Source organism: Carassius auratus, chromosome 5, assembly GCF_003368295.1.
Source record: "Carassius auratus strain Wakin chromosome 5, ASM336829v1, whole genome shotgun sequence".
In the NCBI taxonomy this organism is placed as follows: Eukaryota; Metazoa; Chordata; class Actinopteri; order Cypriniformes; family Cyprinidae; genus Carassius; species Carassius auratus.
Genome location: NC_039247.1, coordinates 24,707,946 through 24,840,332, shown reverse-complemented (window position 1 = coordinate 24,840,332; position 132,387 = coordinate 24,707,946). Strand labels below are relative to the sequence as shown.

The window sequence follows — 132,387 nt, the reverse complement described above, 5'->3', positions numbered from 1 at the left end:
AAACGTTATATAAGAGAATCATTTGTCTGATGTCAAATGCTCAATACAATGCACTTCACCCTAGTTTTTCATGTGATGCTATGTCAGAACATGGGATCAGCATATTTTAAACAGATTCTCAGAAAATCAGTCTGCTAAAACAGATTAAGCTATAAATAAACAGATAAAGACTGCAATAAAAGTGTTCTTGTGGCTCAGTGGCAGAGCATTATGTTAGCAGCGCAAAAGATTGTGGGTTCAATTTCCAGGAAACACACACAAATGTATGTCCTAAATGTACTGTAAGTTGCTTTGGATAAAAGTGTCTGCTAAATTCATAAATGTGGTTAAAAAAAATCTTAAAGATTCTTAAATGTGTTATCCCACAGTCCTCCCTTTGAGAGTTCTAATAACTCTAACATTTAAACCTTCATAAGTCCATTCGATGTCAATAATTGAATAAGTTACAGGCACATATGACTTATTCAGTGTCTTCAGTGTCTCCTAGATTAATTTAGGTCTAATAGTTATTTTTAGAACCATAACTGTTGACACGTATGACATGACCTTCCATATCATATGTGTCAACAGTTATGGCTCTAAAAATGTCAAAGAAACTACATGATTGATGACAAGAAAACATGTAGCAGAAGAGTGGAAGTCCTGAAGTCAGTCCACAGCACCTGAATAGCTGTGAAGTCTGTTTTCTGTAGTCCATTTCCCACATAGGTTCTGGTTCACTCATAAGACTGGCGCCCTTCTAGCAATGGCACTAGTCGCGTTAGTACCCTGGGGTTGCAGAGACGAAGATGTGCGATGTGATGTGGATCTCAGCTCACTTCATCTCCTGGTTGCTGCGATGACTCAGAGACTGTATGTGCGCGTTTAAGGTACATAAACAATGACAGTTTGCAACAGGGCTGAGGGCTGGGTTGGAAAATATGTGACGTCATTATGTTTTTTAATTTAATCAATGTTGATTATGAAAGTGAGCATGCAGCATGAAAAAGATATGATACATCATGAGATGTGCAATATGTCTGGAGACATGTGTAAAACATTTTGACCACTTCATAAATTTTTGTATTGTAGTCTCTTTTTTTACAAGATTTTCATTTGGTATAAATTTTATCTTAATTTTGATAAATGTTTTATCAACCAATTGCCTGTATTTAATAAATAAGAAGCAAACATATAGCAGACAATGTAATAAGCCGCCAACACGATCACTTAACCCGAAGCGGGTGATCACTTGCATTGCAAGTGAACTAGAGGGTGACGAAACTCAGCTTGTGCCTCATAGATTTATAGGCTATAGAAATATAGGCTATCTATCGAAAGCTTGTAATGTTTACTTTTAAATGAAAATATTCAAAACCAAAATTAATAGGCTACTTTCTGAATATGTAATCTCTCTGGCGTTCATGGTGAAACCCCATCTTCTACTTCATCTTTGCAGTGATACAAAAAACACCAGTTTATTAATAAATAATTAAATGTCTCCTTGCTATTTTAGACACATTCAAATTGGATTTTTCCGGCTTCATTTAGGACTTCTTTGCCAGAAAATCAATATAGAAAATATTGAGATGAGAGAGACAACAGCAATTGATGAGAGAGAGAGGAAACAGCAAGTGATGAGAGAGAAACAACAGCAAGTGATGAGAGAAAGAGAACAGCAAGTGATGAGAGAGAGAGAGAACAGTAAGTGATGAGAGAGAGAGAACAGCAAGTGATGAGAGAGAGAGAGAACAGTAAGTGATGAGAGAGAGAGAACAGCAAGTGATGAGAGAAAACAGCAAGTGAAGATAGTTGACATGTGAAGCTATTTTGTTGCTTTGATGTTTATAGTTACATTTGTTTCTGGGGCTGTGGTAGCAGATAATAATATCTGCTATTCTTTCCACTCACACCTGTTTGTTAGTTTGGGTTGTGCTGCTTGTGTTTCCAGATCATAATTAAATGGTTGATTCTAAGCACTGGGCCTTGTTTGTATTTGTGGTTTGTTTGTAATGTTCAATTTTTAATTTTACCTACGTCTTTATGTTGTGGTCCACCACTTGAAAACACAAAGAGCAGCCTAGGGGCCCCTGACCAATTCAATCCACCCCTGCCTGTAGTTGGTAAGCAAACTTTATTGTGCAACATCTCCACCCTTTAATGGAACATCAGTCATAACAAACATCATAAACCAAAGATGATTGGTTGAGGGACTGAAGTGTGCTGTAGTATATCCTTGAAGGCTTTGAGTGAACTTAACTCAAAGTACACTATTAAGCAACACTTAATAGACAGAGCCGTAGATCACTGACAAGCTATGCAATATCGGGTTCATTATCCCAGATGAATCGCCTTCGATAATGAACGTGATATTGCATAGCTTGTCTGTTTATTAAGTGCCGCTCCATTTGAAAGCAGGTGATGGTGATTTAGCGATAATCAGGGAACCAGATTTAATGACTAGATGCGCATGATCATACTGTTACCCAGCCCTAGTTGACACACTGTAACTGCTACTAACCTTCTTTGACTGAACAGAGGATGAACTTTCTTCCCTGGCAAAGCAGAGGATAACTAGTCTGTTAACCAAACCCTGCAGCTGTCTGTTAACACTTCTCTGACAGTGCAAAGGATAACCACACTTAACTGGTCTGTAGTGGTTCTTTGGATAGAGTTATATTGACCAAATTGTCGTTGAGCTGAAAAAAAAAAGGATTTTTAATTCAGTCTGGAACAATGTGAGGCGAAAAGCTCTATCGGGGTCACGGCACCAAAACTGTTGGAAACGCAGAAGCGAACACCAGGAGACTGACAGATCAGCTTAATCCAGCTACCTCCAGCTAAAACCAGCTAAGACCAACCAACCAGCTTTCAGCAGCTGGAAACCTTTTTCCTGGGGATATATTTTATTTGTTAACCCTCTATGGTACGGAGTTTCCATATGGCAACAATTTATTTATACTCATTTCCTTGTTATTCTAAAAAAACTACGATATATGACATTATGGGAATTAAAAGGGTAGGCCTTAAGGTAGCCAATGATGTGCTGTTTTTAATCACATGGCAACTGAATGTCCTCCTAAAACTCCTTTTCCCATGGTCAACCTCACCCGTTGAAGTGCTCCAGAAATTGCTCTATTAACCTTATTTTCTAATCTTTTCTCAAGGGGTATTTTTTGCAACATCTTTGGTAAGTAAATTAGATATTTTAATTCATAAATCAATTTTGTCTAACATAGTTTACTGTAAATTAAGAAAATATCAAGGTTGCCATGTGGCAACTCTGTACCACTATGGAAAAATAGGTGTGTTGCCATATGGCAACACTGTACCACAGTGGAATTGCAGTAATGTATTTCCCCATTGGGATTTTTTTATAGATAGTAGCATCAATAAAATTATCACATTTATTTAATGGTTTGAAGTGTTTGTTGTAGTATAGTTGTATTTATGTATAAATAAAAAAATTATGTCTTCTTTTCAGAAAATGAATACAGTTATATTTTATGGAAAGGGCAATAGGAAGAGTGCAGAGTTGGCCTGTCATGGAGAAGAAAGGGAAGTGCAAATACCCTGGTTGCAGGGGGATCATCCGCATGAAGTGCAGCAAATGTGACTTGCACCTTTGCATCACAGCTAAAAGGAACTGCTTTTTGCAGTTTCATGGGATGTCATGAAATTTGACATGAGTTGGCTTGAGACGGGTGCACATGGATGGACTGGAAAAACCCACACTGAGGGGCAGCTGTGCCCTAATGGTCAGAGTGTTGGACTAGTTACCCAAAGGTCAACAGTTTGAGTCTTGGTGCTGGCAGGAGTTGTAGGTGGGAGGTTGTGAATGAAAAGCACTCTTTTCCACCCTCAATACCCATGGCTGAAATGCCCTTGAGCAAGGCACTGAACCCCCAGTTGCTCCCCGGGTGCTAGATCTATAGCTGCCCACTGCTCTGGGTGTGTGTTCACGGTGTGTTCACTTCTCACTACTATGTGTGTGCACTTGGATGGGTTAAATGCAGAGCACCAATTACAAGTATGGGTTACCAAACTTGGCAAATGTGACAACTTTCACTTTTCACTTTACTTCAGGGAGCCGCCTATCATAATACCTGTATTTTATGTTTTCATGTTCTACATGGTATTAGTGCATGTTCCAAGCTACCATACATTTACTTAACTTGTATAAAATACTTTCAAAAATATTTTTTTTTTGTTGGAAACTTTATGTATGTAAAACAATAAAAAGTTGATGAATTTGATATCCATATATGGTACAAAAGCACATTTTTTTGTCCGTTTGCAAGCATTTTAATAATACTTTTAAGTACCATTTTGAAGTTTAAATGATAGGAACCTACCTACTTTTGGTTTGCACGAGTTCCAAGTATAACAATCTATCAATATCTAAAAGAAATGTCAATTTAAATAGAAAAGATAATCATAATTTAATAGAAAAATTACTTTTTTGGCCTTTTTCCATTGTGGTACACTGTTGCCAAAAGGCAACGTTTTCCTAAATACCCCCCAAAAGAAAAAATTCACAAAATCTTTTTGGATTTGTATAATTGAAGCTATTTCATGTAATAAAAACTTATTTTAAAAAAATATTTCATGGTTAGAACATAATGCGTACCATAGAGGGTTAAGTGTAATAAGCAGAATAATGTAGAATCGCTTTTGTTACTGCCCCAAAATTCACAGTTTTCGCTGGATTTTGTACCGGCTCAGTAAACTTACAATAATGCACAATGAACAAATTGAAAACTGATATTTCAAGGCTAAAAATAAAGGGAAAGAAAGAAAACAAAAGAAATAAAGAAACTCAATATACAGTTAACACTTTAATGAAGGCCAAAAAAATGTGTTATGATATAATACACACATTTTCATCATGAACATATTTAAACTTATTTTGAATGTTTTGTAACATTTGTAACTAAAAAAAACATGTTTGAAGGATCTAAGGGTTCTTTGTACAGAAACGTGTCTGTTGCATGAACAGTAAAAATATATATTTGTGTTGTTGGTTTTCCTTTCTTCTATATTCATTTATTAATTTAATCTTTTAATAATTGTATTATTAAACATATTCTAATTTATTATATTCATTTGACCATTTATAACTGTTTTCCATTGTTGTTTAAACTTGTGATTGTGTAATTTCAAGTTTTTTTCTTCACAAGTAAGAGACAAGACATAAAAGATCAATTTCAAGATAATTTTCCACTACTGCTTGTTGTATAATAACACAACACTTCTTGGATTTGTACTGGTGCAGACAAGACTTGCTGATAGCAGGTTTTGGATATCAGACCATACTCTGCCGACTGGGTTTTGGATACTAGACAAACTCTCTGGCAGGATCCAGCATTCAGGGTCAGATCTGAAATGTCTGACATGGAGACTTTCATTAGAAGCTACTAAATGTTACTGATATAAATAAACAACAATAAATAAGAAGTTCTCGTCATAGCAACATCTTTGATGATAAAGAGGAAATTATGCCGTCTTCCATTGCTCCCGATTCTCACTTTCGATTGGAATTTGCTTGGTGACTGACTGATGGTACATATAGTCTTTATATTGCTCAGTATTAGTCATTCGTAGGTGTTTCCAATCAAACCTCCAAAACAGATTAAACAGATGGAGATTAAAATGGATCTCTATTCTACTATAGCAATTCATAATTTATGTGCTTGTGCAGTATTTAATTTCACTCTCATGTCACAGAGACACTACAGTAAATGATTCAGTGATTCACTTTCAGGATAACATAAGATTTATACACAAACATGGTTGCTGATCAAGTGTTGTGAATCATTCATTATTTAACCATTTAAATGAAGAATGATTCATTTGGTGAATGATGCTTTTATTCTTTTAGCCTAATATTTGATATTAATGACCACTTGTGACCAATGACCATCAATTGAACCTCAGATTTGTACCAAAAACTGTTATAAACATATTATTCTTCTCCTATGGTGTCTGAATTGGAAACTGGATTGGAAAATGGATCCTTGTAAACTTTGCAAACACATGGTGTCACTTCTTTCATATCTGCCACCAAACACTGGTCAGAATGGCATGTGAGGTTTCAGAAATACTGTATATTCAGCACCTGCAGTCTATTTCACAGGATCCCAGGCCCCAGTCAGCATGCTCTCTCAGCCTGATGCTGTGGATAAACACTCACCATTTAAGTCAGGCAGATGTTTCTGGTTTTTGTCTTGTTGTATACTGTAACGACCACAAGAGGGCATTGTATGCAATAAAACCGAGCCATTGTCTGCCTTGGATCCTTTGGAAAATGTGTTAAACATTCCAATTGGTTTTTGTTGTTTTCCATGTTAAATTCCTGTGTAAGCATCAAATTATATCTAAAATAATAATAATTAAAAAAAGCATACTGTATCAATCAACCCCAAGCTTCGCCTATAGATGTTCTGGTAATCTAAATTAATGAAATTATGAGGAACCACCGAGTCACCCTGGCGTTCGTGTCCTTTGCTCGGGCCATCCACTGCAGAGGAGTGTGGTCGGTGATTATGGTGAAGGGGTGGCCGAGGAGGTAATATCGGAGCTCCAGGACTGCCCTCTTGATGGCCAATGCCTTCCTTTCAAGAGTCGCGTACAGTCGCTCTGCTGGGGTCAGCAACCTGGTGTCGAATGCATCCGTCTGCAGCAGGAAGAGGCGGTTGAAGTCGGTGGCTCTGAGCACCAGTTCCGACGTAAGGGCTGTCTTTATCCTCTGGAATGCTGCCTCTGTCTCAGGGCCCCAAAGGATCTTCTCCGGCTGCCTCTTCCTGGTCAGGTCTGTCAGGGGAGAAGCTAAAGAGCAGAACTTAGGGATAAAGCAGCGGTAGTAGCCGCAGGCCTGTACTGTGACTTGGAGGCAGGTCGCGGCGCGGAGAGGATAGCTGCCACCTTCTTATCGCAGCCGCTCCAGATGGTCTTCCCAAGTCTCCGAGTGGATAATGATGTCATCCAGGTAGGCAGACACGTAGGCTTGGTGTGGCCGCAGGAGGACGTCCATTAGACGCTGAAAGGTGGCTGGGGCCCCGTGCAGGCCGAAAGGAAGAACCCTGTACTGCCAATGGCCACTTGGGGTTTAGAAGTCTGTCTTCGGCTTGGCTTGTTTCAGTTAGGGGGACCTGCCAGTAGCCCTTGGTGAGATAAAACGGCCCTTCCAAGGAGATCCAACAGCTTGTCGACCCGGGGCATCGAGTATGCCGTCAATCTCTGAGACTTCGTCTCCTGTACCTCTTCCTCGATGGCGAAGGCAGAGAGCTGGGGCCCTGGTCCCAACCCAGCGTTTCAGGAGATTCACATGATACAGCTGGTCCTCTTTTCTTTTTCCTTGTTGCCGCACATGGTAGTTAACGGTGCCGAACTTCTCCGTGATGGTGTCAGGCCCCTGCCAGGTGGCAAGGAATTTGCAGGCTGGTGTGTGGTGGGACCCCAGGCCAGTAACCAGTGTTGGGCAAGGCGAGAAAGGTTGGTGGCTTGAGCCCGGGCCAGCTGCCACGGGTGGAAGGTCCATTCTTGGAAGAGTTGAGCGATGCTGATCGGCGATAGCCCAATCAGGCCCAGGATCTCCTTCCTCAATTTCTAATTAAAGCACTCCATTCCGGTATAAGTGCAAAGTACGCCCATTGTGCCTCTCCCATCAAGAGCAGTGCCACGTGCCCACTCGTCCCTGAGCCATGCTTCCCGGGCGGCAATGATTTAGAACATTTGCAGATACATTCCTATTAACTTGAGTGTTTTGTCTAATAAACAATGTCCCAATCTTAACCTAGAAATGACCGTTTCCTCTCTGCAATTTCCACTTGCAAACACTGAACATTTAACATCCCTCTGGATTTGGTATAAAATGTCTTCCTTTTCCCTCTCTATCCCACCTCTCTTACCACATTTTATTTACTGTCTTCTATATCACACTTTTAACCTCTGCTTTACTTATACTTGCATTTCTATGTTTCCTTTTGTTAACGCTGTTTTGGCTAATTCATTTGCCATTTCATTTCCTCTTATCCCTACATGTTCTGGTACCAATACAATTTTTATCTGCCTTCCTTGATTAAATATTCTTGTAACTGACTGTAGGACTTCATACAGTATATCTTGCCAACTTTTTAAATAAAATGACCTTATACTTGCTAAAACTGTTGATGAATCTGAACAAACTAATACTTTATGCTGCCCGGCACACATCTCTCTTTATTATTGTATACCCATGAATAGCAAAGTCTAGATTTTGCTTCAACCAGGATTCTTGAATGCAATTACATCTGGTTTCTCATTCAAAATATGTTTAAATTCTTGTTCATTAGCCAGTAAGCTCCTGGCATTCCAAAATAATAACCATTAATATTGTTAACCAACCCATGATGACTTGACTGATTAGTAAGGGTCTCCCTCACTTCTTCCGATGTCAGTCCAGTTAATCCCTAGTGATTGACTGCTGCTTTAACCACCAACTGAATTTTGTCATTTTTAGATTTACTTCTGCCGTGCTTTTTATCACTCCTGCTATGAACGTAACTAAATCAGTTTTTTTCACAAACACTCCTTCAAAGCTACTTTGCCTGCACTCTAGTGTATCTACACCTACCTCTTCATGCAGCTTGTTATCTTTTTCTCCTTTTTCCCATGAACCCTGACAGCTTCTGCATATGTTATTCTTTTTTGCATTTCTTCCTCAAATTCTATTGAAACTGTTTCTGTGCCCTTTACCTCTCCATCTCTTGATGTTTTCATCCTTTGGACTTTCACAACTTTTGCTTCCTTGATATTCTTCATTAATTCCCCCATTGTAACATTCATTGGCACCACTGTTATCACCCCTACCCTTCCATCTTTTTTCCTCATTCGCACCCTTCCTGTGTTTTCCACCTTACACTTTGCTATATCCTTGATGTTTAGGGCTTTTTTCACTTGCCCATCATCCGTCTGAGAGTTTTACAGACTAGTCTGTTATTGTGGTGACATTTCCATGCTTTGAAACGTGACGATGAATGAAACAAACTGTGATTGGTTGTTTGACATGTCGCTCAAATGGCCTCATGGGCGGGCCTTGGCCAATGAAAGCTACCATGAATTTCAGACCTTCAGCCGTCAGACCATCTATTAATGTGAACAATTCTTGGAATCAGTCTCCACTGAAATGACCTCTCAAAATATTTTCTGGGCGGGGACGGGGTATGCCCTTTTTTATTATTATGGTGTGCTCAAAGCACAGCTTCAATCACAGACTGTACAGTCAGAGTTTCTGTCAGAAAGTTAAGGGCCTTATTTCCAACATTTTCTGCTCAGTTTCTTTTTCTTGAGCACGGAATATGCTTCAACTTTTCTTTGGATTTGTTTTTCTCTCTTCAGTTTCACAGCTTCAGAGTCTCACAGGTTTGTATACTGATGTGCAAACTTTCTTTACATAGATTGAGCTTAGATATGTTTTTAGCTTTTGCTTTCTTTGAGATTAATAACTTTTTTAAGGAAAAATGTTTGGAGTAATTAATGAAACTTGAATAATTAATTAATTTCTATTCAATTGACATGTTTTTTTTTTTTTTTTTTTTTTTTTTACATATGATTATAACAGTATAGATGGACTTTTACAGCAACCAAAAACTAAATTTTACTTGCCCAGCTCTATAAAATACAAAGCTCTAGAAGCAGGTAGTGGTCAGTTTGTAAGTCTTAAAGACTCATGGTACTGTAGGTTATTTTTGTGTCTGCTTGTAATGTGATACTTCAGTGCTCTAACTTCACAAGTTTTAAATCGCAACCTTCTCAATGTGTTTAACAGGTGCACAAGCTGAATGTCCTCTTCAGCTCAACCCACAGAGAGTTGTTGTGAGATACGGCGGTTCTGTTGCAGTTAACTGTAAAACTTCAGTCCTACATAAAGGGATAGGATGGGAAGCCATTGAGGGAGCAGTGCCTATGACCAAAAACCAGAATCTGATCACATGGAGAGTGCTAAACCTGACAGAATGGGACATAAAGCCATTCTGCTACATATTCTATAAAATAGGCGATAAGAATCAGTGTATAGAAGAGCTCCCAGTTGCTGTTTACAGTTAGTTTCTTTGTTATTGATATATATTTTATTTTCATTCTCAGAAATACAGGTGCATTTTAATGAATTAGAAAAGTTTGGAGGTTAAAAGTTCATTTATTTCAGTAATTCAACTCAAATTGTAAAACTCATGTATTAAATAAATTCAATGCACTCAGACTGAAGTAGTTTAAGTCTTTGGTTCTTTTAATTGTGATGATTTGCTCACATTTGACAAAAACCCACCAATTCACGAACTCAACAAATTAGAATACTTCATAAAACCAATTAAAAAACATGTTTACAAATTAGAATATGGTGACATGCCAATCATCTAATCAACTCAAAACACCTGCAAATGTTTCCTGAGTCTTCAAAATGGTCTCTCAGTTTGGTACACTAGGCTACACAATCATGGGGAAGACTGCTGATCTGACAGTTGTCCAGGAGACAATCATGACACCTTGCATAAGGAGGGCAAGCCACAAACATTCATTGCCAAAAAATCTGGCTGTTCACAGAGTGCTGTATCCAAGCATGTTAAGAGAAAGTTGAGTGGAAGGGAAAAGTGTGGAAGAAAAAGATGCACAACCAACCCGAGAGAACCGCAGCTTTATGAGGATTGTCAAGCAAAATTGATTCAAGAATTATAGAGAACTTCACAAGGAATGCACTGAGGCTGGGGTCAAGGGATCAAGAGCCACCACACACAGATGTGTCAAGGAATTTGGTTACAGTTGTCGTATTTCTCGTCAAGCCACTCCTGAACCACAGACAACGACAGAGGCATCTTAAAGAAGAAATTGACTGCTGCCATTGGTCCAAAGTCCTTTTTTCAGATGAGTTTTGTATTTCATTTGAAAACCAAGGTCCTAGAGTCTGGAGGAAGGATGGAGAAGCTCATAGCCCAAGTTGCTTGAAGTCCAGTATTAAGTTTCCACAGTCTGTGATGATTTGGGGTGCAATGTCATCTGCTGGTCTTGGTCCATTGTGTTTTTTTGAAAACCAAAGTCACTGCACCCATTTACCAAAAACTTTTGGAGCACTTCATGCTTCCTTCTGCTGACCAGCTTTTTAAATATGCTGATTTCATTTTCCAGCAGGATTTGGCACCTGGACACACTGCCAAAAGCACCCAAAGTTTGTTAAATGACCATGGTGTTGGTGTGCTTGACTGGCCAGCAAACTCACCAGAGCTGAACCCCAGAGAGAATCTATGGGGTATTGTCAAGAGGAAGATGAGAAACAATTCCAGGCGGCCAACAATTCACTAAAATAAAAACATTGGTCTTATGAAGTATTCTAATTTGTTGCGATAGTGAATTAGTGGGCTTTTGTTAAATGTGAGCCAAAATCATCACAATTAAAAGAAACAAAGACTTAAACTACTTTTATTTTATACACAAGTTTCACAATTTGAGTTGAATTACTGAAATAAATTAACTTTTCCATGACAATATAATTTATTGAGATCCACCTGTATTTAATAAATGTACATTAATCACAGCAAATTTCAGAGTGTGTAAATCTTCCTCCACAGAGACTCCAGACAGTGTTTCCATCAGAACTGTGATTCACAGAGGACCAATGATAGAGGGACAGCAGTATGAGCTCCAGTGTGACGTTCATGATGTGGCTCCTGTTGAGTATCTCACTGTCAAATGGTACAAAGGACATACTCTGCTGAATCAAACCACCTTCACTGACACCATCGAGACTCCAGTAAATAAAGCGGTCACACTCCTAATCCGTCCAAACAGAGCTGACGATGGAGCTCAGTACTGGTGTGAAGCAGAGCTGGATCTGGGAGCAGAAGGACCTCAACCTCCCCCTAAAAATTCATCAAAACCTCTTAATGTCGAAGTATACTGTAAGTTTATTATTGCTAAGCTAGCCATATAATCAGTTTATATTTTCTGTTTGAAGGGTGTACAACTGTCCTATTTCATCACACACAGACATTTGAATATTAATTGAAACTATTTGATCATATATTAGATATTAATTCAATGAATACAGTTTCAGTTGTATTTTTAGTGATTTTTTTATTAACAGCTGCTCATCGTGATGCCATTGTGCTGAGAAATGTATCTCTGTCCTCCTCAGATAAACCACAGCACTCCAGTTCAACAGAGACCATCATTAAAGATGATAAGGTCATGCTAGATTGTACAGTGAAGGCAAACCCGGCTCCTGACTACACATGGTCATCAGATCATCTGAAAGAGAAGATCAGCTCCTCAGTGATCAAGTCCTCAGCACTCAGTCCAGGAAAATATACATGCACCACCTCAAACTCCCTGGGAAGAGACAGCAAAGTGTTCATCCTAAAATCTACAGGTGGGTTATAAGTGAAAAAAAAAACTTTGACAGTGTGCATCATTTGGCTGTTGATTCATATAAAATGCTAATAATGATTGCAGTAATTATTATTTTGTTTATATTTCAATAAGATTTCATAAATGTTAATTTAGACATTTTGTATTGAATTTTATATTCTTTGAGCGAAGTTGTTGTGCTCTCAATTAATGAGTGCACAATTGAGACATATCTGAACTTTTGTTCCCCCTGGATGTTGGTTTGGGTGCTACTTATTTTACACATAGTAGCTGTGTCCAAATTCAGGGTCTGCATCCTCCTTAGGATCCTTCCTACCCGGTTGAAGGAGGATGGGTCCTCCGACGACCGCAAAAACCGGAAGTCGGTGTTTGTGAATTTGGACAGCCTACCCTTCTTTCAGTTCCCTCCCTTAACCGTTGCGCATATCCTGTCGCCTAGCAACCGTGACAGCGCCAAGCAAGAAGCGGGTGAAGAGCTCATCGTTCTCTCCCCGGAGCTTTATAAACACTTCTGTCTGCTCTTTCGTCCATTGAAGCGTTAAAACAGCTTCAATCACTAACAAATAAGCTGTGTGTAAGGGGATATTCACACAGGCAGTAAGGAAGAAGCTAGTTTACGAAAGTAAACGTTTTTTTTTTACATATACACGTACACATGTAAAAAAAAAAAATGCTTAATGCTAAAACAAAATGCCTAACTAGAAAACCACTGAAAATATATCTTTTTGAAAAGCCAGTTTTTAAAAAACATCGAAAATAATACTCCTCCCCCACTCCGCTACCGCTCGCTTCGTCCTGCCGAAAAGAATTATGGGATAGGTAGGACGCGAAAGGATCCATCACACCCATCCTTCGAATTCGGGGAAAAGGAGGACGCATTTGTGGGCCGCATTTGAAGGATCCTACGAATTTGGACAGCCTTCGTCGCGGCGCTGTGACGTAACATCCTTCAAATGCGTCCTCCGAAGGATGTAGACCCTGAATTTGGACACAGCCAGTGTTTGATTTCTGGGTGTAAAACCAAAGTCACTCTTTCATACACTCTTAAAATGATTTTATCATCTATGGTTCCACAAAGAACCTTCAACATCCATGGAATCTTAACATTCTATTAAAGGTTCTTACTGGAAATTTTTTTTTTTTTAAACGTTCTTCACAAAAACAATTCAGTTTATTTAAAGAACTTTTGGGGAACCAAGAGTAGTTTTTTTATGTCATCAAACCCCCCTTTTCAAACCTGTAACTTTAGGAGTGTATCTGTAGACAGAGATTCAGCATTGAAAACACTGAGTGTTGTTTCTGTGTGTACTATTATTAACACTGCTTTTCTTCCACAGGTACTCGTCACACATTCTGGACTGTTCTTATTTTCTTACACTTGCTGGTTACATTGATTGGTGTCATTTAACTTTCTTAAGCTTTTTGCTTTCCGAAAGTGGTCATATCTTTTCTTTTTTTTTTTTTTTTTTTTTTTTATGAAATGTTGTGACATTAAAACCCTGAAGTAGTACACATTTTTTTTAGACCTTATATTCATATACCTTTATACCCTAACAGCTAGGCTGTAGGGGGTCCCTCAAATAACAGTGTAAAAAATTACATGACTTCATGCCAAGCCAAAATCATCTAATTAAAGACCTTCCTCAAATCTTGCCCTGGAGGTCCAATGCACTGCAGAGTTTGGCTCCAACACTGATCAAAGCCACCTGCCTGTGATTTTCTAATGATCCCAAAGACGTTGATTAGAATGCTCAGGCGTGTTTGTTTAAGGTTAGAGCCAAACTCTGCAGGAAAGTGGATCTTGAGGTCCATATTTGAGGATCCCTGCTATAGACTTTTGTTGTGGTATTATTTAGGGTAGTATTTCAGTTATGACATGAATGAAAACGAGGCTGTGAAGGCTGAAGTACAGTGCATTCAAAGGATTGTATTGCTGTTTCACAACTGAATGTTCAGCTGAAATTGGACCAATCAGATGTGAACAAAGTGACACATGTCTGACACAAAAAAGTCACTACCCCAGTTTTTACCTTGCTCCAAATTAAAGGTCACTAGTACAAAAAAAAATGTCTGGCTTTAATGATTATTTCTTAGTGTCAGGATCCCAGTCTGTGTTCCCTTGTCTTTGGTTTTGCGGACTCTTATTTTGAAATGTTCTTGTTCCCCATTGTTTCTGTGTTCCCTTGATCCTTTGCCCATCCTGTTAGTTTCTATAGTAATTGATTAGCTCCTCCCTCCTCCTTACATCATTATCCTGTCAGTATGTAACTCAGTCTCACACCACCATTCACTGCCTGTAGGGCTTGGGTGTCATGACATCATTACTTGGCGTGGCCGCCATGTTGATGGCCTCCTTTACCGCTACTTGGACTACTGCACAGAGTTTAGACGTACTCCCTCTCAACATTGAACATCGGAAAATAAGGGAAATTTCCCGGATTAATCATCCAAAATACGGGAAAATTTCAACATTCATCTTTCTGTTGCTATCCCTCTGCTGACAGCAAATACTTGTCTAATGTGACTTTGCTTACAGATTGGCGTGAATTTGTGCTCTCATAACAACCACGGTTTTATCTTAAAAAAGCCAACATCACGCTAAGGTTGCTTTTAGGTAAAAAAAAAAAAAACCTCCGTTTCGCTAGAAGGGCAAGGAGTAACAGGACAACTGTACAAAGACTGACAGGTCCGATGGAGGGGCTAACAGGATATTTTACAGGAAAATACTAAAACGGGAAGACCGCGGGAAAAGAGCTCAAATACGTGAGAAACACGGGAAAAAAATGGGAGGGTTGACAGTTACTAACTACACTTTGAAACACATAGTTAAAAGTACATTTGTGAGTGGTTGTTAGTGGCGCTAACAGTTACTTAACTAGCAGCTAGGTGGAGCGCAGTTTACCCTTGTCCGGATTACTGTATACTGTTTGCCGGTGTTGTGCCCATTTTCGACCCCCTGCTGAATTACTACCCCCCTTGTTCAACTCGCTACCTGATTACCTAATCCTAACCCCTCCCACACACCTACTCCTAAACCTAACAATACTAGGGGGGTAATAATTCGGCAGGGGGTCGAAATTGGGCACAACACCGGCTTTATGATCTGCAGCTCCTGAACCCATCCATTTGTAAACTGCACATGAGACTCCAATGACTTGTAACTTTGGAACTGTTCTGAAGTGTCTTGGGGTTACCTGAGAAGGAAGATGAGACAACCAGAGATGAATTCGAGAGTGATACCCATGTCTGTTGATGAGCTCCGCCGAAATGTTGACACTGTTCACCGTTTGGGTATAAAAGGTGCAATGACTAACAACATGCCAAGACCCATCATTATGCATTTTGTTTCGCGAACGGTGAAGGACGAAGTGTGGAAGATGTCGAGGAAGGCCAGAGTGTGCAAAGAGAAGAAGATCATCTTTAAAAAGGATTTCTCCAATGAGGATCGGGAGGCGGGGGAGAAGCTGTGACCACTGGTGGACGAAGCCAGGCGCCACGGAATGAAGGCTTTTTTGAAGGAAGGATAAGCAATCATCGATGGGAAAAAGGTTGATCCTTGATGCATATATGATACGTTCCATAACCTTGATTGAAAAACGAATCACACGTTTTCCAAGCCCCTTGGGCTTTTTAATCATATTAATGAGTCTTTTTTCCCAGTCTATTTTTGACTGAAACATTTGGAGGTTTAGTTTAGCCCTAATATACTTTGGACAGAATTGCTCATTCCTGCTCTTTTGTTAAAGCTGCAGTAGGTAACTTTTGTAAAAATATATTTTTTACATATTTGTTAAACCTGTCATTATTTCCTGACAGTAGAATATGAGACAGATAATCTGTGAAAAAATCAACCTCCTCTGGCTCCTCCCAGTGGTCCTATTGCCATTTGCAGAAATACATCGCTCCCGTTAAGAAACAACCAATCAGAGCTGCGGTCCGTAACTTTGTTTGTGTTCAAAATGTAGAAAAATGTATATAATAAGCGAGTACACCATGAATCCATTTTCCAAACCGCGTTTTTAGCTTGTCCTGAATCACTAGGGTACACCTATAATAAGTGTTTATATTCAGACTATTTTAGATTGCTTCGGGGGTACCGCGGCGGAGTAACCCAGTACCTTTGTGATTCTTCATAGACATAAACAGAGAGAAGTAGCTCTGGCTACGATGTTCTTCCGCAAGACGCAAGCAGTTCTGTTTATTAACCGCTAGAGCGTCAAAAGTTACCACTGCAGCTTTAATTCAAGTGTATCCTTGTACCTTTTTATTAAACAAACAAAAAATGACAGATTATAGCCTGTTATTATGTAGAGCCTAGCTTATTACTATTATTATTATTATTATTAGGCCTATTATTATTATTATATTGTTTTCGTTACATCTGATCTATTAGTGTAGCCAGACAGTACAAGGGCTCCATTTCAACATTGCAGAATCTTTTTTCATCCGCTTCTAAAAGAGTGGATTTGAGGGTTTTAACACAATGATCCGTCTCAGCGCTTCATTTATGAGATGTTTCAGTGCAATGATTGAAGGGATGACATCTGCTAAACCAGTTGCGATTTATGGCTGGTCAACCGGTGCATCACTACTTTTGACTATTGGAGATTGAATAACCCTACAAATTTGGAATATAAAAGTAAAAGGAATGGATATTTCAAATAAAGGAAAGTGGGAATGGTTTAAACTTGAAACAAAGAGGTTGGCAATTGAAATGGGGATAAGCACGTCAAAAGCAAGTTAACTAAAACAGTAAGAAATACTGAAAAGGATTAACATTCTCTGTGGTAAAATTAATGCTATGGAGGAAGAACTAACTGAGTTGAACTCCTTCCAAAAACGTTTTGATGAAATTTATTTAGAAAAAGCAAGTGGAGAATTTGTACGATCCAGGGCTAGATGGATCGAAGAAGGTGAGAAGAAAACAACATATTTCTATGACTTAGAAAAGGATAGGCAGTCTAAAAAAAAATCTGCAAATTAAATTAAAAATTACATAGTCATAGAAGACCCTGGCCACATAAAAATTACACAAATTACTTAAGCTGTTAACTTTTTTTATGTGGCTGACACTCCCTCTGAGTTAAAAAAAAACAAAAATATCCCGGAGTAATTCATTTACTCAAACAGTACACTGACTGAACTGCTGTGAAGAGAGAACTGAAGATGAACACCGAGCAGAGACAGATAATGACTCGTTCACAAGTCAAGAACCGTTTCTGTCAGACGTGTCCGATTCGAGAAACGAGGAGCTGTGTGTCACAGACCGACACACAGAGCGTCTGAACTGAACTGATTTTTTTGGTGATCGATTCTGAACTGATTCTGTGCTAGTGTTATGAGTGCGGGTAAACCGAAGGCTCAAATCAAGGGCAATCATCGCCAATGACGCCATTATGTCCAGTGAACCGTTTTCTTCAACCGGTTTATTGAATCGAACTGTCCGAAAGAAGTACTGGTGATCCGAAAACAGATGCAACCGGTTCTTGACTCGTGAACGAGTCGGTCTATTGTTCGTTATCTGGCTCGGCTCTGTGTTCATCTTCAGTTCTCTCTTCACAGCAGTTCAGTCAGTGTACAGGCATACAATGCCTGAGAAACTTGGAGCAGAGTTGAGATCGCTTCCCCCAAGGCTGTTTATACTTTGTCAGCAACGTGTGTGGTCAGATGGTAAAGCCTTGACAGCAGCGTAGCACCTGTTTTCAGGGAGGTGGGGAAGGGGCAGAGGTGCGTGGCAATGGATTCCTCGACGGGCGAAATGTGTGTGTATCCTTGGCCTTTCGCTCCGTCGACTTTTTTTGAAGATCTCTGACCCGCCAGTGTTAGCACGAGCTGATTGGAATGCAGCCAACACCTTAGCAACCTCGTCATCCAAGTCTGGGAGGAATGGGGTTCACTTCCTCGGAGCAGCAGCTCAGCGGCCCGAGTAAAGGAACGAAGAATCCAGCTTGCTCTTAGCTGGTTAGTCAGGAGATTCGCAAGAGGTGGTTAGAAGATTCCATTCCGCCATCTTATTTTGGTGGCAGAGTTCTTCCATATTGATATTCGAAAAGATGTTACAAAACAAGTGCTGAAGGATGACCTGTTTGGGAAATTGGTAGATGCTGGTATTTTGCCAGAGGAGTCTGAGGGTGGTGTTGCAGTTCAGTCTGAGGAGGTAGTGGAAACCGCAGCTGAAAATGTGAATTTCAGCTCTGTGGTGTCTCATGATCCTAGGATTGCCTTAAAGTTAAAGGAAATGGAGCTTTTGATTAAAAAACAAGAATGTGAGGCAGAAATGATTAGGCTTCGTGTAGTAGAGACTCAGGCTGACTGAGACATCCAAATACGTAAACTGGATCTTGAAGCAAAGCGATTAGCTCAAAAGCCAGTTCCATCCCCGCGTACTAGGCTTCCATCCATCTCATCACCTTTAAAATCTTCTGGCAGTACAGATACGCAGTACTTTTCCCATTCACCCTCCAGTGATACTTTTGACGTTAGTAGGTACATAAGACTTGTGCCTCCGTTTAGAGAGACGGAGGTTGATTCCTACTTTGTTGCATTTGAACGTGTTGCTGGTAAGTTGAGATGGCCAAAAGATATGTGGGCTCTGTTACTCCAATGTAGCCTAACGGGGAAAGCACAGAAAGTTTGCTCTGCCCTTCCTATTGAAAGCTATCTTGAATATGACATCGTTAAGTCTGCAGTTTTGCGAGCATATGAACTTGTCCCTGAGGCCTATAGACAGAAATTCCGCACTCATTCGAAAACAGTCAACCAAACATATGTTGAATTTGTGAGAGAGAAAAGGGTTGGCAACTTGGTTGCCCCGCCTGTTGTGCACTCGCCTGTTGTGCACTCGTCTAAAACTGAGATGCAGTCTAAATTTGGTCATAAGTTTGCGAGCGGTGAAGAAAGGCGTGTCTGTTTCTTCTGCCTTGATCCAAACCATTTAATTTCAGACTGTAAGGCTTGGAAACAGAAAAGGATGTCCTCCAAACCCAAAAATGTAACACTGGTACAAGCTCTAGGTAATGTGAGCTCTCTTGGTGAAGAGAATTATCAGCCTTTCTTGTTTGAAGGCACAGTTTCTCTGTCTCCCGATTCTAGTTGTAAATCGGTTACAATCTTGCGTGACACTGGTGCAGCCCAGTCCTTCATATCTGCAGCTGTCTTGCCTTTTTCGGCTGACTCGTTTACCGGTAACAACATCTTAATTCGTGGTATTAATATGCACTGTGTGAATGTACCACTTCACACTGTGTATCTGAAGTCTGACCTTTTTAGTGGGCCGGTCAGCTTAGCTGTGCGCCCACAACTACCTGTTGAGGGGGTTGATTTGATACTAGGAAATTACCTTGTGGGTGGCACTGTCTTTCCTAGGCCAGTTGTATCCTATAAACCTAGTACCACAAACAACCCTGATTTAGCAGCGAATTTCCCTTCGGCATTTCCCGCTTGTGCCGTTACCCGTGCCCAGTCAAAGAAATTTGAGGAGATGGTGGATCTCTCAGATTCCTTTTTGATTAACGGTCCTAAGTCAGTGGAGTGTGTCCTGTCTATAATCCCTGACCTTGATGTAGCTCATGAGAAATTAAACCCTGAAACAGATAGAGAACACTTAGCTGCAGCACAGAAAGCAGACCCTTCCCTAGCCAAGTGTATATCAATTGCTAGCAACGCTACGCATACATCTGATTCAGGGGTGGTTTACTTCTGGGAAGGTGGATTGTTGATTTGTAGGTGGAAGCTCCAGCAAGAGGATTTAGGTTGACAGGAAGTTGTGACGGCTGGTGAAAGGACAGTCCGGAAACAATAGTGAGTTAACAAGGTTTAATGAGATGATGAGATATGGTACAAAGACACACAAAGACGATGAGGCAGTAACACTCCAGAGGGATGATAGATGGTGAGAAGTCCAGGTGGTAATGGAGTGTAGGTGAGGAATCCGTGTCTTGACAGCGTGAGGCAGCAGGACAGAGTGGCACAGGAACTGCGGGGAACAGAGCCGAAGGTAAGTGTCCGTGGCTGAGTGATCGTGCAGAGAGTGGATGAGGTTCGGGGGAAACACAGACATCCAAACGCAAACTACACAGAAGCCAGACGGGGGGTAAACACAACGACATGAAACAACGATCTCATAAACACAAGACGTGAGACAAGCCAATATACAGGAGATGAGTAATGAGTGGCAGCTGTTGCTGATACAATTAACGGAGACGCCCACAACTAATCAGTGCAGACGCAGAACACACAGAATTCACCACAAAGTGTAAACAACCCGAGATCATGGTTTACCAACCGTGACAGTACCCCCCCCTCCCTCTAAGAACTCCTCCTTACCAGGGTCTCGAAGGGACAGACAGCGGTTGAAGGAGCCCATCAGGAGGTCAGTTAGTTGACTTACCACTGGCACAAACTGAACAAGCCAAAACAAAATCGCGGACGTCGCGAGCCATACGTGGCCACCAGAATCGTTGTCTAACAAACCCATTAGTTCTACTTATCCCTGGATGACAAGCCATGTTGGAACAATGACCCCACCGGACAACTTCGGACCTTAACTCCTCCGGCACAAATAAGCGGTTCGGTGGGCAACCGGATGGAGGCATTACCCCTTCTAAGGCCGTCTTGACCTTCGACTCGACCTCCCATACGAGTGCTGAGACTACTAATCTCTCAGGCAAAATACACTCGGGAGTAACGGGACGTGCAGAGGGATCAAAAAGACGTGACAAAGAATCGGGTTTAACATTTTTGGAACCCGGGCGGTACGATAGGGTAAATTCAAAACGGACGAAAAAAAGTGCCCACCGAGCCTGCCTGGAATTGAGTCTTTTAGCAGTTCTAATGTACTCTAAATTCTTATGATCGGTCCAAACAATAAAGGGAACCCCTGAACCCTCTAACCAGTGGCGCCACTCCTCCAACGCTAATTTGACCGCCAACAACTCTCTATTGCCAATGTCATAATTACGTTCGGCAGGAGATAATCGATGAGAGAAAAATGCGCAAGGGTGGACCTTATCATCTGAAGCAGCACGTTGGGACAACACTGCTCCTACCCCCACCTCTGATGCGTCGACCTCCACCACGAACTGCCGTGTGGGATCAGGGGCGACAAGGATGGGAGCCGAAACAAAGCGGTTCTTCAGGTTAGAGAACGCAGTCTCAGCTGCGTCAGACCACCTGAACGGAGTACTGGGGGAGGTCAAGGCTGTCAGAGGTGAGGCTAGTTGGCTGTAATTGCGAATAAAACGCAGATAGAAGTTGGCGAACCCCAGAAACCGCTGTAGGGCCTTACGGGAATCTGGAGATGGCCAATCTATCACAGCCTTTACCTTGTCAGGGTCCATTCGTATTCCCTCAGACGACACGATAAACCCTAGGAAGGGGACCGACTGTGCATGGAATACGCACTTCTCCGCCTTGACAAAAAGCCCATTCTCTAATAACCTCTGGAGCACTCGTCTGACGTGTTGAACATGTTCCTGGAGAGATGAAGAAAAAATCAGAATGTCATTCAGGTAAACATATATAAACTGATCTACCATATCTCTCAACACGTCATTCACGAGTGCTTGAAAAACCCCGGGCAAGTTGGAGAGCCCGAACGGCATCACCAAATATTCAAAGTGCCCTCTAGGGGTATTAAAGGCAGTTTTCCATTCATCCCCCTTCCTGATGCGGACCAAATGATAAGCGTTACGTAAATCCAATTTTGTGAATACAGATGCTCCCTGCAACCTCTCGAAAAGCTGAAGACATGAGTGGTAATGGATAAGTATTCTTAATAGTAATGTTGTTCAGCTCTCGGTAATCAATACAAGGTCGCAGAGAACCATCCTTCTTACCCACAAAAAAGAAGCCCGCCCCCGCTGGAGAAGAGGAAGGACGGATGAACCCAGAGTCTAGGGAATCAGAAATATATTTCTCCATGGCCTCCCTATCAGGAATAGAAAGAGAGTATAACTTGCCTTTAGGCGGAGATTTACCTGACACTAAGTCTATAGCACAGTCGTAGGGACGATGCGGAGGAAGAGAAGCAGCCCGGGACTTACTGAACACTTCCTTCAGGTCCAGATACTCAAAGGGCACGTTTGGCAAAGCCATGGTCTCCTTCTGTAAGACAGAAACAGGAACAACAGGACAAGCAGAAACCAGACAAGACTCATGACATCTTTCACTCCACAATGTGACAGTGTTAGAACCCCATTCCACTCGTGGATTATGTTTGGACAACCAGGGGTGACCTAATACAATGGGAGCAACAGGGGAGTCCATTAGGAAAAAGGATATGGTTTCTTGATGGTTGCCAGATGTGATGAGTGTGATGTTATCAGTATGGTGGGTGACGTGAGGCAGTTCTTGGCCGTTGAGTGCGGTGACATAAATGGGTAGAGACACAGGAAGGACAGGAATGTTCAAGTGATGTGCCAGTGAAGAATCCATGAAGTTACCTTCGGCTCCGGAGTCCAGAAGGGCGTGACACTCGTGATGTTGATGTCTTCACCGCAGTTTCACCGGAAGGAGGGTAGATGATGTAGGTGAGGACTTCTCAGCCGAGATCCCACCCGATAGTAGCCTCAGGTTTACTACCAGGCTGGGTCCTTTAACCGGGAATGAGTAGATGTTATGGTCAGTGTCTCCACAGTATAAACATAGTCCTTGGGACCTCTGCCGTTCCCTCTCCCTCTGGGACAGCCGAGCTCGACCCACCTGCATGGGCTTGTGATCGTCAACAGAACTCGACTCAAGCGCCCCCTACCAGGAGAGAATGGAGGTCTGGAAGGACTGTGTTGGCGGCCCAGGCGATTAAACCTGGTCTCCACCCGCAACGCCAGGTCTATGAGTTCGTTGAGAGTAGGGGGCAGCTCGAGGAGGTAGATCTCCTGCTGAACACGGTCGGATAACCCATGCAGGAATCTATCCCACTGCGCCGCCTCGTTCCACTGGCACTGGCGCCGGAAGTCGCGGCTCTGGCCGGAAGTGATCCTGGGGAATCCCCAGGGGAATGGACGGCGCAGGCGGTGCGATGGGCGCAGTGGGAGATCTGATGGATCCGCTGGGGGAGCTCTGACACCTGTGCCACCAGCGCTCGGACAGCGCGTCCGGTGTTAGAGATGCTCTCCTGCTGCTGATCCATGCGTTGACCACTATGGTGCATGAAGTCGGTGAGGGTATTGGTGCTCGCTGCTTCCATGTTGGGTGAGATCGTTCTGTGATGGCTGGTGAAAGGACAGTCCGGAAACAATAACGAGTTAACAAGGTTTAATGAGATGATGAGATATGGTACAAAGACACACAAAGACGATGAGGCGGTAACACTCCAGAGGGATGATAGACGGTGAGAAGTCCAGGTGGTAATGGAGTGCAATACAGAGTCCTAGCTTTTGGGATGTGAAATGCGCCTGCTACCTTTCAGCGCATGATGAGTCAAATACTGTTAGATGTACCAAACAGTGAAGTGTATCTGGATGATATTGTGGTTTATTCAGATAGCTGGAGCGACCACTTAAAAACTATTGAAAAGGTTTTTGAACGCCTGGCCACAGCTTCATTGACACTAAATCTTGCTAAGTGCGAGTTTGCAAAAGGGGTTGTTACGTATTTGGGCAAGCAAGTAGGCCAGGGAATGATTAAACCAGTTGAGGCAAAAATTTCAGCCATACTCCAGTTTCCGGTGCCTTGCAACAAACGTGAATTAAGACGCTTCCTTGGAATGACTGGATATTATCGGAGTTTTTGTCCCGATTTCTCTGCCGTTGTCTCTCCACTCACAGACCTTCTTAGTACAAACAATAAGTTTGTATGGACCGGTGATTGTCAACTTGCATTTGAGGCTGCTAAGGATCTGCTCTGTCATGCCCCTAACTTCAAATTGCCTTTTAGATTACAAGTGGATGCAAGTGCTACAGGAGTTGGTGCGGTCCTACTACAGGAGGATGAGTACCACATTGAACATCCCATTTCCTACTTTTCTAAGAAGTTCTCAAGAGTACAACTAAAAAAATTAGTTTTGTTTTATTAGCAAAGTCTCATGTGGTAAGTTGCTGGTTAGGTTTGAAACCCGCCACAGGGTGTCCGGTAAGAGACGTGGTCAAAGATGGATAATATGAGAATAACCCGTTTATTTGTCACCACAACAACAATAAGGGTTTCTGTGGGTTTTTTTACATTGACGCACAACCCGTAAAATGAGTGGAGCTATATCTAACATGCAATGTTAAAGTTTAGCGTCTGCATCAGCGCTCCGATGGACTCACTCTCAACTTCACACTAAGCGCTGTGGGCGGGATATTTGCCTGCACGTGGATCAGCGAATGCTGATTGGCTGCCTGTGTGTCAATCAGTCTCGGTAAAAGAGAGAGAGAGATATGATCAGAAGATTCATTATCCTTAAAGCTATAATGGCCTTTTTAACAACAACAGAACTATAGTGTAATCGAAAAGGAAGCTTTGGCCTTATTACTTGCTCTCCAGCATTTTGATGTATATGTAGGGAGTAACTCCAATGCTATCGTTGTGTACACTGACCATAACCCTTTGGTGTTCCTATCCCGTATGTCAGGTTCCAACCAGCGATTACTACGGTGGTCTCTCGCTGTCCAAGGATATAATCTGGACATCCGTCATAAGAAGGGTGCTGAAAATGTTATGGCAGATGCTCTCTCCAGAGTATGAAATTGTTCTGACATTTGTATCCTCTATACGGTATATGGTATTGTGAATATGATTACTACAAATTGTGGTTTGTATTCTTGGTGGTGGGGGTGTTACATCCCTAGGATGTATGTTTTTTTTTTTAATTGTTGAGGTATGTTTTCCCCACCCTTTGGGGTGTGGTTATGTATCCTATGTGTGTTCTCTCACTCTCTGCCGCTCTCTAATTGATAGGCAGTTCAAATTGCCCACAGGTGGTAGTCATCCGAGTGTGTGCTACAGACGGTGCTGCTACAAAAGAGCAGAGGGAACACTGCTTGGGAGAGGCTCACTTCTCCCCTGCTCCAGACCTGCATTGTGTTTCTCCGTTGATGGTGTAAGGTTCAAATAGTTCTTAAGTGTTTTGAACTGAAACTGAATTGTATTCCTGTGCAGAAGTGGTGTGTTGAAGCCACAGAGTGTAGCACATTTATTTTCTATTGTTATTTCTGTTAAGGTATTAAGAGGTATTGTAACTCACTTTATTTGATTTATCATTAGTATTGGAAGCTGTAGGGAGAGGGTGGCATTTTATTTTGTACTCATGTTTATCCCTGTTTTTGGTTAGTGAGGGAGTTGAGGAAAGCTTTTGTTGTTGATTTTCTTTTCTTTTACTTGGATAGATTATTTAGTACTCCTGCTGCTGTTTTGTTTGTTGTTTTGGCCAGGCCCTCTCCTGAAGACATTTGTTCCTTCCCTTTATAAATAAATTACTTATTTTCTTACTCTGTGGTGGTTATATTTTCTGGAGCAGAGGACTGATGTGATTCCTCCACGTTTTCTTTAATTCGTTCCTTTATAAATTTTAGTTACTCTGTTATTCCCACTGCCAACCCTAGACTGGGAAAGTGGATCGTAACAATGGGCGAGACCCAGGCAACGGATGCAGAACTTGTGGGTGTCCAGGGCCTAGATGGGTCCCAAATACAATCTAAAAATGTTCCACATGCTGGAACTCTGAGAGGGAAATCCGCCTTCTTGCGTATTCTCTACAGCTGTCTTCAGTAGGATATGTGAAAGAGGAAGATTCTGAGTTTTGCCGCCAATACAATGCATTATATAGTGGCGGGGGCCCGCCCCCATTCACCATCTTGGCTGGCATTGGCCAGTGAGAGTTGCAATTTCACTGGTGTTGTACAATAATATTTCAGGTTTAGGAAGGAAGGGTGTCTTCAAGCTATTAATGCCATGTTGAGAGACCGTTCTCGAGAGGGATCCAAAATAAGAATAAAAACCAGCATGGTGGACCATACGAGGTCATTTACAATCATTTTTATCGACAAAGTGAAAGTGACGTCACATTCAGCCAAGTATGGTGACCCATACTCAGAATTTGTGCTCTGCATTTAACCCATCCGAAGTGCGCACACACACAGAGAAGTGAACACACACACACAGTGAGGAGCCATTTATGCTGCAGCGCCTGGGGAGCAGTTGGGGGTACAATGCCTTGCTCAAGGGCACCTAAGTCATGGTATTGAAGGTGGAGAGAGAACTGTACATGCACTCCCCCCACACACAATTCCTGCTGGCCCGGGACTCAAACTTCCAACCTTTCGATTGGGAGCCTGACTCTCTAATCATTAGGCCACAACTTCCCAAAAAGGTACTTACTCATTGCTTATTTGAGGGAAACAGAGGAGCGAAAAAAAGGCGCATAAGGCAAGAGAAGCTGTCAAACTGTCCTAAAGTCTTTTTCTCACCGGGTACCACTTACATAAACACGTCATCCCTAGGGGCTGCCTTTGTTGTTTTGAAGGCTATGTGAGAGCACGGAACTGGGGCTGTGTGCAAAATGTCATACTTGCTTACTACTTACTGCCCAGTACACAGTGTATACTGCCTACTATTTTATAGAATAGTGTGTGAAGCAGTATACAATAAGCAACAAATGTTTCAGAGTAGTGTGCTAAAGTGTTGTCACATGACGAAACAATAATTCAACACAGCTTGCTGAGTTTGTTACATCACAAATATATGTACTAACTATTATTTTTACAAAGGCTTGTTAATTAAGGATTCATACTAGTAATCAATGCGATATTGCCCAATTGAACTCATTTCATTATTCACGGACTTTACATACTGAACAGAACTAATAATTGTGTAAATAGTAGTTAGGTGGTAGATATTTATATTTCAGTAGCCTACTGTAGTACATTATACAACAGTATGCAATAACATAGTGTGTTTAAATTATCATATTTAAAAATATTATTAAATGAATACAACTTTATTGGGACAAATAAACTTTCCTACACATATACTGCTAACCACCTAATAACTACGCATTATTAAGGAGACGTTTTATTTCAAGTTTTTAAATATTTCCTTTATTTTTACTGAAAATAAATGCCTTTCTGATATTATATGATATGTGTTGGGAAAACCAAGTTTTGGTAAAGGGCGGCCTCGAACTCGTGTCAAAATGATTTATCACACGTCTTGCAGCCGCTGCGCAACTGATATTACAGATAAATGGGCATCTTTTGCAGTGCTGTTTATCGCAGCAAGGTTTTGGTGGGCGGAGTTATTGTAAATAGTCTCTGCCAACAAATTATTTATATATTAGATTTCTTCGATATTTTTATTATACAGTATCTTTAAATTAATCTGCACTGTATAAAGCACTTTAGAGATAAAGATGACGTCATTTGACTTGATCGAAAACGTTCTGTAGAGATTAAAGTACAATTTATGTCCTACTTACGATATTGTTTTTAGATACACAGTTTACAGTAACATGTAGCCTATGTATAAAAGTGTTTTATAATTACCATTCCCCGCCTCCAGTTCACTCACGCGTTTGAAGATGAAACATTACATGAAGTGCGCTGCGTTCTGTGAAACAGTATCACATGGAGTGTCTTCAGATGCATTCATCAAATTTCAGCAAATGTAGCGGGTAATCCGGGAATTATATGCATAGAGAACATTCACATACTATTCACAGTATACATGCAGCATACAGCAATATAGTAGGAGTTGTGTGGTGGTATGCCATTCTGAACACAGCTTCTGTACTGATTTCAGTGCGCTTGAGTTATATTTATCAGATTCTGGTAAATAAAGTAGGTTATCCGAGTATTTGATGCATACAGAATGCACACTATGTACAGAATACAGACTGGATACTGCAGAAACAGTACGAGTATGAGAGTATGGCATTTCGAACACAGAATAGGAGTACATCGATCTAGTAAGGGTGGGGAGTCACGTGTTTGATTGCCGTTCCAGTGCACTTTCACGTGTAGAAGGTTGGAAAAACACGGCTTTTGTGTTGTCTGGAACGCGGCATTATTTGCAATATTTTCTGATCAATTACTTTTCCTTGAGAACGCTGAACATGTTTCAACATTTGATTGTTTATCTCTTCGCAGTTTCACAGCTTGTGAGTCTCACAGGTTTGTATGTTTTATTTGTTTAACGCCTGAAGTGCAAAGATCTGTTTATCTGAAATGTTCCTAAATGTTAGCTATTACTTATATTTGGAGATTAAATGATTTTAACTGTATTATTAATCGTAGGACCAGTGTTTGGGGTGCAACATTATTTCTGTTCAGTTGACATGTTTGTTTTTGTTGCATGTGATAATACTGACAATAGACAGGCTTCTATAAATGCAAAACAATTTAATATTGTTCAGACAAGGTAATTTCGATCTAACAGGCTCTTAGTCAGACAATAAAAATGTATTTCAAACATGTCTTTATGCTTGGGCTACAAGATTAGATTTTGAATTTGAAAAAGCATTACTTTTGTTTTTTCAGCATTTAGAACAAGATTCAGATCATAAATGTTTTTTTTTTTTTTTTTTTTTTTTTAAGCATATTAAAATTAAATTGTAATTGGGAGAGGGCCTGCACTGCTGTAGGTGCTGAGCAAAATTAGTCCAATATCCACTGCGTGGAGGGTGAGAGTAATAATTTATTTTTTAATTTAATACTGACAATAGACAGGCTTCTATAAATGCAAAACAATTTAATATTGTTCAGACAAGGTCATTTCGATCTAACAGGCTCTTCGTCAGACAATAAAAATGTATTTCAAACATGTCTTTATACTTGGGCTACAAGATTAATCAACGAATATCGCAATCTTAATTTAATCTCCTATAGGAGCTATCTGTAAATCCAAAAAGTCTCAAAAATATTATGTCGCCTCCATGCCATGTACCTTTGAAATTGCTGAGCCACCAGACTTTTAAATGATCGATTTCTGATCGCACAACGATGTTCCGAATTGAGGTTTTTTAAAAGTGTACCAGTTTAACACACATTTATCCAAAATACCGCAGGGGCAGTGCAACATATTAGCTATTTTAGATTAAATAGTAGGCCAATCTCTTATTTCTAATTATTATTATTATTATTATTATTATTATTATTTTATTATTATTATTATTTTTTTTTTTTTTTTTTTTTTTTTTTTTTGCAGTATGAGAATATTTGAAAGTTTAAGTTTAATAGGTAAAATCACATTGTTAAAGGTAACCACATCCAAACTGGCCAAAGGGAACCTTATTTTTAAAAAGAAATATGAAGGAGAGGTTAAATCTCCTCAAATCAGAAGGTTATGGTCTGTTATAAACCACACGCAGTGTTTTTTTCTAAACATTTTTAAGAGTAGGGCCACTCCCTGTTCACAATATTCCACTATTTCTGCTTGTATGGTCTTTGTTTCCAGAGAGTACTGAATATAACAGTTCACTTTATTTAAATTTGTTTTTTGTTTTTTTTTGACACTCATGTTGTGACATAGGCTATTCATGAAATGAAATGGCAGACTGGTAGAGCTGGCTTTAGGGTTATATATGTGTATGTATGTGTGTATGTATCTGTGTGATTAGATGCATTTTGCACCTTTATAGATTGCTAGTTGATATGTAGTAATTGGCTAAAAAAAAAGTAGAAAAGTGTCTATTACTAATGGTGTCTATTAACTTTGCATAAAAATGTGTCTTTTGTACTTAAGAACCAAATATGGGTGTCATACCATACAATTGTTTTAATACGACTAATATGGTTTTATATTTAATGTAAATTTTATAAAAACATTGTAAATTACTAATTAGCTTATAACACTTTCATTGTAGGCCCACAAAAAGAGAGCAAAGAACGTTTACATCATCAAAGAAAATATTAACTTCGGTCCAGCGAGTTCAAGCACTCTCAAAAAACTTCCATAATAATATTTAAAGCTATTTACTCTGTAAAATTAATATCTTACTTGCATTCGTAGATCTTGACTTTGTTGTTTCTGATGTGAGAATTAGACAAATAATTCAATCATCCAGCACGCATCATGACAAAACAGCGGTGTTACATTGGTGACTCATCTGAGTGCCTCTGATTGGTCCTTGCATTCATAAGCTGGTTTCATATTATTATTGATATTATTAGGAATTTTGTTGACAATATTTTCTATTATTTTCCTTTTTTTTTTTTGTTCATGTTCATGTGATTCTTGATTAGGGCTGAAACAATTCCTCGAGTAACTCGAGTTACTCGATTACAAAAAATGATCGAGGCAAATTCCTCTGCCTCGAAGCCTCTTTTAATTTATTTTAAATCTCACGTCAGGTTCTTTCGCAATGATTTTTTAATGTGACACATTGCGTTTACGTCACCCACAAAGTGGAAGGAGACGCAAGCGCTGCATCCGAGATACTGCAAGGAGTCAGCAGTGTTTTGATTAGAGCGCGCGGGCAAACGTGAAGAGAACGTCGTGGCGTGTGTCCATTGCAAGATAGAGCTGGCATACAACAACTAGGGCCATATGATTTCCGCGATGCAGAAAACGCGGAGGGAATCGCGGAATCCAGTCATAAAAACGGAGTTTAACGGAGTTTAACAGTTTAATGCGGAATGGCACGAAATTTGACAAATTGTAAATGAATTAATCAAAAATAGGTAATTGCACTTACATCAAATCAAATATGGACTAATATCTGTAAATATTAAGCCGGAACAGTCTATTTAAATATGAATCCTGCATGTTCTGCGTGTCTCTGTTAATGAATGGAGCAGAAGCGCGAGTTCCTTTATCACACACACTGAAGCGCGCGTGCTGTCTCACTAAATAAGGATGTGAACACATGAACAACATCTCCAGAACTGCACTGACAGTCACTTCATGAGCATTTGACCGTTGTCACATCACAATACAAAGAACTGTAAAGGTACGTCGACCCGTCAAAATAAAAGTCCGTTTTTTTTAAGGTTTAATCACACAACATTTCTTCCATGTTTTATTTTTAATAGTAAATCCCCTTTGTTTACCAAAAAGTTAAGTTTGCTTAATTTTTAATAATTAAAAGATAAATTAAATTAATGTTTTATGTGTTTAATGTTTAATGTGCATCTCAGAAAATGCTTTATTTTAAACCCCAACTGAATGGCACTTAAATGAACTTAATTCATCTGTCAACTTTATTGTCATTGTTCACATTACGAGTACAGACAGAGAAACAATGGGTAATAATTAAATGTTTATTTTTGATGTATGCAATGCATTTTATGCATTTAAAAAGTAAAAAAAAAAATTATAAAAAGGAAACTTATTTGTTCATTTTAAGAGCCCCAGGAGTCTTATTTTCTCTGGGATAATTAATATTGCACTTTAATTAAGCAAAAACACATTTTATCCGATTACTCGATTAATCGATGGAATTTTTGGTAGAATACTCGATTACTAAAATATTCGATAGCTACAGCCCTATTCTTGATTAATCACTAAAAGGCATGATTGCAATAGTTTTTTATAATCTGACAAAGAGCCTGTTAGCTCGAAACATTACCTTGTGTAAAGTGCAATAATAATAGTTTTGCAATTTTAGAGTCTATGGTGTGCCAACTTTTGTTTTTTATCAGGCTATTAAATAAATGTTCTTGGCCCAATTCTATAAAATAAAAAACTCTAGAACTGATATCTGTAAATGTATTGAAGCACCAAATGATCCATTGATTAACCATTTTAATGGATTAAACGACAGATATTTTGAAAAGATTGATGATAATAGCATTATAAAACGCAGATACTGTGAATTAATAGTATATAGATTATAAAATTGTGTAGTGAAAAAGATACTTTATGATTTTATCAACATTTTAGAAAATATTAAATGTTTGAAAAGCTGTGAGATTTGTGGGCTTTTTTAATTAAAATCCTTCTAAATGTGTTTAACAGGTGCAGAAGATGAATGTCCTCTTCAGCTCAACCCACAGAGAGTTGTTGTGAGATACGGCGGTTCTGTTGAAGTTAACTGTAACACTTCAGTCGCTAATAAAGGGATGGGATGGGAAGCCAGTGAGGGAGGAATGCCTATGACCAAAAACCAGAGTCTGATCACATGGAGAGTGTCAGAACTGACAGAATGGGACATAAAGCCAGTCTGCTACATAAATCCAAACAAAGGTGCACAGTGTCAAGTAAAGCTCCCGGTCACCGTTTACAGTGAGTTTCTCAGTTACTGATATTTTTTCTGTTCATTCTCAGAAATATCTAATAAATGTACATTCATCACAGCAGATTTCAGAGTGTGTAAATCTTCCTCCACAGAGACTCCAGACAGTGTGTCCATCAGCACTGTGAATCACACAGAACCAATGAAAGAGGGACAGCAGTATGAGCTCCAGTGTGACGTTCATGATGTGGCTCCTGTTCAGTATCTCACTGTCAAATGGTACAAAGGAAAGACTCTGATGAATGAAACCACCTTCACTGACACTGACAAGACCCCAGATAATAAAACTGTCACACTCCTGATCCGTCCAGACAGAGCTGATGATGGAGCTCAATACAGGTGTGAAGCAGAGCTGGATCTGGGAGCAGAAGGACCTCAACCTCCTCCTACATATTCATCAGAACCTCTTAATGTCGAAGTATACTGTAAGTTTATTATTGCTAAGCTAGCCATATAATTCAGTTTATATTTTCTATGTGAAGGGTGTACCACTGTCCTATTTCATTACACACAGACATTTGCATATTAATTGAAACTATTTGATCATATATTAGATATTAATTCAATGAATCCAGATAAAAAGTTTTCAGTTTTATTTTTTGTGATCTGTTATTAACAGCTGCTCATCGTGATGCCGTTATGCTGAGAAATGTATCTCTGTCCTCCTCAGATAAACCACAGCACTCCAGTTCAACAGAGACCATCATTAAAGATGATAAGGTCATGCTAGATTGTACAGTGAAGGCAAACCCGGCTCCTGACTACACATGGTCATCAGATCATCTGAAAGAGAAGATCAGCTCCTCAGTGATCAAGTCCTCAGCACTCAGTCCAGGAAAATATACATGCACCACCTCAAACTCCCTGGGAAGAGACAGCAAAGTGTTCATCCTAAAATCTACAGGTGGGTTATAAGTGAAAAAAAAAGTGGCAGTGTGCATCATTTGTCTGTTGATTCATATAAAATGCTAATAATGATTGCAGTAATGATTTTGTTTATATTTCAATAAGATTTCATAAATGTTAATTTAGACATTTTGTATTGAATTGTATATTCTTTGAGCGAAGTTGTTTTGCTCTCAATTAATGAGTGCACAATTGAGACATATCTGAACTTTTTGTTCCCCCTGGATGTTGGTTTGGGTGCTACTTATTTTACACATAGTGTTTGATTTCTGGGTGTAAAACCAAAGTCACTCTTTCATACACTCTTAAAATGATTTTATCATCTATGGTTCCACAAAGAACCTTTAACATCCATGGAATCTTAACATTCTACTAAAGGTTCTTACTGGAAATTTTTTTTTTTTTTAAACGTTCTTCACAAAAACAATTCAGTTTATTTTAAGAACTTTTGGGGAACCAAGAGTAGTTTTTGTATGTCATCAAACCCCCCTTTTCAAACCTGTAACTTTAGGAGTGTATCTGTAGACAGAGATTCAGCATTGAAAACACTGAGTGTTGTTTCTGTGTGTACTATTATTAACACTGCTTTTCTTCCACAGGTACTCGTCACACATTCTGGACTGTTCTTTTTTTCTTCCACTTGCTGGTTACGTTGATTGGTGTCATTTAACTTTCTTAAGCTTTTTGCGTTCCGAAAGTGGTCACATCTTGTTTTTCTTTTTTTATGAAATGTTGTGACATTAACACCCTGAAGTAGTAAAACATTTTTTTAGACTTTATACTCATATACCCTTATACCCTAACTGCTAGGCTGTAACCCAGAAAAATAAACAGTGTAAAAAATCACATGACTTCATGCCAAGCCAAAATCATGTTATGAAAGCTATAGACCCCCCTTCCTAAAAATCTTGCCCTGGAGGTCCAATGCACTGCAGAGTTTGGCTCCAACCCTGATCAAATCCACCTGCCTGTGATTTTCTAATGATCCCAAAGACATTGATTAGAATGCTCAGGTGTGTTTGTTTAAGGTTAGAGCCAAACCCTGCAGGAAAGTGGATCTTGAGGTCCATATTTGAGGATCCCTGCTATAGACTTTTGTTGTGGTGTTTTTTAGGGTAGTATTTCAGTTATGACATGAATGAAAACGAGGCTGTGAAGGCTGAAGTACAGTGCATTCAAAGGATTGTATTGCTGTTTCACAACTGAATGTGCAGCTGAAATTGGACCAATCAGATGTGAACAAAGTGACACATGTCTGACACAAAAAAGTCACTACCCCAGTTTTTACCTTGCTCCAAATTAAAGGTCACTAGTACAAAAAAAAAATGTCTGGCTTTAATGATTATTTCTTAGTGTCAGGATCCCAGTCTATGTTCCCTTGTTTTATTTTGAAATGTTCTTGTTCCCCATTGTTTCTGTGTTCCCTTGATCCTTTGCCCATCTTGTTAGTTTCTATAGTAATTGATTAGCTCCTCCCTCCTCGTTACATCATTATCCTGTCAGTATGTAACCATTCACTGCCTGTAGGGCTTGGGTGGGGATCAGCGTACGGAGGAGTGTTGTGGAGCTGTAATCCAGACACAGAGATTTAACAGCTGTTAACCGCTTCATATACATCTGCTGTGGGTAAATTTTACATTGGAAGGTGACGTTTACACAAAGCGTCAAAATTTGGCGCGACCTGCTACAGGAAACGCTGGTTGGGGATGATCCTGGGAGAAAGGAGCGTATGGAAGTGGGAGTTTGGAAAGAGGTCAACTAAAAATGGAGAAGAGGGAGAAGGCAGCGGGTAGGCACAACTATGTTGAGAATGGGTCAGAGTGGACTGATATGGGTGATAGTGAGGGGGGTATGGATATAAGTCAAGAAGGTAAAAAAAAGAGGGACAAAAGAGGAAATACTTTTGCTGGAATCAGTACAAAGAGGGCAAGGAGTAATGAGGATTATAGGAAAGTAATAAACGATAATGGTATGGAAGGACTAGAGTTTAAAATCATATTGAGATTTGGTGAGGGTATGGATATAAGTCAAGAAGGTAAAAAAAAGAGGGACAAAAGAGGAAATACTTTTGCTGGAATCAGTACAAAGAGGGCAAGGAGTAATGAGGATTATGGGAAAGTAATAAACGATAATGGTATGGAAGGACTAGAGTTTAAAATCATATTGAGATTTGGTGAGGAGAGGGGAATTTCGTCAATAAGTCCGGTAAAATTAACAACTGTATTGAGAAACCAGATCGGGGATATTATAGTAGCCAAGGTTTTGAGAGATGGTAATCTAATGATCGGTTGTAAAAATGAAGAACAGAGAGAGCGGGCTGGAAGGATTAAAGAAATTGGGAGGTTTAAAGTAATAAGTACAAGTCAAATTGGAAAAGGAAACATGTGGAGTAAGGGAGTGATATGGGGGGTACCAGTCGGGGTTACAATGGAGGAAATCAAAGCAAATCTTAAAGGAGGATATCTAAAAGGTGTCCGAAGGATGCAGATAACTCGGGAGGGAGTGAGGAAGGACAGTGAGTTTGTGATTCTGGAGTTTGAGGAGGAAGTGCTCCCAAAGAATGTAACACTAGGTTTTTTGAGTTATAGTGTAAGAGAGTATGTTCCAAAGCCAATGAGGTGTTATAACTGTCAAAGGTTTGGACATACAGCGATAACATGTAAAGGCAGAAGAAGGTGTGCAAGATGTGGAGATGATCATGAGTATGGTCATTGTAATCACGAGCAACCAAAGTGTTGTAATTGTGGGGGTAGTCATAGTGTGGCTTAGGGTGGATGTGAGGTGATGAAAAGGGAAATGGAAGTACAACGAGCTAAAATTCAAAATTTAAAATTCAGCATTAGATTTAACTTTAGTTTCTAGGAATTTAGCGGGAATATGTGAGTGGGATCTATCTGAAGAATCATTGGTAGGTAGTGATCATTTTCCAGTATGGTGTAGTGTTTTATTGGAAATAAATAAGGATCAAAGGGAATTAGTGGGGAAATGGATATTTAGTAGCGCAAAATGGGAAAGATATAAATATATGTGTGAGATAGAAATGGATAAAATAGATCTTAATGAGGAAATAGAGGAGATTGATAAAAATATTAGAACAACAATACTACAAGTTGCTAAAGAATCGATATCTAAAAGCAAAGGGAAAATGAAAAGAAAGGCAGTTCCCTGGTGGACAGAGGAGTGTGGGAAAATAGTGAAAGAAAGGAATAAAGCACTCAGATTATTAAGAAAAACACATAATTTTCATAATTTGATTAAATATAAAGAAACACAAGCAAAGGTTAGGAAAATTATACGAAAAGCAAAAAAAGCAAAGCTGGCAGACTTTCTGTAACAAAATTGGTAGAGCAACACCTGTTGGAGATGTGTGGAACATGATTAAGAGTATGTGAGGAATTCGAAGGGAATGGAAGTATCCAATATTGAAGATGGGGGAGGAAGCAGCAGTGTCTGACCAGGAGAAGGCAGAGATGATAGCGAAGGCATTTACTCTTATTCATAGTTCCGATAACTTAACGGAGGAGGGCAAGAGAGGAAGGACATTGACAAGATTAGCATATGGAGATTTACTTGAAAGAAGGGAGGATAGTAACAGTATAATGGATGCACCAATTACAATGGAAGAAATGAGAAGGGCAATAAAAAGATCTGGATTAACATCTCCGGGTAAAGATGATATCTGCTATGTAATGATAGAACATTTAGGTGTTTTAGCATCTACAAAGTTGCTGGGGTTTTATAATAAAGTATGGGATTTAGGGAAATTGCCAGCTGGGTGGAAAGAAGCAGTAATTATTCCTATCAGGAAACCAGGGAAAGATTTATCAAGCCCAATGAATTATAGACCAATAGCACTTACATCACATGTAGGAAAGATAATGGAAAGGATCATTACAGATAGATTATCTTTTTATATGGAAAGTAGAGGAATTTTATCACCTCATCAGAGTGGATTTAGGAGGGGTAGAGGAACGATGGATCCTGTTATGTGTTTGGAAACAGAGATAAGGAAAGCTCAAGTTAATAAAGAATCTGTAATGGCAGTGTTCTTTGATGTAGAAAAAGCCTACGATATGGTTTGGAAGGAGGGAGTAATGATAAAATTAAAAATGATAGGAATGGGAGGTAGGACATATAATTGGATTAAGGGATTCTTGGATGAGAGAAGTATACAAGTAAGAATTGGGACAGCTGTTTCAAGAAGATACATGGTAGAAAATGGTACTCCTCAGGGCAGTGTTATTAGCCCTATACTCTTTTCCATAATGATTAATGATGTTTTTTCGCAAGTACAGGGGGATATCGGACAGTCACTGTTTGCTGATGATGGAGCCTTATGGAAAAGGGGAAGGAACATTAATCATATTAAAGGTAAAATACAAGAGGCAATTAATGTGGTGGAGAGATGGTCAATTGCATGGGGATTTAAGTTTGCAATTGGGAAAACCAAGACAGTATTTTTCACTAGAAACAGAGGGGTTGAAGCTCAGGTAAAGATGTATGGGCAAGAAATAGAGCAAGTAAAAGTTTTTAGGTTTTTGGGTATGTGGTTTGATGAAAAGTTAACATGGAATGAACATATCAGAAGGGTAAATACCAAGTGTAAAAAGATACTAAATGTGATGAGATGCTTAACAGGGTCAGAATGGGGGGCAAGTAGGCCTGCAAGTAAAAATGTGTATATTGCATTGATAAGATCAGTATTAGATTACGGGTGCATCGCTTATGGATCGGCAGCAAAAACGTCATTAAAGAAGTTGGATGTGGTGCAAGCTCAAGCTTTAAGACTATGCTGTGGGGCTATGAAAACAACTCCTGTGGCTGCTCTTCAGGTTGAGATGGGGGAAATGCCGTTGCACATTAGACGTAAGCAGTTAATGATGCACTACTGGATAAATTTACAGGGGCATTCTGGGGATCGACATCCTACAACTAAGATACTTCTCCCATGTTGGGAGAGTGAAAGAGCTAAACGGGGATGCTTTGCATGGAGATGTGAAGAAATAGCTGGAGACATGACATTAAATCAAGGTGGATATATCCCGACAGTGCCATTATCAGTGACACCACCCTGGTTGTTTCCTCCAGTGTCAGTAGATTTATATTTCCTGGAAAAAATGCAGGGACAAAAAGGATTTGGAAATATAGCAGTACTGGTGGAAGATAGAATACAAACACTATATCAAACATATGTTCAAATATATACAGATGGATCCAAGGATCCTAATACAGGGAAAGCAGGTTTTGGTTTTAGTATTCCTACATTACATGTTGCTGGTAAGAGAAGGACTTCAGATCATCTATCAGTGTATACAGTTGAGATGTTGGCAATTGTAATAGCATTAGAGAAGGTAGAAGAATTACAAATTAAAAAAGTTATTGTATGTACTGATTCATGCTCTGCATTAATGTCACTGCAGTCATTTACATCTAACAGCAGACAAGATATAGTAAATGAGATCTATGAAATATTGTACAGAATTAAAAATATGAACATTCAGGTAACATTTATGTGGATTCCGGCACACAGAGGGATGAAAGGAAATGAAGCTGTGGATACATTAGCAAAACAGGCGCTGATGCAGGAGGAGGTCTTGTACGTTCCACTCAGTAAGTCTGAAGCAAAAGGAATAATTAAACGAAACATCATTAAGGAGTGGCAGAACAGTTGGGATACAGGAAACACAGGGCGACATCTCTATATATTACAGCAAAATGTGGGTACAGGAAGGATAGCCAGAAGAAACAATAAAGAGGAGAACATTTTGACAAGGCTAAGGGTAGGACATACTAGGCTTAATAAAACTTTTCACTTAATAAATAAGCACCCTTCAGGATTGTGTGAACACTGCCAAATAGAGGAGTCAGTCGAGCATGTAATTCTTCACCGTCAAAAATTCTATCGAGAGCGGGAAGTATTAAGGGAGGAAGGTAGAAAGTTTGATCAGGAAGAATTAAGTTTAAAAAATGTGTTTGATATTGAAGATTGGCGTGAATTCATGCTCCCGTAACAACCATGCTTTTATCTTAAAAAAGCCAACATCACGCTAAGGTTGCTTTCAAGTAAAAAACTAAAACTCTGTTTCGCTAGAAGGGCAAGGAGTAGCAACAGGACAAAGACTGACAGGTCCGATGGATTTTGTCCGCATACTGGTCCCTAGCATCCATATTTATAAAAATTCTATAAATCCCACAACCTTTTCGCGATTTTTAACGTTTTTTTTTTCTTTCTCCCAACTCTGCTTCTTCTCGTTCGACTTGCTGAATGTTTACATTCGCGAGGCCATCAACACTTCCCAGAATGCAACGTGGCGCCCAAGCCCTATTCCGATATTAACAGGAGGAGTAACAGCGGTCACAGAAAAAGAAAAAAAGGTAGAAATATGAGTCTGGAAGACCTTTAAAAACGAACATAGTAAAGAAAATCTTGATGATAATTATAGAAGGAAAAGACAAGACATTTTAATGCAACATCTATAATAGAAAACCTGATGGCACTGGAGTATTAGATGCTGATTTTGAGATATGGGAACTGAGAAGCCTATTATGTAAATTTAAGCAATGAGCTTCAGGAAAAGATAAAATGTTATAATATGATCAAACCTGCAGATGATAGTATTCTTAAAGCAGTACTGGAGTTATTTAATAAGACATGGATCAAGGGGAGGCTACCAAGACCCTGAAAACATGCAAACACGCTTTTTCTCAATACAATTAAAGTACACTAATTTTGGACTTGCATCCTCTGTAGTTCTTCAAACAGCAGTGTACTTGATAACATCATTCAGCTCACTTTGGCTACTGTAATTTTCCTCTCTGTATATTTACAATAAAACAAAATAGGATATCAAATACCACTGCCACCTTTAGTTTTTCATTTAAACATATTAAAAGCCGGAGAAAATGTACTTATTTCAGGGAAATGTGTATATATACAGCCAGTCCCAGAGTCAGAGCCAGTGGGAACTGTCAGAAGGTCTAGCCGATTTGGGAGTGCTAGGCGGATACATGATCACTGAGCTCCTGTTGATCACGTGGAGCTGACCGTCTCCGAAATCGGCGAAACATTTTTAAATAGGCCCTGTCTTTAGAAATAAACCACAGATTTGAGTTTTAAACAATTACATTCTCACCTGAAATACTTTTAAAATTGCATTTAATGACACAATAACATTAATAAATGAAAAAGTACTACTTCGCCAGCAGGGACTTTCTGAGGGGCATTTTTTTTAACTGGAACGGAGACAAATCAAGATGGCGGAGTGAGTGGTTTAGTCTCAAGCAGGCTCCAAAGAAATAGTTTTTCAAGTCCAAACTTTACTTAAAGGAAAAATCAATCAAACCATATTGTGACAGAAGTGATTTTTATTAGTTTTTGACAAACTTTTGAAGTTTTTGAAGAATTAATTGCACCAAAATTACTAACTACCAGAAAGATGGAAAAACACGGTGAAGCTAACAGTCGACTATGCCTACATCACTGCGCTGAGTGATATGAATGAAACGGGGTTAAACGAAATCCAAGAAATGGAGCAATCTTTTGCTAATCTCGAGGACGATCAAACTCCTGTAAATAGTCCACAACAAAAAAAGTTGAGGAAGAGAGGCGCAAAGGCAGGGTAGAAAAATGCAAATAGCTTTATGTTAGCTATTGAGTCTGTGATGAAAAGATTTGACGGTCTAGATGGTAAGCTGGAAAACATTGAAGCGAGGATGAATAATGTTCTAGAAGCTCTGAAAAAGTTTGATGCCCTAGAAGTCAAACTGCAGAACGTTGATTAACGCACCGACGCCATTAAACGAGCCACGGATGAAAATAAAGAAAACATAGAGAAGCTACAAAGACAAGTTGAGTTACTCGCGGCAGAAAACAAATCCCTGAAGGAAAAGGTTTTGGAAGCTGCGAGATACAGCAGAAAAAGGTTTATCATTGATGCATATATGATATGTTCCATAACCTTGATTGAAAAACGAATCACACGTTTTCCAAGTTGTTGTTCTTCTTTTATTATGGGCTGTTGAATAGACTGGGAAAAAAAGACTCATTAATGGTTAAAAAGCCCAAGTTTTTGACTGAAACATTTGGAGGTTTGGTTTAGCCCTAATATACTTTGGACAGAATTGCTCATTCCTGCTCTTTTGTTAAAGCTGCAGTAGGTAACTTATGTTTTTTACATATTTGTTAAACCTGTCATTATGTCCTGACAGTAGAATATGAGACAGATAATCTGTGAAAAAAATCAACCTCCTCTGGCTCCTCCCAGTGGTCCTATTGCCATTTGCAGAAATACATCGCTCCCGTTAAGAAACAACCAATCAGAGCTGCGGTACGTAACTTTGTTTGTGTTCAAAATGTAGAAAAATGTACATAATAAGCGAGTACACCATGAATCCATTTTCCAAACCGTGTTTTTAGCTTGTCCTGAATCACTAGGGTGCACCTATAATAAGTGCATATTATATTCAGACTATTTTAGATTGCTTCAGGGGTACCGCGGTGGAGTAACCCAGTACCTTTGTGATTCTTCATAGACATAAACAGACAGAAGTAGTTCCGGTTACGATGTTCTTCCACAAGACACAAGCAGTTCTGTTTATTAACCGCTAGAGTGTCAAAAGTTACAGACTGTTAATTCAAGTGTATCCTTGTACCTTTTTTATTAAACAAACAAAAAATGACAGATTATAGCCTGTTATTATGTAGAGCATAGCTTATTACTATTATTATTATTATTATATTGTTTTTGTTACCTCGGATCTATTAGTGTAGCCTGACAGTACAAGGGCTGCATTTCAACATTGCTGAATCTTTTTTCATCCGCTTCTAAAAGAGTGGATTTGAGGGTTTTAACGCAATGATCCGTCTCAGCGCTTTATTTATGAGACGTTTCAGTGCAATGATTGAAGGGATGACATCTGATGCAGTCGCAGTGGAAGAGCTGATCTCTTTTGTAAGCTCCTCAAATGGTGCAAGAAGAGTCAATATGTTCTTGATTAGACCCCATTGGTACGAGCTGAGCCTTGCAGGTAATTTGTAGTCTGCAGCATATGCCCCCAAAGCATGCTTCTGCTCCATAAGACTTGACGGCATATAATACGTGCTGTCCCATCGAGTTGGGACATCTTGTTGTAGCTTTTCTTTGGCTGGCCCAGCTGTGCCTGCACATTCTGAAGTCGGGAGTATGCGAGCGGTGAATGTTTGAAATGGCCAACTAGTTTTCTTCCAGTCGCTAAGATGTCAATTACACTGCGATTTGAGAGCAACCCTTCATTTACGGCCAGTTGAAGAGTGTGGGTCATACAAGGCAGGTTAGGGAGGTGAGCATCCTGCATTGCTTTACACATGTTTGCAGCATTATTACACACAATTATTACTGCAAATTGTTCTTTCAGGTGATGAACTTTTAAATGTCTGATAAAGTTTGCTGTGGCGAATGTCTTCGCTGTTGTTCCTCTGCGATTAACTTGTCCTTTGCAGACATTGCAGATTGCAATCTTTAGGTTCTGCACACAGATTTCAAAATACTTCCACACAAAAGACATGTTTGCAAATGATTACAAATGTAGTCTTGTGCACATGGGCGCACTTCCGGAAAAATCGGACGAAAGAAAAATACAAAAAAACAAATAGGGATGCACCAGTTGACCAGCCATAAACCAGTTGCGATTTATGGCTGGGCAACCGGTGCATCACTACTTTTGACTATTGGAGACTGAATAACCCTACAAATTTGGAATATAAAAGTAAAAGGAATGGATATTTCAAATAAAGGGAAGTGGGAATGGTTTAAACTTGAAACAAAGAGGTTGGCAATTGAAATGGGGAAAAAGCACGTCAAAAACAAGTTAACTAAAACAGTAAGAAATACTGAAAAGGATTAACACATTCTCTGTGGTAAAATTAATGCTATGGAGGAAGAACTGACTGAGTTGAACTCCCTCCAAAAACAGTTTGATGAAATTTATTTAGAAAAAGCAAGTGGAGACTTTGTACGATCCAGGGCTAGATGGATCGAAGAAAGTGAGAAGAAAACAACATATTTCTATGACTTAGAAAAGAATAGGCAGTCTATAAAAAAAAATCTGCAAATTAAATTAAGAAATTACATAGTCATAGAAGACCCTGGCCAAATAAAAATTACACAAATTACTTAAGCTGTTAACTTTTTTATGTGGCTGACACTCCCTCTGAGTAAAAAAAAAAAAAAAAAAAAAAAATATCCCGGAGTAATTCATTTACTCAAACAGTACACTGACTGAACTGCTGTGAAGAGAGAACTGAAGATGAACACCGAGCCGAGACAGATAATGACCCGTTCACGAGTCAAGAACCGTTTCTGTCAGACGTGTCCGATTCGAGAAACGAGGAGCTGTGTGTCGCAGACCGACACACAGAGGATCTGAACTGAACTGATTCTTTTGGTGATTGATTCTGAACTGATTCTATGCTAGTGTTATGAGTGCGGGTAAACCGAAGGCTCAAATCAAGGGCAATCATCGCCAATGACGCCATTATGTCCAGTGAACCGTTTTCTTCAACCGGTTTATTGAATCGAACTGTCCGAAAGAAGTACTGGTGATCCGAAAACAGGTGGGGAGGGGGCAGAGGTGCGTGGCAATGGATTCCTCGACGGGCGAAATGTGTGTGTATCCTTGGCCCTTTGCTCCGTCGACTTTTTGTGAAGATCTCTGACCCGCCAGTGTTAGCACGAGCTGATTGGAATGCAGCCCACACCTTAGCAACCTCGTCGTCCAAGTCTGGGAGGAATGGGGTTCACTTCCTCGGAGCAGCAGCTCAGCGGCCCGAGTAAAGGAACGAAGAATCCAGCTTGCTCTTAGCTGGCAGAGGTGGGACATTGCTGACAGAAATTACCGAGGGCGATGTTCCTCCTAGCCCTAAACCCTGCACTGAGAATTCCTCGCGATATCTGCACGTGGGCGACCATGCATAATGTCACAATTCAAAGCACCCACTCCACCCCCAGCCCAACCCGGTGAGTGCTGACTCCGCATGGGCGAGACCCAGGCAAAGGATGCAGAACTTGTGGGTGTCCAGGGCCTAGATTGGTCCCAAATACAATTTAAAAATGTTCCACATGCTGGAACTCTGAGAGGGAAATCCGCCTTCTTGCGTATTCTCTACAGCTGTCTTCAGTAGGATATGTGAAAGAGGAAGATTCTGAGTTTTGCCGCCAATACAATGCATTATATAGTGGCGGGGGCCCGCCCCCATTCACCATCTTGGCTGGCATTGGCCAGTGAGAGTTGCAATTTCACTGGTGTTGTACAATAATATTTCAGGTAGTTTAGGAAGGAAGGGAGTCTTCAAGGTATTAATGCTATGTTGAGAGACTGTTCTCGAGAGGGAACCAAAAGAAGAATAAAAACCAGCATGGTGGACCATACGAGGTCATTTACAATCATTTCTATCGACAAAGTGAAAGTGATGTGACATTCAGCAAAGTATGGTGACCCATACTCAGAATTTGTGCTATGCATTTAACTTATCCGAAGTGCACACACACAGAGCAGTGAACACACACACAGTGAGCAGCCATTTATGCTGCAGCGCCTGGGGAGCAGTTGGGGGTGCAATGCCTTGCTCAAGGGCACCTAAGTCATGGTATTGAAGGTGGAGAGAGAACTGTACATTGCACTCCCCCCACCCAAAATTCCTGCTGGCCCAGGACTCGAACTCACAACCTTTCGATTGGGAGCCCAACTCTCTAACTATTGGGCCACAACTTCCTACTATTTTTTTGAAGAATAGTGTGTGATGGAGTATACAATAAGCAACACATGTTTCAGAGTAGTGTGCTAAAGTGTTGTCACATGACGAAACAATAATTCAACACAGCTTGCTGAGTTTGTTACATCACAAATATATGTACTAACTATTATTTTTACAAAGGCTTGTTAATTAAGGATTCATACTAGTAATCAATGCGATATTGCCCAATTGAACTCATTTCATTATTCACGGACTTTACATACTGAACAGAACTAATAATTGTGTAAATAGTAGTTAGGTGGTAGATATTTATATTTCAGTAGCCTACTGTAGTACATTATACAACAGTATGCAATAACATAGTGTGTTTAAATTATCATATTTAAAAATATTATTAAATGAACACAACTTTATTGGGACAATTAAACTTTCCAACACATATACTTCTAACCACCTAATAACTACGCATTATTAAGGAGACGTTTTATTTCAAGTTTTTAAATATTTCCTTTATTTTTACTGAAAATAAATGCCTTTCTGATATTATATGATATGTGTTGGGAAAACCAAGTTTTGGTAAAGGGCGGCCTCGAACTCGTGTCAAAATGATTTATCACACGTCTTGCAGCCGCTGCGCAACTGATATTACAGATAAATGGGCATCTTTTGCAATGCTGTTTATCGCAGCAAGGTTTTGGTCGGCGGAGTTATTGTAAATAGTCTCTGCCAACAAATTATTTATATATTAGATTTCTTCGATATTTTTATTATACAGTATCTTTAAATTAATCTGCACTGTATAAAGCACTTCAGAGATAAAGGTGACGTCATTTGACTTGATCGATTTATGTCCTACTTACGATATTGTTTTTAGATACACAGCTATAGTTTGTACTTTACAGTAACATGTATGTATAAAAGTGTTTTATAATTACCATTCCCTGCCTCCAGTTCACTCACGCGTTTGAAGATGAAACATTACATGAAGTGCGCTGCGTTCTGTGAAACAGTATCACATGGAGTGTCTGCATTCATCAAATTTCAGCAAATGTAGCGGGTAATCCAGGAATTCCATGCATAGAGAACATTCACATACTATTCACAGTATACATGCAGCATACAGCAATATAGTAGGAGTTGTGGCAGGAGTATGCCATTCTGAACACAGCTTCTTTACTGATTTCAGTGTGCTTGAGTTATATTTATCAGATTCTGGTAAATAAAGTAGGTTATCCGAGTATTTGATGCATACAGAAATGTGCACACTATGTACAGAATACAGACTGGATACTGCAGAAATAGTAAAAGTATGAGAGTATGGCTTTCGAACACAGCATAGGAGTACATCGATCTAGTACGAGTTTTAGGCTGGGGAGTCACGTGTTTGATTGCCGTTCCAGTGCACTTTCACTGGTAGAAGGTTGGAAAAACACGGCTTTTGTGTTGTCTGGAACGCGGCATTATTTGCAATATTTTCTGATCAATTACTTTTCCTTGAGAACGCTGAACATGTTTCAACATTTGATTGTTTATCTCTTCGCAGTTTCACAGCTTGTGAGTCTCACAGGTTTGTATGTTTTATTTGTTTAACGCCTGAAGTGCAAAGATCTGTTTATCTGAAATGTTCCTAAATATTAGCGGTTACTTTATTTGGAGACTAAATGATTTTAACTTTATTATTTATCGTAGGACCAGTGTTTGGGGTGCAACATTCTTTCTGTTCAGTTGACATGTTTGTTTTTTGTTGCATGTGAACATACTGACAGGCTTCTATAAATACAAAACAATTTAATATTGTTCAGACAAGGTAATTTCGAGCTAACAGGCTCTTCGTCAGACAATAAAAAAAAATATCTCAAACATGTCTTTATAGGCTACTTGGGCTACAAGATTAATCAACGAATATCAAAATCTTCATTTAATCCCCTATAGGAGCTATCTGTAAATCCAAAAAGTCTCACATCTCAAAAATATTATGTCGCCTCCATGCCATGGACCTTTGACTAATTCTGTTCCGAGGCTACATAGAAACTGAATGTGAAAAAGTCGCAAATTGCTGAGCCACCAGACTTAAATGATCGATTTCTGATCGCACAACGATGTTCTGAATTGAGGGTTTTTAAAAGTTTACTAGTTTTACACACATTTACCCAAAATACCACAGGGGCAGTGCAACATATAGCTGTTTTAGATTAAATAGTAGGCCAATCTCTTATTTCTAATTATTTATTTATTGCAGTATGATAATATTTGAAGTTTAAGTTTAATAGGTAAAATCAAATTGTTAAAGGTAACCACATCCAAACTTGCCAAAGGGAACCTTATTTAAAAAAAAAAAAAAATATATGAAGGAGAGGTTAAATCTGCTCAAATGGTTATGGTCTGTTATAAACCACATGGTTATAGTCTGTTATAAACCACATGCAGTGTTTTTTTCTAAACATTTTTAAGGGTCATAATATTCCAGTATTTCTGCTTGTATGGTCTTTGTTTCCAGAGAGTACTGAATATAACAGTTCACTTTATTTTCATTTGGTTTTTTGACACTCACGTTGTGAGGCTATTCATGAAATGGCATACTGGTAGAGCTGGCTTTAGGGTTATATACATATATATATGTATGTATGTATGTATCTATGTATGTGTGTGATTAGATGAATTTTGCACCTATATAGATTGCTAGTTGATATGTAATTGGCTAAAAAAAAAAGTAGAAAAGTGTCTATTACTAATTGTGTCTATTAACTTTGCATAAAAATTTTGTCTTTTTACTTAAGAACCAAATATAGGTGTCATACCATAAAATTGTTTTAATACGACTAATATGATTTTGTATTTAATAAAAACATTGTAAATTACTAATTAGCCTATAACACTTTCATTGTAGGCACACAAAAAGAGAGCAAAAAATGTTTACATTATCAAAGAAAATTTTAACTTCGGTCCAGCGAGTTCAAGCACTCTCAAAAAATTTCCATAATAATATTTAAAGCTGTTCACACTGTGAAATTAATATCTTACTTACATTCGTACATCTTGACTTTGTTGTTTCTGATGAGAGAATTAGACAAATAATTAAATCATCCAGCACGCATCATGACAAAACAGCGGTGTTACATTGGTGACTCATCTGAGTGCCTCTGGTTTGGTCCTTGCATTCATAAGCTCAACAGAATCGTATAGGATTGGATATAATGCTCAGTGGTTCAAAACGTGTGTCTCTGCCTCTGTGCTGCTCTCTCAAACGATAGGTAAAGAGGATTTTAATGACTCAGGATGATAAGATGTAACATGTAACAATGTGTTACGCTCAATAGGTTTTCAATGTAAGCTGGTTTTAAGACCTGATGTAGGACATCTGAAAAAATCATTTTATCCTGTGAAATTCAGATGTGATTTTCATGTCCTGCAGTGATCATTAACCAGCCTATAAAATTCTAACAACAGATTCAGTACCATTCCATAAAAAAACATATTATCAATATACTGTTTCCACAGCAAAATATGTTTCAGGGTGAAAAAAAAAAAAAAAAAAGGTTACAATCTGTATGGTGTACAAATTGATGTTGATATATATATATATATATATATATATATATATATATATATATATATATATATATAAAATGATGCAAAACTAAGGGCCATTTTAGAAATCAGATGCAAATACAAAATAATTGTATGACAGTACCAATTTAGTCAATTCCAACAGACACACTAGCAACTTTAAGAGAAAGTTGGTCAAGAAAAAACATTCAACATCCATGGTAAAAACGAAGAGTTAGGTAATGTCACAGAATTTATGAGTTCAATAAAATACCCTACAAAATGTATGAATGTAGGAATTAGTCCAATATCCACTGCGTAGAGGGTGAGAGTAATAATTTATTTTTGATATGAGAGAATTCCCTGAAGCCCCTAGAGGACTAAATAAATATTTCAGTATTTGTCTTTGTTTTTAAAGATTTTTATTTTTTTATCTTATTTGTATTTTTTTGGCATGATTTCGCAGGCTTCATTGTATTATTATTGATATTATTAGGAATTTTGTATGTTTGAATTTGACAATATTTTCTATTTTTCATTTCAAGATCCTTTTTTTTTTTTTTTTTTTTTTCTTCTAAGTTCATGTGATTCTTGATTAATCACTTAAAGGCATGATTGAAATAGTTTTTTTATCATCTGACAAAGAGCCTGTTAGCTCGAAACATTACCTTGTGTAAAGTGCAATAATATTAGTTTTGTTTTTCTAAAGTCTATGGTGTGCCAACTTTTGTTTTTTATCAAGCTATTAAATAAATGTCTATGGCCCAATTCTATAAAATACAAAACTCTAGAATTGATAAATATAAATGTATTGAAGTACCAAATGGATTAAATGACAGATATTTTGAAAAGATTGATAATAATAGCATTATAAAACGCAGATACTGTGAATTCATAGTATATAGATTATACAATTGTGTAGTGAAACAGATACTTTATGATTTTATTAACATTTTAGAAAATATTAAATGTTTGAAAAGATGTAAGATTTGTGAGCTTTGTTTAATTAAAATCCTTCTCAATGTGTTTAACAGGTGCACAAGATGAATGTCCTCTTCAGCTCAACCCACAGAGAGTTGTTGTGAGATACGGCGGTTCTGTTGCAGTTACCTGTAACACTTCAGTCGCACATAAAGGGATAGGATGGGAAGCCAGTGAGAGACTAGTGCCTATGACCAGAAACCAGAGTCTGATCACATGGAGAGTGTCAGAACTGACAGAATGGGACATAAATCCATACTGCTACATAAATCCAAACAAAGGTGCACAGTGTCAAATAGAGCTCCCAGTCACTGTTTACAGTGAGTTTCTCTGTTACTGATATTGTTACTGTTCATTCTCAAAAATATCTAATACATGTACATTCATCACAGCAGATTTCAGAGTGTGTAAATCTTCCTCCACAGAGACTCCAGACAGTGTGTCCATCAGCACTGTGATTCACACAGAACCAATGAAAGAGGGACAGCAGTATGAGCTCCAGTGTGACGTTCATGGTGTGGCTCCTGTTCAGTATCTCACTGTCAAATGGTACAAAAATCAGACTCTGCTGAATCAAACTACCTTCAGTGACACCATCGAGACTCCAGTAAATAAAACTGTCACACTCCTGATCCGTCCAGACAGAGCTGATGATGGAGCTCAATACAGGTGTGAAGCAGAGCTGGATCTGGGAGCAGAAGGACCTCAACCTCCTCCTAAAATAAATTCAACAGAACCTCTTAATGTTGAAGTATACTGTAAGTTTATTACTGCTAAGCTAGCCATATAATTCAGTTTATATTTTCTTTAGGGCCTTCTAGTGTGAAGAATGTGCAACTGTTATATTTCAGACAGAGATTTGCATTCAAATATTAGTATACTGTAATCACGTGAACCCAGATAAAAAGTTTTCAGTTGTATTTTTAATGATCTGTTAATAACAGCTGCTCATCGTGATGCAGTTGTGCTGAGAAATGTATCTCTGTCCTCATCAGATAAACCACGACACTCCAGTTCAACAGAGACCATCATTAAAGATGATAAGGTCATGCTAGATTGTACAGTGAAGGCAAACCCGGCTCCTGACTACACATGGTCATCAGATCATCTGAACTTGAACATCAGTTCCTCAGTGATCAAGTCCTCAGCACTCAGTCCAGGAAAATACACGTGCAACGCCACAAACACTCAGGGAAGTGACATCAAAGTGTTCATCGTCAAATCTACAGGTGGGTTATAAGTAAAAAAAAAAAAAATTAAAAAAGTGACAGTGCGCATCATTTGTCTGTTGATTCATATAAAATGCTTCATATAATAATGGTTATATTGTTTATATTTTTTCCCTGAATGTTGGTTTGGGTGTTTCTTATTTTATAAATTGTGTTTGATTTCAGAATGTAAAACCAAAGTCACTCTTTTGTACACTCTTAAAATTAATAATTAATTATTTTGGCATCTATGGTTCCACAAAGAACCTTTAACATCCATGGGATCTTTCCATTCTACTAAAGGATTGTTACTGGAAAAAAGTTCCTTTACATTTTTTTTTTAAACGTTCTTCACAAAAACAATTCAGTTTATTTTAAGAACTTTTGGGGAACCAAGAGTAGTTTTTTTAATGTCATCAAACCCCCCTTTTCAAACCGGTAACTTTAGGAGTGTATCTGTAGACAGAGATTCAGCATTGAAAACACTGAGTGTTGTTTCTGTGTGTACTATTATTAACACTGCTTTTCTTCCACAGGTACTCGTCACACATTCTGGACTGTTCTTATTGTCTTCCTCTTGCTGGTTACATTGATTGTTATCATCTTGTTTTGTTTTTTTTCTTCTTTTTTAATGAAATGTTGTGACATTAACACCCTGAAGTAGTAAGAGTTAAGTGTTATGTTTTTTTTTTAGACCTTATACTCATATACCCTTATACCCTAACTGCTAGGCTGTAGGGGGTCACTTTTAACCCAGAAAAATAACAGTGTAACAAATTACATGACTACATGCCTGGGCAAAATCATTATATGAAAGCTATAGACCTTTTGTTGTGGTATTATTTAGGGTAGTATTTCAGGACAAGAATGAAAATGAGGCTATGAGAGACTGAAGTACAGTGCATTCAACCAATTGTTCAGCTGATAAGAATTCTTCCTGAAAAAAATTTCTGTAGACAAAAACTCCATAAAAAAGTTTGTAAATTAAAAAAGACACCATTATATGCCAGGACTGCAAATCTATCCCTCATTTCCATCCACGTCAAATCCAATATGGCATCTAACCTGGTGTCTTTGGTCAGTAGATGGCTGGAGTTTTCTATGTAGTGTGTACTGCTGTGTAACTATTCATCATTTTAGCCAGAAGTTTTTCCAGTAATGTGTACAGTCATAACTCACTAATTTCTCACTCTCTGTTTGTACAAGGGTAGGTGGGTTGGTAGATGTGAATCTTTTGCACGCTGGATGTTTATTGTCTGACTTCTTAATTTCTCTGTGTGTTTATTTAACATTGTAGTTATTTGATATATAGTTTTTATTCATCATATATTAAAAAGCTTGTCACTATTATTTCCACGAGGCTTTATTTTCATATTATTCCCTAAAGATCTCTCTGTAGGTGGCGATAATAATTAACCATTCCCTGCAAACATGTCTTTGTGGGCCCATGCTGGCTTTTTGCGGGCACAGTAGGGCCAGCCCACACCAAACCTAAACAGGCCCAGTGCGGGCTTTCCCAGGGGAGGCCCACAGCTTTGGGCTCATCGCAGGCTCTCTGTGAGCAGCCTAAACTATGGGACCGCCTGGCTCAGGGTACTCCAGAACAGGTTTGAGAACCACTGCCTTAAGTAATTAACTGGCTGGCCAGGTACATTTCAGTTTAGTTTGCACCAATCCTGGGTTTTAGGTACCATGAAAGTGGCTTGGATTTTGGCTGCATTCATTGCCAAAGTAACTCTCCACGCCTCACCTGCTCCGTGGCAGGTTAAGTTCTTAGTTAGAGATCACAAACTGAAATTGGACCAATCAGATGTGAACAAAGTGACATGTCGAAAAAAAAAAAAAGTCACTCCCCCAGTTTATCTTGTTCCAAATGAACCTGTTAATTGTCACCCCGTCCCGTATACGGGACGCCTACGTTGACTATACTATATTACAATCAAATCTAATCTAATCTTGACAAACTATGTATCGTTGGAAAGGTCTAAGACTCCCAAATATATATTTTACCAATATTTTTTGTTAAACATTATGTAGGAAAAATAATAGATGAATTTATGACAAGAGTGCACCCTCAGAAATCTACATTAGGGAAGCGTATTGCATTCACTTGAGAAAAAAAAAATCTACTCTGTTTTAATGAATTAACGAGTTAATTATCTCAGAATTACGAGATAATTTTTCATGAAAATAAAGTTTTTCTCTGTTTTTCTGAATTAACGAGTTAATTATCTCAGAATTACGAGATAATTTTTCATGAAAATAAAGTTTTTCTCTGTTTTTCTGAATTAACCAGTTAATTATCTCAGAATTATTTTCTTGAAAAAAAAAATTTTTCACTCTGTTTTTATGAATTAATGAGTTAATTATCTCAGAATTATGAGAATAATCTTCATGATTTTTTTTTTTTCTGAATTAACGAGATCCCCCAAAATCCTACCAGAAGCTTTCACCTGCACGAAGTAACGTCAGGCCAAAGTTGCTGTTGCAAATCAGCCTGACCCTCCGATAACAACAACAGTGCCAGGCCTACATGTACATGGGTTCAGTGCAGGTAAGATAGCTAAGTTATTATAGTTACATGTTAATGTCAAATTATGTCTGCTAACTGTTCGCTTGACGACATGTACAACGAGGTTAGAATAGCTGTTTATAAACATGTAACGTTAAAGTTACGGGCATATTTTTACTAACTACGTTAACTTAAGTTCCACCATCAACTGCAGCTGGTAGGCTAAATTATGTAATGATAAGCTAATATTTGTACCGTTAGTAAGCAAAAGGAACCTTAACTTTTAAGGTCGAGGGGATAATTACGTGTGATTTCTTTTTATTTATTTTTTAGAGATATTACGTTAACCACCTTCCTTTCAGGATAAGTAAACCACGCTATTTGCTGTAACTTTAGTGCTTAAGTTGTAAATCAAGAGGTCCTCGAACACAGAGAGGCTGCTGTCAGGGGGAGGGAAAAAGTCACATCAGAAATCCCCAGTACATGCAGCACGTTGAACATCGCGACATTACATAACAGTAAACACATTCAGAACTTTGCCAGTTTCAGAGCCAGCAGGGATACTATTTCGATTAAGTTTTGCATGGACGTTTAGTATAGTGTTCAGTGTACTACACCAATAATAATGTTGAATATATTCTGACATTGCTTCGGTTTCTTTAGTTGTGCCTTCTCTTTTGGTTTGTCACTATGCATATGTGTCCTGTTATTGTTTTATTTGTTGATATTTTGCAAAACTGTTTACTTGATGCATTTAATAATTTGGAAACAAAGCCAGCTTTTTGAAGCTTTCCAAAGCAAGTTATATATTTTTCATTAACTAGATTCCGGTTGTGCAGTGAATCACAGATAAATGAGTACATATAGCCTTTGTCTTAACAATATTGACCTTGAGACAGCAGTTTTTGTTTTAAATTACTTAATATTTTAGCTCCTTTTTATTCCCATGTGAAAAAAGAAACAAGCAAGTGAAGAAAAATATAAATAAATTGCTGATTTGCAGCTACCGCTAAGAAATTAATTTTCACTCATATGGAAATATAGCCATCTCTTAGATTTAAGATAACCAATATGTCTTACTGTATTGTTTTGTTTTCATTACAGATTGGCAGCTCGGTAGTTGGAGAAATAGATGATGCCACTATGACTGCTTACATTCCAGCATATGGTGATAGGATTGCTACAAGGCGTTTCTGTATGGAAAAACAGAGAAAAGGTGGAGATGATCTAAAAAGACTGTCCTTATTTGAAAAACTTAGAAGAAAGATGGGCACATTGACAAGCAATAAAGACACAGATCAAGATTTTGAGGAGGAGCATTCTATGCAGCCAACAAAGATGCATCTGAGAAATAACAAAAGGGCCATGAAGATGACAAGGAAAATAGAACTAGGATGGATACACAACAAGAAACAAGTGAGAAAACGCAATGGTGGAGGAACCAGAGTTCTTGATATTTCCAAGAAAGCCACAAAAACAGAGATTCTATCACAAGCTAAAAAGCTATTTTTCCCCAATGAGAAATCGAGAAAGGGAAAGTGGGAAGAGTTCAGTCACAGCATTGTTGACTTTCAGGAAGCATACCTTGATGAGGGTGTTAGTGTGGGAGAGCTCTATGAAACACATAAATTGGGGATTTTAAGATTTTACTTGTTCACAGAGCACCTGACAAATGGAGATGAAGTATTCACAGAGACGACAGAAGGAACTGATGAACAGACAGATGCAGCGAGTGTAAATGAGCGACAGAAAAACACAACAGAAGATAATAAGCAGATGACACAAAAACCACATGACAGTGAACAGCAGACACACACTGTGGAAGCTTTTGTCTCTACTGCTGTAGAGATTGTTGATCTTACATCTTTGTGTGATACATCGGAGGTCATTTTTGGCCCTTTGCAAGGTGGACCATTTTTAGAAGATCTTGATGACACAATCTTACATGAGCCTATAAAAGAGGCCCAGATAAACATCGATGCCAATAGCTCAACTCCTGTCCATTCTGACACCGTGTCTGCTGGCCAATTAAGTCCTCCTTATGAACTGTTGCATGTGACAGTGAAACTCCACAGAGTCAATCTCTTGAGGAACTGATTATCCAATTCAAGGATGAAGCGATGATGTCCTACACTGTGAAATACAGCTTCATTCATGAAATGGGGGCAGATGCTGATGGCGTGTCCAGGGATGTATATGCTGCATTCTGGACAGAGTTTTTAGACTGTGCAGCAGAGGGTGCAGATGTGAGGGTGCCATCACTATCCCCAAAATGGCAAGAGGAAGAATGGAAATCTGTTGGTAGGATAATGGTCAAGGGATTAAAGGACCATGGATATTTTCCTTCTCGGCTGGCTCAAGCTTTTACAGCAGCAATCACATTTGGTGAACACACTGTCTCACCTGATTTATTGTTTGACTCACTAATGTTGTATCTTAGTCAGTCTGAGCGCGATCTCTTGTCCACTGCTTTGCAAGACGCCCTTGATGGTGATGATAAAGATGAACTTCTTGATCTTATGGATCACATGGGAGTAAGAACAGTACCAACACAAGAGAACTTGAAAGCTGTACTTCTCCAAGTTGCCCACAAGCAAATAATCCAGCAACCAAAATATGCACTGGATAACATTGGAGCAGTCGCAGGACCAACTCTCAGGGAATTCTTCCCCAGTGTGCTGGATATGCAGAAGATGTATGAGGATCTTAAACCATCAACCCGAAAGGTATTAAGGTTGATCACGGCCTCTCCAGCTACTCCAGCTGAGAACCAAAGTTTGCGATTTTTACATCAATACATCAGGGGACTGGATGAGATAGGCCTCCGGAAGATGTTGAGATTCGTGACAGGGTCTGATGTCATCTGCGTTAAAGACATTCAAGTCATATTCACCCCTTTGGAAGGGTTATCAAGGCGGCCTATTGCACATACTTGTGGCCCAACTTTAGAGCTGCCATCAACTTACAACAGCTATCCTGACCTCCGAGCTGAAATGGAGGCTATACTGTCCAGCAACTTCTATGCAATGGACATTGCATAGTGTCTCACTCACTCACATGTACAGTACACACTCTTCCCTCTTGCCCAGTTATAGCCTAATCAGTGCCATCTGTTGACCTTTAAATAGTGTGTAAATGAGACAGAGCACATAGGGGAAGTATTTAACTTAGGTGGTGCATTATGAGCGCAGGGTGATTTATTTTTTATTTTATGTTTTACCCTTATGTTTTGTGTTTTATTTTATGTTTTACATTTATGTTTTGAAACATTTACACATGGTAACAAGAAACAATAATCAGTTTGATTTATTGATAATGATACAGGACCATTCAAATGTCATTTAGGTTGCCCTGTTTGCAGTGGGCCCAAAGTGTGTCAAATCACATTTGGTCATGCTGAATAGTTCCACCGTAAGGAAAAATTTGCCATTTTGACAATGGCAACATGTTTTGCAACGTTTCATATGCAGTTGCTGTTATTACCAGACCTAAACTGTCTGTAGAAACATATTGAGTGGCTGAACATTTTGTTAATATACTTTTAAGGTCCACTTAACCAAAAAACAATTATAGGCATTTTACACAATGTATGTTATAAATGCATGTGGATACATTTTCATTTTTAAGTGATTTAGATACATGTTCCAATATTTTAAATGTACTTTTATGTAAACCATCATTTCTGTTAGCAGTTTAGGAGCATACTTTTTGGGACAATTTAAAAGAAATTTTCTTGTAAAGTTGCATTTTCATTGAGAAATTATAATTAACTTGGACCCTGAGGTAATGTCAGCTTATGTTAAATCGTATTATTGGCAGTGTTTGGCAATCTGTTCTAACATACAGCACTGTACATTAGAAGGTGTTCTGCTTTTTACAAATAAAAAGCACAGGTTTCTCTCTTGTTTTCTACGGATGTTTTCAAACAAATCAAGTCTTTACTGCAGATAACACACATGGATCTTGTCACACACAGCAGAATTACCGAGTTTTGACAACTGCACTGCAGTTCCTGCATTCACCAGCACTCTTTAGACAACATATTTAAACAGTCATCTCTACATTACCAAATTTACCAAATAGGCCTATTTCTACATGCACAGTAAATCACACAGAGGGAAAAATGTTGCACTGCACTGGTTTATTTATATGATGCCAAATAATTGTGTAGAAAAAAAAGTGCTTTATGTGCAGCCCAGAGACACATGATTACAAGATACAATCATATGTTTGATTTAAAGGTGATCCAGACATCATGTAGGTTGCCCTGTTTACTATGAGCCCAAAGTGTGTCAGACCGCATCTGGTGATACGAAACAGTTCCACCATAAGGACAAATGTGATACTTTTCATTTGCAGGTACAGGATTGTTCCCAGTTCTGTGGTTGAGATGTACTTTTTAAATAATGATGAATAAAAAAAGAGATGGTATGGAGCTCAGTTGGGAGATGTCAATTATGAAAGAGTTTATTATTGATTGCTTAAACATAGTACTTCTGTCAAACATTTACAGTGAATGTCATGGTATATAACCTTTTCCGTCCAAAACTGCATTCAATCATTTGATCCAGTAAAGCAACTTTTTAAATTTGGGTACGTATGTAAGCACGTAAGAACATGTAAAGATCAATGGCTTCCTCTGGAGAGGTTGGTGGATGAAGACTGTTTTCTGCCATGGCAAGGCAACAAATGTCAAACACTGTATTATCACAAGGATATGGTCCTCTCTCCCGACATTCCTCCCTACAAGCCTGTATCTTCTGTTGGGGAGCCTCTTTAAGGTACTCCCTACCACCAAAAAGTTGGGGTAGGGTGTACATCATCACTGGACGTCCACCTGGAGACACAGCATTTCTGGATTGGCGAATTCTGTGAGTGTTCCAGAGGTGAACAACATCCTGCAGTTCTCTCTAAATATAAAGGAAAAGAGTGGGAAAGTAAGAAAATTAGTCCACAATACCACCTGCAGGCAAAATAAATGCATATGGTCCAGTATGATACAGTAGAGCCATTTCTCAGTTTCATGCATATTAAATTCTATATTTGAAAACAATAAATCTCTGTATGTTAAGATCTGTGTTATATGATCTGTGTTATATGTGTCCCATTAATGCAGAGAAACAATTTTCTTTCACCAAAATAAACATACAAGTACCAGAATGATATAAACAAAAATGGGCTACTCGTATAACGGTAAATTTTCCTTGTCAGTGTTTTACTATTATGATGTTTTTAAGTTGATATTAGATAGAAGTTTGTGCAACATCCATATAACAGGATTAATATTATAGCTGAATTAATGTTTGTGTTGCACTTGTTGTAGATGTAGGCTGCTGCTAATTCTAACTACTTACACTGAGATCCACTTACCTCTTTAAAATTCAACTATATGTAGGAAAAATCTACATATAATTTGTAATCTACAAATTAATTTCATAATATAATTAAATAACTAATGGTTATCGCCCATTTGCTTCTGTTATGAAACAGTTGTTAGACCTATGAAATTAGATAATTATGCTCCAAAACATTTTGGTGTATTGACAAAATCTATAGCTGACTAGCATGTCACAATTTACATGTCTAAAGCACATTTCTTACCTCTATTATTTCAAGACATGTGAACTGTATTAGACTTTTGTCTAGGAAGTCACCGGAGAAGTCGTCTGAATCTTTTAGATCTTGAAATAGGTTGATCCAGAACTGTGCATGCTGCTTCCTCAAAAATCCCCACCAATGCTCTATCCGTTGGTTATGATTGCTTGAGCCATACAAATAGCAATTTCTTGAATAGTCCGTATGATCATGTCTCAAGAACATCTGCATCTGTTCCATGTAACAATTCTCTGTCCCTAAGTCTGAGCGAATTCGGGTGGCTGTCCCATTCCTTGATGACACCGCATCAATAAAGTATCCAGCGATGACCTTGGGATCACTACTTGTAGAGTATGCATGTAGCCATATCATCATTCTTGAAAACCCGTCGATTGCACCATTGATGCAGATCCCATATGGTTTGAGTTTATCATATGAATCAACATGCCATAAAAAGTTCGGGCCTGGATTATGATATAAACGTCGTCGAAGACGTTTCCGGCGCCTCAGTTGCACTCCATGGGGATCCAGTATTTTCAACAATTGCCTGATTGCCTCTTGTGTCACCACGTAGCCAGCCTGAATGCATTTCAGATGCATCATCTTATATCCGTGAAGCATACCATATCGGTTCAACTTGTCCTGGGGAAACACAGCAATGTCAAGCAGATCAGAATGTTCTTTTCGTCTGAACAGGCGCAAAGTCTTGAGGTGCCTGCGCAAAGTTGACGCACTAATAACAATACCATTTATATTGCTTAAAGACAGCAGTATCTCCCAATGTCTCAAACCCAAAGTAAAATAAAACCGTATTAAACTTGAAAGGCGGGACATGTTTACTTCCATGCAATCCAGCTAAAATAGAGCCCCTGGCAGGTTTTTAAGGGATCTCATTAATTCAGAAAAACAGATCAAAATATATATTTTTAATGAAAAATGTATCTCATAATTCTGAGATAATTAACTCGTTAATTCAGAAAAACAGAGCAAAAACTTTTTTTTCATGAAAAATTATCTCGTAATTCTGAGATAATTAACTCGTTAATTCAGAAAAACAGAATAGATTTTTTTTCTCAAGTGAATGCAATGCGCTTCCGTATTTTTCTCTATCACATTTTAGAAATCATCAGAAGTTATATATCACTTGAAAACATAAAATCTCAAAATTCATCCTTCAAAACCCATTTTAAAATCAGACCATGTAAATGGCACATCAAAATCATGTTACAAAATGTTTTCAGTCATGAATTATAAAAATGTAGGTTTGTATCATGCACATTCATATCTATCTACAAACACGTGAGTGACAGTTAACAGGTTAAAGGTCACTAGTACAAAAAAAAGTCTGGCTTTAATGATAAGAACTTTATTTTATATGATTTATATAATTTTTATATTATTGATATTATTGTTAATCCATTACACACAAGCAATATTAGTTTAACAGTTATTATAAATCATTATTTTATATGAATATATACAGATCATAATAATAAAGATAAGATGTAGAATCAATAGATAATGCTTTAAAAAATGACTACGTGACCTTACATGTTTCAGTCTCTATCCATCAAGTTTCACTTGTGACTGCACAGATAGAGCAAGATAATCTTTTATTTTTCCTCTTTCATGAACTTTTACACCTCTTTTTTCAGTGTAGATGTGTTTAAATTCATCATATTCTACAATCTCTTAACCTTTAACAAAAACATTGACCCTTTAGATTGGAATCTCACTGGGTCTCTCGCAAGAAGTGAATCATACTTGCTCTGTGTTGCAAGGCATGTGATTGGCTGTGCGCCAGTGATGTCACACATTCATGTGCATACGCTCCACAAACTCAGGATCAAACCCTGAGTTATTGTAAAGCCTGTCAATGTCAAGGAATAAATTTCTCCAATCAAATCATCCAAGTAACCAAAATGTATTAACTCGTCAAAAGTTCTAAAACACAAATAGGCTTAGCTGGTAGCAAGTTGATACCATAAGGGTCCAACAACCCCCAATATAGCATGTGTAAATGTGCAATACTTCACACCAGACAAAAACAGTAATTCAAAAGAGTGACACAGGCCAGCTCCTAAAACAGAGCCAGAAAGACACCCTCCTTATTGTGCTAAAACATTCAAAATCATTTGAAAAACATCATACATCAAATAACATGAATACACATTCCAATACAGTACAATATAAAACAAACAAACACTTCAACCATATACATCACATAGGCTACCTAGTACCAGCTAGACAAGAGTTTTCCAACTCTGGTACAAACCATCATTGCCATCTGCACAAACATGTAAATGAAAAATGATTATACACAATATCACACTGTTAAAAAGTATTACTTCCAACATTGTCACATACCTAACAACAGCTACGACAACTGTTTTCCGAAGCTGGAACAAACCATCATTGCAGTCTCCAAGAAAGAAATCACCACCCCCTATCTGGCAATCACCATGCACCTGCCATTACTCCAAAGCTAATACCATCCCATTCAGAAAGGACACTAATGCCGCGTTTCCACCGAAATTACCCGGAACATTTTTACCAGGAACTTTTTTTCCCAGGAACTTTTTTCCCCCCAGACCTGTTGCTTTCTGCGTTTCCACCGCGGTGTAAAGTACCGGGAAGATTAGGCAAATAGACTGGTGACGTAGGTCTGCGCGCGTTTCTCAATACAAAGTACTGCTGATTTGTTTGTTTTTTTAAAGTACGCTGATTTTGGACGTGCATCCTCGGTAGTTAGTTCAGACTTTGTGCATTCGACTCGGGAGTGTGATGTCCGCGACGACGCAAGTCCGGTAAATCTATAAACAGCAGCGTACTTGATAACTTCAGTCAGCTCGTCTTGGCTACTGCAATTTTCCTATTTACAATAAAACAAAATAGGATATAAAATACCACTGCCTCCTTTGGTTTTCATTTAAGCATAATAACAGCTGCAGAAATGTACTTAGTTCAGGGATATGTGTATATGCAGCCATTACAATGAAACGAAATATTATATAAATTTGCCTTTTTTATTTTCATTTTAACATATAGATAAATTGAATACAGACCAAAGAAAACCTGTTAGATTTACCCCGCAGCTGAATTATATGTTATGTTTAACCACTAAAGACACATCAGAGCCAGCGGCACATATCAGAAGGTCTAGCCGATTTGAGGCTGCATCTCGGCGGATACATGAGGACTGAGCTCTCGCTGATCGAGTGGAGCTCACCGTCGCAGAGATCGGCGAAACACATTTTTTAAATAGGCACGGTCTTTATAAATAAACCATAGATTTGAGTTTTAAACAACTACATTCTCGCCTGAAATACTTTTAAAATTACATTTCATGACACAATAACAGTAATATTTGAAAATGATCCAAATAAATGGTGGTTGAACTCAACCAATGCTGCGTGAACTCGGATCGCTTTGGCTACTGCAATTTTCCCCTCAGTACATTTACTAGAGGTGGGCAGATCGATACTAATATCGATAATATCGATACCAACGTTGGTATCGGTATTGATCGATACCAACGGGAAAATATCGATACTTAAGTTTCAGTTTCTCTCGTTTTGCCACCTGGCCGTGTTTGTCAAAATGCTGCTGCTGTCACAGAGCAGAGCAAGCTCTCAAGAGTGCTGCTCGTGCTCGACACTGCTCTCCGCCCCTCTCCTGTGTTGTACCGTCACGTGACTCACCACTAGCGCTACCACCAGCAGTCAGGCGCGCGCACCGCTCAGCCGCGCATTTCTAACAGCAGTCAGTCAGAGGCGGAGAGAAAGAAGAGCGTTGTATGGCTGTATTTTCAGGCCGATCTACCCTTTTTGTGTTAGCTGTGAAAGGGATACTAGTTTCTATATTTAAACTTCACCTAGATGTGCACCAGAATTAATTATTTTTTATTATTTTATCAATAACTGATTCTCCAAGAGCAGTGGATATTACAAGGCGCCTATCAGAAATGATTGTGAAGGACCTGCAGCCTCTTTCCATAGTGGAAGATGTCGGCTTCAGGAATTTTGTATAAGGAGAATTTGTTTTACAATTGTGAAGTAAAACGTTGTGACTTTAAGAAAACAATCCTGAAAAGAAGTGCACAAGAGGAGAAACATTTTTTTATTAACATGCTACTTGAAAAGAGAATTTGTTTTTACATTTTTTATATTTGTGAAGTAATCATTTTGTAACTTTGTTTATTTAAATAAATCAGAAGTAACCAAAAGTTGTTTCTGAACAAAAGCTTTCGTAGTACTGATTAATAACCCAAAATGCAAATCACAAAAACAAATTAAAAGTCATGAAAATTCATTTAGATTTAGGTTGAAGACGCATCCACCTTAATTATTAAAAAGTATCGATATTGGTATCGGTATCGGCGATACTGGCCCTGTATTTACTTGGTATCGGATCGATACCAAATCTAGCGGTATCGCACACCTCTAACATTTACAATAAAACGAAATAGGATATAAAATACCACTGCCTCCTTTCGTTTTCATTTAAACATAATAACAGCTGCAGAAATGTACTTAGTTCAGGGATAAGTGTAACGTTATATACAGCCATTACAATGAAACGAAATATTATATAGACTTGCCTTTTTTATTTTCATTTTAACATATAGATAAATTGAATACAGACCAAAGAAAACCTGTTAGATTTACCCCGCAGCTGAATTATATGTTATGTTTAACCACTAAAGACACATCAGAGCCAGCGGCACATATCAGAAGGTCTAGCCGATTTGAGGCTGCATCTCGGCGGATACATGAGGACTGAGCTCTCGCTGATCGAGTGGAGCTCACCGTCTCAGAGATCGGCGAAACACATTTTTAAATAGGCGCTGTCTTTATAAATAAACAACAGATTTGAGTTTTAAACAACTACATTCTCGCCTGAAATACTTTTAAAAATACATTTCATGACACAATAACAGTAATATTTTGAAAATGTTGATCCGAATAAATGGTGGTTGAACTCAACCAATGCTGCGTCAACTCAACCAATCAGGATGTTTAGCGCCAAAGTCCCGCCCCCAAAAGTTCCTGAACTTTAAAAAAGTACCACCTCGCCAGCAGGGACTTTCTGGGGCGCATTTTTTTACCCGGAACTTTTATTTAGTTCCTGGTTCCTGCGGTGGAAACACACCAAGTACCGGACCAAGTCCCTAGTTCCTGGGTAAAGTTCCTGCGGTGGAAACGCGGCTTTAGGCTAGAAACTACCATACTCACCCTACCATACAGGACTACCATTAATACTATATTGTTTGTAGCAATTACATTATCAAAGAAAGTTGATGATCGGCATCATGGTACCAACAAAACCAGATTGAGGTGGTTTGGTTTTGTCAACTTAAATCTAATCCTGTAACTGTGAGTTTTTGTTCAAATGTGTAATTTCAAACCCAGTCTAAAGGAGTTTGTATTTTTATTTAAAAGTGTACATTGCTGATGTGTTTAAGACAGTGTATTTGTATGCATTTTAGAAAGACACTTTATTGATGAGGACATCACATCATGGTCCAGTTTGAATATGTATTTAAAAGTTATTTGTGACGTGAGACCATAGTCTGGAGTATTTTTAGTTGTTCCTGGATAGGGAGGGTCTCGGGCCTGTACCATGATGGTAGCTGAACAAATTCAGAGTTACAGGATTAGTTTTGAGTTGACAAATCCAAACCTCACCAATCAGGCTTTGTTGGTACCATGATGCTGATCATCAACTTTCATGAGCGCGTGCACATGAATGTGTGACATCACTGGCAAACAGCCAATCACAAGCCTTGCAACACAAAGCAAGCTTGATTTACTTCTCGCGAGAGACCCAGCGAGGTTCAAATATAAAGGTTAAATATTTTGCCTAAGGTTAACAGATTGAAGAATATGACAAATTTAAAAGTCATATAAAAAATAAAGGAGGACAAATAAAATAAATAATCTTGCTCTCTCAGTGCAGTGACAAGTGAAACTTGTTAAGTTAGTTTATACATTTAAAAATATATAGAGACTCGAACATGTAAAGTCAGATTTTTTTTTAAATAGTGCAATCTTTTGATACTACAATTTATTTATATTACATGATCTGTATACATTAATATTTATTTAAAATAAATGATTTAAAATAACTGTTCAACTAAAATTGCTTGTGTGTAAAAGATAAATAATAATAATGATAATATGAATCACTATAATTATAGAAATCATAAAATGACTCAGTAATTATCATTAAAGCCAGACTTCTAATATTTTTTTTATTTATTTTTTTTATTTTTTTTTATTTTTTTTGCATTATTGACGATTAATTTGGAGCAAGATAAACTGGGGGAGTGACTTTGTGTCAGACATGTGTCACTTCTCTCACATCTGATTGGTCCAACTTCAGTTTGTGATCTCTAACCCAGAACATAACCTGCCCCGGAGCAGGTGAGCCTTGGAGTGTAAGTTACTATGGCAATGAATGCTACTAAAAGCCAAGCCACTTACATGGTACCTAAAACCCAGGGTTGGTGCAAATTAACCTGAAATTTACCTGGCCAGCCAGTTAATCCAGCTTCATGGTACAGGCCCCTGGTGTTTGAGAGCTGTGGCTTGTTTTCATTACAAGAGGTTGAATTATTATTTTGCTATCACCCAACTTCAGCTATGGACAGTGTTTGGAAATTGATGTACTAAAGATGACACTTTCACACACATCAACTTTCACATGATGAAATCCTATAATCTTACATTGCTTTGTGTTTGTTTGTTTTTTGGTACTTTTGTATGTTTACATTTTTGGCTATATGTAGCTGTATTAACCTGAATTGACCATTTACCTGAATTTAATAAAATCATTGAAATCTCTTTGGCTGCTGTAATTTTTTGACTGTAGAGATTAGTTACTGCTGTGTAGTGCTATATGCATTTATGATGTAATTACATATTGACTCCACTAGAGAGCAACCTTGACTGCAGGGGGTTTTCGGTGACACTGGAGTTTCCTGTTTCGCGTTAAAGCGTCACTGAGACATAAACGATTTTCAGAAAGGTACGTTTTAGCGTGGAATTAGTCAAAAGTACTGACATTAATTACTTGAGTAGAAGTATAGATATTAGGGTTTAAAAAGACTTTTGTAGAAGTTGAAGTATCAACTCAAGCTTTTTACTCAAGTAAAAGTGTAAAAGCACTGGTTTAAAAAACTACTTAAAGTATAAAAGTAAAAGTAATGTAAGGGGGAAAAAATGCCATTAAGAACAAAAGCTTAGGCCGCACCACAGGGGGCTATTGTGTACTACCCCACCGCCTCAAAAAACATTTTTCTAAAGGCCATAATGACTATAATGTTATATTAAAATGTTCATGTTGAAAAATTTGGGATGCTAGGCTACCTGTTTCAGCCGCATATATGAAAATACAAAATGGTGTGCACATCCCAAACATCCAATTAGGACGCAGGTGCAAGACAACTGAATGATATAGACAAATAAAGAAGTGAAGTCTGAACACTGAAAACTACTGCTTCAGAGGAATTTAATCAAGCAACGTTTCGACCTTCAGGTCTTCATCAGCCGCATATATGCCCATTTAAAATGAACGCACTTTAGTACAATGCAAATACATTAAAGAACTAGACATACGATGACTAGTTGCCAATAACTATTGTTATGGTCCAAAAAGTCAAACTTTAGAGGCATGCCATCAATAACCTTTAATGGAATGTAAATGTACATCCAAGCTTAGCTGCAGGAATCTGTGAGGGCAATGGACAAGAACATTGGTGCAGGCTTAGTAACAATTACACTTGTATGGTTGTCTATTTACGGTAAACATTATAGTGCTGTCAAAATGAATGATTAATCCAAGTGATTAATCAAAAACTAAAACTGAAAAATAAGTCATAATCCTGATACCTTGTTGATTGATATAGCTTCTTGTATTCGGTACATCTGCTATGCACCTAAACAGTGCCTGAACCGATACTTAAAAAAAAAAAGAACCACAAAAAAAAAAAAAACTATGGATAACTTTAAAGAACATTACAAATATTTAATATAAATCCATAGCTTTCACCTTGGATGCTCTCATTTCTCAAGTTGTGCTTCCCTTAATCTAAGGCTAATAAATGTATTTCACAATCTGGGTCATTATTTAATACAAAACCACACATAATGTTTCTACTGTATCTCTGTCAATCTCTCTGATATTTAGTTAAGATGAGTGCTGTCTGTCACTGTCTTAAATCAGTTCTGTGAATTACTGTATGCTCATTCTTTATAAAGTAGCAACAATTTCGTTTTTAAAATACAATACTGTGCAAAAGTCTTATGGAAAAATTAGTATTTTTACCCCAAAAAAGGGTTTTAAGCCAGTTATTTATATCTTTTGTTGTAGTGTGTCAGTAGGAAATATCAGTTTGCCATTAATTTTAATAATAATCTAGTGCGATTTTGAATGCACAAGCAGTCTGACAATGGCAAAATGAATGTTTGGAAATGTAAACTGATATTTTATAATGACACACCACAGCAAAATATATAAATAACTGGCCGAACACCATTCTTTTAAGTGAAAATGCTAACGTGTCTAAGACTTTTGAACAGTAGTGTATGTATAAAGTACGTATGATTAAATTTCTCTGTTTGTTTAAGTGCGCAACGCATGCGCTGCTCCGCTCGCGGTCTGCGCCTCTGCGGATCGAAGAGCGCGCTGAAAGACGGGAGACCGGTCTGACGCTGGTTTCAAATGACATTTAAGGGGACTGACTATGAGGCGATCGGATACAGGTTCCATACCCAACTCTACTTTAAAGAAATATATATTTTTTGATAAACGAACCCAAAACTGGCTATGTCCTTGCTGGAGTGTGATGTGATTTGTGTCACGTGCAGGTGCGATGGATCGCGTACAGACCAATGGGGTGTCGGAATGGTATATGTTTATACCTTTCATCCAACCACAATCAAATTCACTCCATCCGGATGGCGCGATTTATCTGGATAGGTTTTTTTTTTTTTTTTTTTAATGATGACAAGCCGGAATGAAAACAAGCCGAAATGAAATAGCAGTAACGAAGCTATTTTTTAAAATGTAAGGAGTAGAAAGTACAGATACTTGCCTGAAAATGTAAGGAGTAGAAGTAAAAAGTCGGCTGAAAAATAATCACTCAAGTAAAGTATAGATACCCCAAATTTCTACTTAAGTACAGTAACGAAGTATTTGTACTTCGTTACTTGACACCTCTGAGAATCAATAAAGACAAACTTACATTAAAACCCTTAATTAGTCCTTGGGGTCCAGCTGACCCCATTTGATTTTCATTTTTCTCAGGGACATGAAATTCTGTGACTTTTGGTAAATGGTAAATGGACTGCATTTATATAGCGCTTTCAACAGACCCCATGGCCATCCAAAGTGCTTTACAAGTTGCCCCACATTCACCCATTCACACACACATTCACACACAGACTGCGGTGACAGCCATTCAAGGCGCCATCCAGCTCGTCGGGAGCAGCTGGGGTTAGGTGTCTTGCTCAAGGACACCTCGACACTTATTCAGGTGGAGCCGGGGATTGAACCACCAACCTTCCGGTTTGTAGACAACCTACAACTTACTTTTCCTAGATAATCTGTTTAAACACGCACAAAAAATCTGGACTTGTTTTTTTTTTGTTCTAAAAGTGTGCATAAAAAAATGCTGTTTAAGGTCCTTGGGGTCGTATTGACCCCACATTAAAAGTTTAATTTATCAAAAAAAAAAAAAAAAAAAAAAACAGTATAAATCTAGAATGTTTTACATTTTTATAAAGGCCTGGATCTAAAACACAAATGCGAATTGGAACGGACATTCTATATCATGCACACACACACACACACACACACACACACGCACACACACGACTGCAATAGAGAGCATTTTATAGAAATTGGCAAATAAAATCAGCAAATCTGGCATAAATATGAAAATTTCCACTAAATGAAGGACTGGTACGAGAGCACAAATGCAAAATGCAACAAGCATATTCACTCACTCACTCGCTCACTCACTCACACACACACCAGTGTGACAGGTGTCCAGGGCAGTTTTTTGATTTTGTCAAGTAAAATGCAAAAAACATAAATGCAAAACAATGTGAAACACACAGCACACAAAGAAAGAGAGACACAGAGAGGGAGAGACATTTTTGCCAATTTATGTACCATAATTTGCATAAGCAGACAATTCATAAGACTTCAGAAAACAACAACAAATGCCAATCTTTGACAAAAAAATAAATAAATTTGAATATATTTTAGAATATTTAAATATATATTTTACAAAATCATAAAGTTGTGAGAAGAATTTGAAACCTGAAGAAAGATTGACTTGAAACTGAACTGGAAAATGAATGAGTCCCTATGAACCTCTGCTCTTCTTTCTTTAACTGTGATTCCTAATGACTGAGGGTTTAAACCAAGAAATGAACCTTTTACTAACAAAAGGTGTGCTTTTGGATCACAGTGTCTCATTACAGTAATTATCCTTGCATTAAAATATATATATTGTTATATGTTATTTAATTTTCTGTCACAAATACGTTAATGCACAACTGTTTTAAAATATCACACTTATAAAAGTGTGAATGTACAGTTAAAATGTACAGTATGTCATATCCTGTAACCTTCACTATATTGTTGTATTTAACGCCCTTCTGTCCTCACTAATTTTAAATTGCTCTGCTGTGTGACATATTTTAAAAGTATATTATTCCACACAGTCCTCAAATTAAAGGTATAGTTCACCAAAAAAAAAAAATTCTGTCATTAACTATACTCTCCTCATGTAGTTTCAAACCAGTAAGACATTCATTCATCTTCTGAACCCAAATTAAGATATTTTTGCCAGCAGATGACAGCAGATACAAATCAACAGAGGAAAAACATGGCTGTATTTGTCTTAATATTTTTAAGAGCTGCTTGCATTTGCTTAGAATAAATGGACTAATATTAATTTTCAATAATGATCATTCAAGCGATCAGTTGTGTGACCAGGACATGACACATGCACACTCATTGAAATCATACAGCTACCTTCTATCATATCACCATCAGGACCAAACTGATTTCTCCTTTGCAATTTGGCACACTTCACACTTGTCTAGTAAGTTTTGTCTGTGTGAGAAGACACTGCAGGATGTGGCCTATAGCTTGAATCCATGAATGAAGGTTCCGAAGTGAAGTAAACTTTATTGGATTTTGATCTGAACATAAATGTGGTTTTATTAACAAAGTTCAGGAGGAGCACGATCAGATAATCATCCAATTTGGCACAGGTGCATCTTGTTTAGCTTATTATCTTAACTTAACTAGCACAGAAGCGTATATATATATCCAGTCTTCCTACCTCCTGTCCCACGACAGTTTTTTGGCAACCCTCCTCCACCCCAACTCCTCACTTCTAATCTATTTATCCCAAATTAGGGATAGGGGGAGTTATTTGAGTTTGGGCTATACTCCGGGCCTGGACCCCTTTCCCCTAGGACAGCACGCCAAAATATGCCTACTATTCGCCTTCAGATTAGATGTAAGGGTGAACTCGTGAAACAATGTATCTTCGTACATGAATTGCATACGTTGTTCACGTACAGGTGCATCTCAATAAATCAGAACGTCATGGAAAAGTTCATTTATTTCAGTAATTCAATTCAAATTGTGAAACTGGTGTATTAAATAAATTCAATTCACACAGACTGAAGAAGTTTAAGTCTTTGGTTCTTTTAATTGTGATGATTTAATTGTGAAGAATTGGCTCACATTTAACTGTTGTTACCAGTTCATGGTAATTCAAAAATAATTTACAATAAAAATAAAAACAATGTTTGCTTGTAAGGTAAAACTTTCGTAGAGGTAATGGGTTGCCACTTTATCTCCAGTATAAAATCTGGGTCATGCGAGCGAAACCAGCTGAGAACTCATGAATTGCTGGAGAATACGTGAACATTTGCTTTAAACAGAAAAAAAAGAAAAACCTTTGACTCCTTTAAAGTTGTTTACTTTCTCAGTGTTAATTGTTCTGATTTTGCTCAGTTTCAGTTTCTTGAGGGAAATGTCCTTTGTGAGTTTCTGTGGAGAGGGTGGAGCTACTCATTTTAAACAATTCTAGAATGATTCTAAAGCTGAAGAACCACCAGAACACTTAGAAAAGCCCAAATAAACTAGTTCATTTTCAACTAGTTCAGTTTTACTAGAGTGACTCTTTATGAACTTCTTTTATACTGAAACAAGCGACTTGCTTCTGAATAGAAGAATTTATGCAAAATTCATGATTGCTGTTTTGGTACGATACTGTGGTTATCTTAACTTTAACTCATCACAAGAATTCTGGTTATTAGAGTTCATTTATTTTCTCCTTTGCTTTCATTTTACTGCCGTCCACTGAAAGGATAAGTCAAATTAAACCCTTTCCGGGGTGGGGTTTCTTATTCTTCCTCTTTTCTTCTCATTAACATGTGCTTGAGGTGCAGCTATTCAGACACAGACAGTTAGAGTTACAGTCATAAAGTGGGGTCTTATTTGCATATTTTCTCTTCATTTGCTTTTCCTTGAGAACGCTGAACATGTTTCAACATTTGATTGGATTTATTTATCTCTTCGCAGTTCCACAGCTTCTGAGTCTCACAGGTATGTATGTTTTATTTGTTCGATCCCTGAAGTACAAAGATCTGTTTATCTGAAAAGATCCTAAATGTTAGCTATTACTTTATTTGGAGATTAAATTATTTTAACTTTATTATTTATCTTTATTTATGTTCGTTTTTGTTGCATGTGAAGATACTGAAAATAGACTGGCTTCTACAGCAAACAAAACATTTCTCTCAAGCCATAAGCAAAAACGGAACCAAAGCACACACATCAAAGGACAAAATGTTTAAAATCATGTACTCGACATAGATGATGATGATATTAATGATAATAATAATACTCGGCATACCATAGGCTCCAAAAATGCTAAATAATTTAATATTGTTCACAAAAGGTAACGTTTCGAGCTAACAGGCTCTTCATCAGGCAATAAAAAATTATTTCAAACATGTCTTTATACTTGGGCTACAAGTGACTAATCAACAAATATCAAAATCTTCATTTAATCCCCTAAGAGCTATCTAATGTGTAAATCCAAAAAGTCTCACATCTCAAAAATATTATGTCGCCTCCATGCCATGAACCTTTGACTAGTTCTGTTCCGAGGCTACATAGAAACTGAATGTCAAAAAGTCGCAAAAAAATAAATAAAAAATGTGCCACTTTTACTTGAAATAGTAGGTCTATCTCTTATTTTTAATTAGTCTATTATTATTATTATTATTTTGCAGTATACGGCTATTTGAAAGTTTAAGTTTAATAGGTAAAATTGCATTGTTAAAGGTAACTGCATCCAAACTTGCCAAAGGTCACCTTATTAAAAAAAAAAAATATGAAGGAGAGGTTAAATCTTCTCAAACCAGAAGGTTATGGTCTGTTATAAACCACACGGAAAGTTTTTTTAAGAGTAGGGTCACTCCCTGTTCATAATATTCCAGTATTTCAGCTTGTATGGTCTTTGTTTCCAGAGAGTACTGAATATAGTTCACTTTATTTTCATTTGGTTTTCTGACACTCACCTTGTGACATAGACTATTCATGAAATGGCAGGCTGAATCCATGTTTGTATGCTCTTACATTTACATTTTAGTAATTTTGCAGACACTTTTATCCAAAGCGACTTACACGTGGGAAATACATAAAGTAAGAGGCAAACAGACACAGGAAGTGCTCGTAATGCCAAGTTTCAGGCTTTGTTCAAATAAGTATACAAGCTAGAAAGGGAAAGAATAAATAAAGAGAAAGACAAAGGTACTGCTCTAAGCCTTTCAGATAAAATTGCTGCTTGATGTTGAAAGACAACATCTCTACTGCAAATACGATGTAATTACACAACTGAATTGATAGTAAAGAGCATTTTAATGACTCAGGATGATAAGATAACATGCAACAATGTGTTACGATCAATAAGTTTTCAATGAAAGATGGTTTCATGAACTGATGCAGAAAATAAATTTTATCCTAAAGGAATTCAGAGGTGTATTTCATGTTCTGTAGTGATCATTTACCAGTCTAAGAAACTCTAACAATTGAGATTCTGTACCAATCCATAAAAATAAAAACATTTATATATAGACATTCAACATCCATAGTCATAGAAAAATGAAGAGTAATGTCACAGAATTAATGAGTTTAATAAAATACCCTACAAAATGTATGAAAGGAATTAGTCTGACAAAGAGCCTGTTAGCATGAAACATTACCTTGTGTAAAGTCCAATAATAATAGTTTTGTAGTTTTAGAGTCTATGGTGTGCCAACTTTTGTATTTTATCAAGCTATTAAATAAATGTTCTTGGCCCAATTCTATAAAATACAAAACTCTAGAACTGATATCTATAAATGCATTGAAGCACCAAATGATCCATTGATTAACCATTTTAATGAATTAACTCATTAAGTCTAATACTAAGCCACTTTCACTTTCACTTTTTAAATGAAAGAGATATTTTGAAAAGACTAATAGCATTATGAAACGCATATACCTGTACTGTGAATGAATAGTTTATATAGACGATAGAATTGTGCAATTAATTGATTAAATGTTTGAAAAGCTGTGAGATTTGTGAGCTTTGTTTAATTAAAATCCTTCTCAATGTGTTTAACAGGTGCACAAGATGAATGTCCTCTTCAGCTCAACCCACAGAGAGTTGTTGTGAGATACGCCGGTTCTGTTGAAGTTAACTGTAACACTTCAGTCCTTCCTCATAATGGGATGGGATGGGAAGCCAGTGAGGGAGCAGTGCCCAAGATCATAAACCAGAGTCTGATCACATGGAGAGTGTCAAACCTGACAGAATGGGACATAAAGCCAGTCTGCTACATAAATCTAAACAAAGGTGCACAGTGTCAAGTAAAGCTCCCGGTCACCATTTACAGTGAGTTTCTCTGTTACTGATATTTTTTCTTTTCATTCTTAGAAATATCTAATGCATGTACATTCATCACAGCAGATTTCAGAGTGTGTAAATCTTCCTCCACAGAGACTCCAGACAGTGTGTCCATCAGCACTGTGAATCACAGAGGACCAATGATAGAGGGACAGCAGTATGAGCTCCAGTGTGACGTTCATGATGTGGCTCCTGTTGAGTATCTTACTGTCAAATGGTACAAAGGACAGACTCTGCTGCATCAAACAACCTTCAGTGACACCGTCGAGACTCCAGTGAATAAAACTGTTACACTCCTGATCCGTCCAGACAGAGATGATATTGGAGCTCAATACAGGTGTGAAGCAGAGCTGGATCTGGGAGCAGAAGGACCTCAACCTTCTCCTAAATATTCATCAGAACCTCTTAATGTCAAAGTATACTGTAAGTTTATTACTGCTAAGCTAGCCATATAATTCAGTTAATATTTTATCTAGGGCCTTCTAGTGTGAAAGATGTGCAACTATCATATTTAATCACACACACATATTTGCATATTTACTTAAATATGATATATATGAATTGAATGAACCTAGATAAAAAGTTTTCAGTTGTATTTTTAGTGATCTGTTATTAACAGCTGCTCATCGTGATGCTGTTGTGCTGAGAAATGTATCTTTGTCCTCTTCAGATAAACCACGACACTCCAGATCAACAGAGACCATCATTAAAGATGAGAAGGGCGTGCTAAATTGTACAGTGAAGGCAAACCCGGCTCCTGTATACACATGGTCCTCAGGTCATCTGAACTTGAACATCAGCTCCTCAGTGATCAAGGTCTCAGAACTCAGTCCAGGAAACTACACGTGCACAGCCACAAACATCCTGGGAAGTGACAGCAAAGTGTTCATCCTCAAATCTACAGGTGGGTTATGAATGAAGATATCATAGCATCTGATTTTTGTAAAACTCGAAATTATTTTGCTTATTATTTTGTTTATATCTGAACACAATTTTATGAATGTGAATTTAAACATTTCAAATTTACAATATGTGTTCTTTTTGAATCTGTATTATTTTGCTCTCATTAATGCGTGCACATTTAAGACATTATCTATGTTTTTCTTTTCTCTAAATGTTGGTTTGGGTGTTATTTTATACATTATGTTTGATTTCTGGGTGTAAAACCAGAGTCACTCTTTCGTACACTCTTAAAAATAGAGGTTCTTTTTTGGCATCTATGGTTCCACCAAGAGCCTTTAAGTGTATTAAAAACCCTAAAGTGTTTTAACACTGCTTTTCTTCCACAGGTATTCGTCCCACATTCTGGACTGTTCTTACTGTTTTCCAGTTGTCGGTTGCATTGATTAGTGTCATTTAATTAATAGTCACACAACAGAGATTATTAGTCACCGTATTGTATTTCCTTTCTTTCTACTCTGCTGGGAATTCATAAAAATGAGTTGACTTGTGGTTCATAAGTGAAGTCAGTGGGAACCAGTACAACACATCACTTATATTTATAAATAAATTCCTGCCTTTAGCATGAAAATAACATCTGAAGATAACTGGAAAGTGCATTTTCATGAATGTTCATTTGGATTTTTCCGTGTTTTACTGTTCTCCTAAGTTTGACCTCACTGCTGTATGACAAATTCATTTTACAGAACAAGTATTCCATTTTGTCTCTAAATTAATATGAGGGTATATAAATGTGCAAATGTGAAATCATTACAATATTGCATTAGTATTTTAGTATATGGTTTGCCACATTGTAGCACGGCATTTAGAAGGTATTTAGCATATATGTATATTCATTGCACTGTTTATTCATTGCACAGAGGAGCTTTTAAAAATCTTCTGTAATGGGTGTGAATGTGAGCTGAGCACAAGATGAGCACTCATTTCCCTCAGCCCCCTCCTCTGACAGCTTTCCCCCCATGTACATCCTTTTTTATACCGGCAAACGTTTATATACAAAATATATTTTGTGTAGTTGAACAGCAGCAAAATAAATGTTGTCTTCTTCGGCTTGTATTTCCTTCTCATTTTTTTCTCATTTTGCTCAGTTTCACCGTGTTAGGGGAAATTTGCTGGTTGAGTATCAGTGGAAACTTTGACAAGGTGGAGCCTTAAAATGACTCATTGTTATGTTTAGAAGATAGTGTTAATCACAACACAGCCTTTAACCACAGTGTGAATTTGCCATATACCATATCACAATACTTTTGAGTGGGCTCTTTTGACTTAGGCCAGTAGACATCCACCCTGACTACCTGAGCCTAAAAAAAACCTAGTTTACTTTATAATGTGTAAATATTAAAGGGGTCAAATGATGCAATTTCAAGTTTTCCTTTCTCTTTGGAGTGTTACAAGCTGTTGGTGAAAAGTATCAACTGAAGTATCAAACCCAAAGAGATATTCCTTATCAAAGTTAAGACTGCCACGCCCACTTAAAATGGCTCAAACACGACCCCACATGACTACTTCACGATGTGGAAATATTTGCTTAATGCCGCCCAAATGTTCCTGGAAAGAAAGAAGGCTTGGTTTCAGTAACCGCAGTTAGTGTTAAAGCAGTCATGTCAGTGAGATGCTGTGTATATCTAGGAGAAATCAAACGCACTTTATTTAGCCTTCTGAAAGTAGATACATTTAGGAATATTTAAGATTATTACAACAGAACAGCAACGGATTTAAGGACAACCGTTTCGTGGGCCTAGGAGAAGAGGTCATTCTGACTTTACTACAACTATTCGGCACTTCTCAATCAGCTACTGTTAATATGTTTTGTTATTAGTTTAAGTATTTGCTACTCAAAGTTCAAATGGAGATTTGAGAGCGAGAGAGAGAGACAGGGTCACACAGTGGAGTCAACTGTCTTAACCGTCTGTGGCTTGTGTACTGCAAGCACAAGTTTCATCACTGTGTCTGTCACACCACTCTGTTCCTCTTTTGGGCTTGAACTGATGGTAAAACTAAGGACATTATTAACTGTCTTTACATTTATTATCGAAAATGAAGCTCCCGATTATGCAAAGGGGCGTTACATTTTTCTGACGAGTGCTAGCAGTGTTCGGCCAATCACAATGCACTGGGTCAGTTGGCCAATCAGAGCAGACTACGCTTGTCAGAAGGAGGGACTTTGTAGAAAACTATGTGTTTGAGAGAGGCAAGGCATAGAGGACCTAGAATAATGTACAATATTTTAAAAATAATGTGTTTTTTTAACATTAAAGCATGTCAGCATATTCTGTTACACAGAATAATAATCTTTTTTTAAAAAGCATCATAGGACCCCTTTTTTAAAAACCCGAACAAATTACTTTCCATTTTATATTAGTTGGCCTTGACTACTACTTACATAAAACAAAAAGTACTTACTATAGTTATTATGTTCATGTTGTATTGTACTTTTGCTGCTATAGATAGGTAGATGGGACAGGTTTGGTGGGATGGGTCAGCAGTGTAATTATAAATGTAATTACAGAAATTAATTACAGATTTAAATACATGCAAGTATTTTTAAGTACAGGAAAACATGTAGTGCATTGTGCCAAATGATTAATTCAAGTGTAAGCACATAGTAGTAAAGGCACTCTTAATATAAAGTGGGACCCATGAATCTTTCAAAGTCACTGTGGTGTGACTTTGAGGAAGTAGGGAAACACATCAATTCAAGGAAGTAGGGAAACACATAAAATCTGATCCTTATGTTGTTGTTTTTTTTTAAACTAAGTCTTCTTTGTGTTGCTTTGTGTGTTTGACACAGTGACCCGTGTGACTTCAGTCTGCCAAAACCTCTGCGAGTGAGTGTTGGCATAGCAACCTCGCTGCAGTGAAGCATTTTAAGACAGCTATATCTGGAGCTCACTAGCTCTTAACTCATATAAGCTTGTTTAAACATTAACAAGACGGTATGCGTGCACAGTGAAATAATGAAAATTAAATGTGCACAATCAGTTAAAACATAGTTTGTATGTGATTAATGCAGTGATCCACTAAGACAATAAACATGAGCCATTTAACTATTTATTGCATTAAACAAGTACAAGTTAAAACACAAATGAGATTAAAGAGCCATTATAATGTGGTAATGCTTCAGTAGGCTGTGTGACTCAAATGTGATATAAAAAGACAGTTTCACAAGATACAGGAGAAAGAGGATGAGAAATACTAAGGTGTGAGAAGAGGGAGAGCTGATTGTAATGAGGCCCACTACTTCAATCCCCCTCCAGGCCCTTCAGTACAAGGCTTTTGTTGGCTGTCACTGTTCACTGTTTTTAGTTGCCAAGCAAGACCAAGTCGGAATTCCTCTCGCCTCTGTGTGCGGACTATAGCAGATTTCAACCATTTTCATCAAAATGAAAAACAATCTCTTTTGCTTCCTCGGTCTGTCCATTATTGGAATAGGTAAGATGCTTCTCTGTGAAAATAACATTAATTGTTAAGTAATATTTCAGGTTAAGTTGAGAGTAAACTGTTTTGAGGTGCATATACTTCCCATGAAAACCTATTGAACTGAACTGTAATGTTTCTCGAAGTTTTTAAAGTTCATTCAATTAAATTTTAAAGTTCATTTTTTTACATCAGTATTTGTTAGAAAAAAATAAACTTTGGCCTACTGCACAATAATTGTTTTCAAATAGCATTTACATTTTCTATAAATGGCATATTACAAAAAAAAAAATGTTGGGTGGTTTCAACCCAACTTAGGGTCAAATATGGACTAACCCAAGTTTTGGGGTTAAAAATGTAATGTAAATATTTATCCCAACATTGGGGGTCCCAATCCATATTTGACCCAAAGTTGGGTCGAAACAACCCAGCATTTTGTGAAACTGTTGATTCTGATTCGCACCTCCTTCAGTGTCCACTGACAGTTGCTCGCTAGAGATATCTCCCTCCAGAGTAGTGGTGAAATTTGGGGATCCGGTGTCGGTCAGCTGTGTGGCTTCGCGTCCAGTGCGCGTGCTGGGATGGGAATCGGTCATTGCCGCATCGCACACTCAGAATGACCTCAGCGTTCAGTGGCGGGTGGACAGTTTGACTGACTGGATTGAGGAGCCAATCTGCTATGGTGTTTTTTTCACTGCACCCAGACAGTGTGAGGAAAAACTCAACCTTGTTCTATACAGTAAGTAGAGTATTTAAAACATCTCCTGAAGAATAAAAAGTTGGAGTTGATTAGATGCATCTAGCTTCAAATGACCAGCTTAGTATCGGTAACACTTTAGTATAGCGAACAATTTTCACTATTAATTAGCTGCTTTTTAGAATGCAGATTATTAACACATTGGTTGTTAATTAATACTTATAAAGCACATATTCTGCATGACCACATTCTACATCCCTAATCCTACCCAATACCTAAACTTAACAACTAACTAAAGAAGCAGCCAATTTTATTGAGGCACAAGTCGTAGTTAATGGTTTGCTAGTAGCGAGAATTGGACCAAACGCAGATTATCCATTCTTATAGACTGATTTTCACATGGTCTCTTACACATTATAGGTTTTGGCATTTAATCACATAACCAGCCTCATATGTGTGGCTTTTCTGGCTTGGTGAAATTGGTCACCTGGTAAAGCACTGCATTTGCGGTATGAGTCTCATGAAACTCAAGGCATGTGACTTGTAGAAGCAAGCTACAATGGCATTGTTGCTTCAGCAAATGTGTTTGTTTCTCTTCTCACACTTTCTTTTGTTAACAACACTGGTTAGTTAGGGTTATGGTAGGGTTTAGGGTGTATATGATCATATTAACGGCTCAGCACTAATCATCATTACATTTAATTTCTGTACTGTCATGAAACATAAAACAACCAATGTGATAAAGCATTTCCAGAGGAAAGTTAATCTGTTTCAGATAAAACTGATCTTTTAGTGCTACTCATTGCACATATTACTTACGAAACATTTTTCTGAGTCTGAGTGGCAGCATTTTTAAATGAACATAAGCAGAATTAAAATTTCAAGAGAGTTGTTGAAGAAAAAGATCATCAAGGAATGATGAGGGTGAGTAAACAATGACACAGTTGTCATTTTGGTGCAAACTATCCTTTTGGTTGCCACTTTTAACATGGTTACACTGGTAAAACAGGTCGACTTGTGCCAGAAACAGACCAGCACTAACCATCTAAAACAAAACCACTTTGGTATTTAAGCTGGTTCAGACTGGTCTAAACTAATATGTTTTCTCCATTTAATGCCTTTGTATAACTTTGCAATTGTCTTCATGCAGAGAAACCAGACAGTGTGTCCATAAGTTTAGTAAATCACAGCAGTCCAGTGGTGGAAGGAAGAGAGTACCAGCTACAGTGTGAGGTGCAGAACGTCGCACCTGTCCAGTACCTTGTTTTACGATGGTACAGAGGAAAAACTGAGGTTTACAACCACTCGTTCTCAGAGTTATCCCCTGCAACACCAGTCCAGGTGTCCTCCACCTTGCTGATTGTCCCAAACAGAGCTGATAATGGAGCTCAATACAGGTGTGAAGCACAGCTGGAACTGGGAGCAGAAGGACCTCAACCTCCTCCAACAGTTCAGTCTGAAGTTCTCAACATTGCTGTTCAATGTAGGTGAATAAAGTCAACAGTACTCAATAGTGAAGACATTTTAGCTAGTAATGTTAAACCTTTGTTCAATTTTGTTTTTCATCAGACCCGCCGATCTTCCGCAGTCCAGAGGAAGAGACACTGGACATCAGTGAGGACAGTGAAACGGTGCTGGATTGTACTGCGGAGGGTAACCCACCTCCTGTGTATGTCTGGTCCTCCTCAAACCTTCAGGAGAAGGCTGATCAGCCTGTTCTGACAGCTGCATCTTTGAGCCCAGGACTATATACATGCACTGCGTCCAATATCCTGGGGAAAAAGAGCAAACAGTTTGTCATCAAGCACAAATCCAGGTGAATCCTAAGGTGAGAGCAATAAAACACTAGAAATGTAAATATTAATGTATTTTCAAATCAAGGCAACGTGATGCACTTAGTTACTTGAGTTCTCTCTTAAAGTGATAGCTCACCCAAAAATTATGTCATTAATTACTTTAATCTTTAAGAAACCTTTAGGACCTGTGTTTATCCTCAGAACAAATTAAGTATTTTGGATGAATTCCGGAGCTCTCTGACCCTCCCATACACAGCAAGGATCCTGTCACAATAAAGGCATGGAAACATAGCAAGGAGATCATTAAAATAGTCCATGTGACATCAGGGGTTCAGCCGTAATTTTACGAAGCTATGAGAATAGCTTTTGTGTGCAAAGGAAACAGAAATAATTACAACAATTTGTTTTCTTTGTTTAAATCCAAGCGTAAACAATGTAGAAAATGTATCCGCGTAACGCAGCTGACACAGAGCAGCATACGCTGTTTACGTTCAGTGGATACTCTCCAAAATGGCGCTATAGGGTGACGCCGAAGAGACAAAATGTTCAATAAAGTCATTCTTTTTGTTTTCTTTGCACAAAAAGTATTCCGTAAAATTACGGTTGAACCTCTTATGTCACATGCATCATTTTATCAATGTCCTTACTACATTTCTGGACCTTGATCGTGGTAATTACATTGTTGTCTATGCAGGATCAGAAAGCTCTGGGAATTCTTCAAAAATATCTTAATTTGTGTTGGGAAGACCGAGGTCTTACAGGTTTACACAGACATGAAGGCGAGTAATTAATGACAGAATTTTCATTTTTGGGTGAACTATCCCTTTAATATCATTCCCAACTAATACTTGTTTGCCCAGCCAGTTTTTAAATTATTTAAATCATTGCTTAGCTAAGTATCATTTAGCAACACAAGAAGTTTTCAGTTGTCAATATTTTAGTTTTAAACCTAGTTAAAATTAAGCTTAAATATTTGGATTTGAAGAGTAAAGCATTTTAAAAAGCAAAAGATGCATTGCAAACAGACTTCAACAGCTACAAACATCAAAATCATATACCACATACTTCTTTCATGCACTGCCCCAAGCTTACGAAGCCCTAAAACTATTTTAAATTGTTTGTGGCCAGTGTAGCATCGTAGTACCATTCACCGAGCTGATCCCCTCAGTGTGCAGATACTCCTAAAAACAGATACTCCCAAAAGATAAGACATTCCACACATTTTGTTTCAACAGATAGCATACAAACCTTGTGAACAAGAAGTACACTTTTGCAGGTTTAAAAAGAATACTATTTACAGAAATAATAAACATGTTTTCAAACACTTCTTCAAGAGTGAGTGAAAGTGACATTCAGCCAAGTATGGTGACCCATACTCAGAATTCGTGCTCTGCTTTTAACCCATCCAAAGTGCACACACACAGCAGTGTACACACACACATCTGTGAACACACACCCAGAGCACTGGGCAGCCATTTAGGGCACCTCAGTCGTGGTATTGCCAGCCTGAGATTTGAACCCACAACCCTAGGGGTTAGGAGTCAAACTCTCTAACCACTAGGCCACAACTTCCCCATTGCAGTGTTAACTGCAATTTAATGAAATTATTAGTTTAAATTTATATTAAATACAATTAGCTGAACTTTAGAGTGTTTCTTGTCTCTTATGTAGGACATGAGTGCATTTTTATATTTAATTTCATAATAACTTCTGTTGTCTTCGAAATATGCTTAAAGTGCACTGCAGAATGCATTAACAAGCGTTTGATGGTAAACTAAAAAATACTTTAATGTCTTGTAACTGGAATGCCATTTATTTAAATGTAAGTGTAAGGACACATTTAAAATGAAGTAGCAATTTAGTACTTATAAAATGTAATAAGTGTAATACTGAAAAAAACATTACAGTTTGAATTATAATCAAAATCACGTGTACTTTTTATATCACCACAAAATCATTAAAAGATAACATTTTAAAACTTTGAATTCAATAATATCACAAAACCTACACTTTTTCTCAAAACACTTCTTTTCACAAGTGTTAGTGGCATTTACACATGACACAGTGATACACATTCCTTTCAGTTTGGTAATTGGTTTCCTGTTTCCTGTTCTGGTTTTGTAGCCTCTCTGTAGATTGGTTGTTGATCTGTATGTAGGCCTATGTTTCATGTTCTTGGTTCACGAGCTCTGTCCTCTAGTTCCCTGTCCCTGGTTCTTCTTTTAGGTTCTTATTTTGCCTATTTATCAGTAAAATGTTGTGATTATATCCTCTCCTCTCTTCTCCTTTAAATCTACGCAACAACAAATAGTCTGCTCTTTACGCTAAGCTTCAAAAACCCATGAAAGGGATGGACCAACATACATCCTCAGAGCTTTGAAGTAAAAAAAAAAAAAAGAAAATCTTTTTTCACTGCATGGAAAACAGCAGCTAGAACATTTTTTTTAAAAATATTGGCTTTTGTGTTTAGTAGATAAAACTAAATTACATGAGTTTTGAGTGAAGTGTGTTAGGTTTTTGGGAAAGCTGTTCTTTAAAGGCGTTCCAGAGTGAAAGGAAAAAAAAACGTAACTGAAGTTAGTGCTGCTATGATATCTCTATATGACACCAACAGGAGGAAAAGCAGAGACAGGATTTCCTGTAACCGGTCCTCTTTCACAAGAGACCTAGTCATGACCACTTTATTGTTACAGATACTGCAGTAATATGAGTCCTGCATGCTTTTTTATCATGCTTCATGGGTCTACATGGAAAATAACCACATTGCATTGTCTTTTAAGTAAATTAAACATTGATGCACAGATCCTCCTGTTTGTGCACAAAACATCAACAATAGGCAATCTCAAAACCGCAGATGATTAAATGTTTCATGAGCATTTTTACAATGCTAATCTGCAATTCACCATTAATGTGTGTGTTTCACAGGTGTTTAAGTCCAGAGACCTTGAGAACGAACCGGAGACAAAGAGCTCTAGATGGTACGCTCAGGACCTTCTGGACATGGGAGATCAAAATCTAACTTGGCTCTTACATTTTAGGTGTATTTTTAGAGGACTCTCTTTTCAGGGTGATTATGATTTGTTAAATATGAGAGTCAAACCTACATATGTGTAAAATCCATCCTAAGCTTTATTAATATTGTGTTTAAGATACTTTTAACAGAGCATTTGTATGTTCCATGACACACTGTGATGGCTCTGACATCTCAATGTTTTTGTAGAAATATACTCACCCAATAATAATATGAATAATAATAATAAAAGTTATGAATACAGTACAAAAGATAAAGCATGTTTGATTAATTGGATGCTCTTTAAGACTAATTAAAGTTTTGTGTCAATTGTGTTACCATTCATTAATATGTAATTTGCAACATATCATTAAAGGGATAGATGATGTACTCACCCACAGGTTATTCAAGATGTAGTTGAGTTTGTTACCTTAACTGAAACACATTTGTTAATGTTAATTTTGTTCATTACTTTAACACTCAGCAATTCATCCTGGACAGTTGTGACGTGTGTCTATGTGATTCACAGACTCTTTTGAAATAATTTCTGGTCTAGTTGTGTAAACCTGGTGTTTGTTTTCATAGTGGTTTGCAAACAAATGGCGGAAACTCCATTCCATTGTTAAGATCAAGAAACCCAAGGTAAACCAATGGCTGTATAAATACTTAGAAGAACAGGAGGAAGTACATGCAAAGAGAAACAGGTTGATTTCAAGGAAGAGGATGTAGGTTCAGGTTTACTAAAACCAGACAATTTGCATTTTTTAGGCATAGAGGTTGCCTTGAGATTCTTGTTTGGATTCATGAGTTGGCTAAATTAAGGACTGTGGTTAACTTAAAAAGCCTTAAATAACACACAGTCATATTTAAGTATGAAAACTCTTAAGCAGCTGTGAAATAAAAGCACATGCATTATTTTTCAGGGGAATATGTGAGATATTAAGCTTTAAGGATGTTTGATGGGGTTCAAAAAATTACTACCAGTTACTCCCCACATCTCTTCTTCGTCAATTTTTAACTCATCCCGCCATCATTTCCTTGAGTGAGTGTTTGTTTGTCGAATTGCTCCCTCTAGTGTTTAATAGCATCCCTTTCTCATCGCAAATCTGAAGTGTCTCGAGGAGGTAAAAAAGAAGCCTCGTGCTCTAAAGAGAGTGCAAGGAAAATGTGGAATAAATACAAGATAAACATTACACGTGAAACGTTACGTTAAAGTTACACAAATGCAATTTAATCTGTAAATTAATATTATTCATAATTGAAATAATTGAAATAACTTATATATATGAAGAAGAATGAATATAGTGACTGAACTTAGGTTTATCATATTCCTATCTGTCATAATATGCAATCACTTAAATATATTCAAAAAGAGATTGACTTGAAAAGCACTTAATGCAATTGAACAAATTACCCGTAAATTATTATATTAAAGCAATGTTTATTTATTTATTAAAAGAATCACAGAAAAAAGCATCGATGAATTAATCATTGCAGCAATGAAACATCTATGGCTGACAACAACAACAACAACAATTAAAATAAAACATAGACTTAATGTATTGCTATATGCTTGGTTAAAAACCAAGTGTGTGTGTGTGTGTGTGTGTGTGTGTGTGTGTGTGTGGGTTTGTGTGTGAAGTTTTAGTTCAATATCTAGATTTTTTTTTCATTTCTCTATTTCTTTATTTAAAAATAAAAAGTCAATTATTATACCTAAATGATATCTAAACCTTAATTATGTGCGTGTTTATGGTAAACTATTTGCCATTTACGAACTCTTAATTTGAAGAGCTCGTGGACGAAAACACTTGCTGGCTGTGTCTCAATAGCGTCGGAACTGAATATCCAGACAGCATGTTTCACTCGCCCCGTCCTCTCTGAGTAGACAGCTCACTCGTCTGCGCTCGAGAGCAGTCTGTTGTGTGTGGAGTATGTGACGCGTGCTCTTCGGCTCGTACTCGGGAGAGAGAGAGAGAGAGAGAGAGAGAGAGAGAGTTCACGCAGCGAGAGAGAAACATACGCAATGTCTGCTGTGCGCGTCAGTGGCTGATGTTAGAGATGTGAATCCTGCAGGAAGAGGACAACTAACCACTGTGTGACATAAACACCGTCGTTCATCTGCCTGCAGGTAAATACCAACTCATGAGCAGTTCTCAACACTTTTACCAATTGTTTTTAACATTTAAATGAGACCAGGGATAGCAACTGTAGCTGCCTAACGGGGCTGTAATGTGAATCAGGAAGTATCTGTGAGTTTATACGAAATTTTCTTTAAGGAAGATTGTTATTCCTACTTTGCGCCTACAGAATAGGACAGTAAACACATTAGTGATTTAGTAATAGTAATACTAATAGTTGGCCTTTTTTTGTCGACTTGATCAATCAGTTTTTGGTCATCTAAAACCACATCTTCTGAGACTTGCCAACCACGGCCATTACAGCAGTACAGCATGAAATATTAATAGTAGCTCTAGGTTTATGATATAGATGCACTGTCTTACATCAGAGGTGTCAGACTCTTTTTGATGGACCCTCACTCTAATAAGGTAATGTCCTTGAGAGGGACTCCTTCCTTCCTAAAATACAAGAACACTGGTGTGTTTAAGGTGTACAATAGCAGTAAGTTAATGTACAAAATATCATACTAATCATACAAAATATCAACTAATAAAAATACAACTTGTTATTTGCCAATTAAGTTACTAGCTCTTTTATAGTCACTGTTTTATTGAAATATTATGTGCAAAGTATTCAATTGAGTATTAATATGTATTACATTTAGTTATTTAGCAGGTGCTTTTATCCAGTGTGACTTACAGTTGATGACAACAGAAGTATTAATAGTATTGGAGTATATCTGAGATGTTACAGCTATTGATGTCTGATGTTTCAGTCTGAAGAGGAAGGTTTCATTTCAATGCAAATGTATTGTCACAGTAAGTGTATTGGAGGATGTTGCCAAAAACACACTCTAACACACTCTGTAAAACTACTATTCATAAATGCATTAACGTCACTAGATAAGAGTGATGAGTTTGAAATATTTTTTTTTGTCACCCCCCCCCCCCCCCCCCATAAAAATATGAGCAGTTTTTTCTTCTTCTTATCAGCGTACCTGGGGGTGTTAAAAACCCTAGGAAATAAATAATTACCATGAATAAAACAAATAATTTATCTCATGATTCTCATGTCTTAGAATGTTAGAATGAAACAGTTGTGCAACCACATTGGGCAAATGTTTAAATATTTAATGTAAAATATTATAGATTTTATATTATACCATGTAGAATATTGAATCATCGGTAGCATCTTGAAATCATCAAAATTGTATATTTTGTACAAAAAGTGAAAAAAAATCTTGCAAAACATTTTGCACTAATCCTGTAGTTTTGCCATGTGTGTTTCATAGACTATTGTTTTAGAGAATAACTGACAAGTATAGGGCTGTTTTCCAAAAAGGAGTGTTAACGTGCCGTCACATTAAACCTGAACTCTTGGCATGACTAGGCCCCTTTTTGGAAGGGCTTCAGGCCCCTAGAATTCTTCCCAGTCCTTTTAATTTTATTTGAAATTAATTTGCCTTAGCCCCTTTAAAACTCACGTAGTGAAGACGGCAGCACCATTTTCAGATATTTCACTTCGACACCTTTCCCAGCTGAGTCTTTGTTATTCAATGCATTCTTCAATCGGCAGTGTCAACTACACAGAAGCAGATGACAAGATGTGTGCGTTTATTCAGCGGCTGTCGTGACACCTGCATCTGTGCTGTTCTTTGTTATGAATGCAGTTTACACAACCTAATGCAAGAGCAATGCAAAACTGTTTGCCATTTCAAAATAGAGTATGTCACTCACTCTTTGCAAAACATGCCTTTGCTTCATCATGTAGCCTATTAAAATGCACACAGCATTCATATTCATATGTGTGAGTTACATTTTAGACACACTATTGTATGTTTAATTTCACGAACAAAAACTGTTCCAACTAAGGCTCAACAGAACTGTTGCACATCGTTGAGTAACACGCAACAGTATTTCGTTACTGAATCAATCTGTATTTTTGCACCAATCAGATGAGTCAGTGATTCAACGACACATTCGTAAAGACTTTCACTTGCTTCGTTCCTGAATGAATCAGCTGCTAGAACAAATCGGTTGGTTGAATGACTCCCTCATTGAAACCTAGCGCTATTGTTTTTTAACCCTTGTGCGTTGTTGGGGACGTTTTCGTCCACTAGGGGGTAAAGTTGAGTATTATTATTATTATTATTAGTCAGAAACTAAGCTTTTTTTGCACAGGCCTATCTAAAGGGTTAATGGTCCCACCTAGTGATAAACTGTAAAAATATATTTTTTATCTCTTCCCAAAAGGGAAAACCACAAACAATCAAGAATGCATGATTATATGGTGTCATGGCTTTGCAATCAAAAAATGTTGTTATAATGGAAGTCAATGGGGCAAAAACAGCCACCAACAACTAATTAGGGAGAAAAAATTTTAAGCTAATGCTGCACAAAAACTAACAATGCATCAAAGCCAATGTTGCTACTAATCTTTTACATGCCCAAGACTGTTATAAAAAGTAAAAAAAAAAAATCCAGCCACAATTACTTTTATATTGAAAATAAGTCATTTTGTGTGTTTTTTTCCCCCAAATCAGTGACATCATTTATGAACTTGGCAATTAAAGAGTTAAATTCTTGGATTTTATTTAAACATTTGGTAGTTTTAATCAGGACTGAAGTTGATTAACAGATTTATGCAAAAGAAATTGAAAAAAATATGAATCTGATACATTTTTACAGCAGTTTAATTGAGTGGATGTTTTCATCCACGAACAACTCGAAAGGGTAGTGAATTTGAACAATGCACAAGGGTTAAGACAATAATGGAAGGGTTCATTTCTGTTAACTGGCGCAATTCAGTAAACACCTTATTTATGATGTTTATCTTGTACAGGCAAGTATATGAACCCAGAATATAAACACATTCCCATAGAAAACCATTATAAGGAAAACAATGATCTATTAAGCGGATTTCTGGCCTCATTTGCTTGCCTAGGCTTTGTAAACTATGCATCATTAATATAGAGATTACTGAATTTGATATTTTATCATTACTGTTTTAAATATATTAAGGCACTTTAAGTGTTTTTACAGGACTTTGTTGTGCAGTTTAAAGGGGGGGTGAAATGCTATTTCATGCATACTGAGTTTTTTACACTGTTAAAGAGTTGGATTCCCATGCTAAACATGGACAAAGTTTCAAAAATTAAGTTGTACGTTTGAAGGAGTATTTCTGTTCCAAAAATACTCCTTCCGGTTTGTCACAAGTTTCGGAAAGTTTTTTTCGAGTATGGCTCTGTGTGACGTTAGATGGAGCGGAATTTCCTTATATGGGTCCTGAAGGCACGTTTGCCGGAAGAGCGTGCGCTCCCGTATAGCAGAGCAGAGAGAGGCTGTGCACAGACAATCACTGATCAGAGCGAGAGCGTCGCGAAATGTCACAAAAGGAGTGTGTTTTTGGTTGCCAGGGCAAGACAACCCTGCACAGATTACCAAAGAAAAAACAGCATTAAGGGACCAGTGGATGGAGTTTATTTTTACAGAGCATCAATGGAGTTGTGCAAGTGTTTGTGTTTGTTCCCTGCATTTCTAAAATGCTTGTTTTACAAACAAAGCCCAGTTTGATGACGGATTTGCGTATCGTTTATTTCTTAAGGATGATGCAATCCCAACGAAAAAGGGTCACGATTGTGTGTTGGAACCGCAGGCGGTGAGTAAAACTGCTTCAAATATCTCTGCCTCCTTGTTAGTGTGTCCGCCTCCCATCGGAGACCCGGGTTCGAGCCCCGTTCGGAGCGAGTCCTTGCTGCTGCTGCTCTCGTTCAGTTTCAGCCTTCACAGCTGTCACAGCTTTCAAACGCTCTCAACACAACTGGCGCTCGTGATTCTTTAGCTCCGCCCACACGTCACGCCTCCAGGCGCTCGTGTTTTTCCGGGAAAAATCGGTACAGACTATCTTTCTCTTATGAATATAATTAAACTAAATACTTTTTGGAGTTATGAAGGATGCAGTACTACTCTATAGGTACTCAAGATTAACATGATATTGAGTGAAAACGAGCATTTCACCCCCCCTTTAATGATTGAAATTTTGCCGCAGATGCTTAATATGGATTGCAAATGGCCAAAACTAGTCTTTTTTGTTCACATACCTTTGTTTTATTCTTTTAAGAGGTGATCTAAATATTTGCACCTGTGAAACGGAGGGAAAATTGACAGGCTTGTGCTGCAGTTCTGTGGATGTTTCACCCTCCAGGCCTTCGAGGCGGTCACGTGACTGAAAGATATGAATTGAATATGCAAATCTTCAGGAATCAGACAGGCCTGAACCAGGCAATGAGCCGGCAAAAAAAACATGTTGGTGCATTTCCCTGTTTGTATTTGTACAGGGAACAGGTGTGTGTATGTGTATGTGTATGTGTGTGAGTGTGTGTGTGTGTGTGTGTGTGTGTGTACCATGTTATTACATGGAAAAAGGAATTAAAGGGTGAGTTCACCAACAAATGAGAATTAATCCATTATTTACTCACCCTCAAGTCATTCTTTCAGACGAACCCTTCCATGTACAACAGTGAGCGCAAGCTACATTAAAGTGACATTTTGAATATGGATATTTTTCTTACAAAAATGCAGTGTTGCGCTACAGAACGCATTTGTTGACCCCATGTGAGACAGTATTTTTCATGAATGGGTGGTTTTTATTTAACTTCTTTTGGACTGGCAACATCCACTAAGTGGCATTAAACAGCTTGAAATATCAAATACACTTTTTAATACAACTCCGGATGGATTTGTCTGAAAGAAGAAAGTCATATACACCTAGGATGACTTGAGGGTGAGTAATTTATTGGCTAATTTTCATTTGTGGGTGAACTATACATTCATCTTGTATTAGGCTCAGTAACCGCAATCTTTCTATCTTTATTTCTATCATTGGGGGGTTAGCTCCCTATGACTGAAATCCTGAAATCACCCCTGTAGTTCATTTGACCCAAACTTTGTTTACTCTTGTCTTGGTTATAGAAAACAAATTCAGGAGTTAATTTATTCAACTCACAATGAAATCACAAAGACATTATGGCAAATCGGAGCATCACCATAGCAAATTCGCTTTAGGCAAACAAAAAAAAGCAAAAAAACACAATGCTACGATGAGGGAAGGAGACCACTGGTTGCTTTTTTGGTATGGTAGTCAATGGAGGAGACTCTGCACTACACAAAAATGGATTATCATTTAATGAATCGACACCTTGTGGATAACCTTTAACATGTTTGCAATTAAATATATTTATTTTGATTTATCGATTTACACCAAAAAAAGCTTTTAGAATTAAGTTCACGGCATTCTGATTCACTCTAATGGTATTTGCAAACAATGACTGACTGTCATACATCTCGGACAGAGATTCATTAAAGTCAAAGCTGTAATGTGATTGGTTATAAAGACATATGTGATCCAAGTTAATGTTACCGTCTCTGGCCACAGTTCTTTCTTCTTTTGTTTAATGGAAGTTTACGGTCTTATTGCATATCACCACCTACTGCTACAGTTGTGCAATTATTTCATTAACAAGGCGACATGAAATCAAAATGGACGATTCTTGTTTTTTATACCGAGTATTGCGACATTTAATCTTATTATTATATTTTTTTTTCATGTGCCCTCAAAATCTTTGATCAAAAACATCTCCCTTCAAAATGTGCAAAAAGTGCAAATACTATCAGTGACGAGAATTTAAATATAATTCAGGTTTTGGTAGGGATGACAGCTTTTTTAAATTAAATGTTACAAATGACCAAAATGTGTTTAAATGAGCATTGTATGTTAAATTAATTATAAATCATGTTTCGTAATGTTCATATCAGGGAGCGGTCTTTTTACACCCCAGTGTGTTTTTGGTGAATTGTATATAAAAAAAGGGTAGGTTTGATCCTCAAACACCACTGTATCAGTTATGATATTAATGTATGGAACCCACAATAACAATAATAACAAAAACACAAAAACATACTGTCCCCCTTTTTAAATTCGTAGATAATGACAAGTGATATTTCAGTGATATTTTGACAACTGAACTAAGAAATGCCCTTGGTTTTCCTTTTTTATTTTTTTTTTTTTTTTGTAAATGACTGATCAATTCGCTCGTTAAGACCTCATTTCTCATGTGGTATCATGTAGAGCTCTTTAAGCATCAATGAAACTTTTGACCTTCAATCATTTGGTAGCCATTGAAGTCCACTACAAGGAGAATAATCCTGAAATGTTTTCATCAAAAACCTTTTTTTTTTTTTGACTGAAGAAAGAAAGATGTAAACATCTTTCACTCATCTGGATTAAATATTTTTTCATAAAATACATACAATTTGCAATTAATGTACATGGATTGCATCTTGTATGCTCTATGAAGAGCCAGTTTTTAAGATGATTTTTGAGTGTCAGTGCTTTTACTTGAGTTACAATATATGATATTATTAGTGTGATTAAATATGAAATTTTGTTGAAGTTGGTACAAATGTTTTGAAATCATATGAAACCAGTACAAAGACTACATTTGTAAGATCTTGACACAAGTATTTTAAACTAAACAAATTTTTAATCGTGAAAGTTCTTGTATATTGTTGACCCAGGTGCTGAACTCAATGTATAATGTCTCGACGAGGACGGTCAAAAAAATCCAAAGCTCACACATTCACAGGACAATGTGAAGGTCCAGGGGTCCATGTGTTTCTGTTCTGGACCAAAGAGGGAGAGCGCTGCCTGACTTACAAGGAGGGTGAGGTGACTGCTGAAGATCTCACCATCTTCGCAGCAAAGGCTGTGGGTAGGTTTGGGTGTGGATGCCAGTAAAAGCTTGAATTTTCTTTGCTCTCAGCCAGCTAAAATGTTTTCTGCCTTCCTCAGGGATCACTCCAGTCTGTCATGCCTTGTTTGCTCTGTATGACCCAGCATCTTCATGTTGGTACAGTCCAAATCACACATTTAATGCGGAAGACCAGTCTGGCCTTTTGTTGCATTTCCGTATGAGGTAAATATGAGATTGTGAGCACATGAAGAGATTTATGCAATATGCATAGAGATATGTATTGTGCTTGTCTGCTTGAATGGAGTTAAACATCAATAAACTTTATTGCTTCTTAGATTTTACTTCCATAACTGGCACGGATTGAGTGAAAAGGAACCGGTAGTGACACGTCATGCATTACGGACTGGAACAGGGGTAGAGCCAGTGACTTCTCCTTTGCTGGAGATGACCTCCCTGGAATACCTCTTTGCTCAGGTGAATTTTACAACCTGTAAAAAAGATATTACTGAAGTGCCATAGCATCACTGTTGTTGAGATATCTTTCTGGACTGAACAGCGATCTCTAGCGATCGTGAAACACCTGTATTACTCAAGCTAAATAATCTGTCCTTGTGAGGGTATTATTATAATGTCTCCTCCTAATGTTGGCACACAAGATCATTTAGGATGTAGTTTGTAGGACAGATTCATAAAACAAACCATGCACTAAAAGGTGTCGGATAATGTCAGGCTAAAATGAGTCATTGTTAAATTCGCCATGCAATGCAAATTTACTCATTTTCTAAATGCATGTTATAGATCTAATTGTAAATGATTCGTCCTTTTACATGGTACATTTAAAAGTAATTGTAACCTTTGCTTACTCAAAATATCAGAACTGGTCCTCCCAGAGAAAAGGACAGAAATCCTATTAACAGAATCCCTTTTTTTCTTTTACATTTTTTTCAATAATATGTTACACTCGGGTGTGTCACATTTAACGTATTTACATGTACACATATAACAATAATAATGTAAAGATAATAGAAAAACGAAATGATTATGTTTTCTATGATGTGTTGTGTTTTACTATTTTTATGTACTAACTACTGTCCAAAAACAGTCTTTTAAGTTCCCTGAAGTCATTTTGTTGATTGAGTCATTTTGATTTTGTTGATTCTCTTACCAGGCTAAATATGATTTTGTGAATGACTTGACATGTTTGGATGCAGTGAAGGGAGAGGAAGAGATCAGTCGCTTTAAGAATGAATGTCTAGGTATGGCTGTGCTTCACCTCTCTTACACAGCACTGCAGAGTGGCTCTTCTCTACAGGATGTGGCCAAGCATACCAGGTGCGGGCTTCAGCTTTCTTTACTGAAACAGAGCTGTTTAATGAGGAACTTAATTCAAAGATATGTTATTGAAGAATGTTATCATTTATAAAGCTTTGTTACAAAATGATTAACATAATTTTAGTAAGTTTTTTTTTTTTTTTTTACTGAAAACAGTCACGGTTAAGCTAGTGACTTTTCCCACCCTCTCTCATTTGCTACTGTGTCTTGTTGAATTCTGAGTGATTACTCTCATTGTATATGAAATACAATGGAAAATAGATTGAATTACAGCACTTTCCTGCAGTCAGTAACAAGCTGAAGGTTTGCTGTGTCAAATGCAGTTTTTAAATGTGTCATCTGTGAAATGTGACCCTGGACCACAAAACCAGTGTTAAGTTGCAGTAACATATTAAGTAAAGTAAAGTAGCATATTAAGTAAAGTTCATGTTCCATGAAGATATTTTGTCATTTTCTTACTGTAAATAGATCAAAACTTTATTGGTAATATGCCTTGCTAAGATCTTAATTAGGACAAATTTAAAGTCGATTTTCTAAATATTTAGAATTTTTTTTTTTTTGCACCTTCAGATTCCAGATTTTCAAATAGTGGTATCTAACCAACCATACATCAATGGAAAGCTTATTTATTCACCTTTCAGTCGTATAAATCTCAATTTCAACAAATTGACCCTTAGGACTGGTTTTGTGGTCCAAATGTGCTATAGTCTATGAAAGTCATACTAAAATGATCAGGCACCTTGTTAAAAATAAATCTTTGCCTGCCTTCAGCTTCCTCCATTGCATCCCTCAATCCTTTTCGCGACACATTGCCCGGAACAACATCCTGACGAGGTTCCGTATTCGACGCGTGTTCACCAACTTTGTGAAAACTTTCCAGCAGCACACAGTGGGCATGGGAAAACTTGGATTACAAGAGGTCGTGTACAAGTATATATCCACGCTGGAGCGCCTGGCACCAAATTTTGGCGTCGAGACCTTCCCTGTATTCAGTCTTGATCTGAGGGCTGAAGGAGATGGCAGTGGGTCGTACCTCAATGCCTCCCGAACACAAGCTCCCTCTGAGGAAACTTTGAATGGTCAGCCTACTCATGAGATCAAAGTGTCTGGCTCAGCAGGAATATGGTGGAGGAAGACATCAGCACAACGGGTAACTTGATGAAGTGCATAGTTAACATTGGTCTGCGCCAATAGAACTGTACTCTTAAATTCTTCCCACTTTCAGGAGAATGACTATATTCCTAGTCAGAACAGTGAAGCAAAGCCCCCTGATGAACAGGAAATAGACAACTGGAAGATCTTCTGTGACTTTCCTGAGATTTCTCTTATTGCCATTCAGGGCATAAACGTCTGCATCAGTCGCCAAGACAACATGTCAATGGTAAACAGTCGTGTAAAGCTGTATTTGGTTTCCATCTTTTGTGTTCATGCTATAAGTGCTCGCCTACATATATGTGTTCCAGGACATGTGTTTGGGCTCCAGTCTCCAGGCTCGCTCTCTGGTTTCACTGCTGGATGGATATTTCCGCCTTACAACCGACGCGCATCATTATCTTTGTCACGAAGTGGCTCCGCCCAGAGTGGTTCTCAGTGAGACCAATGACCTGCACGGTCCCATACTGTACGTCACTCACATTTCCACATGCAGCCTTCCACCATTTTTATTGATTTTTATTGACTCTTTATCTTGCTCTTAGAGATGAGTTTGTGCTCCAGAAACTGAAGAAAGAAGCAGAGGAGGGAGCGTTTATTGTGCGCTGGAGTGTTTTGGATTACCATCGCATAATCCTGGCATCTCTGAGTCGGACACAGGTTAGGCTCTAGTTCTGGGTTTGTGTGGAATGAATGTGAAAGTGCTGGGAAAGTTACTTTGGAAATGTAATAGGTTACAGATTATGAATTACCCTGTTTAAAATGTAATCAGTAGTGTTGATTATTTCAATTACAGACTTTAGCACCTCTCTTTACTTTGAGATTGTTTAGTTTTTTCTCCCAGCACTGGAATGCATTTTTTTTTTCATTTGCCAGGGTGGCAAGTCTCAGAGGTTGTAGCCTAAAGTTTTCAGCATGGCACTATGCAAATTCTTTCAAGAAAACCAATGAAAAGCATCAGCTAACTAAAAGCCTTTAAATGACAGGAGGCAGTGTGCACATCAAAAACAAAGGCAGGTTTTTACAGAAAATATTCAGATGGAACCCCCTTTGTAACTACATATTTTTTCCTCAGTAACTGTAACTGATTCCAGTTACATTTAGGGTGTACTCACACTGCCAGTTTGAACCGTGCCCGAGTGCGTTTGACCACCAAAGCGCGGTTCGTTTGACTAGTGTGAGTGCTCCGAATCGTGCCCGGGCGCGGCTCGATTAGCCGGCTCTGGCCCGCTTGGAAGAAGTGGGCCAGGGCACGGTTCAGTTGGACTCGGGCGCGGTTCGCATGCAGTGTGAGCGCTAACCGTGCCGGAGCACGGAAAAGGACGCTTTGCATCACGGTTTTGCGACGCTCCAAAACCAACATGGCAGGGAAAGGGTCGCTTTGGTCTACGGCAGAGGTGCAAAACGCATAAAAACTAAAAACTGCTGATACCTTCAAACATCCTCATACGAGCAGCACGATTACGTGAAAATTTTCGCGCCACTAAGGCGACACATCTGTTTAACAACAGTCTGTGAGAGGGCTGTGGACCAAACAACACAAAATTATCCACAAAGAAAACAGAGCGATGCACTCAGGGGGCAAGGAACTCGACCGGAAGTTGAAGTCGGGTGGGGGCTGCCATCCTTTAGCAGAACTTCACTTGCGTTAGCATTCCCATTGACTCCCATTCATTTTGGCATCACTTTGACAGCGAATTACTTAACATTTGAGGCGTTTAAAGACTCCGTTTGTCCATTATTTATTTCTGAAGATACACAACAATGTATAAAGGGCTCCATTACCTTCTATGTTACATTATGGCCCCGTATAAACAGTTTTTGTAAAAAATAGGCTAACGATTGCGTCATAACCACTCGTCTCTCTGTCGCATTATCGTACAGACAGGAGGAGAAGCTCGCAGGCAATTAACTTAATATGCCGTACTGGCGTTACATTTTAAAATACTATACAAAATAATTAATCAGAATACTTACTCCTGCTCACTCACGCCAAAGAACTCCCCGCTCAAGCTCGCCGTCTCTGCAAGATTAACGATGGCAGTTTGCACGCACAGCTACTAGAAGATTTACATCTGTCAGACAGGTTGCTGACGTCATCAAGCTTCGTTTGAGTCTGCGCGTCAGAAATGGAAGTGCTAAAAAACGCTAAAAATGGGCTTCACTTGTCTCAATTGAGTTCCAATGGGGTCGCTGTGTCCATTTCTTTTACTGTCTATGGATGCACTCCATTGTGTTCAGAGAGCGCCGCTCTTCCTGTTTATCCCGAAACCGTCGCACCATAATGACGTAAGCGTGCTCCGGCACGAATGCTGAAACCCTATATGTGAGTGCAGGCCAGAGGGGGAGTGGGGAGGGGGGACAATCGTACTCGGGCCCGGTTCATGGCAACCGTGCCTAGTGTGAGTACACCCTTAATGTGTAATTAATGGCATTACAATAGTTAAGTATTATTAGTGGTGCTTAATAATTAAGCTTATGAATGTGAAATAATTAACTTGATAGACAGGAAAACTTGCCTTGGCTTGACTTAGATAGGTGGCAACTGTAGAAGAGGGGAGCTTGTTTGTGAGAATCATGCCACTTTGTTGTGTACAATTGCTAGCGGCACAAAGTGCGAAAGATCTTTTAGTGGTTACCATACATCATTGTGCAACGAAAGATGTCACAATTCTCAATCAATCACATGGCATTTACCCCATCCCTCTCTCTCTCTCTCTCTCTCTCTCTCTCTCTCTTCCACTCCGCTTCCTGTCAGCCCTGAACTGTCCTATCATAATAAAGCCAAAAATAATCATCCCCACCCTAATTTGGATGGATGTCACAATCAGAAGAAAAATGTCTGTGGCTACATCCTTTAAATGTTCATGTATATTTCTGATTGACTCCTGATTCCGACAGGATGGAGAGAATCCGAAATACAAACAATTCAGAGTTACCCAGGACGGCTCCACGTTCAGACTGGAAGGCTGGGATCAAGAGTTCTCCAGCATAAAGGAGCTCACCAGTAGCTTAAAGACCTTTGTGCTGAAGTCTGGAGAAGACAGCTTCACTTTGAAGAAGTGCTGCCTGCCCAGACCAGGAGGTGAGCGTGTGTGTATTTTCTGCTTGGCAGACTTCACAATCAAACCTCTGAGTCATCCTGGAGTGCGTCTCTGATTAGGGAAAATTTCCACAGAAGTACTCGATTCTTATCATTCAGTGAGTCATCCTGTTAACGGGTTTTTATGGTTCTCTTGCAGAGCTATCAAACCTTCTTGTAATGAGAAAGGGTGCCAGCAGTAGCATTAAAACAGTCTCCGAAGCCTTAAACCTGAGCCAGCTGCGGTTTCATCAAATTAAGGACAAGGAAATTACAAAGGTATGTGATCGTACGCAATCATTCGCCCTTGTATCCTCATGAGCCGAGCACTACAGTACCAAACCACTGATCAGGGGCTTTTTCATACGTTCCGCTTTGGTAGATAAGGCGAACTGATAAAATGAAAGCAGACAACACTTCTCTAGATATCAGACTTGTAGCTTTTCGGAAACAAAATGAGTGTTTCTTTTTAAGTTTGGCCACTTTTAATCTTGAGCCCTTAACCTTTTACAAAATAAACATTAGAATAGTGTACAAAACTTAAAGTGTGTTCCTAAATACAGTAATTATGTTTTTAAATGAATTATTAATAGATCGATTGGACTGGAAATAGATTGGAAACGATCTCAAATATGTTGTGCAATAACAAAAAAGCATCGACAAGTAAATAAGTTATTTATTTATATTTTTCGACCTCCGCTGACATTGTCTTTAAGTACTTTGTTTGTTGTGATGAAAATGGCGGTGAATGAGGTTGCTTTTTTTATAAACCATTTGAGTAAAAAACAAAAAAAATCTTGTTATAAAACCCACAAAGGATGTGAACTTTATGTAGCAGAGAGAAAAATGTCAACCCTTGGATCAATAAGCTGTTTCCGTAACTGAAGAAACTCTTTTTGGCATTATTTGCTGGATGCAGGAGCAGCACTTGGGACGAGGGACCAGGACTAACATTTACTCAGGCTGGCTGAAGGTTCACGGTTCACTAGAGGATGAAGACGACGAGTCTAATAACAATCACCGCAACGTGAAGGGCATCCGAGTTGTCCTGAAAATTCTGGACCAGAGCCACAAGGATATAGCACTAGTAAGAATCCTCTGATAATGTATCGTAAAGTCCAGCGAAAGCCCAGATGATTTCTGATTGACTGTGTTCATGTCTAGGCATTCTTTGAGACGGCTAGTCTCATGAATCAGGTGTCACACTGTCATCTGGTCTTTGTGCATGGAGTTTCAGTCAAGGGATCTGAGAGTGAGTGCCGTGCCCTTTTAGACTTCCTCTTTAAAGGCCACAAGTGTCGTCAAAGCTGTTTTTGTTGTCTTTTTTTAATGCAAACTGTACTGTTTACCATCCGCCAAACCTGTTTTGTATCCGTTGACTGTACTGTTGTTCTGTGAACAGACATCATGGTGGAGGAGTTTGTGGAGTTCGGGCCATTAGACGTGTTCCTGCACCGAGAGAAGCAGCGTGTCACTCCTCAGTGGAAGTTTACTGTCGCTAAACAGCTTGCCAGCGCTCTTTGCTATCTTGTGAGTTATTAACTCAGTGTGGGATTTTTAAAATAGAACAGCTTACATCAATAATTGCCAAGATCTTTCTCTCAGATCATTCTATGTAATTAGTCTCCTTTGAGTGAATCACAAGAAAACGGTCATATTTCACCCTAAACTCAAAAGAATGTGTTTTTTGTTTGTTTGTTTTTCCATGGGAAGATTATATAATAAAAAAATATGATTCTATAATTTTAACGAGCGAAGTAAAACTCAAGAAATATTAATAATTTAAAATGGTTACACTTTACTTTAAGGTGTCCTTGTTCTTGTTACAGTGTAATTCTATATATTTAATTTCAAGAACAATTAATTAAATATCAATCATTTAAACATAAACAAGTAATTCAAGACATATTACACCTCTAAACCAAAGGGAAAATGTTCAAATAAATAGTTTTATTTTTATTTTTTAAAGCCTATTTTAACATGATTTTAATACGATTGACAGTTGCACCGAATTCTCATTACTGTAATCTGAAAAATACATTTGATGTTTTTGAATTAAATATTATTATTTTTTACTGACATTTCACCTCAAAAAAAAAAAAAAAAAAATTACTATTATAAGAAATTGTGTTTGCATTAAGGAAATGTATTCTTGTATTTAGAGACATTTGTTTCATTGCAACATTACTGACCAGAAAATATAAGACTACTTTATATAATTATTACAATAATTTGTATGTTAAGCATATTTGATGTAGGATACATACAGTAATGAGAATGAGATAAAGGATCCTTAAATGTCAAAAAAATTCCCAACATCCTAATAGTATATATTATTTATTTTATTGATCCATCCATAACCTTGCTCTTCACAGGAGACAAAGCGTTTGGTCCATGGAAATGTCTGTGGCAAGAATATTCTGGTGGTGCGAACGGGTTTGGAGGAGGGGACGTCCCCGTTTGTGAAGCTCAGTGACCCTGGCATTTCTCTGTCGGCTTTGTCTCGTGCAGGTAACCGAGAACTGTGTTGTTATTCACACGAACTGTAGAGCCGAGTACATCCTGTACCCCTCTATCTGTGTCATTGCTCTAGTTACCTCAGTCCGCTTGTCACTACTGTTTACTTCATCAGATTCTCTCATGGTTCACAGAACAGGAAGCTACGAACCAACCACTTCCTTATGGTGATGCACACTTCCTTTAGTCAAGCACGTTTATTAATGTCAGGATGATCATATTTACAGCAGAGAAGCAGCTGTCCAGAATGTACAGTGACAGAAACCCCTTCAGCAGTTTGCCACTCAAATCCACATAGCTTTTTAAGGAGAAACATCGTGTTCATTTTCACTAAATAAATCTTCCTGCTGAGTGATAAATCATCCAGACTGAAAAATTCCGTAGGATCGCATTTTATGTCAGAAAATGACAAAGGCTTTGTTTCACATGTTTGTGTTATACTTGAAGAGCGCGTGGAGCGCATCCCGTGGATCGCTCCGGAGTGTATCGCCGACGGGGCCCGTGTAGGAAGCGCTGCGGACCAGTGGAGCTTCGGAGCAACTCTGCTGGAAATCTGCAACAATGGAGATCTTCCGATCAGCGGCAGCACACTGCCTGAGGTACAACTTCCTTCAGCTGTGTACTGACAGCACACACTCGCACCGCCATCTAATACGCTCTCCTCCGTCTACAGAAAGAGCGATTCTACGAGACGCAGAGTCGTCTGGCGGTGCCGTCTTCTCAAGAGCTGGCCAGCTTCATCAGCATGTGTTTGACCTATGAGCCTGCTGCACGGCCGTCCTTCCGGACCATCCTGAGAGAGCTAACGGAGATTCAGATTAAAAGTGAGTGTTTGAACACCGTGCGCTCAGGGGTTTTCTGTTGTTTGGTTGTGCTGTCACGACCATGGTACTATTATAGTGACATTTCATCCAAAAAATGATAATTCTGTCATCATTTACTCGTCCTCATTTTGTTCATAACCTCAGAAGAAGAACAGATGTCTTCTTTTATCCATATGAGGAAAGTTAATGGGGCCTGATGTTGTTTGGGTCCCAGTGTTCTTCAAAATATATGTTTTTTGTTTTTATGTTATATACTGTAGAAGCAAATCATGTAGGTTTGATATGAAGGTGAGTAAATGATGACAGAATTAAAACTTTTGGGGGAACTGTTTCATTAATACTAGGCACTCACGATGTTCAGTATCTCTATCCAATTCTCCTAAGGCATATAAAAGCAAAATTGTAGATGAATTCATGATTGCTGTCTTATTAGCACCACAGTAACCAATTACAAGCATTTCCCTGTTCTTGAACAGAAGCTGCGAGGCCATTTAATGCAATTAGAAACCATCTCTAAAGTGAGCAGAAAGAGAAGCTAATGCTGCTGCTGATAAAGAACATGTTGTTAGTCTTTCAGAAATGCAGAAAATAAATTTTTGGTGTTAAAAGGCATAATAAGAATGGAAAAATGGGATTTGTTTTGAGATCTGTTATCCGCACATCATAATAGTAATTGTAAAATCAACAAGTTTGCTTGCAAGTCAATAATGCAATCTTTCAATATGGTTTAGTTTACAAAATGTTTAAAATATTAGGCCTTTACAATATTTGAATGTTGTTGAAACTAAATGAAAAGAAGAGAATAATGTATTTCATGATGTATTCATAACATTAACATTTTTGTTAAAAATTGTGTAGTAATTCCAAACAAATATCACTTAAAATAGGCATTTCTATTAGTTACAAAACACTTATTTGTCTTGTCTATGTCTTGACGCATCAACACTTACAGTATTTTGTAAAATCAAGTGTATACGTTCATATTATCAGCCATCATATTGGTTATTAACCATAATATCACTATTTAGGTAATATCACTACCTTAGGTAAAACCGTGTTATTGAATTATTAATAATATATTTATGTTCCATAGTATTTGAGCGGCAATCCATAATTATACAGTGTTAATTCATGAAAAATAATATGTGTTTGTGACTTCAGAAATTGATATGATATTGTCTTCTTCAATAAGATCCAGACATTTCATCGGAATGTGAGTCACTCCCAGACAGAGACCCCAGCCTCTTCTACAAACGTTACCTGAAGAAGATCAGGGATCTGGGAGAGGTCAGTGTACGGTTCCTGCTCAATAATTTGTTTCAGTTCATACCGTCATATTTCAGTTTCTTAGGATACTCTGTGACTTGCTTCCAGGGACATTTTGGAAAGGTGATGCTGTACGTCTATGACCCTGGCAATGATGGAACGGGAGAATACGTGGCGGTGAAGGCATTGAAACAAGAGAGTGGAAGTAACCTCCACGATTCCTGGATGAAGGAGATTGAGATACTCAAGTCACTTTACCACAACAATATTGTCAAATACAAGGGGTGCTGTACTGAATTGGGTGAGCAAAGCCACTAGCTTATAGCCCACATTAAAGAAAAGAGTCATGTTCATCAGCTTTCGATATTCTAGTGAACGGCTAAAAGACACCTGTATTCGAGAAAAACTCTTTAAAACTAATTTGAAACTGAATAAATCATAAAGAAAAATAATAAACAAACAGCCCTGGTCTGAGGCAGTGACATTTTAGTGTTCAGATACTATTATTTTCATTCAAAACTTAAATGAGATTTTATTTTATAGTTTAGTTTTAATGGTCTTTTTTTTTTTTTTTAGGTGTGTAGATTTTGTTTGTTTATTTCAGTTTCAGTTATTCCACCATATGAAGTTAAACTAAATGAAAATGAAAAAATTTTCCTTGGCCACTACCTAAAATGTCTGGATTTTATTTTATTTCAGGTAATGTTTATTTTCTTGGCTTTTAGTCGTATGTTTATTAGTGTAATATGACCTGTACATACAGATAAAAGTTGACAAATACCACTTTTAGCATATATATGTTTCACATTCTAGGAATATGGACCCAAATTTGAATGTTAAACACAGAGGGATTGTTTTATTTTTTTCATATATTTTTTTTTTACATAGAAACTCATGCAAACTGTGATGGCCACACTCACGTGTACTATTTGTGGTATTTTGTTTTAGGTGGACAGGTGGTTCAGTTAATCATGGAGTATCTTCCACTGGGAAGCCTCAGAGAGTACCTTCCTAAACATCGGCTGGGAATCGCACAAAGCCTCCTGTTTGCGCAGCAGATCTGTATGGTGAGGAACTCACACCCTTCAGATTCAAACTGCAGCTACAACAGAAAAATGAATAGTCCTTACTCTGCTGTCCGATCTGTACTGCTGCACTTATAGGGGATGGACTATCTGCACTCCAAGCGCTACATCCACCGGGATTTGGCTGCACGAAATGTGTTGGTGGAGAATGAAGGCGTAGTTAAGATCGGTGACTTCGGCTTGACAAAGTACATTCCCGAAGGAGAGATCTACTATCGTGTTCGTGAGGACGGAGACAGCCCTGTATTCTGGTGAGCTGTAATAACTGGCGGCTTGGGGTGATGGGTAATGTTCTCTAACGTTGAGTGCTTTTATCAATACAACATGATCTGTTAATGGATTTATGGACGTCAGTAGACATAATGTGGTGACAGATAAATTAAAGCATAAGTATGTTTGATATCCATCAACACAATTATTGAATAATTCAGCAGAAAATAGAATAATTGAATAAGACAAAAACAAATGTTGGCAACCTTGCATATATCTTTGACATATTAAATTAATCTCTAAAACAAACAGCCGTTATTCCAAAACCAATTCTTTTCTGCTTTTTAGGTATGCCATAGAGTGCCTCAAGGAGAGCAAGTTTTCCTTTGCCTCTGATGTTTGGTCCTTTGCTGTGACCCTCTATGAGATCTTAACCCACTGCAACCATCGCCAAAGCCCCCCTTCAGTATGTCTCTCGCTTTGATAGTTTTGCATCATTTTGTAATGTTAATGCAAAAAGTGCATTCTGATATATTCCAGATTTGCACATAAAGAAATACAAGTGTAACGCTGTCTCTGCAAACCTGCAGTAATCAACAAAATGACCAAAAATGTCATTTAAAAATTATATTTACATGCATCATATAATACAGGAAAAAAAAGGTAAAAAAAAAAAAAGCTCTGGTGTGATGCAGTGTGATTTTAGTAACTTTTTTATTAACTTTTTTTAGTAATCTTTGAATTACTTTTATATATTTATATATATAATTTGTTTTGTTTTTTTATGTTTTCCTTTTTTATTTTAGTTTTAGTAATTTAGTTGATGTTTTTTTATAATTTGTGTCATTTTAGTTATTTTATTTAAACTAAATAAAAATACTAGCTGAAATAAAATGGGCTTTTTATTTGAGTAAATGTTTTTTCTTTTCTTTTTTCTTCAGAGTAATTTTAAAACTAAAGGTTTTAGTTTTAGTTAACCCTTATGTGATGCAGCAGCAGTGAAAGGGATAGTTCACACAGAAATTAAATGAAAATTATCCCCATGATTACTCACCCTCAAGCCATCCTAGGTGTATATGACTTTCAGACAAATATAATTGGAGTTATATTAAAAAATGGTGAGACTCTTCCAAGTTTTATGAATGAATTGGGTTTAAGATTTTGAAGCCCAAAAAATGTTATCCAGCTTTCATAAAAAGTGCTCCACAAAGCTCTGAGGGGTTAATAATGGCCGTGAATTTTCTTACACAAATGCATGGGTTAACTTCAGAAGATCTTTATTAACCCCCCTGAGCTGTGTTTAGCACTTTTAATGATGGGTGGATGGATGCAGTTTTTTTATTTAGCTTCAAATTCTTAAACCCCATTCACTGCCATTATAAAGCTCGTAAGAGCCAGGACATTTTTAATATAACTCTTGATTGTGTTCGTCTGAAAGAAGAAAGTCATTAGCAACTAGGATGGCTCGAGGGTGAGTAAATCATGGAGTAATTTTCATTTTTGGGTGAACTATCTCTTAGATAATAATTAAACTTCATGCACCAAGGCCAAAAGGAGTTAGAATGTTCAAAAAGAACAGTGTGGATATTCTTTAGAATTTCTCATTTGTCAAAAGAAATTCTTTAAAAAAATTTAGTGAACTATTCCTTTAAGTTTGCAGTGTCTTTTAAATTAATGGATGACTATGTTTTTCCATAGAAATTCTTTGAGATGATGGGATTGGTACATGGTCAGATGACTGTGGTTAAACTTATCACCCTCCTGGAGAAAAACGAGAGACTGCCGTGCCCTCGAGACTGTCCTCGTGAGGTACTGTCAAACTGAGCAGCACAAATATTTGTTCATGCAAAAAAATACAGCACACACATTTTTACATATTTATTTGCACAACCTGAATCCTCATTGCAGGTTTATTTACTGATGGAGCAATGCTGGGATTTCAACCCTGGGCAGCGTCCATCATTCAGTTCCCTGGCTGAGTTTCTGAAGGACATCCGGCAAACCTACAAACAGCAACCGTCTGTGCAGCTCGCTCAGCTCAACCATCGCTGACCTGCTCTTTCTCTCTCTCTCTGTGCCGTTCTCACAGCCTGTAACCACAGCACTTAACTGTGAGACTGACCACACTTGGCTCATTGGGCCGTATTTTTAGAAAAGGGGATGTTTTTTAAAATGTTCGGTTGAGGGAACCCACATACTACTGTGCTGGTGTTTGTGCTAGACCCAGAGCTTGGTTCTACAAACCTCTCTTCGAACTGTTCACCGCTTTCAGTCACTTGAGAGATATACAATTACTCAACTTTCTGTTACTCTATAGCCACCAGCTCCAGCATCCGCACAGGTCCTCTGTCGTTGGCAAAAAGTTTACTGTGACATTAAGTGCTCTTTCAAGCAACTGTATGTACGTTTTTACCGTAAATAATCAGTTTTAAAATCATTCTGGTGGTACACTGACTTCTAAGAAGGCAACTGGTTTCTTTCCCACACTCCACCGCAAACGTCTCTTCTGGGAGTATGTCAGTTTGGTGAGCAAGTATGAAATCCTGCCAAAGCATTGACTCGCTTTACGGCAGCAACATATGCACGTGTGTACAGCTGTCCACTGTAAAAACTATAATGAAATCCTAACTTTACTGTTAAGGGTCTCAAAAATACACAAAACTACATACAGTTGCTTTAAGTCAAGTGGCTTGCTGTTGAAACTATAATAACCAAAGAATGTATGGTTGTGGACCTTAGTCATTCATAATTTCATTCTAAATGTATTATTGGGTAGATACCATCAGGTGTTTAGTTGCTATCAAATTTTACTTCCTCTTTCCGCAGTTCTGCTGTTTTATATACATACACACACACAGGTGCATCTCAAAAAATTATAATATCATGGTAAAGTTCTTTATTTTTTGTAATTTATATTCTAGATTCATTGCGCACAAACTGGAATATTTCAAGAGTTTTTTTTAATTCTGAAGGTTATGACTTTGAATTTAAATGTAAAATTCAGTATCTCAAAAAATTAGAATATTCCATTTTGAGCATGAGTAGTTTGATTACTTTTGACCTCCTGGGCTAGTTTAGACCATGCAATGACAATTATGGAAAAAGACTACAGACTTGACAGTTGTCCAGAAGACAATCATCGACCCTCAAGCAGGGTAAGCCACAGAAGGTCATTGCTGAAAGGCTGTCTTTGCTTACTCCCAATATATATATATATATATATATATATATATATATATATATATATATATATATATATAATATATATATGGAGTAAGCAAAGACTGTGGTAAGCTAATGGCCTTAAGAATAAGAATTAAGATGTTTACAGTATGATTTAAATGCCACTTTGAATGTTTTTCTTTTTATTTATATTTTCTCTTTTCGAAACGTGCAATTCTTCCCACGTTTTATGGACGTACATCTTCTTTTGTGAAATGCTGTCATCTTAAATATCCAGCTGAATGTATCTATAAAACTCTTTTAATAAATGTAATTATTGAACGTGTATACTGAAATAAAATCTTTTGAGGGACATTGTTGTTTAAAAGTGGATCCTTTTGGGGGTTTGGGGAAATAGTCAAAGTCAGCATGAAATGAAAATGCACTGTCCATTTATGTTTTTTTTTTTTTTTTTTTTTTTTTTTTTTTTACCATTTAACAAAATATGACTTGATCTTCCAGTGAAATGAAGCGAACCACTTACAGTATAAGTTCCCATGAGGACCACTGACTTCTTTTATCTTTATCTGGCAACCAGTCCCCATTTTTACGCCTTTAAAACTAGAGAACTGTAAAAATAACTAGCTATAAACATCGGGGTATTAATATTAAACAAACTCATAGCAAGGACGTCAATATTGTAAACTGTATGGTTGGCACAAAGTGATATCTTGCTAACTGTACACTGAACAACATGATATCAGGTATTTTTCTCTTTCTTTCTAATATGAAATCAATCAAACAAAAAAGCAAAAAAAAAAAAAAAACGGAAACGAATGCCATAAAAAAGAGCAAGGACAAAGTTATTATTTTGTAAATATTTAACATTTTAATAGTATCTGGCAACCCACCTGCTTTGTGTTCAAATTTGAGCTTGACTCGTTAGCCCCGCCCCTCAAGTCTGAAAGAAAAATGCATTTCCCCTCGACCAATCAGCGGGCGAGTTTCTCGCATGTGTGTATTGTTTAAACTGGCCAAAAGCAAACGACCGAGTGAGCACACAAACTTCCACACGGAGACATGGCGGCCGCGGTGTCCGTTAGCTCAGCTGCCAGAGACGAGAAGTCCTTCACTGCTGCCAACTCTGCCCCGAATCCACAATTTAAAAGTTACGACCAAGCAGCCGAACCCGAAAACTGGGGTTTTGAAACGGGCAAACACGTTGATGCGCACACCGGCGATGAGGGTTCATCGACGGCCAGCGACTGTCCGCGACGACTCGATGATGAACCGACGGCCCTCGGTCCAGAAGAGATTGCTAGTCGTTTGGAAAGAACGAGAAGAGAGTTTTATAATCGGCGAAAAATAATTATCAAGAACCTCCCCGCCGATATCAGCAATCAGGTTTGTAACATTACTTCAAACAAGTGATGCCCAAACACAGATTGAGTCAAACTTCCACTTACAAATTTCAGTTATCGCTGACTCCGTAGTTAACAGACTGGGTTAACATTGGTGTCGATAATTGAATCTGGTGTGACGATCAAAAGGCGAATGCTCAACGGTCGTAGAGATGTTTTGATCACACTGAACCGATTCTGATGCGAGATGTGTAACGTTACGTTATTTGTTGTTAACTGATTCGGGCCGTTTGACCGTTCATTTAATCGAGCTGAATCCCCGGATGCTTATCCTGAAAATGTGCCCAGTCACAGATTGTGAATTTACAGCTTCGTGTTATATATTCGCTGCTTCATTTAACTAACGTTATTTTGAATTATCGCAATTATCGAAATCCTCTTCACTCTGAAAATGTTTCCCATTTCCAATTAACGTTGGTCACGAATGTTATTTGGCTAAAGTTACCTGCTGACCAGAGTCCGTTTTGACAGTTATTTTGTAAAACAAGTTACTATTCAATTTTTTCCCACTCTATACTAAGTAATCCCGTTGTGACTAGTATATTTAATTTCACTAATGCTTATTTGTGAGTTACCATTCAAATAGTACATTTGATCACTATTGCTAAATTTTGTTCATTTTTTTTTTTTTTTCACTATCCCAACGGTTTTATTGCATTGAATTGTTTCTTCTAGAATTTTATTGTTGATACTCATGGAAAGTTAAAAACTGGTCTTAAATGCCTCTATTTTCTATTGTAAATCAGCAGCTTACATATAGTTTTCATTGTGAAAATGGCCAAAGACGCTGACATGCCATTAAAAAAAAGTTACAGATTTTCTCAACCATGTACTAAAGTGATCTGTTGTTCAAACTTCAGCTATTCATTATGACTTTTTGTTGTTGTCAACCAAGTTCTCAAACTGTTATATTATGGGAACGAGCAATGTTAATATGGGACGGTTGGTTCTTTTTGTTTGTTGATGTGGTTCTCTTAGGAAAATGCTTGATTCATGGAGAAAACAGGTGTGATTGTGGGTGTTTGAGTGACTCTAGTATTGTTCCAGATTGGGAATGGGAGCAATGAGGATGACAAAGGATAGAAGGCGCTGAAACAAAACGTTTTGCTTTCACTAACACTGAAAGAAAGTGCTGGTTCATATTATGGTATCACGTAGGAGGCCTGAAAGCAAAAGTACCCCCCCCCCCCCATTGCTGTCAAAAGTAATTTATGAATCCCTCAATCATAACCACTGAAATATCAATTTATTTGTGACACTCTGAAATGAGAGATTTGAGAATAGAGGGTGCCAATATGACAAGAAAATGATAGCTGAGCCATTCAAGTTGTGTTGAATCTATTAGATTTACTTTTTTCTTTTTTTTCTTTTTTTAATGTAAAATGAAGTATAGAATCATTATGGTTAATTAATGAAAGTCTTCCTGAATGATGAATTTTATTTTTCTCTTTAGGAGGTGCATGAGCTGTTAAGTAACTATGATTTGAAGTACTGCTTTGTGGACAAATACAAAGGGACAGGTGTGTATGAATCATCATATTAACACATGAATGGATATTTGTTGTAATCACTTTTTTTTTTTTTTTTTTTTTTTAAATCGACACATTGGCAACATTTTATATAGTTCTCTGAGAAAATTAAGTCTTTATTTAGCATCACTCATATTTTTATTATTATTGTAGTCTTTAGGTGTTGGATTCATTTCTTGTTACTTATTTATTTTTGTTTTTAATTTGGCTTTTTTTTTTAATGAAAGGATCGTCTTTTTTTAAGTCCGCGAAGAGGATTAAAATTGATCCACTGACAGTCAGAATATTTTGAATGTTACAAGAGATTTTTATAAAAGATTTTATAAATGTTGTTTTGAACTTTTATTTTAAATAAGGTATCTCCATATCTGCAAAAATATTAGGCAGCACAGCTGTTTTTAACGTTGATTTATAAATGGCTGAGCATCAAATCAGCATATTGGAATGATTTCCGAAGTGTCTGGACTGGAGTAATGATGCTGAAAATTAAACTTTGCATTACAGGAATATTTTAAGATGCATTACGATAGAGAAAATTTATTTTAAACTGTAGCAATATGTCAAAAGCTTTTTGTTTTTACATTTTATTTTTGATCAAGTAAATGCAGCCTTGGTGACTTATTTTACATTTTCTTTTTGATTAGTAATATATCATTAGTTTTTCTTCTTTATGCCTGGGAGTTTTTACTAATTCTGTTTTTTTCCTATTCAAGCCTTTGTGACTCTACTGAACGGTGAGCAGGCTCAGTTTGCGATAAAGGAGTTTCACCAATTTGTTCTCCGTGAGCGTGAGATCTCTGTGCAGCTGCAGCCGACGGACGCTCTGCTATGCATCGCCAACCTTCCCAGGGCTTTCACCCAGCAACAGTTTGAGGAGCTCGTCCGCCCCTTTGGAAACATTGAGCGCTGCTTCCTGGTGCACAGTGCCACAACAGGCCACTCAAAGGGCTATGGCTTTGTGGAGTACATGAAGAAGGACTCTGCAGCCAGGGCGAAGTCCGAACTGCTGGGGAAGCAGCTTGGGTCACGAATGCTGTATGTACACTGGACAGAGGTTGGCTCTCTCACGTTTCCCATGCTGCACTCGTGCTGCCTCTGTGTGGACCGACTACCTCAAAACATCCTCACCTCTCAGGATCTCTGCAGTGTGCTGACTGACACACACACTCCCATCTTCTGCCAGGTTCGTACGAGTGCTTGACCTACCTGACCTGAGTCAAGTGTGGAAGTAAGGGTTTGTTCATGCAGAATGTGTTTTTTCACTGTTTTTCTGTTTAAATGTGCGTTAAATGGGCGTGTTTGCCCAGTGGCTCACATCTTTTAAGGCCCGTTCCCACCAAGAGCGATAAATACAAATACAATAACTATTTGTCCACTCCAGTGAACGATAAAGGTATGTTTTTGTTGCACTTGTTGAAATTACACAACCTCAACCAGTAGATTTCCTCAGCATGCACATTTTGAGAGCATCTAAATAGTGAATCTAGTGTAATCTGTCTCCTCTCTAACGTCCAGACGGAGATGTGTTTCGTTGTATACGCATACATTTTGTATCGTATTGGTGTTTCATCCACACAGATCCGGCGTTTTGATAGAGGGAAACCAATATTTTTTTTAAACCGTGTTTTGGTTTATCTGTGGCAGAATTACAGCGCCACATGCTGGTCTGGCATGTATACTACATCGTTTTGTGTGGACACGGATATTTTTTGAGACGAGGGGAAAAAAAGATCAGATAGGGAAAGCTCTGGCTTCGTTTGGACGTAGCCTTAGTGGAATAAAAACAAAACATTAATTTTTGGATGCGCATTCTGTAATTTATTCGGTGTTTACGTCGTAGTTCATGCGCATTTTCTCTTACCGGATAAAAAGACTTATCCTACTTTGTTGTGTGTGTGTGTATATATATATTTCGTGCATATTAGCCGGTACAGCAGGAGAAGTAGTGAATAGCCAATAGCTGGCCTCGTTTTATGTCACGTGCTTCCCAAACAGCGTCTCTGCAGCATTCAGCAGGATGTGGGAGCACTTTACTTTAAGCCTTCAAAAAAGAGTAACCTGTAAACTGCACTACTGAACTGTTTAAGGGGGCGTTCACATATCACGTCTTTTCCGCGCTCAAGTTCGTTATTTCCAATGTATGCGCGCTCATAATGGAAGTAGTGCGGTCGCGACGCGTAGTTAAAAAAAAAAAAATATCTAAACTTTTCAGAGAGCCGCAAGAGCACCCCGGGTGCAATTTTTAGAGCTGCAAATTCATTTATCCTTTGCCGAAATTTCCGCATCTTCATGGAGAGAGCACGTCATGGTTGCTTACAAAGGCAGACGCATCAGGGGCGCAACTGCCAGAGCACTTTGGAAAGGAGAATGCGGCGTGCCCAGCGCTTTCCACGCGTTTTTAGGCACGATATGTAAACAGCCCCTAATGCTGTGTTCACACCAAACGAGAATTGAGCGTCAAATTCGCTTCTACCGCGTCTAGTTTGCTGCTTGACCATTTTGAGATCATTCGCGGGTGAAATTAACTTCACAACAGACGCGAATTGGAGTCATTGAGGGGCTTCTGCCAGCTGAGTTCACGCAGCATTTTCAACCGCCATTTTTATTGGGATAATTTTCAAAATATTACAGTTATTGTGTCATGAAATGTAGTTTTAAAAGTATTTCAGGCGAGAATGTAGTTGTTTTAAACTCAAATATGCGGTTTATTTATTATGACTGCGTCCATTTAAAAAAAATGTTTCGCCGATCTCTGAGATGAGCTCAATGGGATCAGCGGGAGCTCCGTCATCATGTATCCGCCGAGAGCAGCCTCACCTCGGCTAGATCTTCTGACATTTGCCGCTGGCTCTGTCTCTTTAGTGGTTCAAGATACAATATAATTTGTTTGGGGTAAAATGAAACATTTCTTATCTTTGGCCTTTATTTTATCTATTAATGTTTTATATATAGAGGTCCTTTTTATTCCTGTCTCTGTAGAAATATGAACTTTTGTCATATAGCTCCGCTTGACTGCTCACTGACAACATTAGGCCGGTGACACACTGGCTGCGTGGCGTGAGCGCCGCGTGTCTGAAGCGTCCCAGAAACGTGGTGGATTCTGTGTCTTTACACACCAGAAGCATGCCTGACGCGGCGCTGGCGCGCTGCTGCTGTAGAGGGAGACCGTTGAAAGACCAGGCTCTTGTCTGCATGACAACAATATCAACTTTTTTTTTTACACACTTGCGCCTACTGATAAAGGACACTGTCAAAAGTATTGACGGCGAAATAGATTGTTTGACAGGTGCAATATTTGAAAATCGATAATTTATTTATTTTTTAAATTACATTTATATCTGAATTTATGTCAACCTATAGACTTTCAAATATCAAAATATCATGAATTCATATGTATTTGTGTACAAAATGACAAAACACATTTTCCTATTATATTTTGCCTGGAAGCGCTTCCAATACGCGTGCATGTCGCGGTAAAAATAGGCGTCGGTTCTATTTCTAGCATGCACGCGTTTGCCGCGCGGCTCGAGCCGCGCCTGAGACGTGCGTTTCACACAGGCGGTCTGTATGCTCTAACCTGTTAACATGGGAGCCGAATTAAAAACCGACACGCCACGCGGCTGAGACACTTGCGCCACGCATCCAGTGTGTCGCCGGCCTCAGTCGTTCCTCTTTGTTGAATGAGTGGAGAAGGGTATTCAAATTATCAAAATAATCGTTAGTTGCAGCCCTAATATTGTGTAATCATTGTGTGAACTCTGCTATTCTCTTAAATTTTTAAACCAATTTTTAGAATGTTATTGTTATTATTCTTGGTGTGAATGGGCCTTTACACATGATGGCCTTTTTTTTTTTTTTTTACTTGACTCTTGTAGACCTTCCTTATTAATAGCCCCTAATGTAATGTCTCTTCAGTATGTTATTGAGGTCACTGTGATTTAAAATGGTGGAAACATGGAATTAGTGAAAATGATTACTAGAAACAAGAATTTAGTTAATGTCGATCTCATGTATTTTATACATTTTTACAGCGTTTTGCATTATAACTAATCAGACATGACTCAGTTGACCTTATGAATGCAATGGCCAATCAGAGGAGTTCAGATAAGTCATCACTGAAATGGCAGAGTTTAAGTGTGTGCACTCAGAATTAATTCTGCACTTGCGAATTTTCTTATAACAAAGTGCAGATGTACATAATGTAAAAGATTAATTCAGCATAGTGTAGGCCGCTTCAGTGATTATGACAGGAGTTTTTTCAAGAGAGCCTAAACTTAAATTTATTAGCTGTTAAAATGTGGAAATTAAAGCATTAACTTACAATGTTTTCATTAGATTGTGATCACGTTAAATACAAATTCAGTCATATTAAAATATTTCATGACCTGTTCAATTTCTGGTACTTTCCTAAAAAGAAGGGTTTATTACGCAAGTTAATAATTGACCGTAAAGTAGAAACTTTTAGCCTTACCATGGAGTTGGTTCACGCTCTGGCTATGGCCAAGAAAAGTAGTTCTTATTTGCTTAATGTTTGGTACACATAATTTACTAATATTGAAGCATTTATCTTTGAACCAACGGACAGACATTTATTAGGTTTTCTGTCAATAAGACAGAAATATGGATATTTGATTTAAACAAGGGGTCCCACCAAGAGCTTTAATGTTTCGAACACTGACTCCGATCACAGCAATGGCAAGAGAGTCAATCAATTACCAGTGGAACCCCCCCCCCACCACCACCTCATTTTAGAAGCTGTTTCATAAAATAAAATTCACAACAAGGAAGAAAATATTAGTTTGTTTAAACGTTAAATTATGGTTTAAAATAATTCTGAAACCACATTCACAATTTCATTAATGTGATTTAATTTAAAGTGAAAGAATTTTTAATGGGAAATTATAAAGGGTGGGGTTGATTTATTCTTTGCCAGATAAATATAATTTTAATTTATTTTGGAATGGTCTCTTCTGTCTACAGAAAATTATTACAAGGGCCATAGTTTTCTTATTACAGTGTTTACAATAAGACATTGATATTAAGGAAGTAAATGGGGTCAATTTTGACTTAATGTGATCTGTATGTACACTGAGGCAGATGGCAAGATATGGTAATCAACATGCTACTTGATTGTTTCTCCAGTGCTACAGTTTTAATTTGAAGTTTAATTTGCAGCCATTGTGTTCGTCTCTTTATATGCGCAGTCACGCTTATTTACCTAATTATCTGGTGGAACATTATCTGCCTTCTGCAATATTATGATGATGAAATCTAGGGTGCTTGTGTATATACCGCTAATGAAAAACTGGCAGAAATGTTGAGCTAATGTGACTGCTGATCCAAAAAGCTAAGATCTATCTCCAGCCTTTCGTGAACGAAGCAGTTGAGGAAAGGAGCAATATAATTTTTGTAAGTGATTGTTTATTTCCATGAAATAATAAAAATGGCACACAAAAAGCTAGAAATCCTCACTTAAAATTTTTTTTAGACGTTTTTTAAAAGTAGCAACTGCCGCCCCTTCATTCCAGTCAAACTTGTAAATTTTCACTTGTTCTGATCCTCTTACTGCGGTGTTGCTGATAAAAAGCTGTTATACTTCAGTTGCTCTACTGACATTTATCTGCTGGATGACTGACATTTTAAACAGTCTGGCTGATTGAGCACCATCGAGTCTTAAAGTCGCAGTTGTCATCAGTGGAAAATAATGTTAACGTCCTAATCTGTTTTTCCTGTGTTAAATGGAATCCTTTACTCAAAAATTAAAATCAATTACACACCCTCATGCCTTTCCAAAACTGTGACTTTTCACGGTTTCTTATCCCAAACCTGTCATCTTAACTCTTACTAAAATAATAATAAAAAAAATACACCACTACACGATAGTAGGGCAGTAATTTTCCTGGATAAAATATGAAGAGTTCGGTAAAATGAGCATGACTCATTTGAACCACGGCATATTGACAGTTTATCCACTCGACAGCAGCGCTATGTGATAACTGATGCGATCCACCAATAAATGAAAGAACAGCATCGCGACATTAGTTTACTCGGTCACTCAAACACTACAGCACTATGAGTGTAACACCAATGACTCACTGATTATAAATTAGTTTAAAGGCAGAGGAAACGCTGCTGACAAATGGTAGAAACACAGTGTGAAGGCTTTTCAATCTATAAATCGACTATCATTTACTGTAGTAATACTAAAACACCACGGTACTGTCAGAAACATGGGAATTTATATAGAATTTTATTATGTAGACATTTATTAAAGGAGTAATAGCTTAATCACAGAAAATACTAACTGTATTCTATAGCATTTGTGCATTTATACTAACTGTAGCCTATGCAGAATATAAAGTTAAAATGACTGGAAAAGTGTAAATAATTTAAACACATTAAGTGTTTGTCATGTTCTGACCATAAAGAGTGATTTAACCACAAGTAACTATCTGGTTTCTACAACCGGATCTACCTTTAAACTTGGGAAAAAAAATAAAATACAAAATTGACATTTCATCGTGATAATTATCAATATCGACTGATTAAAAACCTTTTTTTTTTTTTTTCATATTCGCTTGTTAAGTCTGACGTCACGTAGCAGCGCTCCTGTGTCCAAACGCTCTATCAGTTACCACAAGAAAACAACAAAATGTGCTAATAGAATACTAGCGAAAAATTATAATCTTAACCTTTAACTCCATACTGAAGTCCCAGATAGCCAGACAATGAAAATATAAATATAAAAATTATTTGTGTTTGGGACGCTGTGAGCACGGAGACTGTAGTGTATACCGTAAGTTTGAAAGTGTTTAGCTTAAATGATTAATATGAATAAACAGTGCTCATAAACGGCTGCTGAGGTAGTATTCTCAAGTGAAGCGAGTTGAGGCTTGGACCCGGAAGCAGCGCTTCTTACATCATCACTTAACAACCGAATTGCCCAGCCCTACACGACAGTAAAATATGCTGAATAGACTGCAATTCTCTTATACCATTATTTTCATGGGCATCAATTTAAAGTTCACTTTCAGAATGAAAACTTCCTGAAAATTTACTCACCCCCATGTTCTCCAAGATTTTCATGGCTTTCCTCAGTCAGAAATTCAAGTTTTTTGTTTTTTAAATAGCCTACACAGCGGCCAGCTCAAGACCGTGAGTTGAGCATTTTTGTCAGTTTATCCTTCTCAAAAAAAAAAATTATAATAAAAAGATTAGCGTCATAATATTTTAGGAATTAAGTCACAATTACGACAGTGAAATCATGTTACATTGCATGAAGTAAAATCGAATATATTACACCTGTACTCCAACAAAAAATTTTATAAATTAAAAAGTATGTGGCACCTGTCATTCTTCACATTTAAAACGAAAAACTGCAATAGGCTTACTGATGATTTTTTTAAACACAAATTTCAGAAACTCGTTTGTATTCAACTGTTCAGTTTTATTTTTTTATCTTTTTTTATTTATTTTTTTTCAACATACATTCAAATGTTATTTTCGTGCTGCAAATATTAAACCGGAAAATATAATTTAGTCACATGCCGCATAAAAGGAGGCGAATATCACACTGCAGATTAAAGAGTGTAAAAAAAAAAAAACATTTATTGTTTGTATTTTATCTCAAAATTGACAGAAGCCTAACATTTTATTCCCTAAATGACAAATAATTCTAATGCAGGTAGCTCGTAATCGCAACTTAATATGTGGGATACAGGAAGCTTCTCGCTCAGCACAGTGGAGTGCATCATTCTGTTAACTTTTAGATTCTTTATTTTGAATCGTTTGGGATGCGGTGATACAGAAGACCCTCTCACAACACATTGCTTTATAAATATTGCGTTTGCCACCCAGAAACGCTCACGTAACCATGCTACATGTATCAGTAGTTCTCTGCTCCTGTGTTAGCGCTCACACTGCATGTGTACCGCACGCTATTTAAACTGAACCGCAGCTCTGGTCCACTTCTTCCAACCAACCGCGTTTTTACATATTTGTTAAACCTGTCATTATGTCCTGACAGTAGAATATGAGACAGATAATCTGTGAAAAAAATCAAGCTCCTCTGGCTCCTCCCAGTGGTCCTATTGCCATTTGCAGTTACAGACCGCTCCCGGTAAGAAAACAGCCAATCAGAGCTCCGTAACTTTGTTTGTGTTCAAAATGTAGAAAAATTTATATAATAAGAGAGTACACCATAAATCCATTTTCCAAACCGTGTTTTTAGCTTGTCCTGAATCACTAGGGTGCACCTACAATAAGTGTTTATATTCAGACTATTTTGGATTGCTTCGGGGGTACCGCGGCGGAGTAACCCAGTACCTTTGTGATTCTTCATAGACCTAAACAGAGAAGTAGTTCCGGCTACGATGTTCTTCCGCAAGACGCAAGCAGTTCTGTTTATTAACCGCTAGAGCGTCAAAAGTTACCTACCGCAGCTTTAAGCTGTTAACTATTTTTTTTTATGTGGCTGACACTCCCTTTGAGTTCAAACAAACCAATATCCCGGAGTAATTAATTTACTCAAACAGTACACTGACTGAACTGCTGTGAAGAGAGAACTGAAGATGAACACCGAGCCGAGCCAGATAACGAACAAATGATTGATTTATCATTAGCTAGCTCCACACTGGAGAGCTGCTTTATAACAGAAAATTAAGTTCTAATTCTAACTGAAAGCAATGCTGACTCTTATTTTTCATGTTTAATATTGTAAAGCTTCTTGATCTAGCTTGATCTAATTGCATTGTACTTTTATATAAATAAATGTGTTTTATTTACAGGATTGCTGAACTTCAGAGTTTGTATTACTGAGAGGAAAGCATGCAGTACAGTGTATATACAGGTGCTGGTCATATAATTAGAATATCATCAAAAAGTTTATATCATTAATTCAATTCAAAGAGTGGAGTTTGCTGGCCAATTAAGAATAGGGATACCATGGTCCTTAAACCAGGTACTGGTGGCTTTGGCACTGTGTGCAGGTGCCAAGTCCTGTTGGAAAATGAAATCTGCATCTCCATAAAGTTGGTCAATAGCAGGAAGCATGAAGTGCTCTAAAACCACCTTGTATACGGCTGCATTGACCTTGGACCTCAAACACAGTGGACCAACACGAGCAGATGACATGGCACCCCAAACCATCACTGATTGTGGAAACTTTACACTGGACCTCAAGCAACATGGATTGTGTGCCTCTCCTCTCTTCCTCCAGACTCTGGGACCCTGATATCCAAAGGAAATCCTAAATTTACTTTCATCAGAGAACCTAACTTTGGACCACTCGGCAGCGGTCCAATCCTTTTTGAAGCGAGACGCTTCTGACGCTGTCTGTTGTTCGAGAGTGGCTTGACTCAAATGCGACAGCTGAAACCCACGTCTTGTATACGTCTGAGTGTAGTGGTTCTTTAAGCACCGACTCCAGCTGCAGTCCACTCTTTGTGAATCTCCCCCACATTGTTGAATGGGTTTTGTTTCCCAATCCTCTCCAGGGTGTGATTATCCCTATTGCTCGTACACTTTTTTTTTTTCTTTTTTTTTCTCTACCACATCTTTTCCTTCCCTTCGCCTCTCTGTTAATGTGCTTGAACACAGAGCTCTGTGAACAGCCAGCCTCTTTTGCAATGACCTTTTGTGTCTTTCCTTCCTTATGCAAGGTGTCAATGGTCGTCTTTTGGACAACTGTCAAGTCTGCAGTCTTCCCCATGATTATGTGGCCTACAGAACTAGACTGAAACCATTTAAAGGCCTTTGCAGGTGTTTTGAGTTAATTAGCTGATTAGAGTTTGGCATCATGGGTCTTCAATATTAAACCTTTTCACAATATTCACATTTTCTGAGATATATATTTGGGATTTTAATTAGTTGTCAGTTACCAAAATTAAGAGAGAAATTTGAAATGTATCAGTCTGTGTGTAATGAATTAATATAATATACAAGTTTCACTTTTTGAATGGAATTAGTGAAAGAAATAAACTTTTTGATGATATTCTAATCATATGACCAGCACCTGTAATCACATATTCATCCAAACGCCATTTGGTCTGAACTGAAGCGCTGTCTTCTCTTGAATTGCATCAGGAGAGCTGAATTACAGTCTTGCACTACAGCACCACACTGGTCAACCCATGTTATTGCAGGCTCTTACATCAAATGACTACTCTACTATTTTTTTTGTTGTTGTGGACTAATCGTTTCAGCCCTAGTACCCTACCTTTTTTTTAACCAAAGTACACAGACGGCAACACATTACTTTTTCAACATGTTTATGTAATGCGTGAAGTCTTGGACATGTTGCAGAGCTAGTGCAAAATGACCATTTGAGCAAGATGAGCAAAAAAATAAAATTATATATAATATGCACATTTGTTTTAAAAATGACAGATCCTTTATCTACACAAGACACTTATTCCTTGATTGGGATCTTGTAGAGCCCTTAGAAGCTGCAATGCTAAAAGCTAAATTTCCTTTTATGGTTCCATTTTATGTTCAGCTCTTTCACCTTTGACCTGCTTTCCACGAGGCAGTGCTGAGCGCTCCATGGCAGGGAGTGCATTGGTTTCTATGGTGATCACCACCTGACTGGGCCAGGTGCTGTCATTCTGGAACGAGAGAGCTGCTGCCTTTCATTTTAAACGTGGATCACGTACTCCACAGGGCATTGTTGGGAATGACACTTTTCGTCATGTTCCCCATTGCTATGGAATTAACAAAGGCTTTGGAAGTTAATTCTCATTAAATCAGCTGTGCTCCCAGTTCAATCTCCTCAGGTTTTAGGCAGGTATTGAATTGGCCTCATGTGGATGAGGCTCCAATCATGCGTAAAATGGGCAAATAATGTTTAATGAATTTTTTCTAAGAACATCTAATCAAGGCCTTAGCGACTCATTGTGTTTGCTTGTTGAACACCATTCCACCCAAAGCAGAGAAGCTCAGGAGCTGCATTCATCTTAATGGCTCTGTCAGGAAAGGTTGTCTGTCTTTGTATTAGTATGCATGTGTTTTGTGTAGATTAGCATAGAACTGGGCTTTGGATTTGGCTCAGTGGTTACAATGCATTTCAGCAAAGTACTGTGCTTGTCATGGTGGTGCTTTTTTTTTTCTCCTTTCCATTTTACCTTACTTTCTCGATTTCTTTTATCCCATCAACTTGAGGTGGTACAACTGAGCTCTCCCATTAGCTTACTGATTGTATTTGTATTTCTGAGGAGAATCTTTGATTTGCACCAGAGAGAGAGCTAGATGATATTAAATGAGATGAATGTGAAAATGTTTTTGGTTTGTACCTTGTAAAGTGGGCTTGTTTTAACCTTTTTGGAATATAAGGTGTATTTATATACTTGGTTCTTGTGAAATTGCAAAAAAAAAAAAAAGGTGCTTCAAGGTGGTTTCCCCTCCTCCGTTTTGGAAGTTTATGCTCAGTAAAATTTCTCAGTAAACGTCTGAGAAAAATCTATTCATATCAGCAGCCTGATCACATCGGTTTAATGTGACATTGAAATGGTCATTTCCCCAGAATTTGTCACTTATTTGCCTTCCATGTAATTCTAAACCTGTATGACTTGCTTCTGTGGAACATAAATACATTTTGATATTAAGAATGTTGGTTGGTAACCAAGCAGTTTTGGTTCCAATATATGGATGAAAAATGCATCAAAATATTTGTTCCACAGAGAAATTTAAGTCATGCATGTTTGGAACTACATGAGGGTGAGTAAATCACTTTTTTTTTTTTTTTTTAAGGAAGGGAGCATTTATTTCAAGTCTGTTGCTTCATGGGAACAGCCTTGTTGGAATTCCATGACTGACTTGATACTGATAAATATCTTTTTCCCACTTTTTATTTGTTTTACAGCTTGCTCAGGGTCAAGATGGTAATTTTCGGCGGTTTGCAGTGCTGGAGTTCTCCACTCCTGAGATGGCTGAGGATGTGCAGCGGCTGACTGATGGCAGAGCTCTAGGTGGCACTCACATACGTGTGTCCTTCTGTGCTCCAGGACCACCAGGAAGAAGCATGCTGGCTGCCCTCATCGCCGCCCAGACCATGGTAGACCCCCAACCTCCATTATTTGAGAAACTTTCTCAGATTTCCTTAACCTACATTTTGCAATGTCTTAGTAGATCCTACAATAAAAAAGCAAATGTGAAAGTGATTGTGGCTTTAAAATTTTTGTACAGGCATTGAACCGAGGGAAAGGTCTCCTTCCTGAACCCAATGCCATGCAGATCCTTACTGGCCTCAGTAACCCTGCTGCACTGAAGATGCTGCTGCAGCATAAACAAGGTGCGTCTGCTCGTTTTTCTTCTGTAGGCTTTTTTTTTTTTTTTTATCCAGGTAGTTTATTTTTCACTCTTCTCTCAATATGCAGGCCTGCTGGGAGCTGCGCCTGCTGTACCTCTGTTGGGTAACCCTGCCCTCTCTGCTGCCCTCATGCAGCTGCTGCTCCAGAACCAAGTCCAACAGGTACCGTTCCTCCATCCCCTCCACCCCTCATCTCCTGCCACTGTCCCAGCAGCATGTGTTTTAGCCCTCACTCTCTTCTTCTCCCCTCCCAGCAAGCTCTTTTAGGGAATCCTCTTCTTTGGGCACATATTCTGCACAATAAAGAGTACAGTCTTCTCCCTTGTGTGAGTGGTTCCTCTGTGTGGGTGTGAGGTGCTTGTGTGCTTTTCTTTTCTTTTCAATGATATTTTACCAAATTAGTTTCAAGTGTCTTCTGGGAAAGTACTAGCTGTTAAATTATTCTTCCACTACAGACCAATGGTTTGAGCTTAAGTAATTATTTAGTAAAAACGCCATTAGCCTACTTCTGCTCAAGTATCGGCCGGAATGTTCATCAAATGTCTTTTTCCTTGGTGTGCAGTTTACATCCCTCTTTAATTTGGTTGTAATTGACGAGTGTCTTTCTGAAGGATTATTTGTGGTGTTTTTTTTTTTTTTTTTATTATTTTATAATGTTAAACTAATGCAGTTCTGCCATTCCACAGGCTGGACTGCTGAGTGAAAATCCTCTGGCTGCTCTTCCTCTTCAAGGCATGAACATGTTGGGAGAGATACCTCAAGGTACCACATGTTTGTAATGTTTTGTCCCACAATTATGGGAATGGGACACTGCGTTTAAGAATTGTCTAAGTTTGGGAGTTTTGTTTGGTAATCGTTTTTTTTTTTTTTTACATTTTTATATAGTTTGTTTTAGTTTAGTACTTCTATACACTTTGATTTGGAAATAAAATAAGCTTTAGTTAGCGACAATGACCCTGATTGGTTGCAATTGTGACTCAATAATTACTCTCCCTCATGTTATTCCAAACCCATTAGACCTTTTTTTCATCTTAGGAACAACTTTTTTTATATATATATATATGTGTGTGTGTTTTTATTATTATTTATTTTATTTTTTTGACAAAATCCAAAAGCTTTCTGACCCTCCCATAGACAGCAACTCAACTTAATTCCAAAAAGTGGTATTAATATTTGACCTACCAGTGGAGGTCATATTTAGCTGGGAAAACTAACAGAGATTCTCTGGCTTTGAATTTTAATGTGCAGTTCTAAATTTAATTTCATTCAGGCACTATTGCTTCGACACTGGGCTTGCATAATGAGACTCTCGGCCCCGTCAAACAACCATCCCTCAGCCGACCTCTTGGGAGAGAGAACGAGACCCCAGCCACACCGATCGGCCTTCCCCCAGCAGCCCCTCCTGCACTGCAGGGACTGAATCTGCCCCTCCTGAGTGGGATGTTAGGATCAGATGGTCCGACTCTGCCGGGGGTGAGATGGATGCTAATGGATGCTCCTGTTTATGCACTTTTATTGTCTCACAGCCTACATTTACTGCCATGATCTTTCATAGGAAAGCTTTGAAATTGCTGCAATTTGCTTTTAGCCTGGAATGAGCTGTTCTGTTAGTCTTCATTGTGTTGCCAAATTGTGTCTAAAGCGGGTTCGTATATTCAGACCCTCTCTTTTTCCTGAAGGCATCTATATTAGGCGAGCCTCCCAAAGAAGTTGGTGCATCCCAGAACCCTTTTCTCAGTGCTCCTAGCATATTCCCATCTTCAGGTCAGTCCACCCGCGATGTCTTGCACAGCTTTTATTTATTTTTTTTCTTTATCTTGTTGCATTTCCTAAAGCATGACGTTTATTTAGGTGCCAGCACAAGGGCTCACCCCTACAGGAAGAGAACGGCACTTGGCAACACCGCTAACCAACGTGCAAACCACGGCATCCACTCGAACTACAGCCTGCGCTTCCAGGAGTCTTGCACATCAGAGTTTTCTCTGCACCAGGTCGGTTCATGTGTTAAGAGCAGCTTTGCTAAATGTGTGACTGCCTCTCTCACCTTTTCTGACTGGATGTTGTCTCTTTTTCACTCAATCCATAGGACCCCTTGTCTCATTTGTATGAGCAGCAGGAGGTTCTGGAAAATGCAGCACTTCCCAGCTACGGTTTGCAGGTACAGTTTCCACCCTCCTCCATTTACACCACCAGAAGACTTCTGTTCCAAGATTGGACACGTGTGAAATCGTAATTGTCTCTGTCTCAAGCACTCCAGGCAAACCGGCTTCAGTGATGCAGGGTCTCCTTTCAGCTATCCACCCAGCCCCCCTCAGTCATCTTATTTCAGCTTTGGACCCCATACCAACATCCCCTCCACCCAGCTTAATAAGGTAATCAAAACAAACCATTCTTTGTTGCGGCTAAAGCACTACGACATCGTTTAAATTCCCTCAACGAATCTGAAATTTCAGAATCCATTCTGAACCAAGTTTTTTGTTGTTGTTTTCACGTGTGCATTGGCACTCAAGCTGCATTTTAATTTCAAAAACTTTTTTTTTTTTTTTTTAAGAATTACTGGTTTACTTGGGGCGTTATTTCAATTTGCACAATTTGAAGGGTAAAGGAAAACCGTATATTCTCTGCCAATTACATAAAAACACAAACAATATGATCAGTGTATAGAAGTTTCATCCTTTCAGTGTATGCTCTACAAAGTCATCGTTTATGCTGTTTCGAGAGCAGTAGATGTTGGATACACGACGCTCACATACTGATCGATGGCTGCTTTCAAACGCTCACTTACACATTGTGCATCTTTGTTCCAAAAAGCCCTCACAGTATTCAGCCGTGAGTAACTGTGAGCGGTTAAATGCAACTGAATCTCCAAATGCTTTTATGATATGTAATAAACTTGGGCAGTTATGTTATGAAGATCTGATATGTTGAAATGGATCTGTGCATTAGTGTGAAAGACTGTGGCACCTCTATGCTGCAATGTCAGTAATAATCAAAAAGCATTAATGCTGAGAAAAATCCAGAAGTTCACCTGTCTGGAAACTTTCAGATACTTAAGGCACTCACAGATACAGAGAAGTACTTTTTGTTTATCGATTGTACTTTTTTTTTTTTTTTTTTTTTTTTTTCACCTTTTTTATATTTGCTTGTTCATTTAGTTAGTTGAATTCTTAACTTACAACTTTTTAAATTGATTTTGTAATTAAAGTAGCTTACTTTGAATATTAAATTTGTGCATTTATTATATTTTTATATAAAGTAGGTAAACTAAGACTGCTATTGTAAGGTGAAGCTTTCCAACCCTTAAATATAACTTCCATTTGTTTTATTAAAGAAATGTAAATTCACTATGGATCATTACAGATACTTTGAAAGCATAATGTAATGAAAAACATAACTCGCACATGGAGGGGGAAAATATATGCAGAGATCCTTTATAGAAAACAGAAATGCCTCAAGTTGCATCAAAAATTGTTTTTATCATTCGCATACCAGCCCTCTGAATCATAATTGAATCATGAAGTGCCAAGAGATTCACACCTCTAAATTTAGTATGAACTTTAATGTTTATGTGCATCTCTATCCAAAACGATTTAATGGGTGTCTTAATGCCTTTTTGATCTGGCTTTGATATAACCCTATATTAGTGAATGTATTGCGAAATTCATTGCAATAAATTCAGACACAATGTATTATTAAAAATCCTTTCATTGAGATGGACAGGCATATTTAAAGCGGCTAGAGTGGCTGTGCGGCTCAACACTTGTTTGATCACAGAATTGGCCCTGAGCCCAAGAATCACTCATCAGGACCCATTTTGAAAGCTCTGAAACCTTATCCTCACCACCACACGTCACATAATATCCATCTTTATTACAATTTCTTTATTTGCATAGATGTGTGGAACATATGTAACCCATCCCAGAGAGTTTAAAAAGTGCTTTTGTGTTTCTTCAGGCTGTTGGAATGCCTCCAGTGACTCATTCCAGCCTGTTTTCTGCTGCACCTGGTGCTGGTGTGAAGGTAGATCATCTTCAGCCCTGATGTCTAACATCTATATTTGCTACTTGTCAATTATCTTATAAGTGTGCCAGGAACCTTTTAACAGTTATTCTTAGCGTGGCTCTTCGATTGATTTAGATTTTTCTGTCCATGTTTAGACTCCGGTCGGTGGGCAGAAGCGTCTGTTCTCCCGTCTCATCCCGTCTCCAGAGCCCAGTCCAGAGGGTGGCTATGTAGGTCAGCACTCTCAGGGTCTCGGGGGGCACTACGCCGACTCCTACCTGAAACGCAAGCGCTTCTTTTGACCGGCACTCAACGGCTTCCTCTGAACCACCAGCTCTCTAAAAGGATCGCTGCTTAAATACCATCTTTAAGTGAGCGTGAAAGAGCAATGAACCATCGTCGAGTTCACACTGGTGAAAGGACCCTGAAGCTGAAGGATGATTGCTGAAGTTTGTGTGTGTGTGTGTGTGTATATAATTTCAGTGTGTCTGTAAATATTGTTTTATTTTTTATTTTTTTGCCTTTTTTTTTAATTTGTTTTAATTGTTTTATTTTTCTAAACCTAAAGATGCAACAGACACCAAAATGAAAGAAAAGGGTTTTTCCTGTCAAGTTCATTTAAATAGTCCTATTTTTTTGTCTTATTTTAATTTCAGTCATTTAAACGGAACAATAGCCTTTTTCTATTGTTAGTCTTGTTTGTGTGTGTGTGTGTGTGTGTGTATAGTTGTTCAGTTTTCTGAAAAAGGCTCCTCAACTGCAAATACTTTCTCTCACGTACAAGTGCCAAGCCTAACATGCTTGAAAATCATGTATCTGTGCCACGGCTACAGTAGCTGTCTGTTTTCTTCAGTGAGTCACCTGTCTGTGTCTTTATGGGGAGCTCTGATGCTCGGTTCGTGTTAGATTTAGCTCAAAATAGTTGTATCCCCACCACCACCTATTTGTGTTGCACTAATTCCCATCTTTGCCTCCCATTTTTACAGAGTCATAGTTTTCTGTGCGTTGCACTTGGAGGATATGGATCATGTATATTCATCCTCCGGAATCTGTCCTTTCCTCACCAGTCTCGTTCACGCTCGTTCCTGTTTTCTGCCTGCATTCACACCTCTCTTTGACCTCGTTCAGCCTGCACAGTTTTGCTGTTGCAAAGTGTTCGAGTCTCTGCCGTCATGTTGTGAAGGCCCAGCTGGTTGGAGACGGAGTATGGGCTGCCGTTCTCCTCTCACCAGACTCTGAGTACTGCTCAAAGCACAGTGTGCCTGCTGTTGCTTCAGTGTTTCCACACACACATACTCATTTGCTCCATGTCTTCTGTATGGTGCCTTTCCTCTGTAGACCAGCAGAGGGAGCCAGGTAGCTTTTCAGTTGGCACTGCTCCATATCTTTATTTTATTTTTTAAACAAACAAAAAGCGAGCCAATAGTCTGAAGCAGGCCGAACCTGTGCCTTAGTGCGGCATTTACTTTTACCGTTGTAATTGTGACTACCTTTTCCCCTCTGGTTTGAACTGCTGCGCCCCCCCAAGGGGGGAAAGCTTCTGCAGACTGGAATGTGATTTACGTATGATTGAGTACTTGGTCTGTGTGCGATTTCTATTAATCTGGTTGACATTTGATTTGTGATAACGCATTACCTCTGACTTGTACCGTGGCTTACGATGGAGCCTTAAAACGGCAGTGTTTACTGTAATCTCATCACACTGTGAGCCTCGACTACATTTAAAGTTTTGTTTATTTGCGGTGTACATGCTTGAGTTTGATTACATTGCTTCTCTGGAGTCTTGAACTCGTGTTCTTGTATTTCTTCTAGTCTGTAATGGTATCAAAATTGCTGCTCTATATTTTGTATCCCATCTGAGTGAAATTACAGCGTGCAGTATCTTGTAAATGATTTTTCATGTGCGATACGTGGTAAGCGGAGCTGCTGCTGCTGTGTGAAATGAACTAAACCTTCAGATGTGGTAAATGACCTCCTCACCAAATCACTCTTCTTCTGTACAGCTCTTCTGCTCTGTTTTTGTGGCATTTGAACAAGTAAATGTTATTTAAGTTCACCTTCATGATGTCTGTGTGGTCAGTCAAACATGCATATCAACTATACAGAATGGATTTAATGGTTAACTCAAAGGGAAGAGACGAAGAGTTATATTAATATCCATAACCCCATTAGACACTATGCAGAAAATGCATCAAATGCATGAAATTGCTACATTAAAAGTGAAGTGTCCGCTTAGAAATTAAAATTTTATTAAGGCTTTTCATTTATTTTTAACTAGAAAGTGTCTGTCACAAGCTTAGAACTGGTGGGGGGGGATTGTGCAGTAGAGTTTTTTTGTTCTAATGGATAGTTTAAACTAGCTAAATGAGCTTAATTTCTTTAGAAAATTCAAGATGCAATCTTAAGTCGCGTAACTCAAAGGGATAGTATGCTCAAAATTGAAAATTATTTCGTTAATTACTCGCACTCATGTTGATATTTTGATGAAATCAAAGAGTTTTCTGAACCTGTGTAGACCGCAACAGAACTGCTATGAAAAAGAAAGGTATTGAGGACACTGTTCAAATAAATTCAAGCTACGAGGATACTTTTTGTGTGCTAAGAAAATAAAAATATTTTATTCAATGGTTTATTATCTTCCGTGGCAGTGAGTTGACAAAGAAAGTTGATGAACAGCATCATGGTACCAACAAAGCCGGATTGGAGAAGTTTGGTTTTATCAACTCAAAACTAATCCTGTAACTCTGAATTTGTTCAGTCACCATCATGGTACAGGCCCTTGGTTTCCTGTTGATGACATTTGCCCAAAGTTACCCAGCAAAAACAATCTTGCCCAGTGTATCATCAGTCTGAAACATCTTAACTTGTGTTCTGAAGATGAACGTTAGTCTCACAGGTTTGGAACTAAACTAAAGTGATTTGTTTTGGTTTTTAGACATTAAAGAATTTTCATTTTTGGGTAAACTGTCCCTTTAAAGTATAAAGGTTCTTCCACCAGCTTTGTATGGATGTACTCCTTTATTTGTCAGCAATCTTTTCAACTGCATAGACCAGACATTTTTTTGTTTTGTTGGTGCAGCGAATTACCCCTTTAATTATGATACCACATTACCTTGCATCACGATTCTTTAAATGACACAATGCAACTCTGAAAATCATGACTTTCCCACTGTTAACTGTGACTTTGTGATTGCGTACCATAAATGCGATCATTCTGAAATGAAGGCAGCATCAACGTTGGTTTTATGAAGTGCTTCTGAGTAAGCAGAAGCTTTGTCAGAAAGAGACAATAGAGTATGCTGTCGCTACTTCAAGGATGGATGATTCCCAACTATAATACAGTCTGCATCAATAACTATCCACTGCTAAAGATACCTGTCAAACTTCATCTATCCTCTAATGCTTTTAGCTGATAATCCACTGCGTAATATCGTATTGTTCTATGCCAAAACAATGTCTCTTCTTCAATCTGTGACACTTCATCTGCAAACACATTCTCTGACATATCCTTGGCTCGGGTCAAGAAGATGTATTTTTATTTGTGGCCTTTTTGCTGCTTTGGGACTGGAAAATCATGCAAGACTTTTAACATATATCACCCACATGAACAACACAGCCTTAAAGGGAAAGTCCACCCAAAGGTTAATATTTTATCACCTACCCACGTCACCAGCAACATTTTTTCTTCCATGCAACATAAAATTTAAATATCTGTGCCGCTCTATTCCATATAATGAAAAGAATGACTCATACGTCTAGCACCAAACAGTGCAAAAATCATATTGACTATTTTTGAAATCCTCAAACACGATACAATGGCTTCGTTTAGGGATGAGATTAAAGTTGAATTTGCCTTCTGTCATAGGTTTTCTGTTGCATTCTTCAAGCTTCCACAATATTAGCAGTATTCACGTTCAGACCTGTTGATTTCACAATATACACAAGAAAAGTCTGTGTGCGGTTTCTTGTCCTCAAGATCCAGTCAAAGATCCAGGGAAAGTTCTAAATGTGTTGCAACATCTTTTCAAATGCTGAGGTGTACAGATAGAACAGAATCTAATTTTTTTTTACAATATGCTTGGTAAAATGCCTAGCTATATAAAAACAACAGAACTGAACAGAGTGACTAGTGAAGAAGCTGATGCTGCACTGTACACTGGCTAAGTAGCCATGACTTTGCATCACAGCTGTATTCATAGCTCGCTAGTGTTATTGATTATAAAATGCATTGTTTGACTATAGTTCATATTCCAGTTTTTCAGAATCATGACACTTTTGCAGAATGAAACCAAGAATCATTCCGAGGCTTGAAGTTTTGAGACCATGAGGTCTCCAGATCAAGTCTTCAAATTTGGTGTTAAGGTATGCTGTGTTTTCCAATTGAACTATATTTCAACCGTGTCAGAACATGAGCTCTATAACTCACAGACCATGGATCTTTTTTTTTCTTGTCATAACATGATGTAAATTCCCAAATGTTCTTCTTTCGGATCTTATAATTCGGTATTTCTGATTTCATCTCACAATCATTTTGGACATTCAGGATACTCTTCAGCTTGATGATTTCAATGTAAAGTCAACCTGACCTAGAACTTTTGAAGGTAGAAACTCAATCTTGACTTCGAGAAACCGAAATAAACCAAAACGTGCCCCACTTCCAAATATCTGCCCATTTATCTTATTCCCATTTTCATTCCTCGTAGCCACCACCTCCTTCACATTGGAGAGGACTTCTGAATCCAGCTTGTGCAGTTTTCTGGGCAAGTGTCATCATATTGGGTAATTCGATTTATTAAGTCCATAGAATCTGGCACTTCACCACTGGGCTCCTTGGGGATGAGTGCTTGGATTCCTACTCATCACCATCTAGTAGGGCCTTTCAATCACATCTACTCTTTTGTCACATTGCTTATTTATTCGGACATCACACTTCATTTGTTCACTGAATATACCTCTGACATTTCAAACTAGATGTAACTGTATCCTCAAGCTTAATGTTGATTGGACTGAACTCTCTTTTCTCCCGGCCAAGACCTCTCTCACCAGATCTTGGAGTTGAAGGTCAAACCACTGTGGCCTCCAGCTTTGTCAAAGCTTTTGGTGTCAAGTAGTCTCAGCTTCAGATGGCCTTGTAGACATTGTTTACAGAGTTTGTTGAGTGCAAGCTTTCGTTACTTTTTAGTGTGCGTTTTCAATCATTTATTTAGTGTTGACTTTGTCTGGAGAACTGAAAGATCAAACACACTGAAGAGAGTTGTTTCTAATATATAATTTTAGTATATTTTACTTTCACGGGTTGTCAAAGACAAAAAGGGAGGCTATTATGACAAGATTTAAAAAATTAGTTTTAAAACACATTTTAGACTTTTATCTTAATTTCCCTCTTGACCATAGATCTTAACCCACATGCGCTTAATAATCTTGAGTTATTATTTAATAATTCTGTGAAACGCATGTACATTGCAGAAAATTCAGCTTTCATTATAAGCTATAGGCCTGTTGAGTAAAATCAGTCTGAATCAGTCATAATCTATTACTATTATGGCTTCGCTTCAAATGAAAAACGGAATACTGTATTCAGATGTGTCTCTTTGACCTGGATTCTGTTATTGGATTTGTCTCTCATTATTTAATTATTCAACCAAATTGTCAAAATGCATAAATTTACATAGAATATTTGATTTAGTATTTTACACTAATGGCACCTCTTTTTAAAAAAATAAATCATTTATTTCACATATCTTCAAAAATCTT

The 132,387-nt window shown here is 38.0% G+C and overlaps 6 protein-coding genes across 12 annotated transcripts; 5 read left to right on the top strand and 1 right to left on the bottom strand.

The window, feature by feature from the left end:
- The first annotated feature begins 9,201 nt into the window (after window positions 1-9,201).
- Window positions 9,202-14,445, top strand: LOC113083028 (uncharacterized). The gene is made up of 5 exons (XM_026254365.1): window positions 9,202-9,381; window positions 9,788-10,060; window positions 11,580-11,909; window positions 12,146-12,379; window positions 13,716-14,445. The coding sequence occupies exons 1-5, from the start codon at window positions 9,318-9,320 to the stop codon at window positions 13,784-13,786; spliced, it is 972 nt and encodes a 323-aa protein (XP_026110150.1). The 5' UTR covers window positions 9,202-9,317; the 3' UTR covers window positions 13,787-14,445.
- A 13,554-nt stretch (window positions 14,446-27,999) lies between these two features.
- si:ch211-66e2.3 (hemicentin-1) lies at window positions 28,000-76,011 on the top strand. Of its 6 annotated transcripts, XM_026254354.1 has the most exons (9): window positions 28,000-28,466; window positions 32,251-32,517; window positions 32,623-32,952; window positions 33,198-33,431; window positions 49,745-50,011; window positions 50,117-50,449; window positions 50,687-50,920; window positions 53,323-53,453; window positions 54,516-54,646. In XM_026254354.1, the coding sequence occupies exons 1-8, from the start codon at window positions 28,409-28,411 to the stop codon at window positions 53,409-53,411; spliced, it is 1,812 nt and encodes a 603-aa protein (XP_026110139.1). In that variant the 5' UTR covers window positions 28,000-28,408; the 3' UTR covers window positions 53,412-53,453; window positions 54,516-54,646. The 6 variants fall into 6 exon arrangements, with proteins under 6 accessions (XP_026110139.1, XP_026110136.1, XP_026110140.1 ...); XM_026254351.1 differs by lacking the exons at window positions 53,323-53,453; window positions 54,516-54,646 and adding an exon at window positions 51,436-52,249 and having other exon boundaries at window positions 28,005-28,466; XM_026254355.1 differs by lacking the exons at window positions 53,323-53,453; window positions 54,516-54,646 and adding an exon at window positions 75,285-76,011 and having other exon boundaries at window positions 28,007-28,466.
- Window positions 57,699-61,566, bottom strand: LOC113083045 (uncharacterized). Its single transcript, XM_026254366.1, has 3 exons — window positions 61,374-61,566; window positions 59,013-59,648; window positions 57,699-58,321 (listed from the first exon to the last, which is right to left on the bottom strand). The coding sequence occupies exons 2-3, from the start codon at window positions 59,625-59,627 to the stop codon at window positions 57,995-57,997; spliced, it is 942 nt and encodes a 313-aa protein (XP_026110151.1). The 5' UTR covers window positions 59,628-59,648; window positions 61,374-61,566; the 3' UTR covers window positions 57,699-57,994.
- Window positions 76,012-77,494: 1,483 nt separating the features above from the next.
- Window positions 77,495-84,272, top strand: LOC113083061 (sialic acid-binding Ig-like lectin 13). Its single transcript, XM_026254367.1, has 5 exons — window positions 77,495-78,387; window positions 78,845-79,111; window positions 80,220-80,552; window positions 80,639-80,897; window positions 83,791-84,272. Exons 1-4 carry the CDS (start codon window positions 78,339-78,341, stop codon window positions 80,887-80,889), a joined length of 900 nt encoding a protein of 299 aa, XP_026110152.1. The 5' UTR covers window positions 77,495-78,338; the 3' UTR covers window positions 80,890-80,897; window positions 83,791-84,272.
- Window positions 84,273-85,708: 1,436 nt separating this feature from the next.
- Window positions 85,709-107,752, top strand: LOC113082925 (non-receptor tyrosine-protein kinase TYK2-like). Its single transcript, XM_026254347.1, has 24 exons — window positions 85,709-86,006; window positions 92,572-92,765; window positions 92,846-92,969; window positions 93,083-93,221; window positions 93,916-94,079; window positions 94,851-95,229; window positions 95,305-95,460; window positions 95,543-95,700; window positions 95,777-95,891; window positions 98,133-98,316; window positions 98,474-98,592; window positions 99,233-99,400; window positions 99,478-99,565; window positions 99,716-99,843; window positions 100,689-100,824; window positions 101,278-101,429; window positions 101,504-101,654; window positions 102,847-102,941; window positions 103,029-103,221; window positions 103,869-103,987; window positions 104,084-104,256; window positions 104,564-104,681; window positions 105,914-106,024; window positions 106,124-107,752. The coding sequence occupies exons 2-24, from the start codon at window positions 92,591-92,593 to the stop codon at window positions 106,265-106,267; spliced, it is 3,489 nt and encodes a 1,162-aa protein (XP_026110132.1). The 5' UTR covers window positions 85,709-86,006; window positions 92,572-92,590; the 3' UTR covers window positions 106,268-107,752.
- A 621-nt stretch (window positions 107,753-108,373) lies between these two features.
- On the top strand, window positions 108,374-128,689 carry raver1 (ribonucleoprotein, PTB-binding 1). 2 transcript variants are annotated; one of them, XM_026254350.1, is made up of 15 exons: window positions 108,374-108,781; window positions 110,252-110,318; window positions 111,041-111,510; window positions 122,185-122,376; window positions 122,508-122,613; window positions 122,699-122,793; window positions 122,886-122,957; window positions 123,318-123,393; window positions 123,902-124,104; window positions 124,311-124,395; window positions 124,483-124,622; window positions 124,718-124,789; window positions 124,881-125,003; window positions 126,586-126,651; window positions 126,789-128,689. In XM_026254350.1, exons 1-15 carry the CDS (start codon window positions 108,458-108,460, stop codon window positions 126,933-126,935), a joined length of 2,238 nt encoding a protein of 745 aa, XP_026110135.1. In that variant the 5' UTR covers window positions 108,374-108,457; the 3' UTR covers window positions 126,936-128,689. The 2 variants fall into 2 exon arrangements, with proteins under 2 accessions (XP_026110135.1, XP_026110134.1); XM_026254349.1 differs by lacking the exon at window positions 122,886-122,957 and having other exon boundaries at window positions 108,378-108,781.
- Window positions 128,690-132,387: the final 3,698 nt, after the last annotated feature.

Coding starts and splice junctions, on each gene's coding strand:
- raver1 (XM_026254350.1), top strand. CDS start 108,458: ATGGCGGCCGCGGTGTCCGTTAGCTCAGCTGCCAGAGACGAGAAGTCC. Junction 124,396..124,482: donor TAGCATATTCCCATCTTCAG/GTCAGTCCACCC, acceptor ACGTTTATTTAG/GTGCCAGCACAAGGGCTCAC. Junction 124,790..124,880: donor TTCCCAGCTACGGTTTGCAG/GTACAGTTTCCA, acceptor CTCTGTCTCAAG/CACTCCAGGCAAACCGGCTT.
- LOC113083028 (XM_026254365.1), top strand. CDS start 9,318: ATGCTTCAACTTTTCTTTGGATTTGTTTTTCTCTCTTCAGTTTCACAG. Junction 11,910..12,145: donor TCTTAATGTCGAAGTATACT/GTAAGTTTATTA, acceptor TGTCCTCCTCAG/ATAAACCACAGCACTCCAGT. Junction 12,380..13,715: donor GTTCATCCTAAAATCTACAG/GTGGGTTATAAG, acceptor TTTCTTCCACAG/GTACTCGTCACACATTCTGG.
- LOC113083061 (XM_026254367.1), top strand. CDS start 78,339: ATGAAAAACAATCTCTTTTGCTTCCTCGGTCTGTCCATTATTGGAATA. Junction 79,112..80,219: donor ACTCAACCTTGTTCTATACA/GTAAGTAGAGTA, acceptor GTCTTCATGCAG/AGAAACCAGACAGTGTGTCC. Junction 80,553..80,638: donor TCTCAACATTGCTGTTCAAT/GTAGGTGAATAA, acceptor GTTTTTCATCAG/ACCCGCCGATCTTCCGCAGT.
- LOC113083045 (XM_026254366.1), bottom strand. CDS start 59,627: ATGCTTCACGGATATAAGATGATGCATCTGAAATGCATTCAGGCTGGC. Junction 58,322..59,012: donor CATGTCTTGAAATAATAGAG/GTAAGAAATGTG, acceptor CTTTATATTTAG/AGAGAACTGCAGGATGTTGT.
- LOC113082925 (XM_026254347.1), top strand. CDS start 92,591: ATGTCTCGACGAGGACGGTCAAAAAAATCCAAAGCTCACACATTCACA. Junction 101,655..102,846: donor AACGGAGATTCAGATTAAAA/GTGAGTGTTTGA, acceptor TTCTTCAATAAG/ATCCAGACATTTCATCGGAA. Junction 102,942..103,028: donor AGATCAGGGATCTGGGAGAG/GTCAGTGTACGG, acceptor ACTTGCTTCCAG/GGACATTTTGGAAAGGTGAT.
- si:ch211-66e2.3 (XM_026254351.1), top strand. CDS start 28,409: ATGTTTCAACATTTGATTGTTTATCTCTTCGCAGTTTCACAGCTTGTG. Junction 32,953..33,197: donor TCTTAATGTCGAAGTATACT/GTAAGTTTATTA, acceptor TGTCCTCCTCAG/ATAAACCACAGCACTCCAGT. Junction 50,450..50,686: donor TCTTAATGTTGAAGTATACT/GTAAGTTTATTA, acceptor TGTCCTCATCAG/ATAAACCACGACACTCCAGT.